At 44.1% G+C, this 139,371-nt stretch overlaps 13 protein-coding genes across 17 annotated transcripts; 9 read left to right on the top strand and 4 right to left on the bottom strand.

Moving 5' to 3' along the window:
- The first annotated feature begins 5,482 nt into the window (after positions 1–5,482).
- On the top strand, positions 5,483–11,240 carry LOC148096536 (uncharacterized). Its single transcript, XM_087835453.1, has 7 exons — positions 5,483–5,543; positions 7,581–7,859; positions 9,081–9,407; positions 9,936–10,112; positions 10,332–10,427; positions 10,677–10,755; positions 11,189–11,240. Exons 1-6 carry the CDS (start codon positions 5,483–5,485, stop codon positions 10,727–10,729), a joined length of 993 nt encoding a protein of 330 aa, XP_087691579.1. The 3' UTR covers positions 10,730–10,755; positions 11,189–11,240.
- A 7,641-nt stretch (positions 11,241–18,881) lies between these two features.
- LOC118453530 (uncharacterized) lies at positions 18,882–31,762 on the top strand. The gene is made up of 10 exons (XM_087835273.1): positions 18,882–19,016; positions 19,587–19,860; positions 22,102–22,340; positions 25,462–25,800; positions 25,934–26,032; positions 29,224–29,265; positions 29,682–29,753; positions 29,840–29,890; positions 30,064–30,255; positions 31,519–31,762. Exons 1-10 carry the CDS (start codon positions 18,956–18,958, stop codon positions 31,584–31,586), a joined length of 1,437 nt encoding a protein of 478 aa, XP_087691399.1. The 5' UTR covers positions 18,882–18,955; the 3' UTR covers positions 31,587–31,762.
- A 17,635-nt stretch (positions 31,763–49,397) lies between these two features.
- LOC148096535 (uncharacterized) lies at positions 49,398–50,592 on the top strand. Its single transcript, XM_087835279.1, has 2 exons — positions 49,398–49,463; positions 50,068–50,592. The coding sequence occupies exons 1-2, from the start codon at positions 49,409–49,411 to the stop codon at positions 50,385–50,387; spliced, it is 375 nt and encodes a 124-aa protein (XP_087691405.1). The 5' UTR covers positions 49,398–49,408; the 3' UTR covers positions 50,388–50,592.
- Positions 50,593–55,048: 4,456 nt separating this feature from the next.
- LOC148096534 (uncharacterized) lies at positions 55,049–60,827 on the top strand. The gene is made up of 8 exons (XM_087835280.1): positions 55,049–55,106; positions 55,316–55,591; positions 57,100–57,336; positions 57,935–58,015; positions 58,201–58,305; positions 59,531–59,590; positions 60,043–60,111; positions 60,210–60,827. Exons 1-8 carry the CDS (start codon positions 55,049–55,051, stop codon positions 60,281–60,283), a joined length of 960 nt encoding a protein of 319 aa, XP_087691406.1. The 3' UTR covers positions 60,284–60,827.
- Positions 60,828–62,155: 1,328 nt separating this feature from the next.
- On the top strand, positions 62,156–68,165 carry LOC118455926 (uncharacterized). The gene is made up of 8 exons (XM_087835452.1): positions 62,156–62,219; positions 62,994–63,239; positions 65,678–65,947; positions 66,054–66,122; positions 66,478–66,519; positions 66,603–66,719; positions 67,219–67,335; positions 67,406–68,165. The coding sequence occupies exons 1-8, from the start codon at positions 62,156–62,158 to the stop codon at positions 67,579–67,581; spliced, it is 1,101 nt and encodes a 366-aa protein (XP_087691578.1). The 3' UTR covers positions 67,582–68,165.
- LOC148096531 (uncharacterized) lies at positions 67,970–83,220 on the bottom strand. The gene is made up of 5 exons (XM_087835281.1): positions 83,112–83,220; positions 81,716–82,078; positions 79,947–80,069; positions 68,728–68,792; positions 67,970–68,374 (listed from the first exon to the last, which is right to left on the bottom strand). The coding sequence occupies exons 1-5, from the start codon at positions 83,146–83,148 to the stop codon at positions 68,234–68,236; spliced, it is 729 nt and encodes a 242-aa protein (XP_087691407.1). The 5' UTR covers positions 83,149–83,220; the 3' UTR covers positions 67,970–68,233.
- On the top strand, positions 69,323–71,652 carry LOC102776565 (uncharacterized). Its single transcript, XM_035916139.2, has 2 exons — positions 69,323–69,822; positions 70,200–71,652. Exons 1-2 carry the CDS (start codon positions 69,502–69,504, stop codon positions 70,701–70,703), a joined length of 825 nt encoding a protein of 274 aa, XP_035772032.2. The 5' UTR covers positions 69,323–69,501; the 3' UTR covers positions 70,704–71,652.
- Positions 75,111–76,838, bottom strand: LOC148096533 (uncharacterized). The gene is made up of 4 exons (XM_087835277.1): positions 76,715–76,838; positions 76,325–76,576; positions 75,659–75,748; positions 75,111–75,484 (listed from the first exon to the last, which is right to left on the bottom strand). Exons 1-4 carry the CDS (start codon positions 76,836–76,838, stop codon positions 75,225–75,227), a joined length of 726 nt encoding a protein of 241 aa, XP_087691403.1. The 3' UTR covers positions 75,111–75,224.
- Positions 76,851–79,202, top strand: LOC148096532 (uncharacterized). The gene is made up of 3 exons (XM_087835440.1): positions 76,851–76,863; positions 77,221–77,348; positions 77,746–79,202. Exons 1-3 carry the CDS (start codon positions 76,851–76,853, stop codon positions 78,247–78,249), a joined length of 645 nt encoding a protein of 214 aa, XP_087691566.1. The 3' UTR covers positions 78,250–79,202.
- Positions 83,221–83,223: 3 nt separating the features above from the next.
- On the top strand, positions 83,224–86,840 carry igldcp (Ig-like domain-containing protein). 3 transcript variants are annotated; one of them, XM_087835274.1, is made up of 8 exons: positions 83,224–83,407; positions 83,622–83,795; positions 84,358–84,401; positions 84,489–84,848; positions 84,927–85,017; positions 85,463–85,641; positions 85,885–85,938; positions 86,050–86,840. In XM_087835274.1, exons 2-8 carry the CDS (start codon positions 83,749–83,751, stop codon positions 86,130–86,132), a joined length of 858 nt encoding a protein of 285 aa, XP_087691400.1. In that variant the 5' UTR covers positions 83,224–83,407; positions 83,622–83,748; the 3' UTR covers positions 86,133–86,840. The 3 variants fall into 3 exon arrangements, with proteins under 3 accessions (XP_087691400.1, XP_006809295.2, XP_087691401.1); XM_006809232.3 differs by having other exon boundaries at positions 83,225–83,407; positions 83,622–83,774; XM_087835275.1 differs by lacking the exon at positions 83,224–83,407 and having other exon boundaries at positions 83,607–83,795.
- Positions 86,841–88,482: 1,642 nt separating this feature from the next.
- Positions 88,483–99,973, bottom strand: vps52 (VPS52 subunit of GARP complex). Of its 2 annotated transcripts, none has more exons than XM_087835271.1 (20): positions 99,659–99,973; positions 98,014–98,092; positions 97,844–97,896; positions 97,407–97,482; positions 97,237–97,304; positions 96,577–96,752; positions 96,278–96,428; positions 95,969–96,069; positions 94,299–94,431; positions 94,145–94,200; positions 93,892–94,027; positions 93,192–93,347; positions 92,379–92,497; positions 91,991–92,114; positions 91,793–91,888; positions 91,612–91,719; positions 91,416–91,481; positions 90,389–90,500; positions 89,714–89,832; positions 88,483–88,985 (listed from the first exon to the last, which is right to left on the bottom strand). In XM_087835271.1, the coding sequence occupies exons 1-20, from the start codon at positions 99,752–99,754 to the stop codon at positions 88,839–88,841; spliced, it is 2,172 nt and encodes a 723-aa protein (XP_087691397.1). In that variant the 5' UTR covers positions 99,755–99,973; the 3' UTR covers positions 88,483–88,838. The 2 variants fall into 2 exon arrangements, with proteins under 2 accessions (XP_087691397.1, XP_087691396.1); XM_087835270.1 differs by having other exon boundaries at positions 98,014–98,095; positions 99,659–99,972.
- A 5-nt stretch (positions 99,974–99,978) lies between these two features.
- rps18 (ribosomal protein S18) lies at positions 99,979–103,816 on the top strand. The gene is made up of 6 exons (XM_087835278.1): positions 99,979–100,083; positions 100,806–100,904; positions 101,007–101,093; positions 102,714–102,815; positions 102,972–103,063; positions 103,694–103,816. The coding sequence occupies exons 1-6, from the start codon at positions 100,081–100,083 to the stop codon at positions 103,767–103,769; spliced, it is 459 nt and encodes a 152-aa protein (XP_087691404.1). The 5' UTR covers positions 99,979–100,080; the 3' UTR covers positions 103,770–103,816.
- Positions 103,817–104,781: 965 nt separating this feature from the next.
- Positions 104,782–110,383, bottom strand: LOC102799299 (E3 ubiquitin-protein ligase RING2-A-like). Of its 2 annotated transcripts, none has more exons than XM_006809228.3 (7): positions 110,131–110,383; positions 108,963–109,068; positions 108,585–108,745; positions 108,116–108,340; positions 107,513–107,833; positions 107,035–107,293; positions 104,782–105,802 (listed from the first exon to the last, which is right to left on the bottom strand). In XM_006809228.3, exons 2-7 carry the CDS (start codon positions 109,038–109,040, stop codon positions 105,647–105,649), a joined length of 1,200 nt encoding a protein of 399 aa, XP_006809291.2. In that variant the 5' UTR covers positions 109,041–109,068; positions 110,131–110,383; the 3' UTR covers positions 104,782–105,646. The 2 variants fall into 2 exon arrangements, with proteins under 2 accessions (XP_006809291.2, XP_006809292.2); XM_006809229.3 differs by having other exon boundaries at positions 108,125–108,340.
- Between the last annotated feature and the right edge of the window lie 28,988 nt (positions 110,384–139,371).

Genomic DNA, 139,371 nt, shown 5'->3' with positions numbered 1-139,371 from the left:
GGTTCAAGTTGCTGTTCTTTATATTATCACCTTAACTTTTCATGCAAAGACAAGTATCTGTTACAGTGTATATGCAGATGTGTTATATGTGTTACGAACTTGCATTTCATGTTTGTTTTGTGCAAACACATGAAATATACAGCCCCGACGTGACTGGTTCAAGCTGGAGGACCCGCCCATTAAAGGGAGGCTGGAGTGGCGTGGCAGGAGACGTTCTCGCGTCTCTCCTCACGACCCAGCAGTGTGGCAGCCGCGGCTGCAGTGCTGTTTGACAGCTGTGGAGTGGAGTGGGTAGGGGTGAGCTGACGTTTCTTTTTTTCTGTTTTCTCCTGTTTTGAATGAGTTAAATTCCTTTATTGGGTGAGAAAATCAGACCATGTGATGGTCCTGGTGGTGATGGGCAGATGAAGCTTTCTGAAGCTTGTGTTGAAAAACGGTTCATTACTCGAAGCTTTTCAACACAGTCCTCTCTGGTGACACCTGGTGGCCAAAAATATGAAGAGCAGCTTGAATCCACAAAATAAAACCAACCGCTTCATTATGATTGCCCACAGAGCGGTGTCCTGACTGATATTGGGCCGCCGCTGTGTTGCTTTGAACGTGTATTTTTGGGGTTAAAAAATGTTGTTTATTTGTTTAATAAATAATTTTGACCAGTAAACTCTCCTTGTTCAAACATGCACCATGGTGTGGTCTTTCTTTGTGACTTCTTGATGTTGGTATATACAATAATTAAAAAATACCACATTACATATAATAATGTACAACACATTATGGAGCATGCTTCTGCTGTGAGGTCCTGTCTCCATGTACTTATGCAATTAATCCCCGGACGGGTGTATTTATAAATAATATTGTATTAGGGACATTTTTCCTATACATATTTGTGACCTGGGGGTAGAATTGATTGTGAACTGGAAAATGCTTATGAACTTGCAAATTAAAAACATGATGCATTTGAGATAATTTCTCCTGCATTAAGGAAAATCCCTTCACATGGCACAGCTAAAGAGAATAAATACATTAAATTGCTGCAGATTTGGCAGACTAACAGTTTAACATTGATTAAAAATTTAATATAGGTTTTTATAACATTAAATGTAAAGAGTCAAGTGGAAGTTTTTCTAAAGTTATTTAATGATATTTATATTAATAAAATCAGATTTTTGACATTTTAAGTTTTTCCCGTTGTCAGATAAAATAAACGCACAAAACAAAAGCAAACAACAAGAACACAAAGCTGGAAAACCCTCCCGACTGACCAAAATCTACTCAAAATACTCCCACACAACAGAGCCTCCTCTCTTCCTCGCTGGCTCCAAATCTCTCAGTAGAAATATCAGTGGTTCGCTGTCTGTCACCATAAACACTCCACAAATCCCGTGAATGATTCGCTTCCTTATAAACCATTGACTCAGACACCGGAGCAGTTAGGCTCTAAACGAAGCTTCGGACGTCACTGATCACGTGACTCTGGCCAAACGAATCAAGCGTCGACACAGCGCTTCTGAAGCAGTGTGTTCATTTTTGTGACACACGCACCGGAGCGTCAGCTTCAAGCGAGCCATCACTAGGTTCTGGGTCATTGTTGGGTCGTGTTCTTCTTGTGTTTTTGTATTTGTCTCATGGTTGTTCAGTGTAGTTCATTAGATTTCCCCCTGTGTGTATCTGTGAGTTACCATGCCTCGTTTCTCTTCCTGTCTTTTATTCTGTATTTTCCCAGCCTGTTATGTCTGTGCTCTTCCTCTCTGGTCTGCGTCTGTGCTTCCTGTTTTATTTTGATAGTCACTTGTCAGTGTGCGTCACGTTGTGTTTCCTCCTGCCCTGTCTCGTTGAGATTATCAGTATCAGCTGTGTTCCCTGTGTGCTCCAACGTCCCTCGTTATCCTTCGGTGTATTTAGTTCTGTGTCTCCTCGTAAGTCAGCTTTAGTATTTCCCAGTTTAGTTTTGTATCGCCCTTTTTGACATTCTGTAAATAAAGTTGTATTTCCAATTCCTGCCTGCACACAGCTAGTTCAAGACATACCATGGCTGTGTCCCAATTCAGGGTCTGCACGCTTGAAGTACGCGTACTACGTACGGTGCGTACTATAAGTACCAGAAGTGCGGAAGTGAGAGGCTTGTGAAATGGGACGGTCTAGCCTTCGTCGCGCTGTTCAGGTTGCCTAGCAACCATGATACTAACCGCGAGAAACGTTTCATACAGCTTTGTTTGACAGAAATGAAGGAGAAAAATGTTTTGTTGGTCATTCATTTTTCTCATGACATCACTTTGATTAGTTGAGTATCTGAGGCTGAGACCACAGGACTGTAAAACATGATTGTTGGGCTTCAAGAGTAGTTAGTAAATAACAATTAGCTGATGTTGTTCATGAGACTAAAATCATCTCACTGTGTAATGTAAATATAATATGGCCAATATTATAGTTATTGTCAGATTATATATATATATATATATATATATATATATATATATATATATATATATATATATATGCATTTTTTTTGTAGTTTATTGCACTTTTTTGCAATTTATGTAATTGCTATGCACTTAATGCAAACATATTATTAAAATCTGGGTTATAATGGTTGTATTGATGTATAGCAACTTGAAATGCTCCCAAAAATGGCTCCACAGCATGTAAACATATAATATAAGCTCTGGCAGACTTGGTTCTATGGTAGGGTCTTAAAGGGTTAACCTCACTCACGCCTCAAGTGTCTGTGTTTAGCTCCCCCTCCTCTCTCGTGACAATGTCTGTAATGCTTCTGTGAAAAAAAAAAATTCCTAAGTTTATTTTCTCTGTATAACATTTGTACAAATGACCTTAAAGAATCTCTACATGTCGATATGTTGCCAGTACAAACAACGCTGAAAGAAGCTGCAGTTCCTCCAGTTTCCACCGGAGGCTCTCTATTACAGTCATTACTGTTACTCAAACATACGTCTGGTTCTGGTTGGTGCACAGAAAGGCCCGGCCTGGTGGTGAGGTCGAACTGAGGACCTTGTTGTTGTGAGGCAACAGCGCTAACAACCAGCCAGATGTTAATGAAAGTGGCTCCTCCTTTCTTTTCTTTCCTCTCACGCTCCAGCCAATCACAGCTGACGGCAGTCCCACCCTGAGCCTGGTTCTGTTGGACGCCTCTTCCTGTTAACAGCTCATTCGTCTTCCACACTGTTTGAATGTTGGGGTTCCTCTGGAATATTGTCGGCTAAAACGAAACCTTTTAACCTGATAATCACTGAGAAACCTGAATTCTGTCATTTTTAAACTGTCTGCAGCTCGTTATACTCCCTCAGTGCTTCTTCACTGGCTTTACCTCCACAAATAAAGGAATCAGTTGCATAACTGCAGCAGTAACTGCATCACAAATCATTTGATGAACAAAAAAAGAATAAGAGTCCAAAACTCTACGTCGGTGCTGCTTTTAGCTGCTGATAGCTGATTGGTAGGAAGTGAGACAGACAGAGGTCAGTTAGAAATCAGCTGTGGAGGAATTATGTGAATTACTTCCTGTCAGCCTCTCAGTTTCCACTGATCATAGATCAGCAGCTGTCAGTGTGTTTGCCGTGGACTCGCTCTCCCACAGAGGGAGGAGCATCGAGGTGGACAGACTGACTCTGATAAACCCCTAACCCTTAGCTACGTGAGATATAGATGCTCATGTATCTGCGACACCTGCAGGTCTCTGTGTTGAGACTAAGATAGACGACGGTGACGCTGCTCTTTTCTCACTTCCTCTGTGCAGCAGCTGCCGTTTGCTTTCAGTTTCAGTTAGAAGTAAACTTTGACCAAAGGGACAAACTGGGAACAACTCCATGGACTGTGTCCTCCATCCTCCACGGCACTAACCAGGCTCTGCAGTGGTGGGCGGGGCCTCGGGGCATCCAGCAGGACCTGTTCTCCACCTGCGATCAGTGCATTAACCCCCTGCTGTAAACGCTTCCACACTGGCTTCACGTTTCCATCTGAATCTTATGTCCATGTTTCATATCCCGTCTGTGTTTCCTGAGCCAGGCTGTGAGGAGTCACTCGAGTTTCTCCTGTGCAGGAAACAGGTGATCAGACGGGCTAACGAGCCGTGTGGTGATGCATGCAGAAGGATAAATTCACTCACTGCAGAGCACCACTAACACGTCACTGTGTGCACTGAGCCAAAAATACAAACACTTACTAATAAAGCTGCACTTACAAAGAACCTCATGTGCTCATTTACAGCCACTTGTTTTCATTCCTGGACTCTTTTAGAACAGCTTTGCATGATTCTCAGCTCAAAATAATCCCCAGTGAAGCCTTTTGTGCCTTCAGATGAGCTGCTGCATGTTTTCATCACTTCAGCTTTCTCACACTGACAAACTCAACTCTGCTGTCATCACATGATTATTTCTGCGACCTTCACTTTAACCTCAGCACAGTTTTTCTGCTCTGCCTTCAGATTCTAACTCGTGCACAGCCTCCATGTTTTTATCCTGGATGTTCAGAAAGTTTCATCTCAGGTTGAAACTTTTTCTTTTCCCAGCTCCTCTTATCAACTTTCCAGGTGCGATCGTGGCTCAAGAGTTGCCGGTTCGAGCCCCGGCTCGGACAGTCTCGGTCATTGTGTCCTTGGGCGAGACACTTCACCCGTTGCCTACTGGTGGTGGTCAGAGGGCCCGGTGGCGCCAGTGTCCGGCAGCCTCGCCTCTGTCAGTGCGCCCCAGGGTGGCTGTGGCTACAATGTAGCTGCCATCACCAGTGTGTGAATGGGTGATATTAAATCCCGATTCTTTTGTCCCCATGATAGAACAGAGAAAACCGACTCTGTGTGTTAAAATATTGATATTTCTTTCATTCAATCATCTTCTGGAAGAGAGAGACCTCTGCACAGCTCAAACGCCAGTTGCAAGAGCTCTCTAACATTAGAATCATAAACTGTGCTTCATATAGGTTTTATTTTGGTACTTTACACATCACACAGTCTCAAACATTGCTTATATGGCAAGTTCCTCATTTCCAAACCAGCTGGGAGACACGTTGTGTCCATCAGGTTCTGGCTCTGGGGTCGGGGCAGGACACACTTGGAGCACCTCAGCATCTATTGGCTCCTTCCAGTGTGTAGTGGAGAGGCTCTCACCTCGAGACCTCTGCGCTGATTCCAGCTTTCATTTTAATCTAAACTGGACACAGCATCACTTCAGTTCATCCACGACCCTCATTTATATTTGTCTTCGTCTGCTGATCCATGAAACATGTTTCTGTCTAATACACGAAGAACGAAAAACACTAAAAAAACTGTGTCTGAGTTCTAACAGCAGTCGGTAAGTTTAGTTACAGTCACTTGTTGAAACAAGTGTAGCAGATTATTATACTATAGCGAGCGTCTGTTCTCTGACCACAGAACCTCAGAAAAAGAAGGCGTGTTCACAGAGACGCTGACTTCCTGTTCTCTGTTCAAACACAAACTGTGGTCACTGTGAGTTCAGACACTCAGCCTGTCAGGATGTGGGTGAACATCTACTGCTGCCTGTTAGCCTGCGCTCTGAGCTGTCCTGTCACAGCAGGTGGGAAACTTTGCATTAATGTCTGATATACTTTGTAGTTCTCACACATGTGCATTTGTGTTGGTGTTTGTAGTTTCAGGGATTTCACAAGACTATAGAAAATGAGCTTAACCCTCCTCTTGTGTTAGCTTTCTGTTATCATCTCTTATGTTAACGGGTCGGTTTTGACCCGTGAATTAAATCAGTTATAAAATACACTAAAAACAATAAGTGATCATCCAATTTGTTTCTCATCTCTTGGTTATCTTGTTAGGCTTCCTTATCCATGAAAATGTTGGTTTTAATACTTTTGGTGTGGGCCTGTGGGTCTTTTTTTGTCACTATACCCCTCGATTTCAATTAAAAAAATTGTAAAATTAACCTCAAGAGAATCATATTAATAAATAAAAGGTTTTTGTGTTACCTGACTATTACTGAGGGGTATAGGACACATCTCTTAAATAAATCTGTTTTATTGATTTTTTTCATTTTAAGATTAATTACTAAAATGACATCTATGGTGTTACGGGTCAATTTCGACCCATAGATATTTACATCAAGAAAAGACAAAAAAGAATTGTTGTTTTTTAGCAGTAGACCTTTAATATAAACTGAAAAAAAGAAAAAGTCCACTCCTCCTTTCTTTTGGTTATAGTCGTGGGTAATTGTGGGCTTTTTATCACTTCCCAATGATACAGCTACATCTTTGTGAAGTTTCCTTTGTGAAGTTCTTGTCCGAGGTCATATCTGGTAAAAAATAAAATATTACAGCTGATATTGTGATCCTGCAGTCCAGTGGTCATATCGAGGACCACACATTTTCATTGTTTCTTCTCAGGGGTGCCACTCACAGCTTTGACTGTGAAAATCTGTACATTCTAGCCATAGTTGGTTTTTGCATCACAGGCTTCCCAGATTTTTCTGCCGTATTTCCCGGCTTACTGGGTATGTATTGCTGGTAGGGGCATTTTCCTCGAAAAGTGGACAAGACGTTCATCCACTGTCACCTCTGGCTGATGAACATCAGGGGAAGAAGCTGCACCCATCTCTCCCAGACATCCCTGATGGGAGCAAGCTTGTCAGACCTCGGTCTGGTCTCAAATCTGAGGACTCCTGAATCAAAATGATATCAAATGTGTGAAGTGACATCGTTGCCCAGAAAATGATCAGATGTGTCTGTGTCTTCTGGATGATAGTCCACATTGTCTTCCTCCTAGAAACTTGCCCATCTGAATCTCTATGCTGCTCTGTGTCCTCTCCTTCATTTTCACCAAAAATATGATGCAGAACTTGGCTCACTGTGAATCTTCTTCTCATTTTTGTATGCTGCAAATTGTAAATGTGCACTCTGGAAGTCAAATGGCCACTCAAATGAGTGAATTCACCTCACATGTCTTGACATGTCCCGTCTTTATTTTGTTTTTGTGCAGGTATACTGCAAAAAACACGCAAAATAAGAATCCCCTAAAGCTCATATGATTAGGAGAGGAGCTTGCTGTCAATGTTTTAGCTGACAGTGCACTTATGATTTCAGTTTTGGCTTTAATTATTGCTTTATACTCATAATATTATACCTGGTTAACAACACAAAGGTCATAATTTCAACTAGGGCATTTTAGAATTTAGTGAAAATATTTTTTTTTGTTTTATTTTGTAGAAATAGAGGTTCCTGACAAAGTCAAAAAGCCTTGAGACAATAAACAAATGTTTGTGATTTGTTTTATGCATTTGAAATTTAAAATGGGTCGGTGCCGACCCTAACACGAGAGGAAGGTTAAAGTGTGAAGCAGACACACGATCACAGGAAGTCGAGTTATGGTGTGAGTGTAGCTCAAACAAACACTTCATGAAGACAAATTTCTATCGTAAATCCTTCATTTGTTTAACAAATTATTTTGACCAAAGAATTTTTATAAACAGTTTTTTAGTTTTTATAATGAAATATCATCATCATATCCTGACTGATTATCTTTCTATCATCCTTTCAGATTTCTGTTTTCTTTGTAACTTTTTCCACACACACATTTTATTTGCTCATTTATTTTATTTGTTTTGCAGGTTTAACCCGTAAAGTAGTTACAGAGGGGGCGGTGCTCGCTGTGCGCTGTCCTCACTCTGTGGAGGGTGGAGTGAGGTGGAGCAGAGAGAGTGGAGGAAGCAGAGCTGACATACTTACAGCTGATGGAGACAGAGACATAAAACACATCAATGATCCACGGAAACGATACAGTTCACACGCTGACGGGACTCTGATCATCAGGAGAGCTGCTCCCTCAGACTCTGGCAGATACTTCTGTAACGATGAGGAAGCTGTGGAGCTGACAGTGATCCCATCAGGTAACATCAGACTTTATCACCTTCCTGTTTAAAATCAAGCATCTCTGCTGAAAATGAGATTTTTAGTCTTAAATGAGACCAGTGTGGTTGTTAGCACTGTGGCTAACCGTGGGGTCAGATCCACGGGCCGTCTGTGACCTTTCAGTGTGGAGTTATCGTGCTCTTCACGTGCTCACATGGTGTTCCTCCCACAGTGCAGAGTCGTGCACAGTTTAGGTTAAGTCCTGACTCATAAATGGTTAACATAAAGTTAACTTTTTAATGTAAAAATAAAAACATCAAATATTAAAGTAACACTGGGACAATAATCATTACAAATAAGGGCCAATCCCAGTAAAACATTCGACATTCCTGTTTTCCATTGTTAGGGATAAGAGAAATATCTTTAATGTGTATCTGCTGATTATATTGTTTTATGTACTTTAATAAAGGCTTGTAGAGCAAGGCCACTTTTAACTCACAAACTAAGTGAAAAACAGGAAGCTTTAGTGCACAGCCATATTAATATTTAAGACACTGAAATGAGGAACTTGCCATATAAGCAATGTTTGAGACTGTGTGATGTGTAAAGTACCAAAATAAAACCTATATGAAGCACAGTTTATGATTCTAATGTTAGAGCTCTTGCAACTGGCGTTTGAGCTGTGCAGAGGTCTCTCTCTTCTGGAAGATGATTGAATAAAAGAAATATCAATATTTTAACACACAGAGTCGGTTTTCTCTGTTCTATCATGGGGACAAAAGAATCGGGGTTTAATACCACGTGGCTGGTGTGTCTTGGTTTGGATGTTGGAGACGCCTCTGTGTAGCATTGACTCCCATAACTCCTGTCTGCGTGTAGCCAAAGAGCTTTCATACAGAAATCCTGCATCAGCCACGAAACACAGACATAAAAATGTTATCATAAAACACATTTCACTGTCCTCTGTAACAGTGAACACAGTTTTCTGATCTGTCTTGTATTACCTGCAATAACAGCTGTGTAACATCATTGTTACACTGTGTGTGATCATTAAGAGCAATAATAAACCTGTAGTAATGCATCCTCTGTGTCACAACTAAACACAGTAACACTAACACAACACTGTGTGCTGTAACTTTACTGCACAGTGTTTCTCTGACAATGAGATTTTAAAAAGAAACTAACAACATGAGAAAATTTGAGTTCGTCCGTTAAACAACATCTTAGTTTTTAGTCACACATTCATTTGTTATTCACAGGAACAACAATAGTGAGTGTTGCAGAGAGGAGCAGCATCACTCTGAACTGTTCTCATGATGTTGGAGGATCAGCTGTTCCCACGTGGAGACGAGACTCTGGAGAAATGAATGAAGGAAGGATTTCTGTTTCCACTGAGGACACAACATTAAGTATAAGTGAAGCTGAGCCTGCTGACTCTGGACTGTACTACTGTGATGGAAAACCAGCTGTTTATCTGACTGTGAGACCTGACAGAGGTGAGACACATGAACCCAATCAGCAGGCTGATTCTGCTCTGACTGTTAGTGTCAGCCTGACTCAGACCATCAGCTTGTGTCTCCACTGTGGTTCAGGAAACATCCACAGCGAGCTCACTGACAGGCTGCTGTTTGACCCGTTTTCTACCTCAGGATTAATGTGAAGCTGTTCTGATGAATAAATGCTGGTCAGATGAGTCGAGTATGTCTGAGATTTTTACTTTTATTAGCTTTAAAATCTGTTTAATGTTCTTTGGATAATATCAAGAAAAGTTCCATGTGTGAAAGCAGCTGATGTTCCATGAACGTCTATGATAAGGTTTCTGTATGTGCTCCATCACCAGCATGTTGTTCATGTATGATTGGACGGTCTATCTCTGTTTGACATTTCAAAGCATTTTAACTCGTCACAAAAACAGGATGTTTTTTTCTTCTGTAGTTCTACAGGATATGATGCATTCAGCTGCTGTAAATTGACAACACTGTTGGTTTTACCTCATTGTGTTGTTGCTGTGGACCACTGTGACCTTCCTCCTGTTGCATTCAGCTTTTGAAGGTTTACACCAAACTGTCGTTTCCTGTCTGGCTTGAATTAAACCTTTCAACTTTTCCACACAGGAAAGAAAACAACGACAACAACAACAAGACCGACAACAACAAGACCAACTACAACGACAGCAACGACAACAAGACCAACAACAACGGCAACAATGACAATGATAACAACAACAAGACCAACAACAATGACAACAACAAGAAGACCAAATACAACAATATCTCCTCAGGAAAACCCCGGTATGAACATCGTAAAGAAACAAAGTCAAACCAAAATAACAGCCTTGTTCACAGTGTTGCCTAGTGTTGTGTGTTGTGTCGTGTGTTGTGTTGTGTGTTGTGTCTTGTTGTGTTGTGTCTTGTTGTGTTGTGTTCCCATACAGCTGAATAACACTCTGATGTCTGACTGTAGCTGGTGGTGGATGATGATCTGATTCCAGATGTTTCTTTGTCTTCCAGCTGCTGATCACCTGAGTCACATGACTGTCCGCACACTGATTGGACTGCTCTGCTTAATCATCATGATCAGCATCACTGCTGTTACCTGGAGGAAAGGTGGACGAGCTCTGTGCTCTCATCATGACTGTTTCAGACTCATTGATGTTTAACATGATTCAGCTTTAGTGCAGATGTTTGTGCAGCTGCACATGTGCAGGTTTATGATGATGGACGTCTCTGTGACTGTCAGGCTTTCCCAGTAAACAGCATGAACAATGAACAGAAACAGATGTTTGCAAATCTGCAGCAGAAATGTTCAAATAAAGAATTAAAGCATCATCCATGTTTACTTTGTGTGTTTTGCAGCTGGACAGATGCAGAAACAGAAGCGAGACGCAGCAGCAGAGTCTGATCTCTGATGCTCCATCACACTGGAACCAGTCAGGTACAGCTGACAGCCTGACCTCATGACCTCACAGCACATCATGAAGCAGTCACGATGTGCTCTGTTTGTCAGTGACCCAGCATTTTGAGGTTATTTTGCTCTGGGACAAATGTTACGTTCCAGTGTTTACTGTCAGTGTGTCTCAGTTAGCGTTCAGTGTTTGCTTGTTTCTGTGTCTTTCCTGTTTCCTGTGTAAGTCTGTCTCGTCTCCCTCGTGTTATCATCCTGTCTCTCCTGTCTGTGTTGGGTTCATGGACATTGTCCCAGCCCGTCATGTGTCTCCTCCCGTTGTCTTCAAAGTCAAACGTGTGATGGTGCATGAATTAGTCTGTGTCTTAGTGTTTCCTGTTTTACTTTGACAGAGTCACATCCTGTGCAGTTTTGCTTCCTCTGTGTCGTCAGCTCAGCTCCTTCTTCTTCTTCTCCTCTGCAGCCTTGGAGGAAGCAGCCTTCTCCGTGGGCCACGTCCTCGAAGACGGGAATTGTGATGCTTGTGAAATTGCCTAGCGACTATGATCTGCTGGAAACGTGTCGTACAGCTTTGTTTGAAGGAGAAAATGTTTTTGTTCATTTGTTTGTTTCTACACGAGCTCTGTGTGATCAGCTGAGTATCTGAGGCTGAGACCACAGGACTGTCAAACATGACTGTTGGGCTTCACTTCTGGACTGAACAGTCATTTAAGATTAGCTAGTAAATAACAATTAGCTAATGTTGTTCATGAGACTACAGTCAGTGTAAATATAATATGGCCAATATTAAAGTTTTATATTAATCATTCTTAGTTATTACAGCAGTGAGTTTGAACTCTGTGTCAAACACTGAGCTTCAGTAAAGGTTCAAGTTGCTGTTCTTTATATTATCACCTTAACTTTTCATGCAAAGACAAGTATCTGTTACAGTGTAAATGTAGATGTGTTATATGTGTTATGAACTTGCATTTCATGTTTGTTTTGTGCAAACACATGAAATGCATCTGTTCACGTTAATTCAGCTGTGCCAGGGCCCTGCTCTGATTGGTGCGTGGATATACAGCCCCGACGTGACTGGTTCAAGCTGGAGGACCCGCCCATTAAAGGGAGGCTGGAGTGGCGTGGCGGGAGACGTTCTCGCGTCTCTCCTCACGACCCAGCAGTGTGGCAGCCGCGGCTGCAGTGCTGTTTGACAGCTGTGGAGTGGAGTGGGTAGGGGTGAGCTGACGTTTCTTTTTTTCTGTTTTCTCCTGTTTTGAATGAGTTAAATTCCTTTATTGGGTGAGAAAATCAGACCATGTGATGGTCCTGGTGGTGATGGGCAGATGAAGCTTTCTGAAGCTTGTGTTGAAAAATAGTTCATTACTCGAAGCTTTTCAACACAGTCCTCTCTGGTGACACCTGGTGGCCAAAAAGATGAAGAGCAGCTTGAATCCACAAAATAAAACCAACCGCTTCATTATGACTGATTCTGTCTGATATTGGGCTGTTGTGTTGCTTTAAACTTGTATTTTTGGGGTTAAAAAATGTTGTTTATTTGTTTAATAAATAATTTTGACCAGTAAACTCTCCTTGTTCAAACATGCACCATGGTGTGGTCTTTCTTTGTGACTTCTTGATGTTGGTATATACAATAATTAAAAAATACCACATTACATATAATAATGTACAACACATTATGGAGCATGCTTCTGCTGTGAGGTCCTGTCTCCATGTACTTATGCAATTAATCCCCGGACGGGTGTATTTATAAATAATATTACATTAGGGAAATTTTTCCTATACATATTTGTGACCTGGGGGTAGAATTGATTGTGAACTGGAAAATGCTTATGAACTTGCAAATTAAAAACATGATGCATTTAAGATAATTTCTCCTGCATTAAGGAAAATCCCTTCACATGGCACAGAGGAGGCTGGAGGGCAGAGAAACTGGTAGAGATGCAGTTATACAGTCTATCTGGGCCCCACAAACTATCAGATAAAGAGAATAAATAAATTAAATTGCTGCACATTTGGCAGACTAACAGTTTAACATTAATTAAAAATTTAATATATGTTTTTATAACATTACATGTAAAGAGTCAAGCGGAAGTTTTTCTAAAGTTATTTAATGATATTTATATTAATAAAAGCAGATTTTTGACATTTTAAGTTTTTCCCGTTGTCAGATAAAATAAACACACAAAACAAAAGCAAACAACCCGACTGACCAAAATCAACTCAAAATCCTCCCACACAACAGAACCTCCTCTCTTCCTCGCTGGCTCCAAGTCTCTCAGTAGAAATATCAGTGGTTCGCTGTCACCATCAAAACTCCACAAATCCCGCGAATGATTCGCTTCCTTATAAACCATTGAATCAGACACCGGAGCAGTCAGGCTCTAAATGAAGCTTCGGACGTCACTGATCACGTGACTCTGGCCAAACGAATCAAGCGTCGACACAGCGCTTCTGAAGCACCGGAGCGTCAGCTTCAAGCGAGCCATCACTAGGTTCTGGGTCATTGTTGGGTCGTGTTCTTAGTTTTCTTGTGTTTTTGTATTTGTCTCATGGTTGTTCAGTGTAGTTCATTAGATTTCCCCTGTGTGTATCTGTGAGTTACCATGCCTCGTTTCTCTTCCTGTCTTTTATTCTGTACTTTCCCAGCCTGTTATGTCTGTGCTCTTCCTCTCTGGTCTGCGTCTCTGTGCTTCCTGTTTTATTTTGATAGTCACTTGTCAGTGTGCGTCACGTTGTGTTTCCTCCTGCCCTGTCTCGTTCAGATTATCAGTATCAGCTGTGTTCCCTGTGTGCTCCAGCGTCCTTCGTTATCCTTCGGTGTATTTATGTCTGCGTCTCCCTCAGTTCTGTGTCTCCTTGTAAGCCAGCTTTAGTATTTCCCAGTTTAGTTTGGCCCTTTTTGACATTCTGTAAATAAAGTTGCATTTCCAATTCCTGCCTGCACACAGCTAGTTCAAGACATACCATGGCTGTGTCCCAATTCAGGGTCTGCACGCTTGAAGTACGCACACTACGCGTACTACGTACGGCGCGTACTATTTGTACGAGAAGTGCGGAAGTGAGAGGTTTGTGAAATGGGACGGTCTAGCCTCCGTCGCGCTGTTCAGGTTGCCTGGCAACCATGATACTAACCGCGAGGAATGTTACATACAGCTTTGTGTGACAGAAATGAAGGAAATGAATGTTTTGTTGGTCATTCATTTTTGTCATGACATCACTGTGATTAGTTGAGTATCTGAGGCTGAGACCACAGGACTGTAAAACATGATTGTTGGGCTTCAAGATTAGTTAGTAAATAACAATTAGCTGATGTTGTTCACGAGACTAAAATCATCTCACTGTGTAATGTAAATATAATATGGCCAATATTATAGTTATTGTCAGATTATTGTGATATATATATATATATATAACAGCAGTGAACTTGAACTCTGGGTCAAAGATTCAAGTTGCAGTTATTTATATTTCCTATCACCTTAAATCTTCCCTTAAAGACACTCAAGTATCTGTGACAGTGTATCTATAGATGTATTATATATAAGAGGCAAATATTGTTCGTTTAATATGTTGGCATTACTAAATTTGGCTCAATGCTTACATATATGTGTAAAAAGCAAATGTACGAGGTGTGATAACTGTGTCTGATAGAATGAAGAGTAGACTGATATATGAAATATTCCTTTATTGGGTGAGAAAATCAGAGCATGTCATAACTGCTTTAAGTCACACAGAATAGATATCAGAGCCTTAAACAGGCTGACTTCTGCTAAATGGGTCAAACTGGGCAGAAAGTCTACAAACACATAACATCCTTATAGAATATGATGTAACACTATAGATCAACTTAGCTCAGAATATATAAAGCATATAAACAATTACACAATATGATGCAACAAACACAGCAGCTACTGATCCAAAATACTCAAAGCTTCATAGAACTGAAACAAACATTTATTTTTAGCTCCATTCTGCTGCTGATACATACTTTAGGTTTCTGAACATTAAACTTGTTGCTGCCTTTCATAGTGTGTAACTTGAAGGCCCTGAGTACTTTCTCCCACACTGACAACACTGGATGATAACATTATTTGAACATTACCTAATAAGACTGATTCAGGACAGACAGTTAGTTATGTTAAACTTTCCTAGCAGTCCTTCACAAACAGGGAACAGTCTGTCTATTCTCTCCATCTGTCAGCTGCTGCTGGCTCTTCCTCCTCCTCTTCCTCACACACTGCTGAGTTTGTCCTGGTGGATCATCAGGGGTGCAAAGCCTCACAGATGATGTGCAGCAGTGGGTCCCTCAGTCTGTCCTCACTCTGGACACTTGCAGTTGTCACACATGGAAATCAAATGTGTGATAAGCTGCAGGATTCAAACACAAGTGTAACTTATAAACACATGTTCATACTTTTATTCCACAATCAGAGAGAAAGAAACAGAGAGAGAGTGCAGGACACACAGGTGACAGTCTCAGGTGTACACACTGCTACAAACAGTCAAAGGAGCTTACAATGAAAAGCGTCTGGACGTCTTTAAGTTACTTGAAGACATTCATCACGTTGCTGTGATGTAATCGGCCTTCAAATTGGGACACAGCCATTGTGTCTGTTTTCCTCTGTCAGGTTGTCTGTTGTGGCTCGTGTGTCTCTCATCATGGTCCAGTCCTCTGGTCCCAGTTTCCCTGTGCTTTTGTTCAGTTTTCCCAGTTTAGCCAGTTAGTCTAGTATCAGTTTCACATTTTTGCCTTTGTCCATGTTCATATTCCAGCCTCAATAAACGGCTCGCTTTCTGTTTAACCTCACTCACGCCTCAAGTGTCTGTGTTTAGCTCCGCCTCCTCTCTCGTGACACTGTCTGTGATGCTTCTGTTTATTTTCTCTGTATAACTTTTGTCCAAATGACCTTAAAGAATCTCTACATGTCGATATGTCGTCAGTACAAACAACGCTGAAAGAAGCAGGTTTAAATGCATCTCATTATAACACTTTGACCTTCAGCTCAATCTACTGACCTTGAAGGAAAGGTCAGAGGTCAAATGTAGTCGTGACTGTAGCCAAGCAACATCAGCTGAAGTAAAAGCTGCAGTTCCTCCAGTTTCCACCGGAGGCTCTCTATTACAGTCATTACTGTTACTCAAACATACGTCTGGTTCTGGTTGGTGCACAGAAAGGCCTGGTGGTGAGGTCGAACTGAGGACCTTGTTGTTGTGAGGCAACAGCGCTAACAACCAGGCAGATGTTAATGAAAGTGGCTCCTCCTTTCTTTTCTTTCCTCTCACGCTCCAGCCAATCACAGCTGACGGCAGTCCCACCCTGAGCCTGGTTCTGTTGGACGCCTCTTCCTGTTAACAGCTCATTCGTCTTCCACACTGTTTGAATGTTGGGGTTCCTCTGGATTATTGTAGGCTAAAATGAAACCTTTTAACCTGATAATCACTGAGAAACCTGAATTCTGACATTTTTAAACTGTCTGCAGCTCGTTATACTCCCTCAGTGCTTCTTCACTGGCTTTACCTCCACAAATAAAAGAAATCAGTTGTATAACTGCAGCAGTAACTGCATCACAAATCATTTGATGAACAAAAAAAGAATAAGAGTCCAAAACTCTACGTCGGTGCTGCTTTTAGCTGCTGATAGCTGATTGGTAGGAAGTGAGACAGACAGAGGTCAGAAATCAGCTGTGGAGGAATTATGTGAATTACTTCCTGTCAGCCTCTCAGTTTCCACTGATCATAGATCAGCAGCTGTCAGTGTGTTTGCCGTGGACTCGCTCTCCCACAGAGGGAGGAGCATCGAGGTCGACAGACTGACACTGATAAACCCCTAACCCTTAGCTACGTGAGATATAGATGCTCATGTATCTGCGACACCTGCAGGTCTCTGTGTTGAGACTAAGATAGGCGACGGTGACGCTGCTATTTTCTCACTTCCTCTGTGCAGCAGCTGCCGTTTGCTTTCAGTTTCAGTTAGAAGTAAACTTTGACCAAAGGGACAAACTGGGAACAACTCCATGGACTGTGTCCTCCATCCTCCACGGCACTAACCAGGCTCTGCAGTGGTGGGCGGGGCCTCGGGGCATCCAGCAGGACCTGTTCTCCACCTGCGATCAGTGCATTAACCCCCTGCTTTAAACGCTTCCACGCTGGCTTCATGTTTCCATCTGAATCTTATGTCCATGTTTCATATCCAGTCTGTGTTTCCTGAGCCAGGCTGTGAGGAGTCACTCGAGTTTCTCCTGTGCAGGAAACAGGTGATCAGACGGGCTAACGAGCCGTGTGGTGATGCATGCAGAAGGATAAATTCACTCACTGCAGAGCACCACTAACACGTCACAGTGTGCACTGAGCCAAAAATACAAACACTTACTAATAAAGCTGCACTTACAAAGAACCTCGTGTACTCATTTACAGCCACTTGTTTTCATTCCTGGACTCTTTTAGAACAGCTTTGCATGATTCTCAGCTCAAAATAATCCCCAGTGAAGCCTTTTGTGCCTTCAGATGTGGGCGACTGAGCTGCTGCATGTTTTCATCACTTCAGCTTTCTCACACTGACAAACTCAACTCTGCTGTCATCACATGATTATTTCTGCAACCTTCACTTTAACCTCAGCACAGTTTTTCTGTTCTGCCTTCAGATTCTAACTCGTGCACAGCCTCCATGTTTTTATCCTGGATGTTCAGAAAGTTTCATCTCAGGTTGAAACTTTTTCTTTTCTCAGCTCCTCTTATTAACTTTCCAGGTGCGATCGTGGCTCAAGAGTTGCCGGTTCGAGCCCCGGCTCGGACAGTCTCAGTCGTTGTGTCCTTGGGCGAGACACTTGGTCAGAGGGCCCGGTGGTGCCAGTGTCCGGCAGCCTCGCCTCTGTCAGTGCGCCCCAGGGTGGCTGTGGCTACAATGTAGCTGCCATCACCAGTGTGTGGATGGGTGATATTAAACCCCGATTCTTTTGTCCCCATGATAGAACAGAGAAAACCGACTCTGTGTGTTAAAATATTGATATTTCTTTTATTCAATCATCTTCTGGAAGAGAGAGACCTCTGCACAGCTCAAACACCAGTTGCAAGAGCTCTAACATTAGAATCATAAACTGTGCTTCATATAGGTTTTATTTTGGTACTTTACACATCACACAGTCTCAAACATTGCTTATATGGCAAGTTCCTCATTTCAGTGTCTTATCTATTAATATGGCTGTGCACTAAAGCTTCCTGTTTGTCACTTAGTTTGTGAGTTAAAAGTGGCCTTGCTCTACAAGCCTTTATTAAAGTACATAAAACAATATAATGAGCAGATACACATTAAAATATTTCTCTTATCCCTAACAGTGTGTAAAGCACTTTGGGGTCCTTGGGGACGAGTAAAGCGCTGTACAAACACAGACCATTTACCATTGCATGACTGTTCTCCACACAGAGATATGAGCTGTGTGACTCTAACATTAATTATGATCTCTGATGACTGTAACCACGTCACTCGGCTGTTTTAAGAGTCTGTCTGTGTGCACGGGAATGATTTTGCTCCTGATAGCTGATAGGAAGTTACACAGAGAGCTCTTCTACAGATCAGAGATCAGTTAGAAATCAGCTGTGGAGGAATTATCTTGCAGAGTGAAGACGACTTCCTGTCAGCCTCTCAGTTTCCACTGATCAAAATCAGCAGCTGTCAGTGTCTTCACCGTGGACTCGCTCCCCTCCTGCAGCTCTCCTGAAGGGGGGCAGTGAAGCATTTCCAAACCGGCTGGGAGACACGATGTGTCCATCAGGTTCTGGCTCTGCCCCGGGGTCGGGGCAGGACACACGTGGAGCACCTCAGCATCTATTGGCTCCTTCCAGTGTGTAGTGGAGAGGCTCTCACCTCGAGACCTCTGCGCTGATTCCAGCTTTCATTTTAATCTAAACTGGACACAGCATCACTTCAGCTCATCCACGACCCTCATTTATATTTGTCTTCGTCTGCTGATCCATGAAACACGTCTCTGTCTAATACACGAAGAACAAAAAACACTAAAAGAACTGTGTCTGAGTTCTAACAGCAGTCGGTAAGTTTAGTTACAGTCACTGGAGTTGAAACAAGTGTAGCAGATTATAATAACGAGAGAAAGCGTCTGTTCTCTGACCACAGAACCTCAGAAATAGAAGGCGTGTTCACAGAGGCGCTGACTTCCTGTTCTCTGTTCAAACACAAACTGTGGTCACTGTGAGTTCAGACACTCAGCCTGTCAGGATGTGGGTGAACATCTACTGCTGCCTGTTAGCCTGCGCTCTGAGCTGTCCTGTCACAGCAGGTGGGAAACTTTGCATTAATGTCTGATATACTTTATAGTTCTCACACATGTGCATTTGTGTTGGTGTTTGTAGTTTCAGGGATTTCACAAGATTATAGAAAATGAGCTCAAAGTGTGAAGCAGACACACGATCACAGGAAGTCGAGTTATGGTGTGAATGTAGCTCAAACGTCACGTTTCATCTTCCGGAAGAAAAGTTTTAAAAATGAAATTCTCTGTTTGTTTTAGACGAACTGTTTTTAAGACAACGTTAATGAAAAACGGTGATTTTTGACCTGAAGTTCAGCTTTTTATTGATTGATTTATAATAAGATGATGAAATAATCATTTTCAGACTAAAGCTTTAAGAATTTACAATCAGGAAACAGCAAATATCCTGCTGTTTCCTAACATCCTGTCAGTTAACTTCTGTCAGGATGATTGTGTGATGCTCAAAGTTGAATTTTATTGAACTTAACCTTGAGGACAGAGCACAGAGTAACACTCAGGTCATGAGACAGAGAGTCATGTGATGTTAACGTGTACTCAGTGAGTCTGAAACATGATTTTAAAAATGTTTTTGTTTTGCAGGTTTAACCCGTAAAGTAGTTACAGAGGGGACGCAGCTCACTGTGCGCTGTCCTTACTATCTACAGGGTGAAGTGAGGTGGAGCAGAGAGAGTGGAGGAAGCAGAGCTGACATACTTACAGCTGATGGAGACAAAACTATAAGACACATCAATGATCCACAGAAACGATACCATTTACAGGCTGACGGGACTCTGATCGTCCTCAGAGCTGCTCCCTCAGACTCTGGCAGATACTTCTGTAATAGTCACCCAGCAGAGGAGCTGACAGTGATCCCATCAGGTAACATCAAACTTTATCAGCGTTAACCTGTTTACTCTCTAAAAATCATTTCTGATTAAAAAAAAAACCCTCAAACATCAGTGTATTAATAAATGCTGCGTTTGCATTTTATATAAAATAATAACTGTAGTGTTCTTCATGTGTAAACCTCACATACTGCAGTAACCAGTGAGCAGTTACATAATAACAAAAGTCTTATCTCTGCTCTCTGTAAACTCAAACCACAGTGTATCTGAACTTCAGCTGATGTGATCACACTGAAGCATTTATGGGTTTTTGTGCAGTGACCGCCGGTAACGTGGTTACCAAGTTTCTCTGTGTGCTGTAACGAGAGAGCAGCAAAACAAATGTGTGGTATAAATGTGGATGTTGTTGCTGTTGTCGGTGCTTTAGTTTTGATTCTACTGGAACGTGATCAGGAGTCGGACGTTGGACGGTTAATGTGGTTTTTCACAGAAAATGGAACAATTATGCAGCCTGGTGTGATTCAGTCAGACACAGGATTAAACCATAAACACTGTAAATATTACAACAACAAATGCCAACAATAGTGCTGCAAACAAGGCAACAGAGGCGTCCATCAATCTGCTTTTCCAGCCATAGAGCTTTATCAGGAAGCTGGAGGTTGTTTAACCTGACCTCTGACTTTCTGCTTCTTAATTCAGATCAAACTGAGGTTATTGTACTCGGCGCTGAAAATCTTAGAAATATGGTATCTAAGCAGATTCTTACTCTGGATGGCATTACCTTGGCCTCCAGTAACACTGTGAGGAACCTTGGAGTCATTTTTGACCAGGATATGTCCTTCAACGCACATATTAAACAAATATGTAAGACTGCGTTCTTCCATTTGCGCAACATCTCTAAAATTAGAAATATCCTGTCTCAGAGTGACGCTGAAAAACTAGTTCATGCATTTATTACTTCCAGGCTGGACGACTGTAATTCATTATTATCAGGATGTCCAAAAAACTCCCTGAAAAGCCTTCAGTTAATCCAAAATGCTGCAGCAAGAGTCCTGACAGGGACTAGAAAGAGAGAGCAGATTTCTCCTGTTTTGGCTTCCTGTTAAATCCAGAATTCAAAATCCTGCTCCTCACATACAAGGTCTTAAATAATCAGGCCCCATCTTATCTTAATGACCTTGTAGTACCATATCACCCTATTAGAGCACTTCGCTCTCGCTCTGCAGGCCTACTTGTTGTTCCTAGAGTATTTAAAAGTAGAATGGGAGGGAGAGCCTTCAGTTTTCAGGCCCCTCTTCTGTGGAACCAGCTTCCAGTTTGGATTCAGGAGACAGACACTATCTCTACTTTTAAGATTAGGCTTCAAACTTTCCTTTTTGCTAAAGCATATAGTTAGGGCTGGACCAGGTGACCCTGAATCCTCCCTTAGTTATGCTGCAATAGACGTAGGCTGCCGGGGGATTCCCATGATGCACTGGGTGTTTCTTCACTCTCTACGTGTTTACTCTCAAATGGTCACAGCAGATGGCCCCGCCCCTCCCTGAGCCCTGTTTCTCCCAGAGGTTTTTTCCTGTTAAAGGGAGTTTTTCCTCCCCACTGTCGCCGTTACTCACATCACAGAGGGTCATTTGATTTTTGGGACGTGATTATTTAAAAAAAAATTTAAAAGCCATTCATTGGCTTTATGTCTGACACGGTATTAAAGCCCAATGAAGAGTACATATAAATGACTAAATAAATTAAATAAATGTTAATATTCTCTATAATTAACAGTGTGCAAACAGGATGATCCAGCTTTGTAACCTTTCTTCTGTTAACTGTAATAGCAGTTGTGTAGTAGAGACCAAAAATAAAACTGTCCATTCTCTGTATCACCAACTAAACTCAAGCACATTGTTGTGTCGATGCATCACAGTTTGCATGTTGGGACGAATTATTTGAAATGATAAATGTGTCACAAATTCCCAGTTTTTCACTGAAACTGTAACAAAACCAGGTTCCATGTTCCAGTTACCATGGTAACTTTGAAAAACCGAGCCTTAGGCTCAACATGCCTTCTAACCCCGTAATCTAGATACATCCCTCCGGTCTCAATAGGTTCATTTATCACATTTCTTTAATTAGCTATTTGCTTTTTTGATATTGTTTGTTTTTATTTGTTTGTTTGTTTGTTTTGGCCCTGATTTCATAATGAACACGAGAAAAGTCAATAATTGTTCATTTTACAAGCTCAGTCGTGGTTTTTAGTCACACATTCATTTGTTATTCACAGGAACAATAATACGCAGCGTTGAAGAGAGAGGCAGCATCTTACTGAAATGTCCTGATGATGTTGGAGGATCAGCTGTTCCAACATGGAGACGAGACTCTGGAGAAATAAATTATAGAAGGAATTATTTTTCCCGTAGAGACAAAACATTAACAATAAATGAAGCTGAGCCTGCTGACTCTGGACTGTACTACTGTGATGGAAAACCAGCTGTTTATCTGACTGTGAGACCTGACAGAGGTGAGACACATGAACACAATCAGCAGGCTGATTCTGCTCTGACTGTTAGTGTCAGCCTGACTCAGACCATCAGCTTGTGTCTCCACTGTGGTTCAGGAAACATCCACAGCGAGCACACTGACAGGCTGGTTTTTAATAAAAACTGACCCAGAAACAGTGCTGCATGAATCTGATTATGTAAAGAAACGATTCAATAGGAGTCAGACTGAAGAAAGAAGTTTGCTTTCAGTCTGTTTCAGTCTCACAGAGTGTTGTACATGTAGACAAAGTTAGGCCAGGTTTAACTCTGAGATATGAAACTACCACACACTCACATGTAAGCTGTTTGAGGTTTTGAGCAAGACGCAAATACACAGCTGAGTGCAGTAGTGACAGTCTGCTGTTCCTGTTCAGCAGCAGCTTTGTGATGCACAGTAAAGATTCCCACAGTACGTCAATCATTTCAAATCTGAATTTGGAACATCACGTTCTGACAAGTAAGAAGAGATCTGTTTGGATAAGTCAGTAAAAAGTCAAATGTAACATTGTTATGGATTAATCCTTTTAAATACATATTCACATAAAACTCCACAATATAAAATAACAACATAAAATCTCAAATGCAGACAGCATCGGTCGATGGTTTAAGTAAAAGCAGATGTAACAGGTGGTCAGTGCAGAGGAAGCATAGACTAACCAGGTTGATGTGAAACTCGTTGCTGTTAGAGAAGCCGAGTGCAGCACGCTCTGCATGCAGGTGGTTTGAGGTTTAAAGAACACAGCTCAGTCCAACAATGACTGTCTGCTGTTCCTGTCCAACAACAGCTTTGTGATGCACAGTAAAGATTCCCACAGTTCACTGGTGACCAATCAAATTTACTTCAAGAGTCAAAGTTATAAATGATGAGAATGGAATTATATTTATTATAGAAAGAAGGGCGCTGTGGGGATAATCCACCATTATTTTCTTTAATAAAGAAAAAAATGTGAAATTGCATCAGAAAATATTTCCATTTGAGTTATTACATCAGATGCAGATTGTCAGGAGCTCCGTGTGTGGAGGAAGAGATGAAGCAAACGCTGGACTTGATTAGTGAAAGATTACCACGGTGTTTATCACAGAGAGTGGATGAACAGAACATGAATGCACATTGATTGACTGGCTAACTGATTTGAGCAGAACACTCGGGATAGGCAACATCTGTGACATGACAAAGGACTGGAGGGAACCGAGGGCTTCAATAGGGCGGCTGTAGCTCAGGAGGAAGAGCAGGTCAGCTGCTGATCGGAAGGTTGGTGGTTCGATCCCTGGCTCACCTAGTTTGCATGCCAAATATCCTTGTGCAAGGTACTAACCCCGACTTGCTCTCCGATGCATCCATCAGAGTATGAATGATAGTTAGAAAGCACTCAACGTATAGATAATAGTGCTTGTGTGAATGGGGTGGGTGCTGTGTGTTGTATAGAGCGCTTTGAGTACTCCAGTACTCCATTTACCATTCACCAGTCCAAATGCATGACTGACTAACGATTGGAGACAGGTGAGTACACGGCTGAACTTAGTCTAACTAATGATGCATGGAATGAACTGGAACACACTCCAAATCAAGACTCGCAGCAGGACTCACTGCCATCTAAAGCAATGAAGTATAAAAGGCAAAAGCAGAGTTTGTACAGTTCTAACGAGCTTGAACGTGAATATGTTTTGTAACTGCCTTCAGTGTTTGTGGTGGGGCGTGGTCTGCGGTGCCGTGTGGACCTGCACAGCATCCGCGATCACGCCCGCCGAGCAAAAACACGGGGACTCAGGGTTGTGTGTGCTGGTGTGATGTATGTGCGGCTGCCAGCAGAGAGCTGCAGCCATGGAATGAATAAAGATGGCTCTCGATAACAACCCGTGGTCCTGCCGAGCCTTATTCACGCCACACTGGTGCTGAAACCCAGGACGCGGCACAGTAGGGAGGAGCTGGCCCAGAGGGTGGCCGAGATGGCGGAGGGAACAGGAAGTAACCTCGAGCAGCCATCTGCAGTGACAGGTTGGATGTGATGGAAGACAGGACAGAGAAAGAGAGGCAGAGATTAATATAACTAATGATTAAATGCAGAGTGATGTATAAACATGTAGGGTAGCCTGTACTAGCAGCCTGTTGTAAAAACAAGAGATTTGTTCTCATTTGTTTAATTGAACCATCTGGAAAGCACCTGATTGGCAACAATGAGGTTTTCCAGCACGACAATGATCCCAAACTCACTGACAGTGCAGTGAAAGCAGAAATGGATAGAAACACACAGGAGAACCAGCAGAGCCGGAGCTCAGCACGACTGAACCATAATGACAGAGAACAACAGGCAGAAACATCCAACGAAGAGCTTTGAATGTCCTTCAGGAAGCCTGGAGAGCTATTGCTGAAGGTCCTCAGAGAAGACACGGAGCTGCTTATTTCTTCCTGTTCCCACTTCCTGTTCACTCTGTCACCAAATGCTTTTTAATAGGAGTCTCTCTCTTTCTCTGTATTATTGTCAGGGTCTATCTTACAATATAAAAGATGCCTTAAGGCAACTGTTGTTGTGATTAGACACTATCTACTAAAAAAAATTGAATTTAAAACTAAATATTAACAAAACACCTAAAGATACAATTTAAAATGGATTTTCTGCTGAATTGCCTGATATGTGTAGACACAACACTGGTTCCTTCCCTGAGTTAGGACACTTGTTTTTATACTTGACTGATTCATAGATGATTCAGTGATAAGTGACTTAACAAAGAGCATTCCTCTGAACGTGGTCAGGTTCAGGGACTGGAAGGAAAATGAGTGACAAAGCAGCCAAAGGACAACAAAAGACTAAAGTCGTTCCTCTAAAAACCCCTGCATGAAAAAGTTTACATCTCAGACTCCTATTGTATTTACAATCATCTGTAGTATAGCAAACTATACTGTTCATACTGTACGGAAATATGCATATATACCCCAACTCACTTTGGAGAAAAAAAGTACCCCACGATGGCAGACAGACATCCAATTATTTGTGTTTTAGATTTTAGTTTCAGAAATTATTTATGTTTTAGATTCTTATATTAAAAGTAAACAGTCAGTTCTGTTAATCAATTCTCATGTAGCTATTTTGTCTGTTACTCAAGGTAAGAAGACAACAACAACAACAACAACAACAACACCGACAACAACACCGACAACAACACCGACAACTACAACAACAACAACAACGACACCAACAACAACAACAACGACACCAACAACACCGACAACAACAACAACAACAACAACAATGACACCAACAACAACAACAACAACAACGACACCAACAACACCGACAACAACAACAACAACACCGACAACAACAACAACAACACTGGCAACAACAACAACACCGACAACAACAACAACAACAACAACAAGAACAACAACAAGGGCTATATTAACTACAACTCATCAATCAACAACAACAGAAATTCCATTAGGTACGATTTAAACAAAGATCTCTGACCTTTAAACAAAGGTCAGAGTGTCGTTGTTGTTTACACAAGCTTACAAACATCTGTCAGTTCTGTTCTGTAGATAAAATGTTTAAATGATATTTATGTTTGTTTCCAGTCGAACAAACTGGTTTCCAGTTAGGAATGGGTGCTCTTCTTCTCTTTATCCTCGTCATCATCATCTATTTTATTTGGAGACGCAGGTTTAAAAGACGAGGTGAGTAAAGCAGAACGTGACCAGAATCTAAACTGTGGTGTCGTGCTTCAGATTCTTTATTCATTCATTCATTGAGACTCTTCTCCTGATAATTCTCACATCTTTGTTTCAGCTTTTGGTCCAGTTCAGTTTCTGGTCTTTAATCTGTTTTCATTTATTCTAAAAAAGAAAGAAAAAGGAAAAGGGAACAACTACCTGGTAACAGTTCACACGTTAGACACCAGACACAAGTTTCCTTTACAAGGTTTCTTACTCTTTCTTTCCTTTTGGTTCACTGCAGATTTAGAAGCAAAAGAAAAAATAAAACTGAAATAAAACATAAAATAAATTGTGACTGTGCATTTAACAACTGAGCTAATGAAAATCCAAAGTCCACGCAGATTATTCATGAATGCAACACATGTTTCTAAATATAATTAATACATTTCATAGTTACACAGTAAGAGTCCAGGGTTTGGACAAACTGCTCGGACTCATCACCTTTTAACGAGCTGTGCTCCTGTGGACTGCTATTAGACTGGACTAGAGAAGCTTTGCATGAGTCACAGTTCAAAATAATCCCTATTATTCTCACACTGGGCCACCTGCAGCCACTCAAATCATCCTCTGTGTGAAACAAGCCATTTGAACTCCTGTGAGTAATTTTAGAATCTGAACTCTGATATTTTGGCTCTCAGTGATTACTTGTATACATCAACCTCATGTTTAATATAAGCCTGTAAACACTGGAACAAGAACTTTATGACCCAAAAAGGAGGAAAAAATAAATTCCACACCTTACTTTCAAAAACACTCACTCCTCGGTCTGAATCTACAGAACTCAGAGAAGAACACACTCCTGAGGACAGTCAGGAAAAATGGGTGAAGAACTTTTCAGACTGGAATCTCGCTGAACCTGAAAACAAAGTATTATCCAAAGGACTCAATTTTGCCATTTCTCCACAACAGTTGCCCATAGTGGACCTCATCACAGCCACAGAAACCGCCATACGGATTAATAAATTATCACAGAAAGAAGCAGAGCAAATCAGGATGAAAGTCTCAGCCACCCTCTCCAGTGCCAAAGTCCCTCCGTCCAACCTCACAATACAGGAAAAGAAGGCCGTCGCTTCCCTGAGCAAAGACCACAACATCACTGTTTTACCAGCGGATAAGGGAAGATGCACCGTGGTCCTAAACACTACAGATTACCACACAAAGATCACTACTCTCTTCAGTGACAACAATACCTACAAAGCCTTAAAGCGAGACCCCACAAACAGCTACAAAAAGAAAGTTATAGCTTGCCTTCAGGACTTTGAAAAGGACAAAATCATTGACCGCCTTACATATCAACGCCTTTACCCAGGGGATGCCATACCCTGCATTTACGGACTTCCTAAGATCCACAAGGAAGCTGTCCCACTCAGACCCATAGTCAGTAGCATAAACACCTTGCTACCATCCTTGCTCCTCTCGTGGGGAACACCCCACACCACATCAAGAACTCCACTGACTTCACCGACAAGGTCCAGAAACTTACCCTGGATCCAGATGAAACCATGGTGTCCTTTGATGTAGTCTCTCTCTTCACGTGCATACCCACCACGGAGGCCGTGGAGACTGTCAGAAAACGACTACAAGAAGACAGCTCCTTGGAGGACAGGACCAACTTCACACCCGATCAGATCTGCACACTGTTAGACCTCTGCCTCACCACTACATATTTCAAATAAAACGAAGGCTTTTACAGACAAAAACATGGCTGTGCCATGGGCTCCCCCGTGTCACCTATTGTAGCCAACCTTTACATGGAGGAAGTGGAAAGGAAGGCTCTTGGCTCTTTCAAAGGAAGAGTACCCAGCCACTGGTACAGATATGTAGACGACACCTGGGTCAAAATCAAGACACAAGAAGTGGAATCCTTCACTGCGCACATCAACGCTGTGGATAAAAACATCAAGTTCACCAGGGAAGACACAAAGGATGACTGTTTGCCTTTCCTGGACTGCGCTGTGCACATTGAAGAGAATGGCAACCTCAACATCGAAGTTTACCGGAAGCCCACACACACGGACCAGTACCTCCTGTTTGACTCCCATCACCCTCTGGAACACAAACCTGGAGTAATCAGGACCCTACACCACCGGGCAGAACATGTTCCCTCTAAGCCTGAAGGAAAGAAGAAGGAACACACACATGTAAAGGAAGCACTCAAAACGTGCGGCTATCCTAATTAGGCGTTCTTAAAGTCAGCAGGAGATCAAAACTCCAGACATCCAGAGGCCCTCAGAACACAAGAGACCAAGGAAGACCAACAGAGGAGCAGCTGCGCCACTATCCCAGAAAGAGCTGAGGAGAGTCCCAGATGAGGGGTCACTCAGCATATTATATTTTCTACGTTCTTTATAGATTTGTAATCAGCAGCTGAAACATTTCATCAACTCACAGCGTTTCTCCTTAGCTCTCTCATTAACAAGCTGGTGTTGGCAGTGTGTGACCAATCTAAAAGAGCCTTTTCACAGGTCATACAACTCTCCATCCACAGAAAATGATCCTTAACTCCAGAGATGTCGCCTACTGCTGATCAGAAATCTGTAAAAGACCAGTGAAGGCAGCATTGTTGCCAACACCTGATCATTAATCGCTGATCTGGTGATTTAGTGCACAGAGTGCACATTTTAATTCCAGTAATTTATTTTAAAAATGCATCTTCAGTGCTGCATTGATTTCTAGGTGACAGCTGCACTTTGGAGCTCTGACACTTTAAACTGAATCCATTCAAATATTAAAAGTTCTGATAAAGGAGAAAAAATCTCTTCAGTTTGTCACAAAGTGAAGTTAATTTGATTCATCAGGTGTTCTTGGTGTGCAGTTGTCCAGGATTCAATTTGATTGGTCTGTAGGTGGTGATGTCATGCCCACTGATCTCTAAACTCCAATCGCTTTCTGATCTCGAATCATGATCCTGAGCACAGCACAAGTTACCATGGTGATTTACCCAGGATATGATTTAGGGAAAATCTGGAATCTGCTCTGTAGTCTTGTCTGATCACCAATGTTAGATACATGAATCCAGATAAAAAGCTACCCTGCGTGTGTTGAACCAGCTTCATGTTCAGGCCTCGGGTGACCAACAGAACCACGTGTGACCAGCTGCTGCAAAACTTCATGTTACAAGAACTGAGAAGTAATTCAGTGTTTTTTCTTAGGAGCTGGACCGCGATCTGCACACTGCATGACAGAGCTGCAAGGTACATCTGCATGGTTGTTTTTTTAATTCTACCTAACATACAAAGAGACACATGTAGAGAATATATTAATATAAATTCATCTCATGAAAAAGCAAAGCAGCAGAAAAAAGCTGCTCCTCACTAGGTTACTCTTCCCCGCAGACACCGTTATGTATGTGTGAGTCTGATGAAGCTAACATGGGAACAGTAAAGAGACTGTTTATTGGGCCATAACGATTACTCATAATGCAATCTGAGCATTAGAAGATGGTTTTAAAATAAAGAGAAACGCAAACAAAAACTAATTTTTGGCAGGTGTGATAAAAGCAGCCGAGCTGCAGGTGTGCCCAAGCTTACGTCTCCAATTTCAAAAGAACCTAACTGTGTTAAAGCAACCTTAAAATCTGATTACAACATCCTGTTGAATGTTTTAACAGACACGTCAAACCAAAATGATGAACCCACATACGCCACCATCCCCGACCTGCCACAGACTGGAACCCTGCCCGGTAACACCTGAGCTGCCGTCGACCTTCACAGCCGTTCTGCTAATACTGCGTCTGCCTTCATTTAATCCAAACATGTCCTCTTACAGACTCGACATATTCCTTGATTGGTTCCACTTTTCACGCTGGCAGTAATAAAGGTATCTATAGTTGCTAGCTCCACATGCACCACCTCATATCACACGTGCATAGTTCTACATACTGTTGCAGTAAAGTTTACAGCTTCCTGTAAAAAGGTACAAATGTTGGTTTGTTGTGTAAAAGCATGAAAGTGAAATGTGGATGTGATGAAGGCTGTTTGCTGTTTTCACAGGTTTATTGAAGCAGAACGACCCCACATACGCCACCATCACCTACCTGCCACACACCAAAGACATGAACGGTAACACCTCTGCTGGCACAAACTCTCAAAGCAATTTACAAACTGTATTCATTCATAACTCTGATCCTGCAGATTCTCCTTATTCTTTGGTCGGTGAGTCTTTCAATGGGGGAAATCAAAAAGGTAATTTAATGTTGAGCTCCTCGAATTCTCCGAACAAACATTTACACTGAAATGCACGCTCATCCACATTCATCCACGCTCATCCACATTCATCCACGCTTATCCATGTTCATCCACGTTCATCCACGTTCATCCACATTCGTCCACGCTCATCCACGTTTATCCACGTTCGTCCACGTCCATCCACGCTCATCCACGTTCATACACGTTCATCCATGTTTATCCACGTTTATCCACGTTTATCCACGTTCATCCATGTTCATCAACGCTCATCCACGTTTATCCGCGTTCATCCGCGTTCATCCGCGTTCATCCGCGTTTATCCGCGTTTATCCACGTTCATCCACGTTCATCCACGTTTATCCACGTTCATCCACGTTCATCCACGTTTATCCACGCTCATCCACGCTCATCCACGTTTATCCACGTTCATCCACGCTCATCCACGTTCATCCACGTTTATCCACGCTCATCCACGCTCATCCACGTTTATCCACGTTCATCCACGCTCATCCACGTTCATCCACGTTCATCCACGCTCATCCACGCTCATCCACGTTCATCCACGCTCATCCACGCTCATCCACGTTTATCCTCGTTCATCCACGCTCATCCACGTTCATCCACGCTCATCCACGCTCATCCACGTTCATCCACGTTTATCCACGTTCATCCACGCTCATCCACGTTCATCCACGTTCATCCACGCTCATCCACGCTCATCCACGTTCATCCACGTTTATCCTCGTTCATCCACGTTCATCCACGCTCATCCACGCTCATCCACGTTCATCCACGCTCATCCACGTTCATCCACGCTCATCCACGTTCATCCACGCTCATCCACGTTTATCCACGTTTATCCACGTTCATCCACGCTCATCCACGTTCATCCACGTTTATCCTCGTTCATCCACGTTCATCCACGCTCATCCACGTTCATCCACGCTCATCCACGTTCATCCACGCTCATCCACGCTCATCCACGCTCATCCACGTTCATCCACGTTCATCCATGTTTATCCACGTTTATCCACGTTTATCCACGCTCATCCACGTTCATCCACGTTCATCCATGTTTATCCACGCTCATCCACGTTCATCCACGTTTATCCACGTTTATCCACGCTCATCCACGTTCATCCACGCTCATCCACGTTCATCCACGTTTATCCACTTTCATCCACATTTATCCCGTCAAACTTGTTATTTTCATTCCCGTCACAAAAATAATCAAAGATTTCTTTATTTTCTGCCCCAAAGGTTCAAAGCAGCTGACTGACAGCACGTACGTCTTACTGCAGAAGCCCAAATCACCAAGACCGGTTTAACTTTATCTGACGGACCAGACGAAAATATTGGTTTGTCTCAATGTTTTCCTGTAAAAGTGTATGTAATTGTATTTTTATATGTATATAATAAGAAGTTCATGTATCCTTCAATTTTGTGCCCCCATATAAAACGAGATTATAAATGAAAGTAAAGACAGACGTTTTTGTTGAATCTGTTGGAGCAAAGATGATTCCATACTTTCAGTTTCCATGTAAAAATCAATAAATCAATAAAATGATGTGGGATCAATATATTTATATATCCCAGTACACTGATGTGTGTGTGGGTCCTTCTACAGTTAATAATAATAATAATAATAATAATAACAACAACAACAACAACAACAACAACAACAACAATAATAATAATAATAATAATAATAATAATAATAACAATAACAATAATAATAATAATAATACATTTTATTTGAGGGCGCTTTTCAGCAACCCAAGGTCACCTTACAAAAAGAACAAAATTAATAAAAGAAACAATAGTCATAAAATACATAAAATAAGTTAAAATTGCAAAACAGAGCTTGAAAACAGACAAAATCAGCATTAAAGTGAAGAAACCAGTTTAAACAGATGTGCTTTGAGCTGTGTCTTAAATACAGAGAGGGAGTCAATATTTCTTAGTGCAGGATGAAGAGAGTTGCAGAGCCGAGGAGCAGAGCGACTGAAAGCTCTGTTCAGTGATGAGGTGTGAGGACTGAACAGCTGATGATCTGAGAGGACGGGAAACAGTGGTGATATGGAGCAGGTCACACAAATATGCAGGAGCAGATTTATGGACACACTTGTATGTAAGAAGTAAGATTTTAAAATTTATTCTGGCTTCTACGAGCAACCAGTGAAGCTGCTGAAGAACTGGGGTGATATGAGCTCTTATCGGGGTGAAGTTATGACCCGAGCTGCAGAGTTGGAGTTTATGAAGGGACCTTTTAGGGAATTGTGTGTTTACTTAGTTTTTGTTTGTTAGATATTTTATTCTTTTTTAAACTTGCTTTTCCACCTGGATTGTTTGACACGTGTGACCACTGTCGGCGTTGGACTCCAGATCAGAATTCAGATTTTGTTTTGCAATTTGGGTTTTCCTAAATGGAAACTAGGAATTATTCCTAATGGTCTATTTCAGGAACCAGTGGCTAAAAAAGGTCAATAAACCATTTGAATCCAGCCTCAGGTGTTCTTAATTAAATCTAACCACGGCCAATATAAACAAAAGGCTGTTATTAAACCAGGACCAGCTCTGGCTGTCCTCCTTCTGTTACTGAACCTGTTGGCCAGTCGCCTTTCACAGCAGACGTGTCATGTGCTGCACGCACTGCTAACTAAAGCAAAGGACCCAAAATTAGTGTTGCGCTGGTGGCTGTGCCCCACTTTGTGCTCGATGTGCCTGCTTCCTGTCATTTAACAGCATGTATCTCTCTGACTGCATGTCCTCTGTTGGGTTTATCTGGGCACAAACTCCCCTGGAACACAAGACCGAACTGCTCGACAAGACAAGGAGTCAGCCCAGGCCTTCACCTGTCCTTAGCCAACTTCAACTCCTTCGCTGCAGCCCTTTTTATTGTCAGCAAGCAATCATTCATGAATATGCAATTACATGTATTCTGTGTGTGTGTGTGTGTGTGTGTGTGTTTCCAGCTATACCATACATAGATATACGACCTTTCAATGAACTTAAACTGTGTGTATGAGGCATGCAGAAAAGCAGAAGTAAGCGTCCCACTAAATGATAAGAACAGGAAGTTGCGATGGTTCATATCTCAGACGAACGTTTAAACATGTGGAGTTTTGCACTTTTAAGAAACAGAACAACACAATCTTTTTCCTGAAGCTATAATGGAAATTATAACGACGAGGCTGCTTCCTCTCATCTCGTGGTACACAAGTGCACACAGAATCTCATCAGACCTAATAAGGCTGTGATTATTATCAGCGTACAAATGATTATATATTTCTAAGCACAAATGACAATATAAAAAATATCAATTCCAACATCTACGAGAGTTTGTGTTGTATTGTGTTCAAATGTTTAGTAAAATCACGTGTGGCTCACTCATAAAGAAGAAAGCCGTGTAGCTATCCTGACGAGTCGTCACCACAACACGTCCCCCAAAACTGTTCACTGAACCTCAGCGTGTGCTTGAACTTAGTGCAGCAGCATGGTTTGTTTCTATTGGTCACACGAAGGTACGTCACAGCACTCAGCGGTCAAAGTTGAAACCAGTTGAACTTTGACCTCAGCATGTGCGAGTGCTCCTTGCTTGTGGTTCAGTCTTAGAGATTGGATGGAGGGGAAGGAGCTCTGAGCAGAGCCAAAGGTCCTCCACATCAAAAGGAGTCAGCTGAAGAATTTGAGGCATCTGGAGAACAACCCTCCTCCACCTGTGCCGTGGAGAGCATGGGACAGGTGGAGGACAGGGGGGTCTGGGACTTCTACACACAGAGGGACGTAGGTATGGATCACATCAATATGACCACATGTGTATTCAAAAATCTGCTGCATGAAGTAAACCTGTCTGATATCCTGGTGAGCTGCACTGTTGTCAAACACCACGTGCTCTGAAACCACAAGCATGGCCTCGTGGTGGTCATGGCAACAACCTGTTTTGTTTTCCAAATATCCGCGCATGAAGTCAGAGTGAAACTGATGTGGTTTTAATGATGTGCTTCAGCTCTCTCTGCTTAGTTTATGTTGGTGTGGTTGATTCGGGGAGACAGCATCCCTGTGGGTGTCAGGCAGGCCCACCACAGAAATCAGCTGCTCGTCTGTTTTGGTTGGCTGAGCTGGATTTACCTGTGGATGGACAGAAGAGCAGAACTAAAATATGACTTGGACGTGGTGATGATATTTCAGCTGTGGTGATGTCATGCTGTACATCAGTGTGGTGAAATGTATTGTGAGCTGGCTGCTGTGTGCTGGAGGAACAGCTGAATACACTCAAGCAGCTTATTTCCTGTTTTGAAAAAGATCAAACCAATGTGTGTTTGCTGATGTCGTCGTTTGCTCTCCAGCATCACTGCAGGTAAGAACTTTTCAATATCTATTAAAATGATCCTCAGCAGCAGCTCTTTGTTTACCAGTTTATTCTTTAGTCTGGTGTCTTAATTTGTCTTTCTTGTATTCTCTTTAGTTCTCTGAGTATTTCGTAGCCGCCCTCTGTGTCTCCCTGTTATTGTTCTCTGTGTTTCTTAGTTGCTCTGTCTGCCCTAGTCAAGTCTGCGTCTATGTTACATTTCCTGTTTTACTTTGAAGGTCTGTGTCCTACGTGAATGTATTGAGTTTCACTTCCCTTGGGTCTCGTTATGTTCAGTTTCTCCCAGCTGTGTCTCATTCCCTCGTTAATTCCCGGTGTCCTGTGTTTCTCTGTGTCAGTGTCGTGATCGCCCTCATGCTGTGTGTGATTCTCCCTGTGGCTCCTGGGGTTCGTTCTTCGTACCTCGCTTACTACATCCAAGGTCAAATCATCGCGCCAACTTTGAGCTCACTATTCCGGTTCTCCGAACACACCTGTTGTTGACGATTAGTACAGCTGGATGAAGTAATGTGAGATCACTGGGTGGCTTAAAAGGGGCTACGCATCGATAGTAGAAACATTGATCGGCAACCCTTTGATTGGTCGGCGAAAATGTCGAAGGAGCGCGCTCAGTATTTTTCGGCAGCAGAGCAAGAACTCTTGATTGAGGGATTTCAGGAGTTTCAGAGTTTAATTAAAACACAAGGGAACACTGCAAAGGCTGCAAAAGCAAGGAGAGAGGGCTGGCAGAAAGTTGCTGACAAATTAAACTCATAATAATTTATTATATTATATTACATTATATCCTCTTTCACATTAGAGCCACAACAGGACCCACTAGAACATGGGAACAAGTAAAAGTGAAATGTAAGAATATTCTACAGAATGGTAATATTTATCACTTATATTGCTTTTAGTCTCTTGAAAAGAGACCCTGAAATAATCTGTTTGTTTATAACAGCAACCAAGAAAAGGGCAGAGCAAAAAAAGACAGGTGGTGGTCCTGCACCCCCTCGTCACACCCCGGCAGAGGAGCTGGCCCTAGGGTTGAATGCCACCAGACCTATTGTTGAGGGCATCCCTGGGGGCAGCTCTTCCTTAGACCAGCAGCCGGGGTGCAGTAGCAGCAGCACCTTCATAACTGGTAAATGAGCTCATAATTCTATTTGTACAATGTAAAATATTTGGTTGTTGCCTTAATTAAAATGCTTTTTGTACTTGTTGTGGGTTTTTTTGTGTGTGTAGTTTTACATAACACTCCATCACTTTTACCTGTTCCCATGTTCTAGTGGGTCCTGTTGTGGCTCTAATGTGAAAGAGGATATAATGTAATATAATGCACAGTAAGTTGGGAGATAGTGTGTGTCAATAGGCTGTACCACATCCCTTTGTAACACCATTTTGTTTCCATTGCACAGGACAGTGAAGCAACCCTGTCAGATGTCTGTGGTTTGGAGGAAGTCCCTGTAAGTGCATCATTTGGCCTGAATTTGTATCTACTTGTGTACTTCTATGTGTTTCTGACTGCAGTATGATTTGCAGGCAAAGAGGCCGGCAGAGAGGCCTGATACAGAGGTGGGCAGTCTTGTAATTAATTTTACTTCCTATATGACATGTATTGACCGTTAAATGTTGTCTCTACAATTGAAACAGGGTGACATTCGTTTGCTCTATAAGAGAAGTCTCCAGCAAAAATGGAGTATACTGAGCTAAAGAAACAAAAGCTTCTAGGTGAAATCGAACTTCAAGCTCTAATGAGGCAAAAAGTTCAACTAGAAATCGAGTTGCTTCAAAAGGAACTTCAGAGTAAGTAAAAATACACTTTCATACAGAGCACTATTGATGACCTTGCGTGATACAGTATATATGATTTTTTTTTTCCTGGCTTTTTTTTGATGAGACAGAAAAAGATGCTCAAATAAATTTCAATGAAAAATATGTTTTGTCATGTTTTTAATATTCGAAATTGTGTTGCACAATTCTGTCCCGTGCAGCTCTGCCACTAGGTTGGTCCAAGTGCACTGGCTGGAGGTCATCATCAGGCTGCACCTCCACCACAGGAGTCCTCTCCTTTCTGATGGTGGCAATGTTGTGCAGTACGGCACATGCAACAATAATGTCACATGCCCTGTCAGGTGCAACCCTCAGACTTTTCAGACACTGAAATCTTCCCTTTATTTGCCCAAAAGTCATTTCAATGCGTGCCCTTGTCCTGGCTAGAGCTGCATTGTAGCGGGTTGGGGTCAGGGAACGGTGTCATGAAGTACTGCCTGCATGCATAACCCCCGTCTCCAAGGAGAATCCCGTCGTAGGCCCCTGTGTAATGGAGAAATGCTGTTATGTTAGGCCTAAAATAAGTATGAAATATCAAAATAAGTCTCTGTGGTGGGGCGTGGTCTGCGGTGGCGTGCAGGGAGGGCGGACGCACCTGCACGGCATCCGCAATCACGCCCGCCAGGTTGAAACACGGGGACTCAGGTGTGTGTGGTGATGTGGTGTGTGTGATGAGAAATCAACAAAATGGCTGAGAACACTGATCGCTGGACCCGCCGTGCCTTGCCACAGTCTCTTTTTCTTACCACGCTCAAATAATGTGCATAACCCTGACTCTCTGAAAATTGTTGAGTCATGCACTGATCCGGGCCATTTAGCTTCCACATTTGTGATATGGCACACAGAGTCACACACCATCTAAGAGATTTCATTATATGTGAACACACTCCTTTTCATTATATATTACCATCTAAAATATTAGTATTACTCACCTGCACATTTATACTGTGAACCCCCTTTCGATTGACAAAATCCCCTTCATTGGGGCCTGGGGGGGCCTTGATCGCAATGTGTGTGCAGTCTATGGTACCAATCACATTAGGGAAGCCTGCGGACAATCGAGCTATAGTTACAGACATAGGTCATGATTGCATCACATTCATTATCAAATTTAATGTACCTGCAATAGAAAAAAAGCCCTGTTTGACAACCTGTGGTCTTAAGTGGCTTGGAAAAACCACAAACACACCCAGGAAATGCTTGAGTGCCAGGTATACTTTGCGAATGGAACGGCAGACAGCACTTTTGCCAATGTTCTCTGCGTCTCCAGCAGCGTACAGAAACGTGCCACTCGCAAAGAAACGCAAGGCAATGCACACAGTTTGTGCAGTTGTTAATGCCCGACTACGGTGAGTGGAACTCTTAACATAGGGATCCAACAAGTTGGTTAAGTAAATAATACCCTCACGGGAAAATCTATCTCTCTATGAGCACACTGTCGCGCTGAGCTAAAGGATCCTGTCTATCCCGCAATATTCGCTGAATTCTGAAAACTCTCCTTATCAATCTTGCACCTTCCGCAATGGGTTGCTCGCGTACAAACGACAGGACATGGCTGCGACAGACTTCCCAAATCCACCTTCGCTTTTATAGCCGTGGTCTCTCATCTTGATTACACGAAGTAATTTACTATCACTACTCTAAAATATGAATTACATCTGAAATAATCAAATACGTGAAATAGAATGATTAATAGTACATTTCCCTTTTTTTAGGAAATGACCTGTATGTATCTGTATGAAATCAATAAAAGAATCAAATACTGCATTATCTTTAGTTACATTGATAATATTTATTTATGGAAAAACAGTGGAAAAATATCGCTGTTGCTTTTGTATAAATGAAGCGGACATACCTGAGTGGCCGCGATCCAATCCTGTTTACATAAAGTAAGCCTGCTCCCAAGCAGGTTTACGCTTACGGATCTGTTGCTATGACAGCAAGTCCCGGATGAGCTTCGGAGAACCGAACGATCCAAGATCACGTGAAATCGTCAACAATCAAATCCAGCTAACTTACTTAGCGAGGTACGAAGAACGGACCCCAGGAGTACATTATAATTAGCTTTTCCCAGTTTAGTTTAGTGTTGTTTGTGATCTGTTTCCAGCAATGAAGCTGCGCTTTTGAGTTCAGGTTCTGTTCCTGTGAGTTTGCGTTTGGGTCCAGTTCCTGCACACGGCCGAAACATGACACAATAAAGACGAATGATCCAGTGCATTAGAGAATAAGACCTGCTCATCAGAAGTGAAGATACTGTGGCTGTGACAATGATCCTATCAGGTGACATCAAACCTTATCAGAGTTCTTCAGTTTTTCTTTGTTTCTCATTTGATATTTGAAATCTTTCCTTTCTAAGCTTTTACTGAGTTACCATCACTTTTACCTGTTCCCATGTTCTAGTGGGTCCTGTTGTGGCTCTAATGTGAAAGAGGATATAATGTAATATAATGCACAGTAAGTTGGGAGATAGTGTGTGTCAATAGGCTGTACCACATCCCTTTGTAACACCATTTTGTTTCCATTGCACAGGACAGTGAAGCAACCCTGTCAGATGTCTGTGGTTTGGAGGAAGTCCCTGTAAGTGCATAATTTGGCCTGAATTTGTATCTACTTGTGTACTTCTATGTGTTTCTGACTGCAGTATGATTTGCAGGCAGAGAGGCCTGATACAGAGGTGGGCAGTCTTGTAATTAATTTTACTTCCTATATGACATGTATTGACCGTTAAATGTTGTCTCTACAATTGAAACAGGGTGACATTCGTTTGCTCTATAAGAGAAGTCTCCAGCAAAAATGGAGTATACTGAGCTAAAGAAACAAAAGCTTCTAGGTGAAATCGAACTTCAAGCTCTAATGAGGCAACAAGTTCAACTAGAAATCGAGTTGCTTCAAAAGGAACTTCAGAGTAAGTAAAAATACACTTTCATACAGAGCACTATTGATGACCTTGCGTGATACAGTATATATGATTCGATGATATGATATGATGAGTCTCTGTGGCCAGCGGTGGACGAGCCACTCCCGCCAGCGCTCCACCTGGAAGAGGTGCAGAAACCGGTAGGGGAGAGGGCGGTCCCCGTGCCAGGGGAGCCTGCGCGACCTGGGCCCGAGGTCGAGGATCGAGCGGCCCCGGAGCATCAGATGCGCCCGGCAGTGAGCCCCTCCCGGGGCCAGCGGGGTCGTGCCGGCTTGCTAGGTAGCCGGCCTCCGGACCAGTTTCGCCGCTGCTGCTGGAGGCGTGGCCGACCCCCGGACAAGCCTCGCCGCCATTTGAGGTGTGGGCGGCCTCCGTGAGGGACTTTGCTCTGTTCCCAGGTTGGGAACCGGTGGGGTGGGGGAGTAGGTTCGGCCAGATGACTCCCCGGCCTCAATCGGGCGATGGGGGTGTGTGGTGGGGTGTGGTCTGCGGTGGCGTGCAGGGAGGGCGGACGCACCTGCACGGCATCAGCAATCTTTCCTTTCTAAGCTTTTACTGAGTTCAGTCAATAATGTTTTTTATCTTATCTTTTGTTTTAATGTTGTCATTGAAAACAATGTAACTTTTTATCCAGATAATGTGTCAGTTTAACTTTGGTTACATACAATGCCAAATCACACAGTTGCCTCAAAGTTTGAGAGAACAGCAATGATACAGAGAAAACCACAACACATACTGAGTGAAAAAGGTGACAGAAGAAGAAACAAAGTCCCCAGCAGCATAGAAATATTGCAGCATTACATTTTGGAGTTTTTAGGACTTCCTGATAATAATGAATTACAGTCGTCCAGCCTGGAAGTAATAAATGCATGAACTAGTTTTTCAGCGTCACTCTGAGACAGGATTGTTGGATTGTCGTTTATGCTACAAATAAACGTGGCATCTGGCGACAAACAACTGTGCGTGTGTGAAGTGCATTTCACACACTTCCTCCTGAGATCAGTGCGGTCTACACGTTTCCTGTTTTGGACACTAATTCACTATTTTAACTTTTCTGAGTCACACTGACTCGGTGTTCATAACCACAGCTGTCTTTCACACACGTGTGTATTTCTGAAATATGTGTTGCATCAACCATGTAATGTTGGACAATAAGTCCTTTATTTGCCATCAAATGATAAATGATGAAGACAACAGGAACCATCGGCCTTCATTAACCACAAAGTGTGAAAATATATCTGGATGAGGTCGCTGTGTGGAGGAGGACCAGCCCCACATGTGTGAGCAGCTCAGATACAAGCTGCAGTTTGTCTGTTCACAGATGTGCGAGTCCGGATCAGGATCAGGTGAATATTAGTGGCTCTAAGTTGTTAGGCTAGCTGCTCTGCAGTGGGAAATATACCTGTTAGCCCCGCCTCCTTATGAGTGTTTATCCAGACTCTCCAGTTGCTGGCCCTCTGTTCCATCCATCCATCTTCATCCGCTTTATCCGGGGCCGGGTCGCGGGGGCAGCAGCCTAAGCAAAGAGGCCCAGACCTCCCTCTCCCCAGCCACCTCCTCCAGCTTATCCGGGGGAACACCAAGGCGTTCCCAGGCCAGCCGAGAGATATAATCTCTCCAGCGTGTCCTGGGTCTGCCCCGGGGCCTCCTCCCGGTGGGACATGCCTGGAACACCTCACCCAGGAGGCGCCCAGGAGGCATCCTTGTCAGATGCCTGAACCACCTCAGCTGGCTCCTTTCGATGTGGAGCAGCATCGGCTCTACTCTGAGCCCCTCCCGGATGGCCGAACTTCTCACCCTATCTCTAAGGGAGAGGCCAGCCACCCTTCGGAGGAAGCTCATTTCCGCCGCTTGTATCCGCAATCTCGTTCTTTCGGTCACTACCCACAGCTCGTGGCCATAGGTGAGGGTAGGGACGTAGATCGACCGGTAAATTGAGAGCTTCGCTTTTACACTCAGCTCTCTCTTCACCACGGCGGCCCTCTGTCCCTGTGGAGTGGAATTTATAATCGTGAGGGATCGAACCCGTAGTTTTTACGTCCCTTAAATCGGGTCAGTTCTGTAAGTGACATGACTTCTACCTCACTGAGCATGGCGCTTCTCAATGCCCGCTCAACAACCAATAAAACGTTCTTGTTGAACGATTTTATTCTTTCCAAAAAATTGGATTTTTTATTTTTAACTGAAACTTGGCAGCGCGATGGTGACTTTTCATCCCTCATCGAACTTTGCTCGGGCGGATACTCCTTCACTAGCCAGCCTTGGACGTCCGGTCGGGGAGGAGGAGGTCTTGCTGTGGTGGATCGAAGTCGGATCCATTGTTGCCCATTTATGGTAAAAAAATGTTTGAACTACAGCCAGTTAAAATCATGTTACTGTGCTGTAGTGTCGTCCACCTGACCCAAATGGTCAGCTCTTAAAGGAGTTCAGTGACTTTTTATTTCCACCCTGAAGCTGTCTGACTGGTTATAACATACACATTGATGATGACTCCGACCTCTTTGCCAGAGGTTTTCTTAGCGTCATGGACTCTTTTCATTTTCCACAGCATGTGTTTGGCCCCACACATACCAAAGGACAGACACTGGACCTTGTTTTTTCTTTAGGCTTAACCACTGACTTCATTAGTTCTGAGGACATTTTTATTTCGAACCATCATTCTGTTATTTTTAAACCGTCTTTCCATCCGTCTCCAGTTCGACATCTACTTAATTCTCGCATTTTAAATTCCTCTACAGCTGCTAAATTTTCTAATGTTTTACATTTGGTGTTGCCTGTCTCTGATGAGGTTGATTCATTAACAGATCTTTTAAATAATCATTGTCTTTCTATTTTAGATAGCATTTGTCCTTTTAAATCCAGATCAGCTCCTGTCTTAAAACCATCCCCCTGCATGGATGTCGTAAAGTGGAGCGTTTGTGGAGAAACTCAGTTACAGGTTCATCTTCTTCATCTAAAAGAGCTTTTAGCTTCTTTTAATGCTTCAATTTGAAATGCAAGGGCTGCCTGTTTCTCTGACCTAGTCTCCAAAAGGAGAGGTAACCCGAAGGTCCTTTTTGATAGCATTAGTGATGTTGTTGCTCCGGCTACTGTCCCAATTTCATCGAATGATGACTGTGAAAATGTTCTTTCTTTCTTTGTTGGAAAAGTTAGCAAGGTGAGGAAAAGTATCTCTCCTTCTGTTTACCTCTTGTCTGCTCCAAATTCCAAGTTTTTACCAGTGTCACTAATGATCTGGTCAAATTAGTTGACTCGACAAAATCGCCCTCCTGCCCTCTTCATGTTTTATCTGGACCTTTGTTTAAAAAGGTCTTTCAGTCCATTCGTCCGGCCCTGCTTACAATTATCAATGCCTCTCTGCTTTCTGGTGCTGTTGTTCACCCACTGTTAAAAACCCCAAACTTGATGCTTCTCTCCTTATCAACTATAGACCTCAAAATGACCATTTATCACCAAGATTTTAGAGTTTAGGTTGGTCAAGCAACTCACAGCGGTTCTTGATGAACATAACGTTCTGGATCATTTCCAATCTGGTTTTCGTGGAGCTCATTCCACCAAAACTGCACTTCTTAGAGTGTCCAGTGATATATTGATGACTTATGATGCTGGTGAGTGCACTGCTTTAATGTTGTTGGACCTGACCTCTGCCTTCGATACTGTCGACCATCATCTTCTGTTAGATAGACTGAAACACTGGGTGGGTATATCGGGAACTGTGGTTTAAATCCATCTCTGTGGCTTCCTCCAAGCTCAGGTCCTCTCTCGCCTCTCATGGTGTGCCACAGGTTCTGTCCTGGGACCTGTACTGTTTTTGTTATGTTTACTCCCTCGTCAGGAGCTTCTCAGCACTTTTAAGGACATTTCCTATCACTGCTATGCAGATGATTTTCAGCTGGATATCTCCTTTAAGCCACATGATGCTTCTAAACTTCTCATCTTTGGATGGCTGATAATTATCTTCAACCTAATGCTGAGAAAACTGAACTTATCTTTGCTCCTGATAAAATTGTACCTTTGGTAGTAAAGAATCTAGGCCCCCTCGCTTCTTTTGTTAGATCTTCTATTAGAGGTCTTGGTGTTGCGTTTGACTCAGCTCTGTCCTTGGATATTCATGTTAAATCTCTGGTCCACTCTTGTTTCTACCACTTAAGAACTATTGCTAAGCTGAGTCCTATTGCATCACGTTCCAAACTTGAAATGATTAAACATGCTTTTGTTTCCTCTCGTTTAGACTATTGTAACTCGTTGTTGACCGGTCTAAGTAATGCCTCCTTGGAACGTCTGCAGGGTGTTCAAAAAGCTGCTGCAAAGCTTCTAACGAAGGCTTCTGGGTTCTCCCAGGTCACTCCCCTGCTGATCCAGCTGCACTGGCTCCCCATTAAATTCAGGATTTTAATATTGTAATTCTGACCTTCAGGGCTCTGCACGGTCTATTCAATTCAATTCAATTCAATTTATTTATATAGCGCCAAATCACAACAAATGTCGCCTCAAGGCGCTTCATAGATACAGAGAAAAGCCCAACAATCATATGACCCCCTATGAGCAAGCACTTTGGCGACAGTGGGAAGGAAAAACTCCCTTTTAACAGGAAGAAACCTCCGGCAGAACCAGGCTCAGGGAGGGGCGGCCATCTGCTGCGACCGGTTGGGGTGAGAGAAGGAAGACAGGATAAAGACATGCTGTGGAAGAGAGACAGAGATTAATAACAGATACGATTCAATACAGAGAGGTCTGTTAATACATAGTGAGTGAGAAAGGTGACTGGAAAGGAAAAACTCAATGCATCATGGGAATCCCCCGGCAGCCTACATCTATTGCAGCATAACTAAGGGAGGATTCAGGGTCACCTGGTCCAGCCCTAACTATATGCTTTAGCAAAAAGGAAAGTTTTAAGCCTAATCTTAAAAGTAGAGATAGTGTCTGTCTCCCGAATCCAAACTGGAAGCTGGTTCCACAGAAGAGGGGCCTGAAAACTGAAGGCTCTCCCTCCCATTCTACTTTTAAATACTCTAGGAACAACAAGTAGGCCTGCAGAGCGAGAGCGAAGTGCTCTAATAGGGTGATATGGTACTACAAGGTCATTAAGATAAGATGGGGCCTGATTATTTAAGACCTTGTATGTGAGGAGCAGGATTTTGAATTCAATTCTGGATTTAACAGGAAGCCAATGAAGGGAAGCCAAAACAGGAGAAATATGCTCTCTCTTTCTAGTCCCTGTCAGTACTCTTGCTGCAGCATTTTGGATTAACTGAAGGCTTTTCAGTGAGTTTTTTGGACATCCTGATAATAATGAATTGCAGTAGTCCAGCCTGGAAGTAATAAATGCATGAACTAGTTTTTCAGCGTCACTCTGAGACAGGATATTTCTAATTTTAGAGATGTTGCGCAAATGGAAGAACGCAGTCTTACATATTTGTTTAATATGTGCGTTGAAGGACATATCCTGGTCAAAAATGACTCCAAGGTTCCTCACAGTGTTACTGGAGGCCAAGGTAATGCCATCCAGAGTAAGAATCTGGTTAGATACCAAATTTCTAAGCTTTTCAGCGCCGAGTACAATGACCTCAGTTTTATCTGAGTTGAGAAGCAGAAAGTTAGTGGCCATCCAAGTCTTTATGTCTTTAAGACATTCCTGCAGTTTAACTAATTGGTGTGTGTTATCTGGCTTCATGGACAGATAGAGCTGGGTGTCATCTGCATAGCAGTGAAAATGTATGCTATGTCTTCTAATGATGCTGCCTAGGGGAAGCATGTATAATGTAAACAGAATTGGTCCTAGCACTGAACCCTGTGGAACTCCATAATTAACCTCAGTGTGTGAAGAGGACTCTCCATTTACATGCACAAATTGGAGTCTATTAGATAGATATGATACAAACCACTGCAGTGCAATACCTGTAATACCTACAGCATGTTCTAATCGCTCTAATAGAATATTATGGTCAACAGTATCGAATGCTGCACTAAGGTCAAGAAGGACAAGCACAGAGATGAGTCCACTGTCAGAGGCCATAAGAAGATCATTTGTAACCTTCACTAAAGCTGTTTCTGTGCTGTGATGAACTCTGAAACCTGACTGAAACTCTTCAAATAAACCATTCCTCTGCAGATGATCTGTTAGCTGTTTGACAACTACTCTTTCAAGGATTTTTGATATGAAAGGAAGGTTGGAGATTGGCCTATAATTAGCTAAGACTGCTGGGTCTAGAGATGGCTTTTTGAGTAAAGGTTTAACTGCAGCCACCTTGAAGGCCTGTGGTACATAGCCGATTATTAGAGATAGGTTGATCATATATAAGATCGAAGAATTAATCAATGGCAGAACTTCTTTGAGCAGTTTTGTAGGAATGGGGTCTAAAAGACACGTTGATGGTTTGGAGGAAGTAATTATTGACGTTAACTCAGAAAGATCGATTGGAAAAAAAGAGTCTAACTTAACATCAATGGAACTACAAGTAGCTGTAGATAATATTACATCTGTGGGATGATTATTGGTAATTTTTTCTCTAATGATAAAAATTTTATTTGTGAAGAAGTTCATGAAGTCATCACTAGTTAACGTTAAAGGGATGGTTGGCTCAAAAGAGCTCTGGCTTTTTGTCAGCCTGGCTACAGTGCTGAAGAGAAACCTGGGGTTGTTCTTATTTTCTTCAATCAGTGACGAATAGTAAGCTGTTCTGGCTTTGCGGAGGGCTTTCTTATAAAGCAACAAACTATTTCTCCAGGCTAAATGATGATCCTCTAAATTTGTGACACGCCATTTCCTCTCCAGATTACGAGTCGTCTGCTTGAGGGTACGTGTTTGAGAATTATACCACGGGGTCATGTACTTCTGATTAGAGACCTTAGTTTTCACTGGAGCTACAGTATCCAGAGTCGTACGTAGTGAGGAGGTGAAATTATTAACAAGATAATCGACCTCTGTTGGGGTAGCGTTCAGATAGCTGCTCTGCTCTGTGTTGGTACAGGGCATTGACGATGATAACAGTGGCTGGATTATATTCTTAAACTTAGTTACAGCGCTTTCAGAAAGACATCTACTTTGATAAAGTCCACTCTCCACTGCTGCGTAATCAATTATTGTAAATGTAAATTTTATCAAGAAATGATCAGACAGGAGAGGGTTTTCAGGAAACACTGTTAAATGTTCAGTTTCTATGCCATATGTTAAAACCAGATCTAGAGTGTGATTAAAGTGGTGGGTGGGTTCTTTTACATTTTGAGAGAAACCAATTGAGTCTAACAACAGATTAAATGCCATGTTGAGGCTGTCATTTTTAGCATCTACATGGATGTTAAAATCACCCACAATAATTATTTTATCTGAGCTCAGAACTAAATCAGATATAAAGTCTGAGAAATCAGACAGAAACTCTGTGTAAGGCCCAGGTGGACGATAGATGATAACAAGTAAGACTGGTTTCTGAGTTTCACAGCTGGGGTGGACAATGTTAAGCATCAGGCTTTCAAATGAATTAAAAGTCTGTCTTGGTCTTTCATTAATTAATAGACTGGTGTGAAAAATTGCTGCCACACCGCCCCCTCGACCTGTGCTTCGAGATTTCTGGTAGTTAGAATGACTCGGGGGTGTTGATTCATTTAAGCTAACATAATCATCCTGCTGCAACCAGGTTTCTGTAAGGCAGAGTAAATCAATTTGTTGATCATTTATTAAGTCATGTACTAACAGAGACTTGGAAGAGAGAGACCTAATATTTAATAATCCACATTTCACTGTTTTACTCTTTGGTTCAGATGTGGATACTGTATTGTTCTTTCTTTGTAAATGTTTAAGTTGTTTGTTGCTGGTTTTTAGTTTGTTTTTTGTCTTTTTGGAAGCAGACACAGTCTCTATGGAGATGGGTTTTTGGGGGGGTAGCAGGAGGAGAGAAGCTGCAGAGAGGCGTGTAAGACTGCAACTCTGCTTCCTGGTCCCAACTCTGGATAGTCATGTTTTGAGGGGTTTAATAAATTTGTCCATATTTCTAGAAATGAGAGCTGCTCCATCCAAAGTGGGATGGATGCCATCTCTCCTAACAAGACCAGGTTTCCTCCAGAAGGTTTGCCAATTATCTATGAAGCCCACATCGTTTCTGGGACACCACTCAGACAGCCAGCAATTTAAGGAGAACATGCGGCTAAACATGTCACTCCTGGTCTGATTGGGGAGGGGACCAGAGAAAACTACAGAGTCCGACATTGTTTTGGCAAAGTTGCACACCAAATGGCTCCAATATACATCAGGGACCTTCTTCAGCCTTATATTCCCAGCAGGTCCCTGAGGTCTTGTGACCAGGGCTTGCTGGTTGTCCAGCGCACTAGATTAAAAACCAAAGGTGACAGAGGTCGTGTCCAAATTCATGGGCTGCATCCTCCTGAGGACCCGGCCTTCGCGGTCTACGTGGGCCGGGTCCTCAGAAGGTCGGGTAGGCCGGAAGTAAACGGCTGGGGAATTGGACGGTCCAGCCTTCTGATCTGCATCATCGCTGTCTCGGTGGAGTTTAATAAACTTGGCCGTCTGCTCCTTGCTATCTAAAATATAACAGGACACTGGAGTAAACTCTCGACCATCTCACACTTCTGTTTAATCAGTTTTCTGTTTGACGTTTATTCAGCTGTGTGAAAACCACCCGAGGGATTAATAAAGTTTTATTTTATCTAATCTAATAACTTTAATCTCAGCCAAACTGATTTACTCACGAACAAACAAAACACTGAAAAAAGCCAAACGATATCAGTTTTAGGTTGTCTAAGTCACTTATATATTACGTTTAACCTGAGCAGTGAAAGTCCGCGGTGATCTGAACATGATGTGCCGGGAGTTGTGCCGTTCTCGGCCGCATCAGTGACCCTCGAGCTCCCGGCGAGCTATCGAGCTGGTGGGTAACAGACGTCTCCCAAAACGTCGAAGCACTTTTGCAAATATGCGATATCTTGATAAACTGAGCAGATATTTGATGTTTACACAGCTACATTCTCGCCTGAAAATATGTTAAAAGTTTATTTTGTGACCCAGAAAGATTAGTATGAGTAATTTAAAAACTTAGTAGCGGCCGCCATTGTTGGAAACTGGAGCTTGGCTGGGCCGCGCTATGAATTCTGGGATATGGTGGGCCACGAAGGACACACCCGACCCATCCTTTAAATTCGAGGAAAAGGAGGACGCATTTGTCGGCTGCATTCGGAGGAGTCTATGAATTTGGACAGCCTTCGGCGCGTCGCTGTGACGTAATCGGTCTACAAATGCGGCCTCAGGAGGAAGCAGCCCATGAATTTGATTTATGAAGCGCCTTGAGGCGACTTTTGTTGTGATTTGGCGCTATATAAATAAAATTGAATTGAATTTGGACACGACAAGAGCTTTGGTTTTTGTGGCTCCAGACTCTGGAACTCTCTTCCACTGAATTTGAGATCTGTAGACTTTGTCAGTTCTGTTAAAAACTGTTAAAAACCATCTTTTTAAACTTGCCTTTGGTTGTTTTATGTTCTAGCTTCTGTGAAGCACTTTGTGATTTTATCTTGAAAGGTGTATATAAATAAAATGTTACTTTATTTTACTTTGCTCCTCCCCTCACCCCAACCAGTCTCAGCAGATGGCCCCGCCCCTCCCTGAGCCTGGTTCTGACGGAGGGTTCTTCCTGTTCAATGGGAGTTTTTCCTTCCCACTTTTCTTCCTTTCAGCGTAGATCATCACAGCTGACTGTTTGGAAGATTTCAACCACAAACATTCTGAGAAGTAAATTTTCAAAATAAATGCACAGTGGAAAATATAAGCACATTATGAAATGTCATATTGTACGTTTGACCACACTGACTCTAAACTATTAACAGCTGATCTAAAGTTGGAAAGCACCTTCCACCTTCCAGCTTAACCTACAGAGTTTACCGGCAGTGACGTAGTGTTCACACAGTGAAGGCAGAGGAGCTGTCATGACCATAAAAAGACATTTAGACTTTGTGGCTTCTTGTGTGAGGACACAGCAGAGTATTTAAAGCTCAGAGATGCAGCGAGCAGTCGTTTCTAGTCTCGGTGCTTCTGTGTCAGGATGAGGGTGAAAATCTTCAGCTGCCTGTTCGTCTTCGTTCTGGGCTGCAGGGCAGGTAAGGAGCTGTTCATACTTTTACAAGCGACACACACACACACACACACACACACACACACACACACACACACACACACACACAGGTAAACGTTGGCAGTTGTCATATAACTTCATTCATAAAGGCTCACCATTTCTCTGACACCTGTATGGTGTAAATTATAATTAAATATTTGAATTTTGGTCCCTTGGAGCTTCACAAACGTCCTCGTGGATGAAGCCTGAAAGCGTATCTATCCTTTGTGATGATTATAAATTGGAAAACACAGAATATAGACTGAGGATTTCTGACAGCGCACTAGTGTTTAATGTTGTTCTGTGGTTTCTGCATATTGTCCATCATGTTGTAGATATTGAATGATATGTTGGATTGGTGGGAAAGCTAAAGCAGGTGGCTGGGGAGAGGGAGGCCTGGGCTTCTCTGCTTGGCCCCGGATAAGCATAATCAGGTTGTTTCATAATTTAAGATTTTAAAAAATTCAGTTTTGAGAGCAAAATGAATGCTGTCTTTGCTTAAACATCACCAGGTAAACAGGGCTTTCCTATTGAATTATTGCTACAAATTCCATCTTTAATAATTCACTTCCATGCTGTGTGTCTTACAGGAATAATCCAGAGAGTGATCAAACAGAAGGAGTCCATCGCTCTGCCCTGTCCTGGCTCCGTGGAGGGGAAAGTGACGTGGAGCAGAGAGCGTGAAGGACGCAAAGTTGACCTGCTTGTAGTTGATGGTGACAGAGACATCAAACTCGTTCCTGACCCACACAAACGCTTCAGCTCATTGGCAGATAAATCGCTGTACATTTTCAAGGCCATGCGCTCAGAGACTGGAAAGTACTACTGCAACAATGAGCTGGCTGCAGAGCTGACGGTGACACCATCAGGTGACCAAGTGAGAGGAAGAGCAACGAGTGGACAGAAGTGAAGGAAACTCTCTCCGTCTGTCAGACGTTCAAATATAACTTTATAGCCTCATATCCATATAAGACATTTATGAATGTATATTTGAAAGTATCCTGTGTTTCTTTTCCTTTAATATTATGTGTTGCTGCAGCAAAAACAATATTTAATATTCCCTCTGAGACTGTAAGCAATAGGAACGCTCTGATGGGAACGTTGCTTCACTTTTGTTGGATTTTTGTTCAAAACTGAACAAAACATTTGTTTTTATAGATTTTGAGGATCAGATAAATCCTTTTATTAAACAATAATGTCAGTCTGTGATTAATGTTTCATGTAGCGCTGTGTAGCTCTCACCCTGAGAGTCCGATGCTCAGATAAAGTGAGCTGTATTTGTTTCTTTAGCTTCTTTATTCAGAGATGATAAATGTTTTCAGCTCAGAGTTTGTCTGGAGCTACGAAGCAACAGCAGGTAGAAAACCACCATATATATACTTTGAGCATCACACAGGCCTCCCTATTGGATAATTCCATCCTGCAGTAACCAATCAGCTGCACAACAACGTTTTAATGCCACATGACCGCCAGAGGGCGCCAGAGTAAAACCGTCGTATGGTTAATGTGTCAACAATGTGTCGTCGGTGTGACTCAGCAGTAACTTCCCTCAAAATAACAACAAATGCAGTTTGAATAATTTTATATTTTAACCCTTGTGTGGTGTTCGTATTTTTGTTACTCAGCCAGTGTTCATGGGTCTGTTGGACCTGCCAGAGTTTTGGTTTTCCAATTAACACTATCGAACAATTTTATGTTAAATTACTCAACAGATGTTTACTTCATCACAATTACAGGATTGTTATTATTTTTTCCCTTTGCCTTTATTAGATCGCATTTATGAATTAATGTGCTTCTCTTTTTTTTAAATATATATATATATATATATAATGTTATAAAAAAATAAAATCAGTTATAATCAAGTGGAGTGAGTGGAAAGACACAACACATTTACACATGAATATGTTTCACAACTAAATGACATCAGCTGCTCATCAATGGTGACATTAGGCCCGGGGTTGTAAAACAGGGGGAGGCGGAGCACCGATGATCCCACTCTGTCCTGATGGCAGCTAGCTTGTCTCTGTGCAGTCGAGCTGGTCTGTCGTCTCAGTTAAAAACGGATAATCCTGGAAATTTTGTGGAAGTTTTCCAGAGACATTGATGCATCCCACAGGGATTCTGTGGATTCCCCTTTGGACCTGAAAATTCCAGCAAGGATAAGAACCCCAAAGTAGGCCTGTAGATCAGTTTGGTCCATCTGCTTCCACTTCTCTCCACAAACACACCTTCCTTCTAAATTACTGCAATCCAGATTCCTTTTCTGGATGGAATCTGGGATGAAAAGCTCAAATGAAAACTTGATGTCCTGCACATGACCGTGTTGGCCCTGGTTGCATCCTTACCACGTTTGCAGCTCTGCACGGTGGTTCATTTCTTGGGCAAGGAGACGGTTCAATTTCACCAGTTATTGACATCCATATTTCTTCACTTGCTGTCTGGTGGGCTTGTTCTGGTCCTGGAGCTGGCTGCTGATTGGGTACTCGTCTTTGTTTTGTTACTAAATGGCGCTCAGCCTCATCCTCTTCTTCAAAGTCACCGTCAGACTGAATTTTCAGAAATGTGATCCTCATATTCTGAAACCTCTTCTTCTACAACTTCATCAGAAGCTCCTCTCTCTTCCAAAATCAATTGCACGGCCCTCGCAGAAGATAATCTTTGGCCATCTTGATCAGTTGTGATAAAGAACTGAGCACACTGGCAAAGTCTTATTTATATTATTATGCCCCTAATCTGCAGGTGGGACAGGGTATGAGAAAATAAGATTTGGATCCTCAAAGAAAGAGGGTGAAATGTGCAGGAATGTAAGAGCAGACGTGTTGATAGTTGAATTTTCAATAATGTTGCAACTTGGTGCAGGAGGGAAGAAAACACTATCAGCAGCACCAGAGAGGAGGAAGACAGCGAGCGGGAACACAGGACACCTTTATTAGACCAAACAGCTTGTATGTAATGTAAATGCGTGGGGGGAGGTACAGTATGAGGTCACTGAAAATGTTTTCAGATTCATGTCCCTCACAGAAAATAAGCCAAAGCCGATGAATTTCAGGTTGAAACAATAATAAATTGTAGAAGTTTTCTCCCTACAGGGACAAAAGGCTGCACAGCTGTTGTCACACACTAACTTTACAGTCGCTGAAGAGACAAAAGACTCTTCCCCCACTCTGAGTCTTTTGTGTGTGAATGCTTCCCTCCAACTGACCCTAACCCTTGTGGCACCAAAGCATCATACAGTAAGATAATGTGAATAATACATAAATAGAAGAAATTCTTCTACATGTGAAACACTAATTCACTCTCTTCTTCTAAGATTGTGTCAAACTTTCCTTTCTGGTTGAGCTTGTAGTTGAGGCTGTGATCATGTGACCCTGAACATCATTTAGCCATGCTGCTGTCGGCTCAGGCTGCTGGCAGATACAACTTTCTGTTTTTCTTTGCATCTAAAAAACAACTGAAAGCATCGTAGGCCTTTGTGCCACATGCAAACAATGCTGCTGCAGCAGAATGGCCGTGTTTAAGTGAAGCTATAAGAATTCATGCTTTCTGTGGTTCTGGTGGCAAAATGTTTGTGTTTCACGCTGTAGGTGTTCTCTTAATACACACTGACCTTTAACCAGTGCAAACAAGTATCAGTGTCAGAGGGAATAACACAAAACACACAAAGCAAAAAGCACAAACTAGCTCGTTCTTTTTATAGTTCACACATCAGAGAGAGAAGTTTGTGTGTGAAGTGTGGGTGTGAAACACCACCGTGCACAAACGTCAGGAAACTGTTTCAAGTTTCAACTTCATTGTCCATGACAGAAAACGGTGTAGCAACACGTACCTGTAATCAGTGATGGGAAGGTTAAAATGTATCCCACTACAGATTACAGATTACATGCCCCAAAATGTATTCTGTAACATATTCTGTTACGTTACTCAATGAGAGTAACTATTCTGAACACTTTGGATTACTTAATATATGATCATACTGTTTACAGCTACATGAATGTGATTTATTACTGTTACTGAAGGTTACTCTCCACACCAACACCAGCTACATGTTTAAATCTTAATATAAATGAGTAACAAGTTAAATGGTAACTGTAACAGAATACAGTTACTCATATTTGGTATTTTTTTAGATTATTATTAAGTTCTGTTTTTGCCACTTTATCTTCTGTCATTCATAATAAATCTCCCTGCATCTCTGTAACTGCATCCGAGTCCTTTTTCCCACACACCAGACGACTGCTGCTCCAGCTGACAAACACTGCCCAACAAACAAGGAAATTCTTACACTTGTGTCCCCCAACTTTACATGAACATATAGGAAGTTTACAGGTGTATTAAAGAAAAAATAATAATAATATTAATTAAAATAAAAAACGAAATACAAATCCTGAAAGTATTAAAATATTAATAGTTTAATATTTACAGTTTGTGCAAAAACTGTGCAGTGAGGATTTAAAGTGGCATTGTTTAAAATGACAGTGTGTAAACAGTGACTGGTCTGAGTGTCCTTCAGCCTCTCACAGTTTGATTTCTGACACACACACGGAAGCACACAGCTTTAAAAACACAAACCTGTTTGGTTGTTTTCTTGCTGCAGTCCTGGATAAAACCACAGGGCTGCAGCTGGTAACTCTCTGCCTGTGTGTCATCAGTTTGACTCTGCTAAAGTTCACAGACAGCTGCTGAGAAGTCGTTGTGTTGAACTTCCTCCGGCTCATCACTCTGCTCTCTCACCTTTACACTTTGAGTGAGTTAAACTCTGGGTCAGGCTCAGCTGTCGGGGTCGGACCCGAACGCAGGACGCCAGACATGAAACTCAAAAGCAGCTTCACAGCATAAAATCATTTTCATTGTTGGACTACGAGAGCTTTGATGACTCCGAGTTTACAAAGACGCCACATTAAGCTTCTTGTGTCACTTGGATAAGATCTGTGCTCCCTCATGTTCCTGAGGTTTTTCTTCATCACTTCTGCTTTCCCACACTGTCACACTCTGACATCATCACTCTGACCAAGTCTCTGCTGGTCATCCTCTGACCGTCTTTCAGCCCACACTTCACTCTCTTTCTCCTTTAAGACAACTCTCTTCTTATTGGCTCACAGACAGTCATTCAGTGCATGGGCGGGTCGTATTATTAAGTATGTAAACGCAGCTTAGACACACTGCTGACCTTTGTCTGTACACACAGCCCTGCTTCAGCCATCAGATGATCCCGTGTCAGTGATCCCTGCCTCACTGACTACATGATTTAAAACAATCCAAACTTGTTATTTGATTATTTGCTGCGAAAACTCACTGATGTAACTGATCTGGTTTCTACAGTGAGACACGAGATAAGACGCCCCACCACCACCACCCTGGAACCTTCTAGCTCCGCCTACGACCACATCATCTTATATCTGCATCAGTCAATAACACAAAACTGTCAGCATGTAAATTACATCACATTCCTATAAAAGGAGCATCTGTATTCATCAACCACAAGAAGCGAGCAGCAGGAAGAAGAGCAGGCGTGTTCACAGTTCCTGTTCTCAGATCACACAGGAACTGTTCAGACACTTCAGCTGTGTGAGGATGAAGGTGAACATCTTCTGCCTGTTAGCCTGCACTCTGGCCTCTAATGTCCCTGCAGGTGAGACTCTTTGAGCTTCTTCTGAGATGATTTTGAGCGTCGTTATTCTTCCTGATTTCTATCAAAGTTTAATTTTATGAAACTTGATTTAAAAAATCAAAACATTGAGAAAGTCTCCAGTTATTTACATGAGGATAAACGTGTGATGTTACCGTGTGTCCGCAGCATCTGAAGGTTTATGTGATTCTGAAAACTGTTTGTTTTTGCAGGTTTGACCCGTGAAGTATTTGAGGGGACGCAGCTCACTCTGCCCTGTCCTCACTCTGTGGAGGGTGGAGTGAGGTGGAGCAGAGAGAGTGGAGGAAGCAGAGCTGACATACTCACTGTTGATGGAGACAAAACTATAAAACACATCAAAGATCCACAGAAACCATACAGTTCACTGGCTGACAGGTCTCTGTTCATCCTCAGAGCTGCTCTCTCAGACTCTGGCAGATACTTCTGTAACGATGAGGAAGCTGTGGAGCTGACAGTGATCCCATCAGGTAACATCAAACATTTTAACAGTTGACCTGTTTAAAAATCATGCGTCTTCCATAAAAAAATAATAACTGACTCAAACAAATTCAGTGATAATGAAAAGCTGCATTTCAGACGTGTTTTTAACTTTAGCTGCAGCTTTGTTTTGCTTCCTGTTACTGTCGATGAGTTTCTATATAAAGTAATAACTGTAATGTGTAAACCTCACATACTGCAGTAACCAGTGAGCAGCTGCATAATAATAAAAGTCTTATCTCGGCTCTCTGTAAACTCCAACCACAGTGATCGACTTTATGTTGACGATGTGATTCTGTCTTTGCTTTGACATCAATTCAATTCAATTCAATTTTATTTATATATTCAATTCAACATCAAAAACCTAAAACGCCAGCAGAGATAACCGGTATCATCACCGAGTTATCGAGTCAGAGCGCAGACTTCCTGTTTCAAGTGGCGGCTCGGGCCAGCTTCACACAGCCTGTAGTAGCTGTGTGCTGCCACCAGGGGCAGTGCGCAGATATACTGTGTGGATACTCAGTGGCGGTCCTAGCCTGTTTGGCGCCCTTGGCGAACACTCCCTCTGGCTCCGTAGGGATTAATAAAGTATTCTGATTCTGATTGGTTCAGGATGACCTGCCATCATCCAATCACACGTCTGCTGACCTGCATCTTTGGCTCGTTTCTCCTCCTCTTCTTTTCTCTTTTTTCTAAACTGAGCACCTGATGGCTTTGAACTTTTCTTGTCCATCTTCTGTTGGTTTTAATTTTGCACTCCAGTATGAACACAAATCCCCCAACTCGAGGATCACCACAACATAACCTAACAGACCAACAGCTTAGTTCACAGATTCACTTTGTCTAGTTTATTTCTGAGATTTCACACAACCCAGGATTCAAATCATGAATACATAATGAGCTCGGATTTACATCATTATGAATGAAATCTGCTCTATCTGGAAGCAGCAGGCCCCTCCCCTTTCGACAGCTTGTGTGAGATTTTAAATCATCAAATGTTAAATTGTTATTGATCCTTTACCCCGAGTCCTAAAGTGTATATTTACTTTCTTACTCTTCTTATATATTTATTGTTTGTTTACTTGCACTGCTGTAATTGCAGCCTCGTCGTCTCGTCTCTATAAACTGGACTGTCTGTAGCGGAGATGACAATAAAGTTTACTTTGACTTCAGCAGCGAGCATGCGCACTGAGGGCTCTCGCTCACTTTTCGTGTACAGAATTTCGAAAAAAACATCGGTGCAAATTATAAGTCTGTATCATGATGTCTGGTGTTTTCGTGTTTGTTGCTTTGTTTTTATTTTGTTTTATTTTGCGAGTTGGTTATTAGACGCTGCTCCAGCCGGTCAGTGAAGCCCCCGCTGCCCCGCCCTCTCCTCTCTGCGCTGCAAGCAGCAGGCGCACCTCGCAAACGGAGGCGCCCTTACTCCCAGCAAATGGGCGATAGAAAACCGTTGGAAAGAATCACTTTAATGATAAATGTCATTCATTCTTCACAGGAACAACAATAGTGAGAGTTGCAGAGAGGAGCAGCATCACTCTGAACTGCTCTCATGATGTTGGAGGATCAGCTGTTCCCACGTGGAGACGCGACTCTGGAGAAATAAATGAAGGAAGGATTTCTGTTTCCACGGAGGACACAACATTAAGTATAAGAGAAGCTGAGCCTGCTGACTCTGGACTGTACTACTGTGATGAAAAACCAGCTGTTTATCTGACTGTGAGACCTGACAGAGGTGAGACACATGAACCCAAAATAACAGAAATGTTTTTGTAGAGTTTCCTGTTTTCTGCCGCTCTCCACAACAGTCGCCGACCACCGGCTGTCCCGCCATGTCGCTGCTGCAGTCTCTCATGCTCTACCTCTGGACCCTTCATCTCTTATTGACCTATGGTGGCCAAGGGCGAACCCTGATTGGTCACAGTCTTAACCGGCATGCCTGGAAGTCTTCCGGGAACACGTCAACAATACAATAAAAGCATGCAATGAAACTGTACAAATAAATACAAATAAAACACTGGACATTATTAAAGATTAAAAACGATAAAACACAGCAGCTCGTGCACAAATGCTTAAAAACACAAAGTTAAAACATGTCAACGTCACCCCGTGACATCAGCATCAGTCAGACAGCATCCAGTCATTGTTTACAAATCACAAAATATTATGTGAAATTCTTCAGTTCAGTTTTTTACTTTTAGTTTTAGATTTTGTGTTTTTGTATGTGGAGTTTGTCAGTTTGTTTTTAACCAACTCGTATATTTAAAGTTCAATTATTGATTTTTAAGCTGTTATTTTTTATGTATCTATATTTTCTTTTTTTTGTAATCAAGATAATAAGACAACACCACCAACTACTGTTACAACTCATAAAGCATCAGTAATACCTGCATCGCCCCTCGATGCTCCATCAGGTATGATTGCGTCAAAGAATCTAACGAGTGCAGTTTAACAGATTTAAATGTAAACGTGTTCATCTCTTCTGGCCTGTAGTATAAATGACATTTAGAGTGAGGTCTGATGTGTTTATATATTAAATATTACAGAGTGTCCGTGTATGTGAGGCATGATCCATGTTCATCACTCTGACCTTGTCCAGCTTTTCCAGTGCAGAGTTTCCTGATAGGAACTGGTCTTCTTCTTCTCTCCATCCTCATCCTCATCACTGCCTACTTCACGTGGAGATGCAGGTCCAGCAGACGAGGTGAGTAAAGTGAAACGTGACCAGAATCTGTGGTTTACATGATTTATTCATTGGTTTAGACATGCTAGTCGCATCATTCTCACATATCTGCTGTGGTCCAGTTTAGCTTCCTTCACTCGGTTCTTTTGAAACATCTGTTAGCACGATGGTGGCTGTGAGCTGCTGTCTGTCAGCTCAAATGTCATGCTAACACATCATGCTAACACATCATGCTGACACATCATGCTAACACATCATGATAAGACATCATGCTAACACATCATGCTAACACATCATGATAAGACATCATGCTAACACATCATGATAAGACATCATGCTAACACATCATGCTAACACATCATGCTGACACATCATGCTAACACATCATGATAAGACATCATGCTAACACATCATGCTAACACATCATGCTAACACACCATGCTAACACATCATGATAAGACATCATGCTAACACATCATGCTGACACATCATGCTAACACATCATGCTAACACATCATGATAAGACATCATGCTGACACATCATGCTAACACATCATGCTAAGACATGCTGACACATCATGCTAACACATCATGCTAACATATCACGCTAACACATCATGATAAGACATCATGCTAACATATCATGCTAACACATCATGCTAGCACATTATGCTAACACATCATGCTAACACATCATGCTAACACATTAGCCACCTGAGCTAATGCATTTCAGTTAGCTGTGTTTTACTACTGCGTGTTCACCTCTGTGCACAGATTCCATTCGGTGAGTGAAGATGTGAATAAAGTAATAAAATAAAATAATTAGCGTCTGCTGTTAGCAGCTTAGCTAACAATAAAGCTAACACAAGTTCAAAGGTTACAGTTTCTTTTCTACAAATGAATCTTTAATCTTTAATTTTAAATGAGTATACAGCACTTATATAATATTACTGTTAACTCCAAACCTAAAATGATTTATTCTGCCTCACTGTTGATTTTACATCCTGTCGACTTCATTCTGGTGCAAACAGAACAGCCTGTGTTCTGACACCTTCCAGGTGAGAGCAGGTTGGTCACTGTAAGCATGTGAGGTGAAAGGTCAGCGGTCAGTATTTCCTAAACTCAGTTTAACAGTAAAAGCTTCATAAGCAGCCACAGTCCGGTTTAGCTTCACTTTCATTTTCACAGCTTCACAGGCAGCGTGTTTTAAACTTTAAAGGAGGAGCTGACTCTGCTCTGTCTGCAGGGACTGACAAAGAGCTGCACGTCTATGATGAGATACCAGCTGGACTTCATCTGATAAACGGTGAGAGTGAAGCAGCTGTGACTGAGGCTCATCATGTAGTTTGATCGTTTGAATGAATCCAGTGTTTGTTCTCAGGAGCTCGACTACGACCTGCACACTGCCTGATGGAGCAGCCACTCAAATCATTTATTTTTTAGATGTTATATAGATAATATTTTAAACTGAAAACTGCACTGAAATCTTGTAAAGCTGATCGTAGCTGTTTGTTATATTATTATTTTTACTCCATCGTCGTCTTTTGTTCATTCTGTAATTAAGCCGATTGAAGTTGGAAAGTTTGGGTTGGCTGTAGCTCAGCAGGCGGAGCAGGTCCTCTGCTGATTGGGAGGTCGGTGGTTCGATCCTGTGCTGTATAAGAATCCGTCCATTTGGATAACTTTCAAATTCTGAACCTCATCAACAGTGAAACAGGAGAGTGACGTCAAACTCTTACTGAGACTTTTTGTTGACAGGAGGATCAAACCACAGCGATCCCACGTACGACACCATCGCTGAGCTGCCACAGACTGGAAACACGACCGGTAACACCTGAGCTGATACTAAGTTTAATGATCAGCACCTGCACAGGTGTGTTTGTTACACACAACCCACTCAGACTGATGGTTTTTATGATCCACAGGTTCTTCACAGCTCGTCAACAACACGTATGTCTTACTGCAGAAGCCCAAAGCATCAAGAAGCAGGCCGGCGTAGTTTCACCTGAAGGTTCTGCTGTCAGGAGCAACCTGACTCAGCACAGATGTTTATGGGAACAACATGTATATGTATGATTATTCTGAATTATTGTGAAACTGTAGCTGATGAAATCGACCCAGGAGGCTTTTGTTAGTGTGTCTGTCTTTAAACACTGACGCTAAAAAGCTTAAATAAATTCTGACCAATCTGTGCTGAGGTGCAGAGCTCGTGGTCACATCCACCCACTCGTCCAGCTCAGGGTGGCTGCGGTAGGGGGCGGAGCCTGAAATCTGTCCTCCGTCCATCGACGTGTTCGAGGTTCATGCTTCATCGGTGGAAAATTGACAAAAAGCTAAAAACTTTGATTCTTACAGTGTGCTGTAGTGTGTTTGACCTCTGACCTTTCCTCCAAAGTCAGTAGATTGAAGGTGAAAGTGATAAAAATCCTTTTAGACATAATTATAAAGACAAAAGCTTGTAAGATAACAAATGTTGGCCTGAGAAAGTTTCTGAGTGCAGTTGATTCATTTCATGAACACATGAATAAAAGCTTTGATTTAAAGCGTTTCACGTTTATTCTTTAATATCAGGCTCATCAGTAACAAGCTTCACGAGTGGCTGAGGAGAGCTGCTGGTTCTGTGGTGCTTTCAGGTGCGTCACGTTGATCTGAGCTGCGTCACTGTGTCTTCTTCCCGGGCTCATTCTGAGCAGCAGCTGGTTCTGGGTGCTGTCCCCGTCGTCTTCATCACGTGGAGATGTAGAAATAAAAGAAATGAATGAAGGAGATGAATTAGAAAACAGTTGAGTTTGTCACAGAAAGTCTGACCCTGCTGATCCTTCATCACTGATCATTGATCCTGTTGTTTCACAGAACGATGTTGTGATGAGACACTTTAAACTTGTGCTAACGTTAAACTGGAAACCTCAGGAAACCAGTTTAAGATGCTGGGAGCTTTGAGGCAGGTGTCCTCACAGGGACAAGTGACGTCAGTGTCATTCTTACGTTAAAGGAAGGAAATGACCCAGAAAACGTTACAGTGTGAACCTCTGAAGGTATTTATCTCCACGTGTGTCACACAGAGCCTAAAGGTGATCCATCAGGCAGAGTCAATGAAATTCCAGCTTTTCCAGCATTTTTCTCACTTTTCCATGGAAAAAGGAAAAAGACAAAACTGTTGAGTGAACAAAACCTTGTTTTTCCCTAAAGGTGGATCTCATCAGGGTGATGTCACGTACTCATCCATCATCCTCCAGCTCTGGGAAACACACCTCAGAGATGTTTGAGGATATAATGAAATATTCACGCGTGTCCTGCAGCGCCTCGAGCCAACACGTGTTTCCTGCGTGATCGAGCTGCACCGAGAGCCTGAGGGAGATGTTTCCCTGCATTAGTCTTTGATTCCACTCTGCAGGTGACGACGTCACAGAGTCACAGGTGTTTTCTAACCTTCCTCATGTGACTTTTCTCTAATTGCAGGAAATCCTCAGGATCAAACCTCCTCCTGCTGCGAGCTTCTGCGACATGTTTCACGTTCTAAATCATTTTGATTCTTGGAAATCAGTCAAATCAAATTAATATTCGTTGTGCTGGTTAATAAAACAAAGCAATGATGTCATCGTGTTTACCTTTTGTTTGACTTTCACACAAACATTCAGAGGAACAAAGAAATGTCAGATTAAAATCTCAGCGAGTCAAATCTTCTTCATCTGGGAGCTTCCAGCTCCTCATCAGATCCATGTGACACAGCAGACCTGCAGCGGGAGCACGCCTCTTTATTTTCCAGGCCGCTGACGCTCCCTGAGTCACCGAGGACGAGGAAGGAGAGGAAGAGCGGTGCAGGGACAGACGGGCTGGAGGCGCGTCGGCAGCTCCACGTTTGTTCCTGAACATGTTCTCCTGTCACGTCTGGTTCCTGCTCTCAGGTCTGATCGGCTGCACGGAAAACTCCACAGGTACAAAAACCTCCCGTCGTTCTGTCTCGTCACACTTTCAGGGAACGCTGAACAGTCGTTCTTATTTATGAGTCGGGTTAAAGTTCGCCTCAGTTTCCTTTTGCACAGTTGTTGTTTCCATGTTTGCAAACTTGATGTAATCAAACATAAAAACATTTTGATTTACTGTAATGACTCACATGCTGTTATAAAAGTGTTGATGATTATTTCTTTATTGGTGCAAAATAAGTTGAAGATGAAAACGTCATAAATCCACAGTCAGAACTGGATGCGTGTTTAAAGTCAGTGAGTGTAGATTTCCTCTGACAGAGACGACAGCGCTCGCCATCGTGCTCGATGAAACTGTTTGTGTGTTTCCAGCAACGTTGTAAATTTAGACACAGACATGTTTCCATGAGATAAAAGAGGAAGTAAACTGAAGCCGGAGCCTCAGCAGGATGTGAGTGTTCAGCTAAATTTAGAAGACGGATAACTAAACCTGCACAAGACTGTATATAAAAGATGGCCACAGCAACATTTGAACCTTGACCCTGTTTTTACGTGTTGTGGACGTCGTCGTCTTCACGTCTTTCAGGCAGAAGTGAGACCAGCTCCAAGTTACCAATGAGAAAGTGTTTTATTAACCTCACATTAACCATGTTAAGCCTTAATGCAACTTAACCAGGTGAGCTCACCTGTGTCCTGAGTTCAGTCACGTTAGAGGACCTGCAGCTACATTTGTGCTGCTTGAGCTCGACGGTTTCAGATGTGTGACCCTGTCCTCTGCCCCGGCAGCGATCTGGTTTTCGGTCCCTGAGAATCACCACCTCTGTCTGCCGTGCGGCAGCTCAGACGTGATCTGGACTCTGCAGGATCAGGAGGTCCTGGTGACCCGACGGGGCGGCTACGAGACCAACAAGGACCGCCGGCGCTACCTCCTCATGGTTAATGGCGGCCTCTGCGTCCTGCATCTGGAGGAGTCGGATCATGGAAGATACCGCTGTAACCAGCAGCTGGTGGCTGAGCTGCAGGTGCTGACAGGTATGCTGGGGGTGGAGCCACCAGGGAAAGACGAGGAACAGTGAAAAGCTTTACGACAGCCTGGCAGCCCGGACTCTGCCACGCGCTGTTCCGGTTTAAATCAGTTTGATGTTTGAAGCTTCGCAGCGACAAAATAATAAATCACCTCAAAACCGTCCAATCAAAAGTAACGAGCCTGTTTTCAAATGTAAGGAGCAGAAAGTACGGATATTTGTTTAACCCTTTAAAGCCGGTCAGAGCAGCACGCTCCGTTTTGCGTAACTATTTTTAAATCCCTGTAGCTCTGCAACCACGTGAGCTAGCGCAATAATTTGTTTTGCATATGAAACCGGAGGAGTTGTACTTACATCTTATGCCATCAGCTTGTCCTCGGTCACAGTTTCCTTCCACATATAACTTTGCAAAAACTGCATAAAAAGCACTTGCAGCAACAAAAACATAATATTCCAGAAACACGCTTTGCCGATCCGATCAGCTGTTTGTAACACTTCCTACATCCATCAACGTGAACTTTTGCATGTCCGCCATGACCTGCCCGAAACCGGAAGTGACGTCATTTTGCGGAAATGTAGTTTTTTACCATCAGAGCCTCATGAACCTATACTGGTGTTTTTAAAAGTTATGTTTGACTTTCTGACTTTCTGTGTGGTTTCTGGGATGCTTAGGACTCATATTGCACTGCTGGAAATAGTTTATTTTGATGCATATGCTGCTTTTTTGCAAATTTGCATTATAATATTTATTTTTGTTTTTCCTGCAGTGTATAAAAATTGGTGTATTTCAAAAATAAAGCTATGAAGACACTCAAAATAAATTTCCTGTGGTAGGAAACTATTTTGTGCAACTTTTTTGTATTTACAGTTTTGAGGGATAAGCCTCTTAAATTTCTCTAACTAGAAATATATGTTAAAAAAACAAAAACGATTTTAATTTTTTTTGTAGTTTATTGCACTTTTTTGCAATTTATGTAATTACTATGCACTTAATGCAGACATATTATTAAAATTTAGGCTGTAATGGTTGTATTGATGTATAGCAACTTGAAATGCTCCCAAAAATGGCTCCACAGCATGTAAACATATAATATAAGCTCTGGTGGACTTGGTTCTATGGTAGGTCTTAAAGGGTTAAACATGTAGCAAATAAAAGTTAAAAGTATAAAAGGAAAAAACTTCTCAAGTCAAGCACAGGAACCTGAAAACTCTGCTACAGTAACAAAGTATTTGTACTTGGTTGCCGCTGGAGTAGCAGCCGGCTGGGAGCCAATGACCTCTCAGAGACACACAGCAGGCAGACGCATGTGTGCAAACACTCCTGTGAACTGAGCGCTCGCTTCTTCATCAGCTCCGTCACTGCAGAAATGTCTGCTTATCGCTGACGCAGCTTCTCCAAAGTAAAGAACTGAGTATGAAACCTAAAGTCTTACACAGTCACCAACTCTTCAGACTGAAGAGTCGATGGCAGCACAAAGTGCCGTCACACTGATGCAGGCACATGAAAACTACACAGAGGCTCAAAGGAAGCGGTTTAAAGGACGTGTCGAAATGATCAGTTTTCTATGTAAAAGAGAAGTGGATGGCACGCAGGCACCGAGTGGGAGTGATGTGAAGAAAAACATTTCCACTGTTTAAATGTGTCACACACACACCTCCAGAAAGATGACTGGAGATCAAAGTGGAAACGATAAAAACAGGAAATGCGTAAATATGAAACCGAGCGATGCCCTCACAGAACCTGCCGGCTTATCTCTGCACAGCAGCTCGTCACTATCACACCATCTTTAAATAGCTCATCGAGTCTGTTTGCGTGTGATTGCGCGCAATAATCGATGACTGCCCGCGAGCTTGAGCAACTCTGCGGTGAAGCATTCGCACGCCATGGCAGTGTGCGAGAGGCTGTGCTGCTCATCCTCAGGCCTGTGAGCTCAACGCCTCCAGCGTGAACTCAGCTGCAGGGAGACGAGTCCAGTTTAGTTTGCAGAGGCTGTAACCAGCAGACGCCACAGCAGCGTCCTCTCCAACTAAACCTCACACAGACAGCATCACTGCATCTGAAACTCGTCACTGCAGAATAAAGTCGACACAGGAAGCACGGATCCAACAAGAAGCCGTGAACAATATAATCATGGATCGCATTTATATATACAGCGCTTTACAATTCCACTATTCATTCACACACTGGTGGAGGCAGCTACAGTTGTAGCCACAGCTGCCCTGGGGCAGACTGACAGAAGCGAGGCTGCCTTATCGCGCCATCGGCCCCTCTGACCAACACCAGTAGGCGGTAGGTGAAGTGTCTTGCCCAAGGACACAACGACCAGGTTGTGATCCCGGGGATCGAACCGGCGACCTTCCGGTTACAGATGCGTCCCTACGGGCACCTGTCAATATCAGAAGGTCAGCAGTGACAGCACGGATGTCTCTGCGTCTTCTCCTCAGGTCGGGACTACGCGGTGTCCGCGGGCCGGACGCTGCTGCTCGCCTGCAGCGGCTCCTCCAAACCCAAACAGCGGTGGTTCCAGCAGAGGGAGGGCGAGAGGCGGGAGGCCGTCCTCACCAAGTACAGAAACGGTACGGTGAAAGCAGAAAGGGGCGGCGGCCGGCTGAGCTTCACCAACGACGCCCTGCAGATCCAGGACCTGCAGCCAGAGGACGCCGGAGAGTACGTCTGCAACGGGGCGCTGCAGGCCAGAGTCACGGTGCTCACAGGTGGGTCGTCCAGCCGGGGTCACCTGCTGCTTTCATGCTGTCTGTTTACACGTGTTTTGGTTTTTTATGTGAAGTTTTGTATTCGTGTTTGTGTTTGTGTTCCCAGCACACGCAGAGACGAGCAGCCGGCCTCCGCCCACCAGCACACCTCCATCACCTGCAGCCGTGACGGCCGGTAACACCACACACACATCTACACTCAAACACGTAACAGCTGTGAAGCTGCTGTCTGCAATCAGACCTTACATGGATTTAACAAACGCGTCCCAGGTGCTGCTATAAATGGATCGACGTCATACTTAAATCTGTCTGTGCGTGCAAATGTTGTCTTTATTTAGTTGTGTGTGAAATACGATCGACCACAGAGGAAAATCTGAATCCTCAGATTAAGTTTTATTCAGTGTGATTATTTGGGTGCAAACTTTCACACGATCTTTGACATTTAAACGCTGTGAGTGTGTGACCAGTGTGTGTGTGACCAGTGTGTGTGTGACCAGTGTGTGTGTCCGTCCTCTCCTTCTGTTTATTAGAAGTGGGAGAAATAAAGAAGAAGAGCACGAGACCTGAGAACGGTCAGTCCGCTTATAAATCACGTTTGTAGTTTTCTGCCAGATGTGTCACGTGTTCACGGACCAGATGTTGTGTGCGCTCTCAGTTCTGCTGCTGGTTGCTGTGGTCGGTGTGGGGTTGATGATCGTCTTCTTAGCTGCTGTCTGTGTGTTGCTGACCAGCATGAAGTGCAGGAGGAAGAAGCGCAGAGCTGCAGGCGAGCGTTTGTATTTCTCTTCATTTGAACTGAAAACGTTTGGATTGAAGTTCCTGGGTTTAAATAATTGGCCGACACAGGTCAGGTGTGCAGATGGATGCTGGTAGAAGTCATCCTGCCTGAGACTGTGACACGCTGCGCCACCTCCTGGCACAGACTGGGATTACACCGAGTTTGAGTGAATTCAGAGTAAATGATTTTAAATGTTGTGATAAAAACAGAAGAAACTATGATTTGGGGGAAATGAGAAAGTTTTTATCATCAAAGGTTCCATTTATTTATATAGAACATTTGATTAAAAATATTTATATTTAATATCTTCAGATTATTCACAGTTTTTCTTTTTTCATGTATCAGTATTTTAATTATTATTTATGATTCAGTGAAAAGTCGACATGTTTATTATATTTCATGCAGTTTGAAGCGTGTTTTGCAGCTTCAGATAAACAAAACTTTTAAACATGAATCCGCACATGCACAAATATGGATGTTGCTATGGTAACAGAATCCAGTACTGGAGTCGGCGTGTTTTCTGACGATGCTGCACCCTTCATCTCTTCATCATCACCAACACGTGAAGACACAGAGCTGCAGCCGTGGACGACGTCCAGCGCGCCGACAGGTAACCTCACCGGGTGTTCGACGTCCTCACATCAGTCTACGAGGGATTAAAACGGTGTGTCTGTCTGCAGAGGGCGAGGACTTGGAGACCCCGCCCCTCTGTGGGGAGACGATCCACTACGCCTCTCTGGGCCGACAGAACTGGAGAGAGCGACCCAGCAGGAGTCCGCCGGAGCAGAGCCACCACAGCGTCATCTACTCCTCCGTCATCAGCAGACCTGCAGCGAGAGCGGAGCACGGACTCTGAAAGTCTGACTGTACGGCCGTGTGACGCGAAGCTTTGAATCAGCTTAGTTTCACCTGCAACACAAGCTGATAAAATGCTGTCAGTCAGTTTTCATGTTTCACTCTCTGCTTCAGCACAGCTGGGTAACGGAGTCTCTACATGTTACAGCGAGGACTCGTTTACAGGCGTCCACATGTGCAGCGTCACATCTGGACCGGCTGCCGTCTTTGTAAACAGGGTCAGGACAGATGGTGGTGTCAGAATCAGTTTATTAGTAAAAGACAAACAAAGTGTGGAAGCAGCGCAGCAGCAATATTCAGACACGTGTTTAAACACAGCAATAAAACAACTCACAGACGTAAAGATTCAAAACTGACCCGAGGGAGCTATTCACACATATACGGGTAAAAACAGATTTTCTTTAGTAATTCTTTTTTGAAAGTGCGCTGCTGTGGCAGCATTTACATTTATGTTACTTTATTATTAACAGAAATGTTTTACAAACATTTTATTTTCATTGCAACTTTCTGGATATTTAACATTTAAAGGTTCTTAAGTTTTTCTGCTCACTGAAAAATAAATCTTATCTGTTTACACAAAACAAATCTACTCATCACATATTTTCACAGTTTTATTAATTAAAAAAATTCATTTACGCTCATTTAAAGTGCTTCTATCTGTGGTCATGTGATGCGTTCTTGCACATGTTCACTGTTGAGTACAGGACCTTCTCTTCAGCCAATCTGGTTCCTCTCCTGGTGGTGGGGCGGGGCTTGTCTGGATGCTTCAGGCTGGAATAATGCAAAGAGTCTTCCTGCAGAGATACAAAGAGTAAAAAACCTGATCTGCCAAACTAACATCATGCTGCAGGTTCATGTGTGCGGTCTCTACATTTGGCTTCCCTGCACGTCGCTCAGCACAGACCTGTGACTCTGAATCTCAGCGTTCAGCTGTGCTGAAGACAAAAGCTGCCAAATATTTATGTTCATGTTTCAGTGAAACTTCAGATTTTACTGGCAAAACATAAAGAAATGAGGGTTGGTTCAAGACTTTTGCACAGTGCTGCATGTGCAGCTTGTTTTTAGAAGCAGTAATAAAACAGAATGTTTGAAACTCAGACTGATTTTTAAAGATTGTTCCTGTGACTGTTCGTGACCTTCCACTGACCTCTGTGACCCGGTGATCGTCGTCCCGTCTCCGTGGGTTACAGCAGGAGCAGACAGACGGTTTACCTGCAGAGGAAACGAGACATGGGACAGGTGAGGAAGACGAAGCTGACTCAGAGGGAGCGATGCGACCGTGATGTGGCCCTGATGCTCGCCCACATCAGAGCTCAGCACAGACAGCAGCATCACTGACTCATTAAATCAATGAAGCGATTTTATCCTGTTCCACTTGTGTCACACATGACCAGCTCCTGAATTTTGATTGGCTCCAGTTCATCAAATCGAACCATGTGACTCCCTACTGACACCCACAGGTGACCTGCAGAGGTGTCAGAGTTCCATGCGTGACTTCATCCTCCAGCATGACCCCACAGTCAGCTTGTGCCAAAATAAGACTCAACATAAGGGGGCGCTAAAGCTGCCCTCACAGCAAACAATGACTTTGTCATGATAACAGAGACAACTATTTATGACTGTGACAACAACTCGTGATGAAGAGTTTCAGTGCACGCCCTCCATCCAAAAACTAAATAGGTGTGTTTGCTTTCAGTGAAACTGTATGCTAAGCCCCGCCCCCGCCCCGGCCCGCCCCGGGCGGTGTGTAAGTGAAAGCGAAAGTTCGAGCAGCTGTCCGACAGGCTGACGTCGAGCTTCGCTTCAGTCTCTGCTCGTTTTTCAGCTCGGTTCCGACCTCGGGTCCTCAGAGGGGGGCAGATATTTGTCCCGTGAAGCCGGAGGACCCCGCCTGCTGTCCCGCCGTCCTCTCAGCAGCAGCATGCCGGACGTCAGGCTGTGCCTGGAGGCCGTCTCCGCGCTCCTGGGCTGCAGAGCCGAAGCGACCACCGGAAGCTCCCAGTTCACCCCGCAGGACCTGGTCAACGTCGTGGCCCTCAAAGAGTTTTACAAGCAGGAGGGCTTTCAGGAGCTGGAGTACCCGAGCCTGGGGACGCTGTCTCTGCGCGACTTAGACGAAGCCGACATGTACAGCTCCCCCGCGGCCCTGGAGGCGCCGCCCGAGAGCTTCCAGCTCACCGTGGAAATCAACACGGAGAACTTCTTCCATCCTCAGTACGACTACGACTTCACCAACGTAAAGGTGAGCGGCCTCTCGGGCCACGTGACCCAGCGGGTTTCTCACGCAGCTGATTTTACGGTGACGTTTATTCAGCGTGGAAAAACAAACCCATAAAAATAAAATACCTGAGCGTTAAACAAAGGCAGGAAGGTCAAAGGTCGAGTTTAAAGGGCCAGTCATTTCAAACACAGCGCTCAGACACTCTGATGAACTTTATGATCCGGGGTCAATCTTCATGTAAACACATGAAAGCAGCTCAAAGTGAAACTCGGCCCTGATTCCTGAGCAGCTCCAGACTTTCTGGAAACGCTGCTGGGCTGTAACTGAAACTGAAAGTGTGTGTGTGTGTGTGTTTGAGACTCATCTCTTTGACCTTTGACCCCTCTGTTCACTTCCAGGATGGAGATAAGAAGTTCACGCGTGGTAACGAGCAGTACATCCGCCCCTGCGGGTGGAACCGCGTCGCCCTGCGGGTCGTGCAGAAGTACGGCGACGGGGACAAGTGGCTGGGGACGGGGCAGGACGCCTGGCCCGTGTCCTACCAGGGCAAAGGCATGGATGGCTCCCTCATCCTGACCCACGGCGGCAAGCCCGACGACCAGCCGCAGTTTCTGGACGCCGCCGCCGCCTCTTTGTTAACGGAAGAGACGAAGGGCCGAGGGGTGTACTCCACGCCGGACATGGGGATCGCAGAGAAGTACTGCAAGAAGTTCAAGTCCAGAGTGGACGGGAAGACGTACCAGGTGGTCCTCCAGAACCGCATCAACCCGGCAAAAAGGAAGCGGTGCCAGAGGCAAGGCGTCTGGGTGGTGTACATCCCCGAGGACAGCAACGACGTGAGGGTGAGGGCCATCGTGCAGGAGTCCGTCCGCCCGTACGGGCTGCTGCTGAAGCAGGTGTGACGCAGCTGGAACGACCGGCCGTCACTTCAGGGTTTTCACATCGTTAACAAAAAACTGAGAACATGCTTCAAATCCCCAACAGTGGGACTAATAAACGTATCCTATCTTATCTTATGCTTGCTCCGGGCTCCTGAAAGCTCTTTATTGGGAGGGTGTGGGAGTAATAAACCAGTTTATCCTCACAGTTTAGCACAAATACGACTGTCTGATCAAACCTCGCTGCTCCGCGCTGCCTTTCAGTCTCCTCACAGCTCCAATCACATAAATAAGCCTTCATGTCAAACACAGGGGGAAGCGTGCAGCACGGTTAGCGGCGTCCTGCCTCACGCTCGGCGTCAGAGTTGGAGGTCAGACCTCTGAGTCCCAAACTTCTTCACATTCCTAGTTTTTAAGACTCGATAGTGCGGCCGGGTCAGAGGTCAGATACCTGTCAGTCACAGGTGAGCACTTTAAGATTTTACTAATTAAGCTTCATGTTGTTATTTTTAATAAGACTTGAGACCAATGAGCTCAGATAAATTGCTTGCTGCCGTCTAAGACACGATAGATGTTTATTGATCTGTTACCATGAAACACAGACAGCTGCTGCCCCCTGCTGGTCCCAGCAACGACTGCAGCTTTCATTTTTTGGACCTCAGAGCCACCTCAGGTGTTTCCAGTATAGGCTGAGCGTCGTCTGCAGAGACGCTGAAGCTGCTGATAATGATGGCATTAGATGTTTTCCTTCCTGTCTGATCTCTTTTATTTGTGTCAGAGAAGGAGATGATTTTGCTTTAGTGTTGTTCTTATCTGAAAATGTTGCTGTGAGGTGTGACGCCACAGGTCTGATGTTTTTCATGGCATCGTTTCAAATGTAAGAATGATAAAGAATCACTTATGTAGCTTGTTCGAGAACAGATGTTTTCCTTGTACATGTGAATTTGATTTGCTTGAATAGAAATTAAACTGAGAGCACTCGTCTGTGTGTGAAGCCTCTTTTTATGATATTTATAAATCTGAAAACCAGGGGTGTTAAACATAAGGGCCGGGGCCCAGAAGACGCCAGCCCGGCTCCCTGGATGGTCTGGAAACGTGAAAAATGATTAACTGAAGTTTAACAGCTTTTCCTTGAAATAAAGAGAGCCACACTCACGGATCCTTCCAGAACACAAAGGTCCTTCAGCGTTTGTTTGACCGAGCTGGTAAAACCTGTTCACGCAGGACGCCGTCACCACGATCACACACCTGACCTACACAGCTGCCACACATCGTTTCAGTTTTCATTTTTAAGCTTCAGTCGGGTTTCATTTCGCAGGATTTGTTATTAGCTGCATCCTAATCTGACCCACTGTGACGGTGTTAGCGTCATATTTAAAAACATTTGTGTCAAACACCTGTGGAAGCCTCGTGTTCGTCAGCTGACTCCACAGACTCGTGTCCCGACAACAAACAACAAACCTGTAATATTCATATACGCACCTTTGAACATAGACAGGAAGTTAGACTCGTATCACATGATGAATGAAGGCGCTTCATTACCGCACACATGTTTGTTCATTACCTGCAGACTCAGAGTGCTGTAACTCCTGCCCGCCACCAGAGGGCAGCGCAGCTCCAAGTAAAAGTGCAACAATCCCACCTGAACTTTGACCTCAGATAAACTGAGCTTGACAAACGGCTGAGCTGAGGAAGCATTACTGGACACGTGAAACACACCTGACCACAGGTAGCATCCAGCCACGCAGACGAAGCAGAAGGCGAGCAGCGCCGGCAGAAGGCAGAGCCCCAGACTCAAACACGGCGGCCTCGTCCGGTCCGTGGACGACCGCCCGGCGCCTCCTGCAAACACAATCACACACACCATCATTTATTCCCTGATCCTGCTTCTTTTCACGTCGTTGTGCCAGCCGTGTAAACCCAGGTTTATTGAAAGCTTTCACACTGATTACAGGAAACTGGAGGAAAAATGAGCTGCGGCGGTGCCATGGGGGCGGAGACTCGTCTTTACAGGTCAGCGGGAAATCCTAAAGAGGCCTTGGTGGTGTTTCATAGAGACAACATCAAAACTTCTCCTGGTGCTGAGATAAAACAAACCACGAGTGACGGTCGGCTGAGCGCCCGAAAACAATTAAATACATAAAACTATCAGATCAATAGAATAAAAATAGAATATAATATGTACTTTTATTTCACAGTATATCCTGATGTGACATCTCACTGCAGCTTCTTTCACACCTTCGATCCAATGACACAAACTTAAGATATTTATGGAGATATTAAAGGTGTCACGCGCACACGGAAACCTTCATGTGTTCATGTTCAGCTGCTCGGCTGCAGACACGTGGCCTCGTGGTGACAAGATTCAGGGGAGGTGACTCACCCCACTCGTTTTTCCACACGTGTGTGACGTGTAGCATGTTTGTCACAAAATGTCAGTTCATGGAACGCAGAGAGCCCTGACCCCGGCCCCGGGGGCAGCTTGCTGTCCCATCAGCTGATAGACAACACAAAAACCCTAAAACAGAAATCCTCCTGCACCTCTGCATCAAACTTTTCTTCTGATCCACGCGGCAAAAAGCTGCAGTTTGTTGATTTCAAGTGAAATCGGCGCGTTCGTGGAGACAAGTCTGCGTCTTTGAACACGTCCACATTTTGACTTTTACGGTGTGTTCACACCGAACGCGATGGACGCGAACAAAAACGCCCCAAACGCCCCTAATTTGACGCGTGCACATTCGCGTCTCAACGCGTGTCCAAGAAAAATCCATCGCGCTTCAAAATATGATATTTTGACGCGCGTGAACCGGAAATGTGGGAGGGATGTGGGAGGAAATTGTGCCAGACCGGTATCTTTGCAAGATGGCAGCTGTCGAGTTAGCGCTTGAAGAGAGAGTCTCCCTTCTGTATGTACTGTGGAGAGCAGAGCAGCGGCGTACAAGACGTCCTCGCCGTACCTGGGTCCATCAGGTCCTCCAGAGGCGTGAGCAGTTTGGTGAGTTTCACCATTTGCTCCAGGAGCTGCGCCTGGATGACGGCCGATTTCAGCGATATCACCGTCTTTCACTCGGCCAGTTTGAGGACCTGCTTTCCCGCGTCGGTCCCAGAATCGCCCGCCTAGACACCAACTACAGGCGCTCAATCCCACCTGCAGAGCGCCTGTCCATCTGCCTGAGGTTAGTAAAAGTATTTAATATGGTAGTCCTTTATTGATACCTGTGCTAATATATGCTAAACTATCCATTTATACACTGCTAACGTGGATGTGCTATGCTAACAGTGAATGCTCTCGGTTTTTACTGATAGCAAACTGTGGTACGGAGACGACTGTTTATAATATTTCTAGTGATACTCAGAAGGTCTCATCAAGTCCCGATTTAATTCGATTTATGCTGTTATCAGTGTTTGCAATGATAGCATGGCTGTGGTGTCATATCAATGTATGCCTTCGGTGTCCTCTCCTCACAGTGGAGGTTGTATCGGCGCTCCATGGAGCTCCGTCCTGAAATTGCGGAGAAGTGTGTGAAGGCGACGTGTGTTCTCCACAATTTTCTGCGCTGTGTGGACGAGAGAGGGGCACCTGCTGTGAGGGGTGTGGCACCTGCTGTGGTGGAGCCGTTGCAAGGCCTGGGTCGTATGGCAGCAAACAACTCCTCCAGAGAGGCTGTCCTGGTGAGGGAGAAATTCATGGCTCACTTCTCGGCGGAGGGAGCTGTGTCTTGGCAACCAAAGGAGTAGCCTGTTTGAAGTCCGAGTGACTTCCCCACAACGGCTCTTTTAAGAGCCACCCACAAACCTCTAAAGAGTGTTCCTGTCCTTTTAATTTTTTCTTAATAAATGGAGCTCTACTCCAAAATAAACTAACCTCTTTTTACTCTCTTAAGTAACTTGTCTTCACTATGTTCCTATATACAGTGTGGTGCAAAAGTTTGGGCAACCTTATTAATAGTCATTATTTTCCTGTATGAATCGCTGTTACAATGAAAAATGTCAGTTAAATATATCATATAGGAGACACACACATTGATATACAATAAATATTTATTTCATTTCTCTTTTTTTGTGTCGCCAATTTATGCACCTGCTTGATTTAAACAGTTATTGCACACTTTCTGTAAACTGCATTTCACTTCTCAAATATCACTGTGTGTGTCTCCTATATGATATATTTAACTATTTTTATTGTGACAACCAATGATTTGTACAAGAAAATAATTACTTTTCACAATGTTGCCCAAACTTTTGCATCCCACTGTATTAGTATGTTTTGTCATTAGTATAATATGAAATAAATTCTACTTGTGTCAAGTCGGGTGCCAATATTTGCTGTGTAGTAGAACAGAGACATTTTGTCATTATAAATGTTTATTTGAAAAAATATAAATTCATTAACAAAAACATTTGTCATAAATATATGAAATTTAACTATTTACAGAGAGACAGGAATAAAAAGGACCCAGCTTGGAGTGGAAGAGCCTCAGGGAGAAGGAGGAGAAAAATAAGAACATTGTTTCTGCCCTGGAGAGCTGCTGCCTCATCAGAAAACTACTGATCATTAGGGTCCAATGTTTCCAAATTTAACACAGCTGTGCTGTTTTCAAAAGCTAATTTATAAATTTGAAATTTCACGAATTCTCGTGTCTGAGGCGGCATGCTCTCCAGAGCAGGAACAAGGCCGAGGAGGAAATGTTCAGTTGGAGACGGGCGTGGCCTCTTTAGGGACTCCAGGATGGCCAGCTCCACCGCCGATGGACCGTCCTGGGACCCGTCCCTCGCCCGCCTTCGAGCTGTCCTCCTCTGTGGGCCTGTAAAACACAGCACAAAACAACACAAAGTAATGAGAAGGCTGCTACTAGATTTTCATTTTCAAAATTGAAAAAAAAAAACAGGATATAAACAGATTGGTTGTAGATATTTAGTAAAGGTGATCACAAGGGAATTCAAGCAAGTAAAAAGCTGTCAGTGCTTGATGTTCATACCTGTGGGTGCAGCAGCAGGAGCTGAGGGACCAGGGACTGGAGAGCCAGGAGAAGAGACAGGGGAGGACTCTGCTGCATGATTACTTGACTCTATGAAGACAATATTAAATGTTAACAGGTTGAAGACAATAGTCATAGAGAATATTATATTATTATATACTTATATACTTATTATTATATACAGTGGTCTCTCATTTATTGCAGCACATGAACAGTAGTCACAGTTCTCACAAGTTGATTCTCAAAGTGAAAACCTTTGTCGATTTTAAAACGTAAAAGTATTATGCCGCGCTTTTTCTCCGTCTGCGGCGCCACTTTTGTGCGCCTTTTTTGCTCCCGGTGCAGGTGTCTATTTCCGAATGAGGGTCATAGTTATGAGTGTTTTTGTGCTGTTTTTTTCTATTGGACGTGATGGTTATCAAAACCAAACATGATAAGTTTGGCAAGCGCAGGAGACACAACACGGAGGAGATTTGTCATTTGGGCTGCAGAATGCAATGCGCATTGTTGAAAGCTGTACGGTGCAATAAAAAAAATCAGCGAAAAGGCGAGGCGGTCACGGATGAACAGCGGGACTACTGAATACTGTTTATTAATAAACAAAATATGTTCCTGTATGACAACACGCATAAATTAACTGCCTACATTAACTCAATGTAAACATACCTTCTGACTGACACTCCCCTGCTGCCTCTTCGGGCTGTCCCTGGTCCTCGGGGGAGAAGTTCTCCACGGTCCGCACCATATTGCCGCTTGTCTCCCGCGGGGTGAGGAAGGGGTCCAGAAACCCCATGACCGCGAAGAACTTCCATCTTCTCCCCGATCCTGCTGCAGACCCACTCCTCTTCTCCTTCTCTGCCTTCTTCTCCTTATTATATGTGTCCCTGAGGCTCTTCCACTTTCTCCTGCAGATGTCCTCTGAATAAACGCATTATCTTGTTAGCGGAAAGGTATTTGTACATCAGTGGGAAAATAGCGGGACAGTGGGCGGGCTTGCTAGCTTTTGCGCGGGTTCATCGGGTCAGTCTGAAAATTAAAAAGAAGGAATGAACTTACCAGGTTGCCCGATCTCCTCACTTATGTGTCTCCAAGCTAGGTCCTTTTTATTCCTGTCTCGGTAGAAGTAGCAGCTAGCATCATATAGCTCCGGGTGATTAGCACTGATAAGCTTTTCCTCCATACTGAATGAAGAATGAAGGGCTTTGGCTGGACCTGCCCCTTTGACCTAGGTCAGAGCCACGTCACCAGGCTCCTGATTGGTTGTCGCGGCGCGATTTGACGCTGGAGTTCAGATTTTTCCAACTCGAGCGGTAGACGCGAAACGCGCGTATGCACAAAATGCAACACAAAAACTCACGCGCGTGGTTTTATTCGCGAGTCAAACGCGCCAGACGCGCTACACTGACGCGCGTTTCACGCGTTTTGGCGTTTTCGCGACGCAAATCTGCTTCCGAATTTTCGCGGGACCCGCAATCGCGCGTCATCGCGCTTTTCCATTGACTTTACATGTAAACCTGACGCTCTATTCGCGTCCATCGCGTTCGGTGTGAACACACCGTTAGACGAAGCCGACATGTACAGCTCCCCCGCGGCCCTGGAGGCGCCGCCCGAGAGCTTCCAGCTCACCGTGGAAATCAACACGGAGAACTTCTTCCATCCTCAGTACGACTACGACTTCACCAACGTAAAGGTGAGCGGCCTCTCGGGCCACGTGACCCAGCGGGTTTCTCACGCAGCTGATTTTACGGTGACGTTTATTCAGCGTGGAAAAACAAACCCATAAAAATAAAATACCTGCGCGTTAAACAAAGGCAGGAAGGTCAAAGGTCGAGTTTAAAGGGCCAGTCATTTCAAACACAGCGCTCCGACACTGATGAACTTCATGATCGATGGTCAAGCTTCATGTAAACACATGAAAGCAGCTCAAAGTGAAACTCGGCCCTGATTCCTGAGCAGCTCCAGACTTTCTGGAAACGCTGCTGGGCTGTAACTGAAACTGAAAGTGTGTGTGTGTGTCTGTGTGTGTGTGTGTGTGTGTGTGTTTGAGACTCAGCTCTTTGACCTTTGACCCCTCTGTTCACTTCCAGGATGGAGATAAGAAGTTCACGCGTGGTAACGAGCAGTACATCCGCCCCTGCGGGTGGAACCGCGTCGCCCTGCGGGTCGTGCAGAAGTACGGCGATGGGGACAAGTGGCTGGGGACGGGGCAGGACGCCTGGCCCGTGTCCTACCAGGGCAAAGACATGGATGGCTCCCTCATCCTGACCCACGGCGGCAAGCCCGACGACCAGCCGCAGTTTTTGGACGCCGCCGCCGCCTCTTTGTTAACGGAAGAGACGAAGGGCCGAGGGGTGTACTCCACGCCGGACATGGGGATCGCAGAGAAGTACTGCAAGAAGTTCAAGTCCAGAGTGGACGGGAAGACGTACCAGGTGGTCCTCCAGAACCGCATCAACCCGGCAAAAAGGAAGCGGTGCCAGAGGCAAGGCGTCTGGGTGGTGTACATCCCCGAGGACAGCAACGACGTGAGGGTGAGGGCCATCGTGCAGGAGTCCGTCCGCCCGTACGGGCTGCTGCTGAAGCAGGTGTGACGCAGCTGGAACGACCGGCCGTCACTTCAGGGTTTTCACATCGTTAACAAAAAACTGAGAACATGCTTCAAATCCCCAACAGTGGGACTAATAAACGTATCCTATCTTATCTTATGCTTGCTCCGGGCTCCTGAAAGCTCTTTATTGGGAGGGTGTGGGAGTAATAAACCAGTTTATCCTCACAGTTTAGCACAAATACGACTGTCTGATCAAACCTCGCTGCTCCGCGCTGCCTTTCAGTCTCCTCACAGCTCCAATCACATAAATAAGCCTTCATGTCAAACACAGGGGGAAGCGTGCAGCACGGTTAGCGGCGTCCTGCCTCACGCTCGGCGTCAGAGTTGGAGGTCAGACCTCTGAATCCCAAACTTCTTCACATTCCTAGTTTTTAAGACTCGATAGTGCGGCCGGGTCAGAGGTCAGACACCTGTCAGTCACAGGTGAGCACACACCGGCTTTAAGATTTTATTAATTAAGCTTCATGTTGTTATTTTTAATAAGACTTGAGACCAATGAGCTCAGATAAATTGCTTGCTGCCATCTAAGAGACGATAGATGTTTATTGATCTGTTACCATGAAACACAGACAGCTGCTGCCCCCTGCTGGTCCCAGCAACGACTGCAGCTTTAATTTTTTGGACCTCAGAGCTACATCCAGGTGTTTCCAGGCTGAGCGCCGTCTGCAGAGACGCTGAAGCTGCTGATAATGATGGCATTAGATGTTTTCCTTCCTGTCTGATCTCTTTTATTTGTGTTGGAGAAGGAGATGATTTTGCTTTAGTGTTGTTCTTATCTGAAAATGTTGCTGTGAGGTGTGACGCCACAGGTCTGATGTTTTTCATGGCATCGTTTCAAATGTAAGAATGATAAAGAATCACTTATGTAGCTTGTTCGAGAACAGATGTTTTCCTTGTACATGTGAATTTGATTTGCTTGAATAGAAATTAAACTGAGAGCACTCGTCTGTGTGTGAAGCCTCTTTTTATGATATTTATAAATCTGAAAACCAGGGGTGTTAAACATAAGGGCCGGGGCCCAGAAGACGCCAGCCCGGCTCCCTGGATGGTCTGGAAACGTGAAAAATGATTAACTGAAGTTTAACAGCTTTTCCTTGAAATAAAGAGAGCCACACTCACGGATCCTTCCAGAACACAAAGGTCCTTCAGCGTTTGTTTGACCGAGCTGGTAAAACCTGTTCACGCAGGACGCCGTCACCACGATCACACACCTGACCTACACAGCTCCCACACATCGTTTCAGTTTTCATTTTTAAGCTTCAGTCGGGTTTCATTTTGCAGGATTTGTTATTAGCTGCATCCTAACCTGACCCACTGTGACGGTGTTAGCGTCATATTTAAAAACATTTGTGTCAAACACCTGTGGAAGCCTCGTGTTCGTCAGCTGACTCCACAGACTCGTGTCCCGACAACAAACAACAAACCTGTAATATTCATATACGCACCTTTGAACATAGACAGGAAGTTAGACTCGCATCACATGATGAATGAAGGCGCTTCATTACCGCACACGTTTGTTCATTACCTGCAGATTCAGAGTGCTGTAACTCCTGCCCGCCACCAGAGGGCAGCGCAGCTCCAAGTAAAAGTGCAACAATCCCACCTGAACTTTGACCTCAGATAAACTGAGCTTGACAAACGGCTGAGCTGAGGAAGCATTACAGGACACGTGAAACACACCTGACCACAGGTAGCATCCAGCCACGCAGACGAAGCAGAAGGCGAGCAGCGCCGGCAGAAGGCAGAGCCCCAGACTCAAACACGGCGGCCTCGTCCGGTCCGTGGACGACCGCCCGGCGCCTCCTGCAAACACAATCACACACACCATCATTTATTCCCTGATCCTGCTTCTTTTCCCGTCGTTGTGCCAGCCGTGTAAACCCAGGTTTATTGAAAGCTTTCACACTGATCACAGGAAACTCATAACTGGAGGAAAAATGAGCTGCGGCGGTGCCATGGGGGCGGAGACTCGTCTTTACAGGTCAGCGGGAAATCCTAAAGAGGCCTTGGTGGTGTTTCATAGAGAGAACATCAGAGCTTCTCCTGGTGCTGAGATAAAACAAACCACGAGTGACGGTCGGCTGAGCGCCCGAAAACAATTAAATACATAAAACGATCAGATCAATAGAATAAAAATAGAATATAATATGTACTTTTATTTCACAGTATATCCTGATGTGACATCTCACTGCAGCTTCTTTCACACCTTCGATCCAATGACACAAACTTAAGATATTTATGGAGATATTAAAGGTGTCACGCGCACACGGAAACCTTCATGTGTTCATGTTCAGCTGCTCGGCTGCAGACACGTGGCCTCGTGGTGACAAGATTCAGGGGGGAGGTGACTCACCCCACTCGTTTTTCCACACGTGTGTGACGTGTAGCATGTTTGTCACAAAATGTCAGTTCATGGAACGCAGAGAGCCCTGACCCCGGCCCCGGGGGCAGCTTGCTGTCCCATCAGCTGATAGACGACACAAAAACCCTAAAACAGAAATCCTCCTGCACCTCTGCATCAAACTTTTCTTCTGATCCACGCGGCAAAAAGCTGCAGTTTGTTGATTTCAAGTGAAATCGGCGCGTTCGTGGTCAGAGACAAGTCTGCGTCTTTGAACACGTCCACATTTTGACTTTTAGACACAGGAACGGTCCCCGCCTGCTTCAGAAGAACGTTTGTGCTGTTTGTGATGAACGAGCTTATTTATGGAGTTATTGTAAACTTGAGCAGTTTCACGTATTTAGCTGCTCTGAGAGGAAACGTGCCCACATCGATCTGATGGTTTGTTTTCTTCATACTGTAGTTTATTGGAACTATTAAAATATTGTAAGTTAACCCAGTTTGTTACTTGTACAGAGTGATCATGATGAAAACTGTCCAGCACTGGTTTATGTTTCACAACATTTTCACAGTGAAGAAACAGGCTGGGAGACTTTTGTTAATGTCTTTAAAACAAAATCAGCACAAATGTTTTGCACACGTTTCACATCGATTTTGTTTGATCTGAAGAAGGTGGAGGCTGAGAGCAGCACAGATCCACAGACCCGGAGGATCGATGCCAAGAACTGAAGCTCGCTGTAGCCTAACGAGAGACTGAGACACAGAGACGACTGAAGGAAAAACTCAAGAGAAGTTTGTGATCGAATCCGCAGCTGTGAACGCAGCCGGACAGCTGCACACGCTGCAAACAGAAACACGACATCCAGCTGAAGCTCTGTAAGAGATCAGGTCACGTCTCCAGAGCATAACGCTTACTGACTGGCGCCACCTACAGGTCCACGGCCTGACAGCCTGGACCAGCAGAGCAACACGAACGTTTGAAAAAGGAAATCTTAGATCTTCATCGTGTATCATGAAATGTTCCTGCTGCTTAAAAATCTTTACCTTCAACAAAGTTTCTGCTGTCAGCTCAGCTCGAGCTGGCAGCAGAAACATCTGATCGTCTTACCGTCCACAGTCAGCTGAATTCCTCTGTTAACGTGCATCTCATTTGCAAACTTCCCGATGCAGAAGTACAGCCCAGCATCCTCCTCCTGCACCTCCTGGATCTCCAGGCTGACCAGGCCGGTCTGCAGCGTCCCGTCACACTTCATGCCATGGTTGTTTGTGTGATTGTCAGTGGTGCCCGGCCCTTTTAACTTCCCCTCTTTAACAGTTAACAGAGGCTGCAGCTGCTCTGAGCGCAGCAGGTACCAGGTGATCTCATCTCTGTGCGTCATGTTACAGAGTAGAGAGACGTTGTGGCCCAGCGGCACCACCAGGGTGGAGCTGTGAACAGGTGAGGCTGAAGACAGGTGACATCCCGCAGCACCTGAGGAGTGAGCACAGGTTAGGACAGCGTGCACCTGAAGCTCCTTCATATCACAGAAAACACCACAGCAACAGGTGACAGGTGTGCGCTCCACAGCTCGACAGAGCTCACAGTTCCTGCTTCGTGGTTTTTCACAGAGAAATCATTTCCCCATTAATACTGTTAACTTTACTGCACATGCTCACAGTGAGTCAGGCTGAGGGTCGTGATCAACATGGAAACTGCTGCGACTCCCGTGCACACCTGCAGCTTTAGAAATCTTTTTTTTATTACAAAAACACTTTTTGTCAGACTAAAATTGATCTGAAATTATATTATCACACAGAAAATAACTGTCCAAACACTAAAAATGTACCATTACTCCAGATAAACAGGTTTCGTTATAAAATAATAATATGGATAATATAAAATAATAAAAATAAAAAACACAATTTTTCATAATTCAAAAAGTCTCATCAGCAGCTTTAAGCCACAAAAAGATGCTGAGTGATGCTGTTAATGTCCAATAAAACATCAATGACTCTAAATACTAAAATCCATCAAAGTCTGAATGCTGCCCAACAAAAACTAAAGTGGAAATAGAAACAAACACTTATAGAAATAATTTATCACAAAAAATAAAAACAAGAAGACTGTGCAGACACAAGTATTAGTCTTTTTTTAATATTACTATAACAATAATAATTATACATATTTTCAGTACCTTATTATCATTAATATGAGCATACTTTCCTTTAAAGCCTCAAGGATGGCTTTCTGTTTGTTTATCTCTCTCTCTCAGTGTGGGGCGTGTCCCACTTTAACGTAAACACGCGATCGTCATGAGACAAACTAACGAGCAGAAACACAACAAACACCTGCAGGAGACCCGGATCCCTCAGGCCCTGGAAGGTCTGCACTCTGACCTGGAGACTCACGGACACACCCGGGAATTCTATAACGAGCCTGGAATTCTATAACGAGCCTGGAATTTCGCAGCCATTCTGAGAGAGTGAGTCGAAATAAAAACAAACATAAATAAAATAAAACTCACACAGAACGGTCAGCATCCACGTGACACCCGCCATCATTTAAATGCAAATCAGTTTTCTCCAGGTGTGCACGAGCTGTCTGCAGCGCGAGGAGCTGACGCTCACAGACACAGACACACAGACACAGACAGACTGACACAGAGACTGACGGCGGAAAGTGTTTTAATGTGGGACGAGAAGTGAGCGGGACTTGACTGAGCAGCAGAGACCACCAACACTTCTGCTGCAGCGCTAAACGGAAGGCACGCGCTGTTCCCGCGAACTCGCACCGAGGCGTCAGCAGCTTCACGCTGAGCCGGTAAGTTTCGTTTCTGCGGAGCTCCACAGCCGCACGGCTCACGGCTGCTTCAAAATAAAAGCCCAGCGAGAATATCAATCGGATAATCTTCTTTTCTCCGCTTTTTACAACGTTTTTCACAAAATGTGAACTAGCAGCGACAAAGCTATAATAATGATGACGATGAGGAACGGCGCTCGGCACTGAATTTGATTCCGTGCTTTTAATTTGACAGTTTCGCAGGAAATCGAAACGCACGCGCTGGGTTGATAAGCCGTCAGAGGAGCGGAGAGTAAACAGAGTGGAGAAACCGCACGCGGGGAACGGAGAAGACTGAGCAGAGTTTCCACGAAGCGGACATCATGACAACGGTCACCGAGCGGCTCCGGTACGACACACTGCACTTCCGGTCTGAGCAACAGCTGCTGCTGTTTATTTTATTATTTATTTTATTTAATTTTTATTCAGCAGACATGCAGGGTAATATCTAAACATGTTGTTATTCAGATATGAAAGGATGAATTCAGACTGCGTTTATGGGCATTCTGCAGGAGAAATAACCATAAAAATATGATTATTATTATTATTATTATTATTATCATTATTATTAGTATTATTAATGATGATGATGCTGCTGCGGACCTGCAGGGAGATCGCGGCGCATGGCAGTTTCGTTACTGAGGAAACGAGTCCGTGGGTAGAAATGAAACTTTGCCTGGTCACGTGATCCCATCATGTGGAAGTTGAGTTTCGTTTCTGAGCGCCGGTCAGGGTTAAGTTTCAGGTCACTGCAGCTCACACACAGGACATTATAGGCGTTATAAGACAGGAAGTGCATGGCATGTGGACTTCTCTAATGTGTTTCTAATGTGTTTCTAATGTGTTTCTAATGACCATTTAAGGTGAATAAAGAGCTCATGAATAAGCTCGCCGTCTAACCCGTTATGACGTATTTTCTTGTGTTTCTTTAGGTTGTTCATACTCATACAGTGTCTCCACACCGGAGCTTTAGTTGGTGAGTATCAGCGTCACTCTGAGGTCAGAACTGGTCAATCCAACGTCCGTGTTCACGAGGATGTTCTCGCCGTGTTTCTTTCTGCAGACTCCTCTTCTCTTTCCTCCGCCATGCTGTCCATCTCCTACATGGCGGGGGACCAGGCGATCCTTCCCTGCAGCTGGAAGTCCCACCTGGGTGAGGCGGCTCTGCCCGTCTGCCACGTCCAGTGGGTGACCCCGTCCGACACGGTGTTCGAACAGCGCGGGAACGAGAAGTGGCAGGCGCCAGAGTTTGAGGGCCGGGTGAGGGTGCCCGAGGAGAAGCTGGGGTCGGGGAATTGTTCCCTGATCATCAGCGACGTTCAGCTTGGAGACACGGGGCGCTACGACAGCTTCATGGTGTTGGACGGAAAGAGGTCCGCAAGAACTCGGGTCTTCATCCAGGGCGTCAGGCTGCTCGTGAGCGGTTAGTGCTCGACATCGTCTCCTTCTGATGTCGTTCCTGGAGTATTTCATCTGTTTATTGATGGCTCTTTTGTTTCAGATCATAAATCCTCTCAGTCGCATCAGCCGGGCGAGGACATGGTGCTGCAGCTCTACACCCGTCACTCAGTCAGAGTGGTCTTCCAGGCCAGGTGAGCAGCTCACCTGCCCACAGGTGGAGACGCTGGTGGTGGATTTGTTTTGTCTTTTTTATCCTCTCCCACCCTCACGCTTCCTCCCCTCAGCGCTTTATTTCCCCCGCTGACGTAAAAGCTTGCCTACAGCTTATAAAAACGACGTTTTGTCTCGAATCGAAGGCTGCTGGCTGCTCTGACTCATCCTATAATTTGTGCTGACAGAGACAGAACGTGGCGTTTGGGGAAAATGATTTGTGCAGAAACTTTCACAGCAGACAGATTTCATTTTGGGATCAACCCACAGATGTGCTGCTGCACAGAGCACGCACTGCGCCAGGATGCGAGGGGAGGGCGGGGGTGTCAGATTGCTCCGACTCATCTTCTTACAGGGAGGCAGACGTTTGTGAACTCTGAGGACGACGTGGCGTTTTTGTTCTGACAGCATTTGCATTCTTCACAGAAACGACTCGCAGTGGTCGGACCTGTGGATGAGGGGCGATGACAACAGTCAGCGCCTGGAGAAGCACCTGCTGCTCGAGCAGCTGACGGTGAAGAGGTTACAACCATCAGATGATGGAATCTACAAAGTCCTGGACCAACATGGCCTCGCCGTCAGCACCGTGCAGCTCTCTGTGGATGGTGAGCCTATCGATTGATCTTCAGTGGGATTACCTAGATTACTTTAAATGAGTTAGTACTGCAGGTCGTACTCCTGAGAGTCATGAGTGCACGTCGTATGGACAAAAACACTCTGACTTCTTCTGCTGAAGAACCAGAAATAGAGAAAGTTGAGCCCCGAGCGTCCAACAGAGTCAGCTGAAGCAGTTTAACCTTTGCTTTTACTGGAACTGTCATCATCACATGTACCCGTCTGCCCCACAGCACGAGCCCGTCCTGACCGGAGAGTCCAGGAGAAGCTGGAGTACGTTCCCACAGGTGAGGAAAGCAGCTGCATGGTTCCCATGAATCAGGGTCTTCATCTGAAGAGTGATTTTTAAGGACATTAAATAAAAAAACCTCTGTGTTCTCACTTTGATGTCTTTCCAGATGTTGCTGCCAAAAGCAGCTGTTCAGCTCTCCTCACCCTGGCGGTTCTCGTCCTGAGTTTCCAAACTCTTCAGCTTCTCTGAGTTTCCTCTGCACGAGCTGCACGCGCGTGTGTGTGTATGTGTGTGTGTGTTGCCTGGTCTTCAGAATGAGTGTGACAAGAAAAGACGAGTGTGTTCATTTTTTCTTGTGACCCTCAATCATCGGCCGGCTTGTTGGAAACGCAGCCGCGGCTCCGACTGCGACGCAGATCGTGTAGATTGACACTACGATGGATGGAAACCTGCCGCCTGTCTGTTTACCTCTAAATGAGCCGAGCTCCGATCCTGATGAGGCATCGTTTACAAAAGGCACCTTTTAGGTTGCCAGATCTGAGAAAATCCTCCTCCATCATGACTCTCTGCCTTTTTAGCTCTTTATTTCATTATGGAGACCCCTGCAGTGAAGTGATCACCTCTGCTCTAGAGAAGCACCAGACCTCGTCACCACGGAAACCACTGCCGCTCCAGCGGAGACACAGATGCAACGGTTTCAGTCATTTTCTGAGCAAAATGAGTGAAAGATTCAAAACAACATATCAATGAATCAGAGAAACTTTGACCTGTTTCACCAAAACTTCAGCTCAGTGTGAACGTCTGCATCTACAGATCCATTAATAATGACAGCACCGCCACATAGCGGCGTTTGATCCAGACTAAAAGTCCTTGGAGCTCTAAAACACTCAGACGAGCAGACTTCACTGACCGTGGGAAATCAGCACCTTCCTGCCCAGGCGTCAGAGTTTATTGGGGGGGGGGGGGGGGGGGAATCACTGAGATAAAGAGGTAAATGAATGAGGCAAAGTGTGATGACGGAGGGCGGAGCACATCAGCAGCTCATTAACCTTTTGGAAATGGTGCCTTATGAGGTGACTGCTCCGGCCGATTTCAGCTGTTAAGAATGTAAAGATACATATTTGTAACATATACAGTATATTTTGTTAAATGTATAAAAACCACTGTCAGATTCATCGATGTGTGAAGAGTGTCTACGCACAAAGGGCGGAGCCACTGCAGATCAGAGTCATAAATCCAGAGAAGATGAAAAACATTTTCAATGAAAGTATTACGTTTAGAAGAAAACTTGTTACATTTGCAACAAAACTCTTTTTTTTAAATCGCTCGTTGCCCCGCGTCCAACATCACCATGGCAACAAAGACGTCGCCGCTGTGGATCAGCTGGTGTTCCGGGCTCAGAGGCGTCTGTGCTGTGATGAGCTAAGAAACACTTCTAATGATTTTTCATAATTTAAAATTATTTTAATCTTTTGCCTTTTCTCGTCACTTTCAGGACATCTCTGCACTTAGAAGCCTCGGTGAGCTTCACAGGAACCCTTTATCGATGCGGTCGATCAGATTTGTCCTGCTGTAGCTTTAAACATCTTTTCATTCTGTATCAGTCAGACGCAGTTAAATCAAACGACGTCCGAGAGCTTCAGTTATCATTCTAGTCGCACCGCGGTGCGTTCGAGGACGCTGTGATTTCTGTGTTGTGTTTGTGACATTCAGACTGCTTTCCACAGTGAACTATAATCATTTAAATTATTATGATGATCTTTGTGAATAACAACAATAAATAAAGCGCACAGACAGACTGGTGTTGTACTCTCATTGTTAGACTTCACACAGACTCACATCAATAACACGACAGCACCAACACACAGTCTGCAGGAGGATCCTCACCTCTATTAAAACTCTCTCCTGCTCCCACACGGTCAGAGAACCACATGTCGATTCATCCACCACTGAAAATAGTTCCCATAAAATTCCCCAGATCGTACAGCACATATCGAGATCATGTTGGCGTGATGGATCACTTCTATGAAACGCCGTCAGCGCTGATGTTTTCAGACTGTAGATGGATGATGGAGTGGGGTCATGTGACGAAGCTTAAACATGATTATTGGATCAAAGCATGGAGCCACAGCACAAGCAAACACGGTGCAGAGGTCCAGTTAGCAGCTGCCTGTCAGTCAAAGAGGCCACGCCCCTAATCAATTACAGTTTAAACAGGTGAGTTATAAACCTGTAACACGGTGCTCACTGCTGGGAGTCGGCCTCTGGTGGTCGTGGGAGGAACTGCAGCTTTTCACAGCTCCACACTGGCTGGAGGTTGAGACCGAACTAAGCACATCTGCTAATCTAGTTTAAATATAATGAAGCTGGTGGGCGGAGCCTCACAGAGACGGTGGGCGGAGCGAGATGGTTTGAGTCTAAACACTGGACCTGCAGTAACATGTTCCACAGACGTGCTCCCGTCTGATTAGAGCAGCGTTACTAATCAAAGGAACCAATCAAAGCAGCTGATAGATGATTGATCGTCTCACAAACAGCTGACTGAAGCTCAGTTACTCACTGAAAGCTGCACGGCCTTCATCGCTTCTATTGGAGATCATTTCTACTGCATTTAGTCCATTTTTATTGTTCATTCAATGTGATTATTAGACATTCATTTACATTAGGTTGGATTAGCATTTAATTGGAAGTTTGCCTGTAACAGAAGCCAAAGAACCCTGCACCCCCACAGTCACTGTAGAGCCAGGAGGGCCGAGCGTGTCCCTGACAGGGGCAAAGTGGCCGAGTGTCCGTGGTTCACTGGTTTCTTCACAGTTTTTAAAGTCATGGAATTAAAATTCACTCTCCTCCTCTGACCTGATCGGCTCCTTCATCTGGAGACAAAAGTCTTTCTTAACACTCTGCAGAGAACTGTCACCTCCACTGCGTTCGCCGGCTCTCTGACCCCCGACCCCGTTAGAAGTTGGGTTTGTGCTTCTTGACCTCCACCATGAGGTGGTGGAGGTTGATGAGCTCGGAGCGGACGGCCAGGCTGCGGAACGTGGGCTGGTTCAGGACTTTGTGGAAGCCGTGGTAGTACTGGATGAGCTGCGTCAGGGCGCCCTGCGGGGGGAGGATGTGACCACGTTAGTAAAACTAAACACATGAAGTTCAAACCCGTTCTTTACAGCGTGTTTCTTCTCTGCTGGAAGAAGAAAGCTCGTGAAGCTGAACCTCAGGTTTGTGTGCCCACTGTGTCTGAAGCGTGTGGGGACGTGAAACACGCCTTATTAGTGTGAGCGCGCTCAGAGCCTGAAGCAGAGAGCCGGCGAATTAGAACGCGGCTGTGTTGGTCGTGCATCCTGCTGGTGATCAAGGAGAACGAGACAGAAATCTGAAGATTAACTGTAAACGTATGACAGCGTGTCACAGCTGTGTGATCGCTGCCTCAGCGTGTCCCTCAGGCTGACCTGTGACTGTGCAGTCAGACATGTTTACAAACATCGCGCTCATTGCTAGTTTTTTTATTGTCTGATTTCTGCTTCTCAAATATGAACATGTGCCTGTTTTGTTCTCAGTTTCATTTTCTTTAACATAGTTTAGTGTCTCGTTTCACTCTCACGCCTCTGCAGGTTATTTTAGACTTTAGTGACCGTTTATTTTTCTTCACTGTCTCACTGTTTTGCATCCGTTTGGAGACATTTTCTCACTTTTTGGACCTTTTGTGTCGTTTTAAATCTTTGTTTTAAGTTTTGTGTCACTTTGTAGCCAGTTTGTATGTTTCTGTCCCCTTGGAAACCTGGTGTCACAGCACAGTCAGCCCACAGAGGCTCACCTGCCGCCCGGCTCACCTGGATGATGCTGGTTCCATTTTTGAAGTTGGTGAAGGACCTCATGACGTCCTGACTCATCGCCTCCACCGACTGTTTCCATGTGCTGGAAAACCCCCGAACCAGCTGCGTGATTCGAGCTGCACACACACACACACACACACACACACACACACACACACAAACACACACACACACACACACACACACGTTAAGTTTCAGTTTCAGTGTGCATGCTGACTCTCGGTTTCCTCGCCATTGTGTTGCTGGGGTCAGCTTCCTGTCAAACATGCTGGTCAAACAAAACGAAGAACCACAGCGAGCACACACATGTGGTGAACAGGAAGTGGGAACCTGACTCTGACTGACATGAAAGCACAAAGACTGAACGAGAAATAAAGGTGCTGTTACTCTGGAAAACAAAACCAAAGGCTGAGGCGAGAGAAGCACGCCGCGCTGTCGCTCTGACACAACGAACTGAGCGACTGACAGCCGCAGACGTAGGAGACGACGCGGAAACCAAAACGAATAATCGATTTAATCCTGAATCTAATCCGGCCACGTCAGCATTATGGATGATGCTAACTGCCCACATTGGTAGAAATAACAGACAGAAAGGAATCGGCCAATCAGACAACAGCTTTACTCACATCCCATGTAACACCTGAGCCTTCACAGGTAAAGAGATTTTCTCACCTTCGTCGTTCTTCAGCCGGTCCAGCTGCCCTTTCTCCATCAGCGCCTCGGCCTCCTTCACAAAGGCGATCATCCCTCCGAAGGGCGGAGACAGAATCTCCTCGATGAACTCCTGCAGAGGACGAGAGGAGGAAGACGACAGGATCACGAACTGAAGTGTTCAAAGTTACTTAGAAATCTAGTAAAAGTACTTTTTAAGCTTAAAACAGCCGTTCACGTGCGCGCTGACCAAAGCTGTTACACGTTTATAAAGTGTCAAAGTAGTCGTTTCACCACAGCAGCTGCCTCCAACCCTCTGCACGTCCTCCTTCACTACATCCTCTGAGGTCCTCCTCGTCTCCTCTTGCCTGGCAGCTCCATCATAACCACCCTCCCTCCTCTGCACATGCTCAGACCACCTCTCTGACTCGCAGCTGTCCCTCTCATGGACTCGTCTCCATCCTTCTCACGCTCAGTGAACATCTGAACATCTCCTGCTCGGCCTCCACTGTCTCCAAATCACCACACAGGTCTCACTACCATCTTTAAACAGTCTCTCAGCCTTCTCTCACTCGTCTCCACCCGCTCCACCCGCTCCACCCTACCTGCACTCTGTTCTTCGTCTCTCTGTGGAAAGTTGACCCCAGGTACTTAAACTCATCCACCTTCTCTACCTGCATGCTCATCTCTCCACTCTGGCTACACATCACAGTGTCGTCTGCTCCACCCTCACAGACTCCTCCCCCACTGTCACATGCAATATATCTGCATCCAGCAGATGTCGCTATTGGGTGACAGGCTGTGCAGTAATGAGAACGCGCTTCGTACTTCCTGTCAGCAGCCAGAGTGAATTATTATTCAGTAATGCCAGTGTTCACAAGAGGCCTCCAAAGGAAACACACACACACACACACACACAGACACACACACACACACACACACACACACAATTTAAACAGAAGGGATATGAAAACCTTCTGAAATGAGCGTGACATCAGAGTGAAACAGCTGAGTGATCCACGGTGATGATGATGATGATGATATTTACCTGGGTTCTGGCCAGCAGCAGCTGCTGGAAGCCTTCCACCTCTTTGCTGTCGTCTGCTGCCCTCTCCTGGACACAGCAGAGAAACACCAGCAGCCACACAGAAGTCAAACTTTTCTTTTCCACAAACAGAATATTTCCCCACATCAGATCCTGAGGGGAGTGTCGTGTTGTCGACGGTGCTGGTTGTGGGTCTCACCATGAGGACGCTGAGCATCATGTCGTAGTTGTTGATGAGGAAGATGAGCTGATCTCTCCTCGACGGGAACTCTGCCGCCATCTTCAGAACAAAGTTTTCAACCTCGATCTGGAAACACAACAAATCACTGAACACGAATTCAGTCTGTGTGTGTGTGTGTCTGTGTGTGTCTGTGTGTTACCTGCAGCTGTCCCAGCAGAGTGTTGGTCCTCTCGTTGGGGAACGTCTGGTTGATGCTGACGATGGCTGAGGAGAACTCAGCGTAACGGCGAGTGATCTGAAACCACAAACACACACACACACACACACACAGACACACAGCTGTGTGAGTGGAGTGTGCAGCAAACACAGTGCTGTGCGATGTGCAGTGTGTACGTACGTAGTGTGGTCTGGTGTCCAGTACTCCCAGTTTCTGAGGGTCTGTGTTCCTGATGCTGCTGATGTTCATCTCCAGGATGAGCTCAAACCTCGGCCACAGCAGCTCCAGCACCGCCTCCCAGTACCTGACAGACAGCACCAACACCATCAGCCTCCATCAATCTGAACACCGCCCTCTCTGCAGAGGAAGCGTCTGCACGCCGCCCAGCAGCGAACAGCTGTGTGACACCAGCTGATGTAACCACGAGCACTTATCAGCTAAACAGGAGATGGTGGGGTCAGGAGGAGGTGGAGACACTGAGAGAGTCAGAGTACAGCAACACTACAGCAACACTACAGCAACACTACAGCAACACTACAGCAACACTACAGCAACAGAGGAGACTGACTTGTCGAGAGCTGGGATGTTCCTCTTGGCCGTGATGGCTCTGAACCGGAGGATGACGTGGATGCAGAGGAAGACGGCGATGCTGTCGTAGCAGTCGGACACGTAGGTGGACATGCTCTTCTGCAGGAGGAGACAGAGAGCGGGCTGACACACGCTGCAACCGCGCGCTGCAACCACACACTGCAACCACACGCTGCAACCACGCGCTGCAACCGCACGCTGCAACCGCGCGCTGCAACCACACACTGCAACCACGCGCTGCAACCGCACGCTGCAACCGCGCGCTGCAACCACACACTGCAACCACACGCTGCAACCACACGCTGCAACCACGCGCTGCAACCGCACGCTGCAACCGCGCGCTGCAACCACACGCTGCAAGACTGTCGCTCAGGAGCTTTTTTGGTTTTTATGACTTTAAGTTTGGTTTCATGTAACCTGAACTCTGACCCCCAGTGTTACCTACAGGAACACCGTGGCTCCACTTAAAAACATCGCTGTATGCACTTCCCTGTTACCTGAATTTCTTCAGCATTTCCAGGACTGAGGTGTTTGCAGAGTAAAACTCAACATTTTCCTCTCTGCTGAACATGTGTTTATTTTATCACCCGAGGATTCTGCTTAGTGACAAACTCACAGCTGTTTATACCAGCGTGTCCTGTTACATCAGTGATAGAAAAACATAACACGCTGCTCATGATCCAAAGTCTGATATCTGTTTGTGACAAAGTCGGATAATAAATGTGGTTTGAATTGACCAAACAAACGTTTCTGCTGGAGAGGAAAGCCTGCCGCTCTGACAGGAGGTTCTCACCAGGAACATGCTGAGAGTCTTTCCCATGATGCTGTTGAAGAGGTCGAGGGCGGAGTTTCCGGCCACCATGAAGAAGTCAGACAGGAAGAGGTATTCTCTGCAGCCGTTGTCGAGCAGAGCGTAGTGCTGGCTGCGAAACAGCGTCTCATAGGGATACTGTGGAGAGAGAGAGAGGGCGAGTTAGACCTCAGACGACCTCTGTGGCTGCACAGACTGTAGATAAACGATGGACGCGCTGTGATGTCACTCATTAGTCTTGTGTTCAGCGCTGTGACTGTCGCCATCTTGGAGTCTGAAACACAATTTGCTGAAGGCAACAACAAAAACTGCACGTTTCTACGGCAACAGCTTGTCAATCACAGAGTGGACACGCCCTTAAAGGGCACCCCCTTCAGCTGACTACAGAGACTGCAGACCTCTGCAGCTGTTTCCATCTTTGTCTATGACGAGGTCACGGCTCCCAAACTGCAGGGAAAATGACAAATCTCATAATCTGCCACAAGATGTCAGCGCTGAGCAGCAGAGCTCAGATCAGCTGTTCATTAAAAGTGAGGACGTGCTTCCTGTTTGTCCTAAAGGGGGCGTGTCTCGTGTTACAGACGCTGGTTTGTTCACTAAGAATTAGATTTTCTTGTAAATGGCAGATCTGCAGGACGCGTTTGGGTTGAGCAGCTGGATCGGCGACAGCGCCGCCTCTCACCCTGCTGTCTCCTCTCTGAGCCGTGTGCGGGACCAGGATGGGCCCCTCCAGCTCGGCCGGGCTCAGGATGGCGCCCCTCTGGCCCAGAGTGAAGATGGTGTTCCTGCTCTTCAGAGACGGTTTGGAGAAGAAACCTGCAGCGGCGAGTCAAGGAGCCTCAAACAGTCTGAAAATGTGAAGCAGGCGTCAGCTGGAGCGCCCGAGCGCACACGGCGAGCGGGCGTGACACAAACAACAGACATGAAGGATATCTTTCTTGGCTGTGTCCTCGACTCCCATCAGGTCGTCTTTGTCTGCCACCTCCTCGTACTGCGGGACACACAAACATCAGCCGTTATCCACACGAAGATGGCGTGCAGCCACGTCGACACAAACGCAGCGAGGGCGCGACCCCGCTGCTCGCCCACCTGCACTTTGAGCAGCCTGCCGCTGTACGACTTGAAGTAACTGTAGTAAATCTTGCTCATGGTGTCCACATACTCGTCTCTGATCTCCTTGGCGACCGTTCTCTCATTGGCCAGAAGGAACTGGTAGAAGAACCTGCAGTGAAAACAACAACAGCATCGATCAGCATCTTCACTTTGTGTCGAGTCGTTTCTAACGCACAATCAACCCTTTAAGACCGACCATAGAACCAAGTCTGCCAGAGCTTATATTATATGTTTACATGCTGTGGAGCCATTTTTGGGAGCATTTCAAGTTGCTATACATCAATACAACCATTACAGCCTAGATTTTAATAATATGTCTGCATTAAGTGCATAGTAATTACATAAATTGCAAAAAAGTGCAATAAACTACAAAAAAATTGAAAATCGTTTTTGTTTTTTTAACATATATTTCTAGTTAGAGAAATTTAAGAGGCTTATCCCTCAAAACTGTAAATACAAAAAAGTTGCACAAAATAGTTTCCCACCACAGGAAATTTATTTTGAGTGTCTTCATAGTTTTATTTTTGAAATACACCAATTTTTATACACTGCAGGAAAAACGAAAATAAATATTATAATGCAAATTTGCAGAAAAAGCAGCATATGCATCAAAATAAACTATTTCCAGCAGTGCAATATGAGTCCTAAGCATCCCAGAAACCACACAGAAAGTCATAAAGTCAAACATAACTTTTAAAAACACCAGTATAGGCTCATAAGGTCTTGATGGTAAAAAACTACATTTCCACAAAATGACGTCACTTCCGGTTTCGGGCAGGTCATGGTGGACATGCGAAAGTTCGCGCTGATGTCTATTCCAACATAGGAAGTGTTACGAACAGCTGATCGGATCAGCAAAGCGTGTTTCTGGAATATTATGTTTTTGTTGCTGCAAGTGCTTTTTATGCAGTTTTTGCAAAGCTATATGTGGAAGGAAACTGTGACCGAGGACAAGCTGATGGCATAAGATGTAAGTACAACTCCTCCGGTTTCATATGCAAAAAAATTATTGCGCTAGCTCACGTGGTTGCAGAGCTACTGGGATTTTAAAATAGTTACGCAAAACAGAGCGTGCCGCTCTGACCGGCTTTAAAGGGTTAAAAACAAGTTCAACACAACAAAAAAATAACAAACAGAGGGTATAAAGATGGGTGGAGCTTCCAGGTCAGGAAACAGAAGGTGGAAACGTGATGTCAGCGAGTGACGTCGCCATGACTACGTCCACCTTTAAGTTTAAAAACTCACCTCAAATAAAAAACGAACGCAGACGTATTAACAGTCGAACATATCGAATAATTAAAATCAATAAAAACTAAGTGCAGTGTTGGTGAAGCAGCAGGTCAGAGCGCTGCAGCAGGTAAATACACCTGAGGACACAGATTCTCTGCACAGACTCCACCTGGATCCACCCGTGAACGATGCTCAGGATTCTCCGTCATGTGACCAACGAGCAGCGTAACAGAAACGAGTGTTTTTAAAGATGTTTCAGTTCCTCGAGTGTAAAAATGGACGTCTTCTCTTTAAATGGACAAAAGCAACAAAGAAAAGACGTCTGAGGGTTCAGTGTGATGCAGACTCGCGTCTTCACCTGTGAGTGGACCCAGACGCTCATAAATATGTCAGCAATGAAGCTCAGCGGTGCTCACCGGTACTTCAGCAGAGTGTTCTGTGGGATCTGGTAGTTGGTCATCGGTTTCCTGAAGGAGTAAATCTTCTGAAGAATGAACTCTCTGATCTTTGACACGGCCTGAGAACAAAGTGTGTGGATACAATCACAAAGATATAAAACCTGAGGAATGAGTTAAACGCCTTCGTGTGGCGCGGGACCTCAGGAGAGCAGCTCAGCAGCTTTCTGACTTATTAATGAGGATTTCCTCTCAGTTCCTGTTTGTTATGGACTTTAATGTAAACGTGATTCCAAAGAGTCGGGAACTTTCCTCCCGCCCGTCTCTCACCTTCAGTTTGAGGCGGTCCACGATGTCCTGGATGTCGGAGCACGCCAGCGTCTCTCTGAAGCTCAGCTCTTTGGCAAAGTTGATCTTAGTGTTGAGCTCGTGGAGCTGCTCCAGAAACTCCTGCTCCGTCACAGGACTGTCCAGGATGGTGCTGCCAGCACACCACCAGCAGATTAAGTCAATCACCACAAACCACTGACGGTTAATCCATCAGGAACAATTCTGAGGTCTCTGCAAACTGATCCAACAAATCACTCGTTACAATACAGACACTTTTTCTTTGCGGCTGTCAAACCTACGAGATCATGGCCCCAGGCACCACCAGCTCATCCACCAGCTGGCTGAGGTGGCTGCGCACGGCCTGCCGGTTCTTCAGCCGCACGTTCATGCTGACCGACTGCTGCTGCAGCGTCTGGATCTCACTGCTGATGGAGGACAGGTCGCTCTGGAAGCCGCTCAGCATGCCCTCCATACGCTGAGAGACACACAGCCGTGAGGTTAGACTGAATCTGCTTTAACACCAGGAGGACAGTTTGAAAAGTGCCCGCCTCTCATTTCCCCACCTGAACTGGACCTAAAAACGTAACCGAGCACCGAGGACAGAAAAGAATCCGCTCTGATGCAGAGACGAGTAACCACGGCAGCCGTGCTGCTTTTAGTGAGCACACTGTGACGTGAAGCGCCTTTATTACTTTAAGCTTGTGTGCAGAAAACTGACGTAAGGGTGCAAAATGACAACAACATCTGTCCCGCCTCTGCACAGCTCCACAGTGAACACGTGTTCTTCTGCTGACGCTTCTGTGAGAACTCAGCTCAGAAGATGTGACAAACCAAACGCGTCTCGACTCATTCACAGAAAACTCGAATCACTCTCAAATATCCACAAGAGTCCATCCCAGCGTGAGTTTTCTGGACTTCATGTCATACACATGATTCTTTTTCTGTCTCAGTCGTCTCACCTCCAGGATGGAGTCGCAGGCAGTGATCTGGTTGTGCAGCAGGGCGATGTTCTGACTCTCTTTGATGTCTGCACGACGAGCGCTCAGGAAAACATCATCAGTGACGGGTGTTAGTGTGCGCTTATACGTTATTAGGTGAAGGGATTCAAACTGGCAGCTGTGAAGGATACAGTCTTTGATGGAGGCTTGTTCAATCCTCTGCAGCTCTGCCTCCACCTGTTTGGAGTACTGACGGAGGTCCACACCCTGAAAATCGATGGGAGGAAACTGAAATGTATTATCTGTGCTTTGAAAGAGGAAGTGTAGAGTAATTATTTTATAGTACCTTTCAAAACAAAAGTAACAAATCCCTTCACATTAAAAGCGTCAGTTTAACTCTTAGGTTAGATTTTCTACCTTTGCTGCTTCCTACGAACACACACACACACACACACACACAAATACACACACACACAAATACACACACACACACACACACAAATACACACACACAGCAAACCAAAACATCACTGCTGCAAAGACAACTGAGGGAGACCGAGAGGAGACAACCCGGCCGTCAGAGCAGAGGACGTGTTATATATTAGACTTCTGTTCTTTCAGTTCTCACTGTTCTGAGCGCTTCCTTCACCAGGTCGTCTTCCAGGTTGGCCTGAATGTGAACTGCAGCAGACAAAAGGGAACGACAGTTAGTGACAAGCGAAACCTTCCAGCGAGGCAGCACCGAGGAAGCTGGAAGTGCCACCTCAGCCGAGCTTTAATACAAAGTCTTTTCCTTACTGTCCACTTCATCCAGGATAAACTCGTCCGTAGTGATGTCCAGCTCTCCCAGGTTCAGGTTAGCGATGTCTGCTTCAGTCTTCTGGGTGAAACACAACCAGAGTGTCTTCAGTGGTGATAATTAACAGGATGAAACTGTCAAACTTACTGACATTAAAGCTTTCTTTGGTTTTCATTCACTCACTTGTTTATTCCAGCCAATGAGAGAACATACACTTACTGGCCACTTTGTTAGGTACACCTGTTTGTCTGTCCTTTAACTCAAATATCGAATCAACCAATTGGCAACAACTCAGTGCATGTAGACCTGTGGACGTGTACAGATGACCTGCTGTAGTTCAAACTAAGCATCAGAATGTGGAGAAAAGGTGATCGAAGTGACTGCGAGGATGGTATGTTGGTCTGAGTGTTTCAGAATCTGCTGATCTGATTGTCCCACATCTGCAGAGTTTACACAGAAGTAGGGCTGTGCGATATGACCAAAATCTCATATAAGACATCTATCGTCCTGATAACGATATAAATCACAAAAATGTAACATTTTCTGTAAAGTCTGTGAATCTCGGGCAGCTCGACTTGCGTGAAGTGTTTCCAGCTGCGCGTCATGTAGCTGGAGTCGAGTGTTTTAACCGATGCATGAAACGATACATTTTTAGACATAAGTTGTAACGGCGCCGTTTTCTTTGTGAGTATTTATTACACGGCGTGCTGCGGGGAAAAGCCTGTTCTAACGTTTGAGTAACACACCCTGTCTCAAAGCTCAGACCATCTTAAACTGGTTTCCTGAATGTGACGATGGGCTCACTGTACTCAGTTGGCCTCAACAGTCAGCAGAGTTGGATTAGTGACCATGTATTAATTTTATTTATTTTGTTCTGTGCTGCTGCTTACAAGGACAATAAAACTCTTCTCTTATGTGATCTCACTCCAAAAGAGCATCTTTGGGATGTGGTGGAATGGGAGATTCTCATCATGGATGCAGCTGACAAGTCTGCAGCAACCGTGTGCTGATGTCATAATGATGTCATGTCAACATGGACCAAAATCTCTGAGGAATGTTATCAACAGCTGAATCTGAAGACTTAAACCGACTGAAGGAAAAATGAAGTCCGGTTACATCAAGGTGTACCTAATAAAGTGTCCGATGTGCGTATTTACACAGAGAGAGGTTGACTGAATAAACATCTGTTTTCTAGCCGTTGCACACACCACCTCCGCTGTGTTTGTATGACAGACTTAAACTAATAACAAACGGATTGATGCAGCAAAACAGTCCAAATCTGATAATCAGAATCAGAATACTTTATTGATCCCTGGGGGAAATTAATTTTTTGTTACAGTGCTCCATTATAAACCAACATTAACAAGACAGACAATACGCTAACTAAGAATAATAATCAATAATCAGCCATAATCAGGATTATTAATGCGGGACCAGAACGACAACTGATAAACCTAAATCGCCTTTCCTCCTCAGAAAAAGGAAGTCAATGCTACCCATTAGCATCCAGCAGCATCAGCGCTCCGTAGAATGATTCCACCTGCTAACAGCTTCTTTGAGCTTCACGCAGCTAAAGCTTGCGCTCACCGGAGATTAGCTCCGTGAAACTGAACGCAGGCGTCACGCAGAAGAAGAACATCTTACCTCGTCCTGTAAATACGCCATGGCGACTTCTGTCGGGTTCCCAGCTGTGTTTACATCGGGCCCAGCTCCAGCAGCGGTCGCGGTTCCCTCCGCCATTGCGGCCAATTTACGCTGACGTCAGAAAAAAATACAAATCTAAAGTTCCACCTCGTAGTTAGCAAAAATATCGTATTATTAACCGAGCGCGGTATTATCACGATCACGTGCCGTGGGTGATAAATCAGTGGGACTCAATAAACATTTATTTCGCGCGAGTTAACGAAACTAACCGCGTTAAGCCACGTATTTGCTTGTTTCTTTTGAACACAGTTTTTTTCCCAGTCGGACGACTCGATAGTGATGGACCAACTTCCGTTCCCCGAAGGGGTCAAACTCTCGCGAGAGGCTTGCGGCTTCCTCTTCGCACGGAACCTGCTTCCAAGATGGTGAGTGTCTTTTCTGTCGGACTGAAATATCTCAGAAATCCGTGATCATCCAACTTTAGTCGCGCTTGTTTGTCACATTTATACATCCGATAAATCCTCCACAGCCTACTTGAGTGGGCTGGTGCGGAATTTTCAGTTTATTGCTGGTAATTTGACGTTTTAGCGCAGTTTGCTGTGGGATGTGAGCGGAGCTGTGTCGACGAGCGCCAACAGTTAACTTCGTTTTTTACTCCCGGTTATAAAGCGTCCACATGCCCGGCGTCTGCTGCTGGCACTCGTAGCTGTGGATTTAGACTCTGTGCTGCTTCAAACTTTAAGAAGCAGTCATAGTTCGAGGCGGTTAGCCCTCAGAGCTAACAGGCTTTAGCCTCGCCAAGCATGTTGGTGGACCCTGGCCGGGAGCTGGAAGTACTCTGATGTAAATACACAGTATTTCAAATAGTCGAAATACTGCTGGGATGTTGTAGTCGTGAGCTCTTTTTTTGAACAAAGCTGAAGCTGTGCAGAGCCGCAGAAGTCGATCTGTTTGGGCTAACGGGGCTGAACTAAGAGAAATCCTCATGATCCTCTAGCACACTGTGCAAATACATAAGTTAACATATAAAGATACGTGTTATATATGCAGCGTGAAGCTTGTAGACATGTATGTGTATTACTGCATGATCTTTGCAGACAATACATGTTGCTGTGTGCGACTCACTTTGTTTCCCTCTGCGTCTCAGTCTCTGGTCATCCCTGAGAAGTTCCAGCACATTCTTCGTGTCCTGAACACGAACATTGATGGCAGGAGGAAGATCGCCTTCGCCATTACTGCCATCAAGGTGAGCTCCTCCCTGAGACTGTGCCGCTTGTTACAACTGGATGTTTTTCATCATCACATCAGTTGCTCTGTTTTCTGTGATTAACACTTTGTCTCTTCTCAGGGTGTTGGCAGACGTTACGCTCATGTTGTCTTGAGGAAAGCCGACATTGACCTGAACAAGAGGGCCGGTGAGCTGACAGAGGAGGAGGTGAGGACTGTTCAGAGCTTTGAATGAAAACGGCGAGTTGTGATGCTTTTGTGTTGTCAGGAGATTTTGTCACTGGAGCTTTAGTGGTGGTTCTGAATCTGCAACAAGTATCACGAGTATTGATTTGTGAAGCGTTTGGAGGGTCGGCCCTCTGCAGGCCGGTCTCGAGCTCACAGAGGATATGGCTATAGAAATATTTTAATCGTCCTCAGAGCAGCGTCTTGTTTTACTGCATGAAGGCAAAGAGACGGCACTTTGTTCTGTGACGAACGGTGCTCACAAGTCGGAGGAGTGAAGTGTGGCTATCAGCAGCAGGTTAACGTTGGCACTAGGGCGATATGACCAAAAATATTTATCACCATATGCATTTGAAAGTTTGCGGTAACGATATAATTGACACGAGACAAAATACTTTACAGCTCCTCAACTTTGTTAGTGCAAAAACAAAAACCATCAATGTATTTTCACTTAAACAAGCAGCTGTTTTATCTGCATTAAAGTTATATAAACATGTAACAGTGCAAATTCCTCACTGACAGCTTAACCAAAAGGCATTTCCAGTGGAAACTGGCCGACGTATCCTCAGCATAACCATGTATAATATCCACAACACTTAAAAAGAGGTTATACACACACAATACGGTAACATTATGTTGAAGCACAGTACGTATCACTCCGCGAGGCTCCGCCTACGATAGCCGTAATGCTCCGACAATCCATCAAGCGGTGCGGCTTCGTAGCTTAGCAAAGTCGCACTGAAACATTTGACAGATTTTCGAGCGCCGTGCACATAAAATCGTTTCGAGGTCAGTAAACACAACCAGAGTTCATACATAAGGCACACGGGATTATAAGGGGCTCTGTCACTTTCAGAAAATCAAAGGATGATTTTAAGTGCGCCGTATTTTCCAAACAACACGGTAATAACGACGGCCCGCTAGCATGCGCTACCAAAAATAGTGCTTTGTTGTGTATCTGACGAAAGCTAAACCAGTTCCACACCAGTGAAGCTGCAGCATTTTTACAAACCAGTTCAGGTTCATCGTTTCATTCAATGATCCACTTTCGCTCTTCTCATTCTGTGTCGCTGCCATGTGCCTATGTAAACAAAGGCACTGCACATGCGCGTTTTACCCATATTCTATCGCTATATTTCATTTTCCTGTCGTTGCCCAACATGACACCGGTGTTACCGTGAACACCCAGCCCCAGTTGGCACACCTGCGCAGAAGGTGGTCACACCGTGCTGTATGAGTGTATCTGCCACTGCAATGCTCCGGTTTTTACACATTTAGACAAACGAGGGGGTAAAGAAGCACCTCCTGTCTCAAAGGGGAGCAGAGTGACGTGATCATCAAAGACATCATTGGTTTAGCTGAGGCGTGATGTTACCTTCAGGTGAGATTGTCTGCTCGATGGACTCTTCTGTCTGCAGAGCATTTTGCTTCACATCAGGATCAAAATACTTTGATTCCTGGATGAAGTTTGTCCTGACTTTGACGTGAAGCAGCAGATGTTTCCTCAGGCAGACGGTGTCAGTCTCCCAGACTTAAAGATCCTATCCTGTCGATCACCATATTCAGTTTCCTTGCGTAGTAACCGGAGCTGTTTGGTTGTCAGGTCGAGCGTGTGGTGACCATCATGCAGAATCCTCGCCAGTACAAAATCCCAGACTGGTTCCTCAACAGGCAGAAGGACGTGAAGGACGGCAAATACAGCCAGGTGGGTGATCGGCAGCTGCTGCTTTGTCTTCCATTCTCCAAGAATCTAAATGATAAAGTCAAGTTTTGGCTCAAACCTGAACGAGGTTCACACCAAAGTATTTGATTGGACGAGCTAGTTCGAGGCACCTGTGACCATCCCTGTGTCTGATTTCAGGTCCTCGCCAACAGCCTGGATAACAAGTTGAGAGAAGATCTGGAGAGGCTGAAGAAGATCAGGGCTCACCGTGGTCTCAGGCACTTCTGGGGGTAAGAGCTCAGTCCTTCATTCACGCTGCTGTGAGATGCTCTGCATCGACGCGTCCTCCGTTTATCCGAGTGCACAGATCTGTGAGCGGACACGTCCTGCAGAGCTCAGACTTCATGAACGTTTGTGTCACACTTGAGTAAACGTCTGCAGAGTGAGCCTGTCCTGAAAAACTTGAACTGTGAGCTCAGAAACGCCGGTGCAGCCTCTGCGTGCGTCCACACTGACATATTTTTTACCCAATTTTTGTTTCTAAAATAATGAGAGCCACATATGAAGACATTTGTTTTTAATTTTGATAAAACAGGCAGTATAATGTCCTCGTAGGGGCCCTTGTGGAGCACAATTTAGTATTTTGGTCTAGACGACCCAAAACGTGACGTCCGCATATGTGGACGCCAGATCCTAGGAGGTTAATAATGGGCTCAAACATTGTGATGCATGTCGTCCTGCTGATTTACAGACCAGTTAAACATCCTGTTGATGTTCCTGAAGCAGATGTTTGAGTTTCTGATGGTGGAGAGCTTATAAGTTTGTCTTTAAACTGAAGCCTTTAAAAACAAATGAAATCCTCAAACATGTTGAGTCCTGTTGTTACAGACGTCCTAACCTGTTTGTCTCTCTCCCTGCAGTCTGCGTGTGCGCGGTCAGCACACCAAGACCACCGGCCGTCGTGGTCGCACCGTCGGCGTGTCCAAGAAGAAGTAAACTGCCCCGCTTCCCTTTGTTTCAATAAAACACCACAGTTCACAAAACGTTCTCGTCCCCTGTGCTGTTTACTTCTCTCACCAACGAGCTGGGAGCTCCGCGGTGATTTATTTTGAAGGGACGTGGCGTCTCGGTGGACCTCAGTGAAGCAGTTTTGATGTTGTATTTAAATGTTGCACAGCTGAACGTGTTCTGTAGGATTTCAAACAAATCTGAGATTTTAGGCTGTTGGTACAGATGGAGCTGCTCAGTAACGATACGAGTGCTCTGAGTACGTCCAAGAGAAGACATCTGCACTTCAGACTAAACTTATTTCCCTGCTTTGCCTCAGAGGCAGGTTGAGAGCAGGATGAAACCAGGATAGAGAAGCTGAGCTTCAGTCGACACCCTGCAGTGATGCAGATGATGCTCCGGTGTGCAGACCTTTGTCTAACATTTCTGAGGGCAGGTTTGTTACACTGAGACACGATTAAGTTGGAGACACAAAAACAGAAGCTGGAGATCGAGTCCAACAGTTTATTGTGCTGCATTGATGACAGGAGGAAAGACAGTATCACACATCAGAAATGAAATATTGCTTCATTCTAATACAGAGACGTCCCACAGAAACAGATGTGGGGAAACGATATGGCTGCAGGAAGTTTAAAGTGCGTAAGAAGTGGAGCGAAGGCTTGAAGCAGCAGGACCCGAGCGGGCTCGTGAAAAACGCTTTTTCATGCCAGTGTTTGAAACGTGTTACTGCACAGCTGCATCTGTAGACGACGGAAACATTCAAGACTAGCAAAATATGAGCTTTTAAACATCTGTGTACAACTTTTTATTAAGGAAGTGTTTCAGAAAACTGCTCCTGCTTCATCTCTGCATCCAAAAGCGCCGCTGCTGACGCCGACGTTTAATTCACCAGTTTGTAAAAAGATGAAAAATTCCACTAAAGCCAAAAAAAGACTGTCGGTCAAATGTTTAATTATCATTTGATTTAATTTGGGAAATCCACCCTCTAGCAGCAGTGTCGAGGGTCAGTGCCGTGAAACGACCTCGTGAAAATAAAGCTATCCAGCCCAGCGACCTTTTTCTGACACGACTACACAGCTCGCCACGACCGGCTTCTACCGACAAATCTGAAAAATAGAATAAATTAAAAAAGCAGCCAGAGGTGCATGAGAAGATGAGCTGTATACTTTCACCTGGTCTCAAAAGCAGAGTGGGAGTGGGCTGGAGGACACTGAGAAAAACACGTTTGATCCCAAAGTTTTTCTTCTATTAAAAAAAGAAGCTTCTGACAGATAAACCCTGAACATTTCCATCTGGAAACACTTTCACAAAATTGACTCCAAAAATATTTAAGACGTATTTTTCCCGCTGAAAATGTGCGTCCATAAAGACCGCGCGCTCTTAAACTAGTTTATCATGTTTCGTACAGTTTCCAAAGTTCTGTTTTGGTCATTTCTGCAAAAAGAAAATAAAATGCATTTTTTTAATAGTCACATTTTGAATTGGTGCTTTTATTTTGGCACCGCATACACGTAGATATGAGGAAGCTGCTGCAGCTGCTCACTGTCGCGTCTGCATGTTAGCGAAGCATGGAGAACATCTGGCTTCGTCCAGCACACACGGCTGACTCGAAAGCATCAAAAACAGCTGGACTCCAGCAGCTGCTGCTTTAGTTTCACTCTGTAGACTCTCATCAGTTTGTCTGCTGAGGAATCAGCTCACATGTTACAGCCAGTTCAGCGAGGAGATGAAGAGATCCCGTTAATAACAGTAAATAAGAAAAACATGACGCAGGTTTTCTGTGAAACTGTGGCAGCTGAGCTAACTTATCATAAAAAACAAGAGAAATCAAAGAGCCACGCTGGAGAGGAAAGCAGTCCACCCCCTCAGGCCTCCCTCTGTGGGGTAGGAGGCTGCTGCTGCTGGGGCTGCTGCTGGGGCTGCTGCTGCTCTTTGGTGGGGGCGTAGTACAGCTCCAGAGGCTTCCTGACCTTCCAGTACTTCTCGTTCACCAACTCCAGAGTCAGCGAGCCGTTTAGGGTCTGAGAGAAAGGATGAGCATAAAGGTCAGATCACAAAAAAGCTTCTAATGGAATCGATCAGTCCAGATTTCCTCCATCGTACAACAAAATCACAGCAGGAACCAGCCTGACTGCACTACACAAAGCCCACTTTCTGTCCTGGGTTTTCACAATAAAAGCCCTAGACACACTCACTGTAATACAGTCCCGAACAAATAAAGCTGTAAAACCACCTGTTTCAGTTTAAGTGTTGTTTCTAGGGGTGGGGGAAAAAATGGATACTGTGTAGCATTGTGATACTTTGTTTGCTAATAATGTATGGATACAGGGACAGCAGAAATCGATATTTTGTTACAAAAAGGTTTTTGTGCTCTGACTTCAGAGCATGTTGATCCTTTTTCTGAGCAAGAATCCTGACATTCCTTCACTGTCCAAATGTGTTTAATAAACATGACAGTTTACTTATTTTAATTTAAGACATGTTTTATTTTAATTAAGTTTAAAACTTTTATATTTAAAGAAAATTATATTTTGTTTTAATTTACTTTCAAATTCTTCAGTTGCTGAAGGGGCTGCATAGTTTTCATAAACTGCATAGTTCAGAATAGCTATAATTGTACCAGATGGTTGTTCAGTTAAGTTGGACTAGACTGTAATACAAACCGTTCAGTTTGTCAACAATCAAACTGAAATGAGAGAAAGACTGAGTGTGAGACTTTGATATTAGAGAAAATGAATATTGATAAAGTTTATCTTTATGTACAGAATCTGAATATCGCAAAATATTTTTAAAAATTGCAATAATATCGTATTGTGCGTTAAGTATCGTGATAATATCGTATCGTGGGATGTGTGGTGATTGCCACCTCTAGCTGTTTCCAATAAAAACGGTTTCACTCCCATTTGTTGTTGTTGCATCGTGAAACTCTACTTGGAACCTTGTTAGAATCCAAACATGCAAAATAGGATTTGTTGCCATCTTTGAAGGCTTACCAGAGGTGAGCAACTTAACGCGTTTATTTAGTAACACCGAATGACCGAACCGCAGTTTCTGGGACGCAAATTTAAAATGAGAAGACTTCAAACTTCCCACTGATTTATATGTATTTTTTAAATCTAAGGCATCTTTTCAGGAGCGCACGTGTGCATCAGTCTGTAAAGATAAACTCATCCACAAACACAGAAGGTAAACGCAGCTTGAATAAAACGGGACTCGTTAACCGGCTCTGAAAGCCGCGTTCAGCCTCACTCACAGAGAACTGGCCTCCCCTCGTCATGATGTAGATGGTGTACTGCTTCTCGCTGACGTTGCTCAGACTCGTCCCCTCGCCGCTTCCTGCCATCCCTCCGTTTTCACCTCCCCCCCCCTCGGCTCGCGCCTCTTCTCCTCCTGCCTCCTCTCGCCCTCGGTCCTCGGGTTCGTTCTCGGGCCGTCGGTCCTCCAGAGCGATGCGCAGTGCGAGGTACTTGGACAGATGGTCCACCGTCGCGTTCGCTGTTGTCTTCACATATCTGACAAGGGAAAGGCAGATGATGGCGATGTGCTCTACCTCTGACAAATTAAACGACAGGCTCACCGCGTCACACCACGTTCATGTTCGTATTCACACATTTTTACTGATTTCTCGTCATTTTTTAGCTGTTTTTGGTCTCTGCCAGCCGAGCACCTGACTAAAGGATTCACACTTTCAGTATAAAACGTTTGTTCAGCTACTTCAGAAAAGCTCTGACCTGGTCTGGTTGTAGTCCTGGGCGTGGACCAGCTGTGGGTGTGGTCTGAACACCAGCTCGATCTCAGAGGACAGCCCCTCTTTGTGGCGTCTCAGCGGGGGAGTCGGGCTCCCGCTGTCCACCTCGGGTCCCGAGCCGTCATCGGACGGACGTGGCCGCTTGCGGCTCGGCCCGGCCTCCGGAGGGGTCTGACCACAGGGGTGTGGCGTGTGTGAGGGGGCGGAGTCGTGGGAGAGGTGTGAACGGGAGTCCCCATTGTCCTCCCCGCCACTGTAGGTGGTGTTATCACTCTCCTGAGTGGGCTTCTTCACCCGGTGATTCCTGCAGCGCCAAGGTAAACACATACAACAGTAATTATCATTCAGAGGGGAGGGGCTTAAACTTACAGGGTGTGGTCAGTTGTCATAACAGCAGCGGTGTTATTAAGTCCGGAACAGCAAGAAAAGGAGGAGCTGGGGAGAGGGTGGGTTGCAAAGCGGCATGCAGGCTGAAGCAGCGCAGCATGTGCGGCTCTATCCCGCCTGATGCTACGCTGTACTCAGGAGGACCCGCGGCGCTCTCTCGAGCGTAGAAACGTGAAATCATAGAACTGATCCGTGTCACCTCTCGGACCTGTAGCGGGCCTGCTGCCGGAGCCCCTCCTCGATGCTGGAGCTCAGCGCCTCCTTGTTGTGCAGCCGGTTGAGTCGCTCGAGGACGCGCCGTTGGTGGGCTTCGTACTCGTCGCGACTCGGGTAGATCTTCGAGATCAGCGCGTCGAAGTTTGAGTCTCTGCGCAGCGAACGTCTAGAAACCAGCTTCTTCCTGCAGGTCGGACACTCCTTGTTCCTGCACAGGGAAAAACGGCCCGAAGCTTAGTAATCACTGAATAATCGGCTTAAAATCAGTCAGTGAACACATTCAGCTACACAAACGTCACCGCGACACGTTTGTTCTCGTTGGGGACGGTGGCAGCATGTCGACCGCAGAAAACAACTCATCCACATTTATCTCCAAATTATTTCTGATTGGCCAAAACAAGCTGTGTGAACACGGCGATGGTGAATCAGGTGCAGCGGCAGCTCGTGCTCACCCAGATCGCAGCGCAGTGACGATGCAGTCTGAGCAGAAGCGGTGCAGACACTCTTTGGTGGTCATGGTGTTCTTCAGCATGTCCAGACAGATGGGACACATGAGCTCGCTGTGCAGAGAGCGAGGAGACACGGCTACCTCCGTCCCGTCCACGATGGCCTCCTGAACACACCAAACGTGTGAGAACATTTGCGGTTCTTCATTTCTGCTACATCACAGTTGGTGCTTTCAGCCGAGCTGTTTATTTTCTATATCTCTGCTCTGGGAACAAAGCTTACAAACTCATTTACCCTTCAGCAAACATCACAAGTTATTTCCTCACAGTTTCCTAAGACACTGCCTCTATTTTGCAGTGAGTTCTGGGCACACACAGCTTTACCTGAGGGCTCCTGTGCAGCTCGTACAGACTCAGCTCCCAGGTCTTACTGGGAGCCTGGATGTTTACCGGAGCTGCCATGGCTGCGCTTCCCCCCAATCAATCCTCACTGAGAGACAGGAGAGAAAACAATCAGATGCTCTCGTCATTTTATTACAGACTCAAAATAAACACAAAGAAATCCACATGAAGACATACATTTTTTTTTTTTAAGAGCAACACCTCCACATGCTGGACTGGCAGAATAACTCAATCTGTTTTTGTATGAACTCGTGCAGCAACAAACATTTGAATTCAGTCTCATCAGTCATCAGGAGCATGTCCACATCACATGTGCTGCACAGGCTGAAGCATTCAAATCTACCCACAAACATGCTGAACGATGCAATGCCAGCGATGTGGACTGTCAAGACTAAAACCAGTCACTGAGCAAAGACAAATGTAATATGTGTGTTAAATATTTGCTTGCTGTGAAATAACATAAAAGCAGTGGTGGTTTCTAAAAGTTCAAGTGTATGAGACGCTGAAAATAAATACACAGTTTCATGTAGTTGAATGGTGCATTGGAAAGAAGGAAAAACACTGAAAGTGTATTGTGCATGAAACAAATGCAAACGTGGCGATAGAGCCGCGCAGATGTGTGTCACGAGTTAATCTCGCACACAGAAATGATCCCTGCTAAATCCAGATCCGTTTCCTGTGCAGTTTGCTGGGTCTCTTCACTGCAAAGCTTTTTCCGGGCTAATTTCTGCAGAATGATGTGCAACATTTGACGTGTGAGAAGAAGAACGGATGTGATTCGGTGTGGCAGTGATCGTGCAGTTACACGCTTGCATGTGTAAACATCTCGGCTTTCTTCGCATGTTCGCATCTTTTTGGATTTCTTCCGTTTTTAAATGATTACAAAGGAACCGGATTTATTCTGAAAACAAAACCATGTAACTTCACAGCAGCCCCGCGGTCTCTGCTGATGATCTGTTGGGAACCACAGCTTATTTTTAGTTCCCACAAGAGGAACTCGCCAACAGCGGCCAGCCTTCAAACTTCCTGCAGGGACCGAACACTCCAAAGTTTGCGAACTTTGACGCAGTTTTGCGGATTTAACAGCCAAACGCTTTACATCCGTCGACGCGAACTGAAAAGGACGAAAAAGAGGAAAGAAGAAACTCACCTGACGTTTAAGTGACGGCAGCTGACACCGCTGCAGACACGGAGCCACTAGACCGCTACGAACAGCGCGCAGCGGGGCTCGGCTTCCCGCCACAGCCTTTACGATGTCGGCGGAGGCGTTTTACGTTGTCACGGAGCCTCGGTACAAAACTACAGCGCCCAAAAATATCAGGAACGAAACATTTTTCGACAGTCATAAGCTACCTAACATTAGCCGTGGCCATTTTTCCCTTCTTCTTCTGCGGCTCCCGGTAAAGCTGCGCACCGCTTTGCGGCGGTAGTGCCCCTAACGGCAGGTTTGGGTATTGCAGCGCAGCCCCAATCCCAGACTCGGCAACCACACACGTTTTATGTGTTTTAAAACACAAATAACTTAAACTAAAAATAATAACAAATCAAACATACCATACTGGTGGGATTTTAAGAGAACTTACTTTATTTTAAAGGTGCAGCAATAACTGAAAATGAATCACAAAAGAAGAACACGGGGAAATGATCACCAAAGTGCTAAAAGCGACTTCTTCCACCTTTTACACCTTCAGTGGGTTCAGAAAGCAGCAGGTGACAGGCCTGCAGTGAAATTCAGAAGTCATTTAAACTGATGAATTTTGAATTAATAAATTAAGCCCAGCATGGCCCAGCTTCAATCTCTTGTCCAAACTCGTACTTGTCCCGAACTCGAAAATATTGAGGAGGAAAACAAAATAACACTGGTCCCAAAGAGTCTGGTCAAACAATTTTATTGAACACACGCAGGGAGATGGATACTGCACACAGTCAGCATAGATCTCCACCCAAAAATACACAAGCAATTGCTTTTATAATGTCAGGGTTTGACGCCCCTTCTCGCGTTTTCCAAGAACATTATTTGCATCTTAATAACATTTTTTGCATTTTTTACAGACAATGGTCAATTTTAAGAGATAAATGCAGACACCGAAGTTCCCCTCCCTAGCATCTTCGTCCATATATGGCGATGAATCCACATCTTCTGTCACCTGTTACTAAGCAAACTCAAACTCCACAGGTTGCTGAATAGTTTCAGGCCTGTTTCTAGATTATATGGACTATATGTGTTTTGTAAGCGTGTATGCAGTTTTAACCTTCTATAGCTCCAAGTCACTGACACAATAGATCGCCCGGACATCGCGCCGAACGAGGCTTATGACCTGTCCTTAATTGACTGAGCTTTAACTCTTTAATAAGCACAAAATGCGATGTGTGTACAATTATTATGGCTGCACCTGTAATAAAAGGTTAATGTAAAGCCAGCAGGTTTAATAACCATCTTAATGCAATGTCAATGCTGCAGGATATATTGTAGCTGTAAAATAATTTCTTTAATTCCACATACTGTAAAGCCAGAGGCAACCAAACATTGGAAGTCTGTCTGTTAAAAGTAACAGACCCAAGGATCTGTTACGTTTAAAGGACTAACCTGTAAGAACCATTTAATGTACTTTAATACTCAGATTTTGACCTTTACTGTTTCACAGAGTTAAACAGGAGACACCCACAATTTCGACTTTAACTGCAGTTTAGCCGGAGCAAAGCAAAAGCAGAATCAAATAATAATGAAAACAGAGTCAAATGACCTGAATTATACTCGTCTAATTAACCTACTCAGAGCTAATGCTGACCCTGTTATTCTTCACACAGGAAACCCCATTAATAGGAACATTCAGTCCCATAGCAGTAGACTTGACTTCATGTTAAACCACACATTTAAAGAGTCAGACATTATTTTAGATGAGTGACTCCTTGGTGTCTTTTCACTCACACACTCCTTTATTTCTTCAAACACACACACATTATTCAGCCTTAGTGATTATTATAGATTATATGTTCTTCACCACTCTCAGACTCAGTGCTAAGTTCAAAGATTAATGAGGTCCAGGCACACAAAATTCACACATCAGGACAGACATGTCCAACACTCATTCCTCACATTCATTTCTTCTTCATATGAATCAGACTTATACTTTGATTTATAGCTGTGATTAAAAATAAAGATGCTGTGCACACTCCAAACTCTGCTTCTGCCCTCTGCATCATTTTCTACACATAAAGCTGGATGGACCGTTTAGCTGCTCTCAGATGTGCTGACAGGCAGGCTGAGGGGGCTTCAACCTCCCTCCGTTCCACTTTCTTTGACTCAAAACGAGCTTTTTCATGACGTTGTAATTTAGTTTGTTAGTTTAGTTTCCCTGCAGAAACCCTGCTGTGGTTCACACAACTGGGTTCATGAAAATTATTATTATTATTGTTGTTGCCGTTGTTGTTATTATTATTAGTTATTAATATTATTGTTGTCTTTTTCAGCACTTCATTACTTTGATGTTATTTAAAAAATATGTGAACAAATATGTGATGAGAAAATGAAATAATGATATACCTCATAAAAATCTATCGTATTTCACTGAGCTCCACTGATCAGGTCATAGTGACGAATCTCTTTATACAAGTGCAGCAGCTACGACTGTCACGATGACCAAAGTCAGGCTGATTTCATTTACAACTGCAGCCGCTGTGGCAGCTGTGCTTGTTGTTGGAGCAGCTGTAGTTGTTGTTGCTGCAGTTGCGGTTGTTGTTGCTGCAGTTGCAGTTGTTGTTGGAGCAGCTGTAGTTGTTGTTGCTGCAGTTGCGGTTGTTGTTGCTGCAGTTGCAGTTGTTGTTGGAGCAGCTGTAGTTGTTGTTGCTGCAGTTACAGTTGTTGTTGGAGCAGCTGTGGTTGTTGTTGCTGCAGTTGTTGTTGGAGCAGCTGTGGTTGTTGTTGCTGCAGTTGCGGTTGTTGTTGCTGCAGTTGCGGTTGTTGTTGGAGCAGCTGTGGTTGTTGTTGGAGAAGTTGTTGTTGTTGTTGGAGCAGTTGTGGTTGTTGTTGGAGCAGCTGTAGTTGTTGTTGCTGCAGTTGCGGTTGTTGTTGCTGCAGTTGCAGTTGTTGTTGGAGCAGCTGTAGTTGTTGTTGCTGCAGTTGCGGTTGTTGTTGCTGCAGTTGCAGTTGTTGTTGGAGCAGCTGTGGTTGTTGTTGGAGAAGTTGTTGTTGCTGCAGTTGTTGTTGGAGCAGCTGTGGTTGTTGTTGCTGCAGTTGCAGTTGTTGTTGGAGCAGCTGTGGTTGTTGTTGCTGCAGTTGTGGTTGTTGTTGGAGCAGTTGTTGTTGCTGCAGTTGCGGTTGTTGTTGCTGCAGTTGCAGTTGTTGTTGGAGCAGCTGTAGTTGTTGTTGCTGCAGTTGCGGTTGTTGTTGCTGCAGTTGCAGTTGTTGTTGGAGCAGCTGTAGTTGTTGTTGCTGGAGTTGCGGTTGTTGTTGCTGCAGTTGCAGTTGTTGTTGCTGCAGTTGCAGTTGTTGTTGGAGCAGCTGTAGTTGTTGTTGCTGCAGTTACAGTTGTTGTTGGAGCAGCTGTGGTTGTTGTTGGAGAAGTTGATGTTGCTGCAGTTGTTGTTGGAGCAGCTGTGGTTGTTGTTGCTGCAGTTGCGGTTGTTGTTGCTGCAGTTGCGGTTGTTGTTGGAGCAGCTGTGGTTGTTGTTGGAGAAGTTGTTGTTGTTGTTGGAGCAGTTGTGGTTGTTGTTGGAGCAGCTGTAGTTGTTGTTGCTGCAGTTGCGGTTGTTGTTGCTGCAGTTGCAGTTGTTGTTTGAGCAGCTGTGGTTGTTGTTGGAGAAGTTGTTGTTGCTGCAGTTGTTGTTGGAGCAGCTGTGGTTGTTGTTGCTGCAGTTGCAGTTGTTGTTGGAGCAGCTGTGGTTGTTGTTGCTGCAGTTGTGGTTGTTGTTGGAGCAGTTGTTGTTGCTGCAGTTGCAGTTGTTGTTGGAGCAGCTGTGGTTGTTGTTGGAGAAGTTGTTGTTGCTGCAGTTGTTGTTGGAGCAGCTGTGGTTGTTGTTGCTGCAGTTGCAATTGTTGTTGGAGCAGCTGTGGTTGTTGTTGGAGAAGTTGTTGTTGCTGCAGTTGTTGTTGGAGCAGCTGTGGTTGTTGTTGCTGCAGTTGCAGTTGTTGTTGCTGCAGCTGTGGTTGTTGTTGGAGAAGTTGTTGTTGCTGCAGTTGCAGTTGTTGTTGGAGCAGCTGTGGTTGTTGATGGAGCAGTTGCAGTTGTTGTTGGAGCAGTTGCAGTTGTTGTTGGAGCAGCTGTGGTTGTTGTTGCAGCAGCTGTGGTTGTTGTTGCTGCAGTTGCAGTTGTTGTTGGAGCAGCTGTGGTTGTTGTTGGAGCAGTTGCAGTATTTGTTGGAGCAGCTGTGGTTGTTGTTGGAGCAGCTGTGGTTGCAGTCGAGCTTGAAGTCTGTGTGTTGACTGAGGCTTAGGGTTAATGATGGATACATTTTACATTAACACCAAATATCAAATCCATCTCCTGCACACAGAATGATTTGTGGTTATTTTCTTAAACTTACCCACAAACAGAAGTAGGATGGCACAGATCTTCATCATCATTCTGGAAATGTGTTTGAATGCTTTAAAGATAAAATGACAGAGTTTAGTTTTTAGAGTTCGCACTGTGATACACAAAATTATATCACATAAAATTTAATGGAATTAAGAAAATATCCAACATATTTACTTAACTGAATATTTGGGATAAATAGAATTGAATAAAAATGTTAAAAATAGCCTCGATAAACGAAACAGTTTGAGATTATCTGAATAAAAGAAATATAATGCCATAAAAATCATGTAAAACACAAAACAAATCAGTGAGGTTGGACTTGTACAGCAGAAGCGTACAAGTGTGAACAGACACGAGTGTAAAATGTGGTGAAACATTCAGGATGAAGTGACTTACAGTCTGCCCGGTGCTGAGCTGTCTTCCTCTCAGTGACAGAGGCCGTGCTCTTCACTGATTCCAGCTGTTTGTTTAATCAGTGAGTTCTCCAGGAAAGCCAGCTTTTATACCCACTCAGAAATCTGCAGGACCACAGATAAGATCAGGTGCTGAACAACAAAAACAGAGTCAAACAGGTTAAGCAAAATTTTTTGCATTTAGGGAAATCTGATGTCAGTTATAGCAGCATAGATGTTATAACTAAAACCAGATTTCCCTAAATGCAAAAAAATTTTGCATTTAGGGAAATCTGATTTCAGTTATAGCAGCATAGATGTTATAACTAAAACCAGATTTCCCTAAATGCAAAAAATTTAGCATTTAGCTAACACTCATAATTTAATTCTCTTCAGGTAACAGTTTTATTTTATTTCTTTAATGTGAAAAGAGTGACTACATCTATTTTAAACAAATGTAACTAACATATAATGTAGAGAAAGCGGACACACAAACACAGGTAGGGAGATGTAGAGTCGAAGAGAGGAAACCAACTGACTACTGTGGATGCAGGTGTTAACAGTTCATTTGTATACAGATATGTATCTGTTTCCTGGTTGTGTGTCTGCACGCAGTTGTGAGGAAGAGGGATGCTAAGCAAGTCACAGAAGAAGGTGCTTACCCTCTGTCTTCTCTGCTGCAATGTTAACAATAAGAAAAACAAGTAAAGCACAAGATGGAAAAAAGTATGAGTGCCATGACCGACTGATCTGGAACATGTGATGCGTGAGACTTCAGGCGTGCAGATGTCCATCCCTGTTTGTAGCGTCTGTCTACAAATGTTGTGTTGTGCCGGGGGAATCTGCCGGGCGACATCTTTTCGATGACGGCATCTTAGATGTACTCTGAGCCTTCTTCATCACGAGATCCTGGAAGCACTGATCAATGTGATCTTGGAGAGCTTCTAAACTCTCCCCGTTGTTCTCCAGGGTGTTGGAGATGATTTAGACAAATGTTGTTAGTTATAAGACAACTGATAAGTGCATTTGGTAATACTGAAGCTTAAGGGAATTTGTTCAATTTTCTGTTTTCTGAGTTGTAAAGAAATCAAATACTTAGAAGATATATTAGAAGGAACAGAATTTATTTCATTTGACAGACTAGTTACACAATATGGGATCAACAAGAAAAGATTTTTAGAATATCAACAAATTAAATCCATAGTAAAAAGAAATTCAAACTGGGTCAAGTTGAACTACAAACACCACCAAGTGTGGCTCAATTTCTTACTCTCAAAACCCCAAAATTACTTTCCAAAATATACAGAATGCTTTCTAAAACAGATGAATCAATATCCCTTCCTATTGCAAAATGGGAAGCAGATTTATCAGTTAACTTAGACCAAAACTTCTGGTCTCAGATTTGCTTAAAAACCTTTCATCTAATCAGAAATCCCAGTCTTCAATTAATTCAATACAAAATACTACATAGAGTGCACTATACAGGTCATCGGATGTTCAAGATGGGCTTTGCGTCTACCAACAACTGCTCACACTGTCAAACCAATACACCGGACAATTATATCCATGCTCTTTGGTTCTGTCCACCAGTTCAGAAGTTTTGGCGCGAGATATGTGAAGACTTATCAAAGTGTCTGAAATGTAACATTCCGACTTCCCCTTTAGTGTGTTTGTTGGGCAGTTTAGATAATGTCACTACAGATAAGAATATAGCCCATATGGTTTTCACTGCCCTATGCATAGCCAAGAAAACTTTCCTCATGAACTGGAAAAATAAAAATAATCTTAATTCTAACCAATATAGAAATTATCTATTAGATTACATTAGTCTCGATACAGCCTCTGTCACCACATCAGATCAATCGCTCTGGACTCCTTTGATCAGCTCCATCACCTAGTGGGGGTGGGGGGTCATCGTTTGGTCCCACCTTTGCTGTTGTGATTGGTGTGGGGGTAGGGACAGGCTTAGGGCGTCGGGGGGTTCCCCAGGAGCATCTTCCTTGGGGGGCTCAACCCGGGGTTGCAGTCATGGCCTATTAAGGGCTCTGTTGGCTCTTAGGTGACGGTTTCCTCGTGGCTGTGTGCAGCGGGGCTAGGGGAGGGTCTGTGCTGACGAACGTGGGTTACTGACCTGGTAGCCTGGCTGCCCCTGGGTGGGTCCAGGACGTGCGTGAGGTTCTGGGGGTGCTCTGTCTCCGGGCTGGGGCCCTGGCTGGGCCTCGGGGGCTTGGGTCCTGGTTGGTGTGTCGCCGGGGTTGTGGGCGGGTGGGTGTATGGGGGCTCAGCCCTGGTGCAGGGTGTCGCCAGTGCATCGAGCCACCTGAGGGGCTCTTCAACTGCTGGGGGAGGCTGTTACACCTTGCAGGAGGTCTCCTCTATCCAGGAACTCACTCTGCAGGTGGGGGAGATATAGGGGAGGTGGAGGAAGGAGTCAGCCTGGGCGTCTATTGTCTTGTGTAGTCTGGAAGATGAGTGGATGACGCGGTGGGTGCAGGTCTCTCTGTGGTGGGGCCGAGCGGCGCTGCTGAACTGGGCCCTGGTCTGGATGGGCCTGGCCCCCCTTACCCTGGTGGGTTGCAGAGTATGGAGGTGCCTCCCCCGCTGACCCCAGAGAGGGGCCACTTGCCCCTCCCTTCCTTCCCTCCCCATCTCCAATTCAATTCAATTCAATTCAATTCAATTCAATTCAATTCAATTCAGTTCAATTTTATTTATATAGCGCCAAATCACAACAAAAGTCGCCTCAAGGCGCTTCATAGATACAGAGAAAAACCTCTCCAACTGCCTCTCTCTTCCTGCTCCACCACAATCACCCACACATGCAGGGCCTTGGGGTAAAGATGTGTCACCAGGGTGCAGGGGAGGCATCCCCCCCTCTGTCCCCTTCTGGCTTCTTGTGCCTCAATTTTATCCCACAACTTAGACATTCACATTACTCACACTCTCATAACACATACATATAGGATCTTGGGGGTGGGCACGCTACACGGAATCCAGAAGACCATCAGGGTGTACAACCTCACCCTGGCGTCGTTGCCCACCTCTCAATTTTAAATACACGTAGACATTGAGGGCTATCAGGAGGGGCTATGCGCTCACCTGCTGCTCTCTGGCAGGTAGCGCCATGCCCTGCAGGGTTTTAAATGCACCTTAGAACACACATGCATCAACACTACATATGAGCGGGGGGTCGTTCTCTGCGGCCTGCTGGAGCGGGGGGCCAGGAGGAGGAGTTGGCATCCGATTGGGATCTGGAATGTGGGGCCTCCCTGCTGCTGCGGAGTCGGGGCGGTCTGCTTCTCTCCACCGCAGGGAAAAGGGTAACACCACCTGGGTCTGGCTGCAGTTCCCCCCTCCAGGGGCAAGGGTACCTAGACCCGGTTCTTAGAGTACGCTTGGGGAGTGTGATTGTGTGTACAGTGTCTCTCTATGTCTGTCTCCACGTTGGGTGAGTGTGGAGTAATTGCATATGAGAGCATGAGGGTGGGAATGGATGTTTGTATCTGTGTGTGCCTGTATGTCTGTGTCTATATGTCAGGTTGGGTATCAGACGCCACCTCTCTGGGGACATCTCAGGCCCTCCAAGGTTTGGAGGCCTATCTCCCCCCACCACTTCCCCTCCAAGTGGCAGACGCCCTCAGACATCGGTGTGTTGGTGGTTCTTTGTGTCCGGGGATGGGCATCCAGGTAAACACCGGCTCACTCCTTGGTGGCTGCTTGTCGGGGCCTGGAGCCTGGGGCTCGCTCGGGCCACTTTGGGGGTGGGGTGCCCTCGGCCTCTCGGCCTGGGGCTCGGTCACTCTGGCACAGCTGGCTGCCGGCGGAGCTCACGGGCACGTCACTGCAACCCCCCCTGGCTTCTGCTCCGCGGCTGCTGAGTGACCCCTCATCTGGGACTCTCCTCAGCTCTTTCTGGGACAGTGGCGCAGCTGCCCCTCTGTTGGTCTTCCTTGGTCTCTTGTGTTCTGGGGGCCTCTGGATGTCTGGAGTCTTGATCGCCTCCATACCTGCTTCATGCCCTGGAGGACGGGGCTGTGGCCCCCCCACACCCTCTAGCAGATCATTACATGAAGGAACCTTTTAAAACAAGCGCGTCCATGCTCACAGGTGTACACACGGGTGCTCACACACACAAACTACACCCTTTTTGGCTCCTACCTCAAAGCACACTGTGTGCTGTCGATCTTGCTGCACAATAATGTTTAATATTTAGTATTTACTGTTATATTCACATAGATCATCATGATGTTGTTTATTATGTTGCTATCCTTTTCTTTGCTAGTTTTCTCTTTTTTCTTTCTCAACAGGTGACCCATGTTTTGTCTGTTTGTTTTGTTGGTTTTTGTTTTTGCCCTTCATCACCTTTCTTTCTCCCTTTTCTTTTCCCAACTCTGTCCCGTGTTTAGCAAGTGAAAATAAAATAAAATAAACAATAAAAGCAAAGGTGAATCAAATAGACCAATACGGCAATACGTCTTTCTTTGGCGTTAGACAATAACTCTGAAGGCAAAAGAACCAAACGGGACAGGCAAACAAAAACAACAACAACAAAAAAATATATAAGAGCCCTTTGTTTAGGTGGACCGCTGGACTGCAGGCAGCGGCCTTTTAAGGAGGCATTCACAGGGCCATATCTTGATCCACACATGCGCACACACGCATACCTACACGTACACACAGACGGTACTCTTTGTTCACATATATGCTTGTGTAAGATGTCATATGTTAATGAACCTATGAATATTCATGTCATCACAACAAAGAACAGCGTTACGTTACTCGTGACTGATAGTGTTCAAAGGGCAGGAACAACGCTCGTCTTGGTTATCTCCCTCGTGCATCACACAACAGTTGATCTGCACACGTCTGTTGCTGCGACAGACGTCACACGCTCGCACGTCATTGTCATAAGACACCTTCACAAACAAAATCACGACGGTTTAGGAACGCAGTAACGCAACTTGCTTACGGGAAAGTAACAGTAATGTAATTACTTTTTTGGCAATAGTAATTCCTTAGTTTCCTCGTTACTTGAAAAAAGTAATCGGATACCGCATTACTGCCCATTGCTGTTCAGCATCACTCTGAGACCAACCCTTTCTACTTAAAGGAAGACAGCAACACAGAGATCAGCGACTCCTCAGAAACAACAACTTTCCTGTTCATTCAGTATTTTATTATTACTAATGAGGAAATTTCTGTTCACTTAAACGTTTCTTTGTTTAGCCTCTCCAAAATAAATCTTCTATCAAAGTCTGCTTACTTCCTCTTAAATGGTGTCACATTGGTAAATAAAGCGAGTTGGTGTGTTGAGCAGCAGGGTTCAGTATGTGGACTGCAACCATGAAAAACCTGCCAAAGCTTCTCTGCCAAGCAGCGTATTCTGCTCGTGACTCATGTTTGGTGTCGTTTATTGGCTGACTGAAGTCTGAAGAATGGAAATTGGCTGTGTGCATCATCTGGAGAGCTGTCAGTCACATCTGTGAAACCAGCAGAAGACTGCCTACAGTTCCTAAGTGCTGATTGGGTGTGGAAATGGTCTTCTTGTGGTGTCGTCTTCCTCGCGTCCTGTCTCTAACATCCGTCGTTATACGGGGGTTGAACTTCAATTTGTCCAAATAATGCTGCAACTTGGTTTTGTGGAAAGATCCCTTGAAGTCGTCTATGGCACAGCCCACCTAACCAGATTAGTCAGATGTGGAAGAGTTCGGGTCTTAGGAGATTAAGGTGAAATAAGTTTTATTGTGAAGAAGCATTATTACAACAAAGAATTATCCACTAAATACAAACTTGCTTACTGTTTTGTCCTAAGATTATGGAGAATTATATTGAATAAGTTTTTTATTTTTATACACAATAAATACAGAAAACATAAGAAACGTGGCTTACCATCCCTTCTAATTTATCATTTGAATGTCCAGGAAGTTTCACTGTAGGGTCATGCAATAGAGGAGGTGCTAGTAGAAAGTACAGGGAGCACAGCTGCAGGTAAAACAGTGCAGTGTGTAGATGCAAATGCAAAATGGGTGCATTTCTTGTGTAATTTTGTGCAGACATCAGTCTGTGTGATTATCAACCACACAATCTGCTCATGTCCAAATGATGTCATGTGCAAATGTCAGTGTGCTATTCATGATGAGATGATGAGATAGCCTTTATTTGTCAGTTGCAGGTCACAACCGAGATGACAGACCTTGCCGACCGTACATACAATACACAAACATCACATTGGGGAGACAGGTCAGGCCAGGTAGCGAGGAAAAAAACATCGAAATGTGTAACACAGAAGGATAATACAGGAATACACAGATATCAACACACCACAGCACAATAAACACAGACAGCAACATGGGAAAGAGTTCCAGTGTGTACCTCTGATCTGGGACCGCTGCAATCTTCGACTGCGCCTCCAACTGACCCGATGTCCACATCAGAGGGGAGGTAAGCGTTGGAGGTGGCGTATATGTATGTGTGTGTGTGTCCATAGTTCAGCTGAGACAGTGTCCTTCGCCCTGCCAGGCCAAGTAAACAGTCTTCCAGCCAACCCAGGTGGCCTTGCATGGAATGGGAAGAACAGACTCAACACAGTCGTTATCAGGGAGTGTTGTTCAGCTCCAGCCTTGCAGCTGGCGCCGAGAGGGTATCTGCATAAGTGATGTTATTTTTTACTTTAGTGCGAACAGCTCATATGAATTTCAAAGCAGTTCTACACTGTAAAAGGAAGTCAAAAGAAAAACACAGGTGATCAGGGAAGTGTAATTATTTTTGTTGTGGGGAAATACCAACCCGAGGATAGCTAACGCGCTACGAGCTTTGTAACACTCTAATTATTATCTATTATCGAAATAAGTGTCAATATTAAAACAATAAATGAGAAAATAACCATATAGTTAAAGCACTGAGCAAAAAAAAAATGTCCAGGGAGGTAGCCAATCAGGTCAGCTGTTAGCATTGATTAAGATAAGATCAGCTTTATTAGTCCCACACGGGGGAAATTTTTCATCATGGCAGAAAAAAGTTTAAGAGTAAAATTAAGAAAAACATGACAGAATAGGATAAGATACAATCAAATACCATACTATACAGCAAGAATAAAAGTACTACATACAACAAAATAGAATAAAATGCTCGGTTATAGTAGGAAAAAAAATTGCACATAATATTGTATTTAAGGGAGACTGGGAGAAGGCTATCATGGTGTATTGGATGTGTGTGTCTGCATGTGTGTGGTCATCTGCAGAGACCATGTTGTCTGACAGCAGTGGGGAGGAAAGACCTGGGAAATCTCTCCGTCCCACACCGTGGGTGCAGCAGCCACTGAAGGAGCTGCTCAGTGCTGTCAGAGTCTCCTGCATGGGGTGGGAGATGTTGTCCAACAGGGATGACAGCTTAGCCACCATTCTCCTGTCACTCACCACCTCCACTGGGTCCAGAGGGCAGAACAGAGCTGGCCCTCTGGGTTAGGGCTACTGCCCTGTTGTTAAAGCTGTCCTTGAGTCTGTTTGTCCGGACCTCAGCAGCCTGAATCTCAGCAGCTTAAACACCTGGTGTCCTGGGTGTGTGCAGTCCCATAGGATGCTGCGTGCCCTCTTGAGACAGCAGTACAGTCCTACCCAAGAACAGGGAAAGACAGAAAGACAAGTAGTGATCAGTAAAATCACCTTTAGCTGGATTTAGCTTAGTATACGATAAAACCACTAGACGTTTATTTAAGGGAGCGAGGAGGTACAGTTATGGCGATTGTGGCTCAAGTTGGGAGTTCGTCTTGTAATCGGAAAGTTGCCAGTTCGAGCTCCGACAGTCTCGGTCGTTGTGTCCTTGGGCAAGACACTTCACCCGTTGCCTACTGGTGGTGGTCAGAGGGCCCGGTGGCGCCAGTGTCCGGCAGCCTCGCCTCTGTCAGTGCGCCCCAGGGTGGCTGTGGCTACAATGTAGCTGCCATCACCAGTGTGTGAATGTGTGGATGACTGGATGCGCTTTGGGGTCCTCAGGGACTAGTAAAGCCCTATACAAATACAGGTCATTTACCATGAATGTCCTGTTTATTAATAGTTAATAACAATGTCTTTAAGCTGTTAAAAACAAGCATTTGGTGCACAAATATTGCTGCTTATTGCTATTGTTTTAAATCCACACAGGGTCAAAATTTAGACACACAGACTAATTTCCATCTGTAGCCCTCTGCAGATTGATGATTAAATATATCAACAGAACCAAACATTCAAGTGAACGTAATAAAAATATAGATAATTTATAGATAATTTAACAATGATGATATGAATTTTGGCTTAGAGAGTGACTTAAGAGTGACTTAAAGAGTCTTTTTATTAGTTGCATTGTGGTTCGCTCAGTAAGACAGTATCACTCATAGGTTCACCCAACAAATTCACCCCATCTCAAACCGTGCAATGAAAGAGAGACTGGAAAAAACTCCACGTCACACTCTACAGGCCTCAGTTAGCAGGTTAAAGGTCATGATAGCATTTTGCAGAATCACTGTGGGGTCTTTACCTTAAAGTATAAAGTTCGTCGTTGTGATTTGGCACTTTATAAAAACAGTTTTAAATGGCCTGGTTCTCATATAGCCCTTCTCTAACTGAGCACTCAAATACAACTTGCCTCATTCACCAAAGCACTTTCCCCTGTGTCGGTGCTTTCTATCCAATATTCCCACACAATCAGCGATTCGAGGGTTCGTATCTGGCCCAACGATGTTTGGCATACACACTGGAATCAAACCACTAACAGTCTGATTAGTAGTTGACCTGCTCTGCCACACTGGAGCACTCGCTAACAGTGAATGCAGCAGTGTGGGAGACGTGTGCGCTCTATTGTCAGTCCCTGTTTGCACTCTTGCTGCAGGACTTTCTTTTGGATTTTGTCGGGTCTTGACTAATGCACTAACTAGCAGTGTTGGTCAAGTTACTTGAAAAAAGTAAAGTAACTAATTACTGATTACTTCCCCCAAAAAGTAATCCCGTAACTTTACTGATTACTTATTTTCAACAGTAATTAATTACTTAGTTACTTAGTTACTTTTTAAAAACACGATTTACAACCTGAATAGGTGATAAAGTGATAGATCTTTCAGCCATTTCTACTTTTTCTGCATAATCATCATACAAAATGTGATCAAATGGAAAAGTCTCTTTTTCCTTACTCGTTTGACCAGGAGTTTTGACCTGTGACCCGGTATTTTATTATCTTTGCCCACATGATTGGAGCAGAACCGGCTGAAATCTTTGGCTTCTAGTTGTAAAATCTTATGGATTTTGAGATATTGTGATAGTGTGTGATGTTGTCAAATTTCATGGTGTCGTGTGACGTTGTAGCAAATCGTATTAAAAGAAAGGCTCTTGTACTCTCTCCATTTCCTTTCATAGAGTTGTATATGTTGTGAAGTTGATAGACGATACATATAAAACTGTGAGTAATATTAAATTGATTTTCACATCTGATGTAACCTTGACTAAATTTTCACAAAAATTAAATCAGCTGGATTAGTTATTGGCAAACAATGACATAATGACACAATCTTGAAAACTGTGGATGATCTATCGCTAACAAACTGTTTTACAATTACTGTTTCAAGATGCTGCCTTCAGATGCAAATGGATGTGATGGATTTAGCTTGCTAAATGAACAAAAAAAGAAAACCAAAAGCCAAAAGCAACGAGGAATCACCGGGAAACACGAGAGAGAGGACGCGACAAAGGACAACGAGAGCTTGAGATGATTTACACAAAAGGTAATGAGGGAAGTGGCAACAGGTGAGAAACAGCTAAATGAAACCACACCCCTGTGAGATTACAGTCACAGGAAGAAAGACTGGACACTGTAAGAACTTTATCGGCAGAGGACCTTATAATCCATCATCTCACAGCATCTTTGTATAGTTTCGCTTGGAACAGGTGAAAAAATGTGTGTGTGTAAAAACAGATGAAAATATGTGGTGGACGTTTTATTCTGCATTTTATTTTGTTTCACCGCAAAGTTCTTATTCAAATTCTAACATAGCTTCTGTGCTGTCTGCTGCCATTAATGGAAATATAAACAGGTAGGCATTTATGTCCGAGGGATTTGTTGATCGGTGTCCAGGTCCTCCAAGCGTGAAAGGAAAAGGAAGACTGGTTACACAGAAAGCTTTCATTGTCCATTTCCCGAGAAATCAGCATATCATTTGCACCTTCTCCGTGTGAAAGCTGATAATGAGACTATTCGTGACATGCTGTTTTTATACTGTGGACTCTAAAGCACGATACAGGCAAAGAATTCACCGTGTCTATTATAAGCGGTCCAAGACAATTCAAGCAATAATGTACTGGGAGTCAAAGCAACACTAAATGACCCGTTTCTAAACCAATCTTTACCAAACTAAGTAATGCAATGATCTGGCAGGTGGTTTCAGGTAAGTGGCAATTAAGCATGAGACACAGTATAGAGTGCTTTCTACAACAAGCCATGTATACTTTACTCTCAATAAAAGGTTAGTGTTAGTTTACTCTGCTTCTGAGAGTCTCAGTTCTGGTCCTGACGCCACAGTTCACTTGCTTCCTTTGCAGCTATTCAGTTTTATTTACACAGCGCCAAATCACAACAACAGTCGCCTTTTATATTGTAAAGTAGACCCCACCGTAACACAAACAGAGAAGAACCCAACAATCATATGACGTGAACATGTTTCTGAACTGAACTTATGGAGTTGGCAGAACAGAGACAGATTTCTGCCTGTTTCTGTGTCAGCAGCTGTTTATGCAGAAATTTAATTTTACCACTTTGATTTTGTTTCTTTTTGCTCTCTCGCACTATACTACTATTACTACTTCTATAGTTCTTATTAGGGATGCTGTGATGAAACTCATCTTTGTAGTGAAGGCAGATGTGTTTTTGTGGACTTATGTTGTGCATCTATTCTCAGCACACGGCTCTTCTGATTTAATTCAAGGCAAAAACATCAGGAACAAAAGGTCGGAGATATTTTTGAGCCTACCTGTAACCTGTTCAACAGAAGCAGTGCAATAAATATTTTTTGTGGTCTTGTTAAAAATTCACACAAATTACATTTAATATAGAATAATACAGAAACAGCCTGTTTTTAAGTCAGTCGACTGAATTAGAAACAATGAAAATACAAAAGTTGTTTATGTCATTTATTGATTAATTCTACAATATAGTGTTAAATGCAGCTGTTTTCACAGTATACAACAGACAGAAGGTAGAATAAATGATCAGATAAATAATATTTACACAACTGAACATCTTTCTTTCGTAGTTAAATATTTCATCTAAATGCTGACCCTCTGCTCTGATGGGACGAATGCAATTAACTCATGTGAAAATAATCTGGGATCCTTTTGAACATGCACACTATACAGTGCAAGTACACATATTTACCGGCTACTAGAATCAAAGATACATTTCCCACACTTTTATTTGCAATCCCCTCCTTTTTGACACTTTCATATGAAATGAAAAATATACATAAAACACGATTAGATTGGAAATGAAAAGATGAGCTAGAACTGTAAATACGTCTGCTGTTCATTGCAGATTAATTACAGTCACATGTTGCTCTTTATAGAAGTGCAGCAGCGATGATGGCCACTGTGACAGAAACCAGGCTGACTTCATTAACCACTGCCCCCGCTACTGCCGTGGGTGCAGCTTTGGTTGTGGTTGGAGCAGCTGTAGTTGTGTTTGGAGCAGCTTTGGTTGTGGTTGGAGCAGTTGTAGTTGTGGTTAGCGCAGCTGTGGTTGGAGCAGCTTTGGTTGTAGTTGGAGCAGCTGTGGTTGTGCTTAGCGCAGCTTTGGTTGTGGTTAGCGCAGCTGTGGTTGTGGTTGGAGCAGCTTTGGTTGTGGTTAGCGCAGCTGTGGTTGTGGTTGGAGCAGCTTTGGTTGTGGTTAGCGCAGCTGTGGTTGTGGTTAGCGCAGCTTTGGTTGTGGTTAGCGCAGCTTTGGTGGTGTTTGGAGCAGCTGTGGTTGTGTTTGGAGCAGCTGTGGTTGTGTTTGGAGCAGCTGTGGTTGTGTTTGGAGCAGCTGTGGTTGTGTTTGGAGCAGTTGTAGTTGTGTTTAGAGCAGTTGTGGTCGTGTTTAGAGCAGTTGTAGTTGTGTTTAGAGCAGTTGTGGTTGTGGTTGGAGCAGCTGTGGTCGTGGCTGGAGCAGCTGTACTAGTGGCTGCATCCGTGGTTGTGGTTTGTGTGTCGGCTAAAGCTGTTCAAGAGTAACATTGATGAAATTATTTCACATTTCAGGCCTGTCTCCTGTACAAAGTAGAATTTGTGATATTTTGCATAAACTTACCAACAAACAGAAGCAGGATGGCAAAGGTCTTGGTCGTCATTGTGGAAAGATCCTGTAATGTTTTAAAGATAAAATGATTGGTCATAGTATGATGTAACATTCAGAAGTGTTCAATGTGCCCTCACATTTGTCATTATTCCTACTCATACGTCATATTATCATTATTATTATTATTATTATTATTATTATTATTATTGAAAAAAAAAAATAAAACATGAGAGAGAGGATATGCATTTATCCTAACTTTGGAAATTCCCACGTTAAAATAACCAAAACATTAAACACAACCTATAACAACATAGCTTAACTAAGTTGGAATGACTGAAAAACAGAAAACATAATTATATAGATACAAGGGAAGTAAAATAAAATAAATGTGTTGACCAGCTTAATAAGTAATAAGTGATTTTTATGACAAATCTTTGTTTAAAAGGACAAAAATAACTCTAGACTTTATTTTTTAAGGAGTAAAACTATAAAAACTTTTTCTCCCAGAAACAAAAGCACGCAAAGTACTGTCATAATAACTAAAGTGTTATTTCTTTCTTTATTTTTCTATTATTTTCTATTAAATAATATAATGAAACAAAGACAGATCCAGCAGTTTTCACTGAGGTTAAATTTGGTAAAATATTCAGGATGAATGAACTTACAGGTTTCGTTGGCTTCCCTCCTGAGATAGAAAATGTGATGCTCACAGAGTCCAACTGTTTAATTGTCGATGTTCTTCAGTCGTTTTATACCCACAGAAGGCTGACCGTGACATCAGGTGCTGAACAAAGACACAGGAGGAAAACTGGTTGGGTGACTTCTCGTGTTAATGTGATATTAGATTTACTTTTACTTTTTTTTACTGATGGCTGTGAACAGAGTGAGCGAGTCTCCAGCCATCACACGGCAGAGGTTCTTTCAGGCTTGGTGCTGGGTTTCAGCCAATGGGGTTAGAGATCTTGTCAAATCCTTACAGAACTGTAAACGCAGAAAAGTACCATCATGTAAAACCATCTGGAAATAGTTTGATTAGCAATGGCTTCAACTGACAATACTGTCTTAATCGCCTGAGCCAAGGTGTGAAACTGGGTGTGGGTCCCAATTGACTACGATGACCTGGATGACCGAGAACCTTCACAGACATTTTGGATACATTCTTTTTTCATAGTAAAATCTTCACGTGCTTCCTCCAAAGCACACTTTCTGTGTACTCACTACCTAATTTCACTCACTGTGTCTGTACTTTTTTTTTCCCTCCGCATGTCCCGTTTGGCTCTTTTGCCATCAGAATTATTGTCTAAAGGCGAAGAAAGATGCCCAACGGATTTACTTTACTAAATGGACCTTCTCAGCCTTGCCGTATTGGTCTATTTGATTCACCTTTTATTGTTTCTTTTATTTTATTTTCACTTGCTAAATACGGGACAGACTTGACTGGGGAAAAGAAAAGGGAGAAAGAAAGAGGGAAAGAAAAACAGCGGTGAAGAGGAACGGTGGTAAAGGGCAAAAAACAAAAACCAACAAAACAGACAGACAAATCATACATCTGTCAATCACCTGGATCACCTGTTGAGAAAGAAAAAAGAGAAAACAAGCAAAAAAAGGATAGCAATATAATAAACAACATCATGATGATCTATGTGAATATAACTGTAAATACTGAATATTAAACATTATTGTGCAGCACGTAAGATCAACAGCGCACAGTGTGCTTTGAGGTAGGAGCCAAAAAGGGTGTAGTTTGTGTGTGATCACCCGTGTGTACACCTGTGAGCATGAACACGCTTGTTTTAAAAGGTTCCTTCATGTAATGATCTGCTAGAGGGTGTGGGGGGGCCACAGCCCCGTCCTCCAGGGCATGAAGCAGGTATGGAGGAGATCAAAACTCCAGACATCCAGAGGTCCCCAGAACACAAGAGACCAAGGAAGACCAACAGAGGGGCAGCTGCACCACTATCCCAGAAAGAGCTTAGCTTAGCTCGTAGCCGACTCGTTAGCACCATGGCCTCTTCACCTGTCCCTCCTGCACTTTCCTGCTCATTGTGTCAGATGTTTAGTTACTCCTCGGCCTCCTTTAGCAGTAATGATATCTGTAACAAATGTAGCATATTTGCAGCTCTGGAGGCCAGGATTACTGAATTGGAGACTCGGCTTCGCACCCTTCATTCACCTGTAGCTAGCCAGGCCCCTGTAGCTGGTGCAGCCGAAGATAGCATAGGCCCCACTAGCTGTTCCCCGGCAGACCCCAAGCAGCTGGGGAAAGAGGGCAGCTGGGTGACGGTGAGGAGGAAGCATAGTCTTAAACAGAAGCCCCAGGTACACCACCAACCCGTTCATGTGTCTAACTGTTTTTCCCCACTCGGCGACACACCCGTCGAGGGTCAAACTCTTGTAATTAGTGATTCTGTTCCCCGACATGTGAAGCTAGAGACACCGGCAACCATAGTCAATTGTCTTCGAGGGGCCAGAGCAGGCGACATTGAAGGAAATTTAAAACTGCTGGCTAAGGGTAAACAGTAAAATCATAATTCACGTCGGCAGTAATGACACCCGGTTATGCCAATCGGAGGTCGCTAAAATCAATATTGAATCGGTGTGCAACTTTGCCAAAACAATGTGGGACTCTGTAGTTTTCTCTGGTCCCCTCCCCAATCAGACCAGGAGTGACATGTTTAGCCGCATGTTCTCCTTAAATTGCTGGCTGTCTGAGTGGTGTCCAAAAAACAATGTGGGCTTCATAAAAAATTGGCAAACCTTCTGGAGGAAACCTGGTCTTGTTAGGAGAGACGGCATCCATCCCACTTTGGATGGAGCAGCTCTCATTTCTAGAAATATGGACAAATTTATTAAACCCCCCAAAATATGACTATCCAGAGTTGGGACCAGGAAGCAGAGTTGCAGTCTTACACACCTCTCTGTAGCTTCTCTCCTCCTGCTACCCCCCAAAAACCCATCTCCATAGAGACTGTGTCAGCTCCGAAACAGACAAAAAACAAACTAAAAACCAGCAACAAACAACTTAAACATAAACAATTACAAAGAAAGAACAATACAGTATCCACATCTGAACCAAAGAGTAAAACAGTGAAATGTGGATTATTAAATATTAGGTCTCTCTCCTCCAAGTCTCTGTTAGTACATGACTTAATAATTGATCAACAAATTGATTTACTCTGCCTTACAGAAACCTGGTTGCAGCAGGATGATTATGTTAGTTTAAATGAATCAACACCCCCGAGTCATTCTAACTACCAGAAACCTTGAAGCACAGGCCGAGGGGGAGGTGTGGCAGCAATTTTTCACACTAGCCTATTAATCAACCAAAGACCCAGACAGACTTTTAATTAATTTGAAAGCCTGATGCTTAGCCTCGTCCACCCCAGCTGTAAAACTCAGAAACCAGTCTTACTTGTTATCATCTATCGTCCACCTGGGCCTTACACACAGTTTCTCTCTGATTTCTCAGACTTTTTATCTGATTTAGTTCTGAGCTCAGATAAAATAATTATTGTGGGTGATTTTAATATTCATGTAGATTCTAAAAATGACAGCCTCAACATGGCATTTCATCTGTTATTAGACTCAATTGGCTTCTCTCAAAATGTAAAAGAACCCACCCACCACTTTAATCACACTCTAGATCTTGTTTTAACATATGGCATAGAAACTGAACATTTAACAGTAGGGATGGGTACCGGTATCTTCTGACATAAACAGTAGTAACCAGACCGAAAAGCAGCACACATTTTGGTGCTTTATTTCGGTGTTTTTTTTTTCCTGAGCTGTGATACACTTTAGATTCTAGCCAATCATTTTACCTTTCCGAGGATAGTAGGCGGGTCCAGGTACGTACGTTCTTTTAGAGCAGAACTACAGATTAAAAATGCCCAAGGCAAAGCGGTCAAAAGTCTGGCTGTACTTCACAGCAAAATATGCAAACTCAGCAGCCTGCAACAAGTGCTTTAAGGTGATACTGTGATACTGTCGAAAGAGGTAACACCTCAAATCCGATGAAACACCTGGCGACACATAGCGTGTTTTGCGCCATATTTGATAGCTTGCTGTGAGACCTCACACCAAGCACATCTACTGCGGGTGTGGTGCCTGTTATCGGACCCGGAGTTAGCAACATCCCCCAAGAACCCGAAGAGGAGAGTCCTGGCCCCTAGCCCTGCCAGTGTAGCAGAAATGATGACGGATGATGGCAGCAGCAGCAGCCGTTCTTCTCTGCGTGAGTAGCTTAATGTTGTTCGTGTGTAATTTACGTTGAGTAGGCTAACCACGTTATTACATTAATGCATGTAAGGTGAACTAGCAAACACCATCATAGCTACATGCGGCTGTCTTCTTGTTTGATGGCAGATACTCCCTTCACCCTGGTTAAAAAGGCTAAAATGACCAAAGAAAAAGTGGAAAACCGTTAAACGTGAGAGGTTTTTGGACAAAGTTTATGTTTTATCCATTGTTTAAGCACTGCTTCCAGCCAAGAGTGATGCCATAAATCCCTTATATCTGCAGAAAAGGCTAACATTGTTATCTTTTTTACAAAAAAACAGCTGAACATGAGAGGTTTTTGGACCAATTTTGTGTTCTCCATTCTTTAAGCACCAGCACCGTTTCAAAAGTACCGGTTTGGCACCGGTATCGGATAAAACCTAAACGATACCCATCCCTATTTAACAGTGTTTCCTGAAAACCCTCTCCTGTATGATCATTTCCTGATAACATTTACAATAATTGATTACACAGCAGTGGAGAGTAGACTTTATCACAGTAGATGTCTTTCTGAAAACGCTGTAACTAAGTTTAAGAATATAATCCACCCACTGTTAACATCGTCAATGCCCTGTACCAACACAGAGCAGAACAGCTATCTGAACGCTACCCCAACAGAGGTCGATTATCGTGTTAATAATTTCACCTCCTCACTACGTACGACTCTGGATACTGTAGCTCCAGTGAAAACTAAGATCTCAAATCAGAAGTACCTGACTCCGTGGTATAATTCTCAAACACGTAGCCTAAAGCAGATGACTCGTAATCTGGAGAGGGAATGGCGTATCACAAATTTAGATGTTCATCAGAGGAACCCAGCAGTCTTAGCTAATTATAGGCCAATCTCCAACCTTCCTTTCATATCAAACATCCTTGAAAGAGTAGTTGTCAAACAGCTAACAGATCATCTGCAGAGGAATGGTTTATTTGAAGAGTTTCAGTCAGGTTTCAGAGCTCATCACAGCACAGAAACAGCTTTAGTGAAGGTTACAAATGATCTTCTTATGGCCTCTGACAGTGGACTCATCTCTGTGCTTGTCCTGCTAGACCTCAGTGCAGCGTTCGATACTGTCGACCATAATATCCTATTAGAGCGATTAGAACATTCTGTAGGTATTACAGGTACTGCACTGCAGTGGTTTGTATCATATCTATCTAATAGACTCCAATTTGTGCATGTAAATGGAGAGTCCTCTTCACACACTGAGGTTAATTATGGAGTTCCACAGGGTTCAGTGCTAGGACCAATTCTGTTTACATTATACATGCTTCCCTTAGGCAGCATCATTAGAAGACATAGCAAACATTTACACTGCTATGCAGATGACACCAGCTCTATCTGTCCATGAAGCCAGATAACACACACCAATGAGTTAAACTGCAGGAATGTCTTAAAGACATAAAGACCTGGATGGCCACTAACTTTCTGCTTCTTAATTCAGATCAAACTGAGGTTATTGTACTCGGCCCTGAAAAGCTTAGAAATATGGTATCTAACCAGATTCTTACTCTGGATGGCATTACCTTGGCCTCCAGTAACACTGTGAGGAACCTTGGAGTCATTTTTGAGCAGGACATGTCCTTCAACACACATATTAAACAAATATGTAAGACTGCGTTCTTCCATTTGCGCAACATCTCTAAAATTAGAAATATCCTGTCTCAGAGTGACGCTGAAAAACTAGTTCATGCATTTATTACTTCCAGGCTGGACTACTGTAATTCATTATTATCAGGAAGTCCAAAAAACTCACTGAAAAGCCTTCAGCTAATCCAAAATGCTGCAGCAAGAGTCCTGACAGGGACTAGAGAGAGAGAGCAGATTTCTCCTGTTTTGGCTTCCTGTTAAATCCAGAATTCAAAATCCTGCTCCTCACATACAAGGTCTTAAATAATCAGGCCCCATCTTATCTTAATGACCTTGTAGTACCATATCACCCTATTAGAGCACTTCGCTCTCGCTCTGCAGGCCTACTTGTTGTTCCTAGAGTATTTAAAAGTAGAATGGGAGGCAGAGCCTTCAGTTTTCAGGCCCCTCTTCTGTGGAACCAGCTTCCAGTTTGGATTCAGGAGACAGACACTATCTCTACTTTCAAGATTAGGCTTCAAACTTTCCTTTTTGCTAAAGCATATAGTTAGGGCTGGACCAGGTGACCCTGAATCCTCCCTTAGTTATGCTGCAATAGACGTAGGCTGCCGGGGGATTCCCATGATGCACTGGGTGTTTCTTCTTCACTCACTATGTGTTAACAGACCTCTCTGCATTGAATCATATCTGTTATTAACCTCTGTCTCTCTTCCACAGCATGTCTTTATCCTGTCTTCCTTCTCTCACCCCAACCAATCACAGCAGATGGCCCCGCCCCTCCCTGAGCCTGGTTCTGCTGGAGGTTTCTTCCTGTTAAAAGGGAGTTTTTCCTTCCCACTGTCGCCAAAGTGCTGCTCATAGGGGGTCATATGATTGTTGGGTTTTCTCTGAATCTATTATTGTAGGATCTACTGTACAATATAAAGCACCTTGAGGCAACTGTTGTTGTGATTTGGCGCTATATAAATAAAATTGAATTGAATTGAATAGATGCTAGTTGACAGACCCAGGACTGTGATGAGTACATGCAGTAAAAACACACAGAGTGGAATGACTGGCATTATTGAAATGGCAACAAAAGGCACACCTAAAGAAGCCTGGAGACATTGTCCTAAAAACTACTTACAGAAATGACAGAAAGCTTTCTCAAAAGATTCGCTATGCTGAAAAATAAAGGTGATCATTCAAAATGTTTATTTCCAAGCTTGTCAGAAACGTACAAACTCTGTTTTTGCCTTTTTATTCTGTATTTCCATGTATGGCTGCACATAATTAAATAAGATGTTGCACTTTGTTCAATTTTCAAGCAAAATATAAACACATGAAGGGTGTCTCATGACCTGTGCTGTGGTTGTTTATAAAAAGGTAATGTATTACTCATTACCTTTCTTAAATGTAATGCAGTTCATTACTTAATTATGCATTGATGAAAGTAATTTGTTCTGCTACTCTTTACCTTACTCTGGTGCTGTTAAAGCTTGCTAGTCTGGTGAAGCTATCATTTTTGGAGCGCCTGGTAACAAGACTGTTTGTCCAGAGCCATTGCCGGGGAGCGCGGTATGATTAAAAAAAATAAAATCATACCACGGAGTTCCTACACAAACACAAAGCAGAGGATGAAGCATCGCCAAATATGCTTCCAAACCAACTTCTTTCCAAGCCATAGACTATAACAGGGGTCGGCAACCTTTCTGATGACGAGTGCCGTCTAACGTTTCCTCAGAAGTCAGTGTGCCATATGATTGCATTAGCAATAAATTTAATAACGCTCTATATTAACAGTTACACACTATATAGAACCACTTTATAGAATTATATTTGTTTGCAGATGTTGGCAGCTATCAGCGGATAGTTATCAGCTATTAGGAAACCAGAAAAAGACTTTTTATCCATAACAGCAAATGAACAGAAAATACAAATGCTATTTATGGTCTCCTCACAACAATGATAAGAAAAATAAACTAACTGTGTGTTTCAGCTCAACACAAAACGCGTAATATTTTCTCTGAATACAGGACGATTACGTCTTTTTACACCCCCGTTCTCTGTACACCATCGGGCAGGGGGCTGAGAGGAGGAGCTGGCAGTCTGGCCGGGGTGGGCCTCCCGGCAGTCTGCTTGTCTCCACACCAGAGAAAAGGGTAACATCTCCTGGATCTGGGGCTTGATTGCCCCCCTGGAAGCGGTCATACCTGGACCTGGGAGTATAGAATATCTTTGGGGAGTGTCAATGGGTGTGTAGTGCTCATTTCTCTTGTTGGACGAGTGCTGAGTATTTGTATTTGTGTTGTGGGGATCAGGGAAATTATTTTACTTATTTATTTATTTATATTTATTTTATATGTCCATGTGCCAGCTTGAGTCTCCACCTCAGCCTCTCTGGGACATCTCAAGCCCCCCTAGGTGTGGAGGCTTGTCTCCACCCACCACACTTGCCCTCAGACGTCGGTGCGTTGGTGGTTCTTGGTGTCCGGGGCTGGGCGCTCAGGTATGTACCTCACTCCCGGCAGCTGCTTGTTGGGGCCTGGAACATGGCCGGGTTCGGGCCCCTTCCAGGGGGGTGGCGTGCCCTCGGGCCTCTGGGACCGGGGCTGGGTCCTTCTGGTGCGACTGGCTGCCTGCAGGCTCGTCACTGCAGTGCCCTGTGGCTTCTGCACCATGGCTGCTGGGTGACCCCATGTCTGGGGCTCTCAGCTCTTTCCAGGAGGGTGGTGCAGTTGCCTCTCAGGTGGTTTTCCTCGGGCTTTTACCCTCTGGTGGGTCTTCTCCATGTCTGCTTCATGCTCTGGGGAGCAGGACTATGGCTCCCCAGCAGATCGTTACATGGAGAAACCTTTTGAACTCAAGCGGGCTCGCACACACAGATGTGCACACAGATGTGCACACAGATGTGCACACAGGTGCTCACAGACTTTCTCAGAGTATATTGTGCGCTGTCGGTCTTGTGTGCTGCTAAATAACATTCAGTATTTAGTATTTAGTGTTACTTACACATGTCTAGGTTGTTGCTTTGATCTTTTGTGTTCTCTTGTTGTTTGTTTTTATTTTTCTTCTTTTATCAGCTGATCCAACAGATTTTCTCAGGGCCTTCTCTTACTCTCCCCCTTTCCCTGTTTCTCTTTCTCCCTTTCTTTCCTTCTTTTTTCTCCTTTCTCTCTAACTGTCTGTCCAATTTGTTATACCTTAAAATAAAATAAATTAATAAACAACAATAATATAGATGGTAAATGGTCTGTATTTGTATAGCGCTTTACTAGTCCCTAAAGACCCCAATGCACTTTACACATCCAGTCATCCACACAATCACACACAGATCAATCAAGTGGACTAATGTGGCATATTGGTCCAAAATAAATATGTTGAGCATCTTTCCTTCAGACAACAATTCTGATCGCTAAAGTACGGACAGTAGGACAGGAAAAAATGACACTGAACATGTGAAACAGTTTATATAAAATCCAAAACCTTTATAACAAACAGTGACAGGCTCATGCAGAAGCAGTACTTATATATCATCTATCTGAATAGAAGAAAAAAAATCATACTCTCACACATAACCCACAGTGGTGTTCATCCAGTACTTTATATTTATCAATAAACAGATCCAATCAATCAATTTTCAGAATATTTCTAAAAAGTCAGCAAAAATAATCCTGCTCTATAGTTATTCATGTAGTGTTACCTTAGCTAATCTCATATAATTAGAAAATACTGATTACATATGGATATAAATCAAAGTTTTTAGAATAAAAATATATTTCACCTCTGTAATATTCTGGATATTCATAATTGAGCTATTTGCACATATATAAGAGCTGTTTCTGATATTTTGTAAACTTGTAACATATTGTATTATTTAATAAGTTCAGTCTGTTACTGCTTTTGTCTTGGAGCAGCTGTAACCCACATAATTTTCTCAGGGATTATGAAAGTATTCTCAATCTGATTACTATAATCTGAGTGATTCCTTCTTTTATTTCATTTATTTATTTACAATTTCAATGACATCAGTTTCATTTATTCCACAAAGAAATCCAGAACTCAAAACACTGATCAAACTTTTTCTTTATTAATTCTGAATGATATTATTTCACTGCCTCTCTGTTGTAAAAACTAATCGTTGTTGTTTATTATAAAACTCTGAGTCTAAATGTAAAAACATGACACTAACAGAAACTAAGCCAGACGTTTGTTGTTTCATTTCCATTAGAGCTGCAGTCAAAGGCTGTCTCCCCTCATGCTCCGGTTGATTAACTCCTGACAAGTGGTGAAAGAGGATATGGGATTCATTAGCTCACAAAAATGATTCCTTTGTCATTCGAGCCCATGTTTGAGAGCAATCTGTTGCGCAGGTTCACTTTGTTTGCTTGTCTCCAATGGAGAGTTTCTCATAGACGCTGTGTTTACCCATCCAACCACTCAGTCGCTGTGATGGTTCAGTCAGACATGTCGGGCAGGTTCAGGACTGAATAAAACCAACTGGCTGTCTTATTATCATTTTGTTTGTTTGTTTTTTAATAGACACATCAAACACCCACACATGTTTATTTATTAACCTTTATTTAACCAGGAAAATCCCATTGAGATTAAAAACCTCTTTTTCAAGGGAGACCTGGCCAAGATAGGCAGCAGCAACACACACATGCAACAATAAGTGAAAGAATACAAATAAAATAAAATAAAATTCAAGAAAATTCAAATAAAAATAAATAAATAAATAAAAAAATCAGTTAAAATGACAGCCAATCTAATTGAAACAGTTGCATGTTATGGACTTGGCCTCAAGGATTCTTAGTTTAGATTTAAAAGCACTTAATGAAAATAATTCAGTCATTTTCCTTCTGCAGTTTGTTCCAAGCTGAGGAGGCTAAATGGACAAAAGCTCTTTTACCAAGTTCAGTTCGGGCAAATGGAGCAGAAAGCAACAAGTAACCATGCGGACGAAGAGAACATGTCTGTCTATATGTCCTTTAAAAAAATTTATTTCAAACCATCATTAACTTAACCTCAGCTATAGCCTGTGCCAGCTATCATCGGATGAAAAGTGTGTTTACAAGAAAATCAATAATAATAAAGTGGCTAAATGTGTGTTAAGAGGTGTCACAGTGCAGTTTGAGTGTCTCGTCTACAACGTCATTAAACCTCCTCACGGTCCCGGGTCTGTGGCCCAGTGTTTTGATTTGTTTTTATTTATTTGTGGGGTTATTGCTGTCTGTGTTTTGTATTTCTAGATCTTTGATTTTAGTCCCATTGGTTTTCTCTGTTTTCAGGTCAGTCATGTCCCTGTGTGAAGCCTTGAGTCTGTGTATTTCCTGTTTTACTTTGGTAGTCTTCAGTCTGTGTGCTTCAGGTTGTGTTTTGCATTTTGAGTTTGTGTCCCAGCATGTTGAGTTTGTTATGTCTTGGTTTATCTCTTGAATGATCGTTGTGTTACCTTTGTGATTTGTTGGTTACTATTTGAGTTCCATGTTTCTGTTTACTTGTGGTTTGTGTTCTCATGTTTTGTGTGAGTTTAGTTCTGCGTCCTCGTGTAGTGATCTCTTGTTTCCTGTTTTATTGTGAAGGTCTGCGTCTCATGTGAATGTGTTCAGTTTTACCTCTCATCTCGTTAATTACTCCCAGCTGTGTGTAATCCCCCTGTGTTTCTCTGTGTGTATTTAAGTCGTGTCATTGTAGTTGCTGGTCCGTCTGTGTATCCACCATGTTTCATTCCTGTGTTCCCTGCTGTCATCATCATGTACCATCGTTTTCCTTCCTTTATGTCCATGTCCATGTTCTTGTTCATGCTCAGTAGTTTAGTTGTCCCAGTATAGTTTAGTTCTCCGTTTTGCCGTGTGCCTATCTATATTTCGTGTTCAATAAATCACCTTCACACCTTCACGACTGCCTGTGTTTGGATCCTCCTTTACCTTTTCCACACGGCTCTTCTCACTCGCCGTGACAGTCTCGTCTTTGTAATTAGTGTCTCCCAGGTGTTTGTTCTTTGCCTTGTTCCCCTTCTGTATTTAGTGTCTGCGTCTTCTCCTGCTCGTCGTTGCGTCGCTGGGACGCCATTGCCTCCAAATACGGCATTTGAAGCATCGTTTCCCTGAATTTGGACACAGCCTGCGTCCCTCAACCAGCTGTGTGTTCTGCCTGTCTTCCTGCCTGCATGTTTAGTTTGTATTCCCAGTTTAGTTCCGTTTGTTTACAGCAATAAAGCTGATTTTTCAGTTCACCTTCCGCCTCTGTGATTCTGCATATTGGGTCCCTTTCCTGCCTGCGTGCACACAGCCTTGACAGTTATTTATTCAGGGAATAAACCGTTAAACCGTGGAGTGCATTTATGC

Source organism: Neolamprologus brichardi, chromosome 22, assembly GCF_056152115.1.
Source record: "Neolamprologus brichardi isolate AB-2024 chromosome 22, ASM5615211v1, whole genome shotgun sequence".
Classification (NCBI taxonomy): Eukaryota; Metazoa; Chordata; class Actinopteri; order Cichliformes; family Cichlidae; genus Neolamprologus; species Neolamprologus brichardi.
This window is presented reverse-complemented; position numbering and strand designations above follow the sequence as displayed.

Bases quoted from the DNA above. Each gene is read 5' to 3' on its own strand.
- LOC148096536 (XM_087835453.1), top strand. From the start codon at position 5,483: ATGTGGGTGAACATCTACTGCTGCCTGTTAGCCTGCGCTCTGAGCTGT. The intron at 7,860-9,080 runs GTAACATCAGAC...TGTTATTCACAG, and splicing joins GCTGACAGTGATCCCATCAG to GAACAACAATAGTGAGTGTT. The intron at 10,428-10,676 runs GTGGACGAGCTC...TGTGTTTTGCAG, and splicing joins TGCTGTTACCTGGAGGAAAG to CTGGACAGATGCAGAAACAG.
- LOC118453530 (XM_087835273.1), top strand. From the start codon at position 18,956: ATGTGGGTGAACATCTACTGCTGCCTGTTAGCCTGCGCTCTGAGCTGT. The intron at 22,341-25,461 runs GTGAGACACATG...CTGTTACTCAAG, and splicing joins GACTGTGAGACCTGACAGAG to GTAAGAAGACAACAACAACA. The intron at 30,256-31,518 runs GTAATTTAATGT...TCTGCCCCAAAG, and splicing joins CAATGGGGGAAATCAAAAAG to GTTCAAAGCAGCTGACTGAC.
- LOC148096535 (XM_087835279.1), top strand. From the start codon at position 49,409: ATGAGGGTGAAAATCTTCAGCTGCCTGTTCGTCTTCGTTCTGGGCTGC. The intron at 49,464-50,067 runs GTAAGGAGCTGT...TGTGTCTTACAG, and splicing joins CGTTCTGGGCTGCAGGGCAG to GAATAATCCAGAGAGTGATC.
- LOC148096534 (XM_087835280.1), top strand. From the start codon at position 55,049: ATGAAGGTGAACATCTTCTGCCTGTTAGCCTGCACTCTGGCCTCTAAT. The intron at 55,592-57,099 runs GTAACATCAAAC...CATTCTTCACAG, and splicing joins GCTGACAGTGATCCCATCAG to GAACAACAATAGTGAGAGTT. The intron at 60,112-60,209 runs GTAACACCTGAG...TATGATCCACAG, and splicing joins ACAGACTGGAAACACGACCG to GTTCTTCACAGCTCGTCAAC.
- LOC118455926 (XM_087835452.1), top strand. From the start codon at position 62,156: ATGTTCTCCTGTCACGTCTGGTTCCTGCTCTCAGGTCTGATCGGCTGC. The intron at 66,123-66,477 runs GTAACACCACAC...TCTGTTTATTAG, and splicing joins ACCTGCAGCCGTGACGGCCG to AAGTGGGAGAAATAAAGAAG. The intron at 66,720-67,218 runs GTTTGTATTTCT...CTATGGTAACAG, and splicing joins GCGCAGAGCTGCAGGCGAGC to AATCCAGTACTGGAGTCGGC.
- LOC102776565 (XM_035916139.2), top strand. From the start codon at position 69,502: ATGCCGGACGTCAGGCTGTGCCTGGAGGCCGTCTCCGCGCTCCTGGGC. The intron at 69,823-70,199 runs GTGAGCGGCCTC...GTTCACTTCCAG, and splicing joins ACGACTTCACCAACGTAAAG to GATGGAGATAAGAAGTTCAC.
- LOC148096533 (XM_087835277.1), bottom strand. From the start codon at position 76,838: ATGGAGGAAAAGCTTATCAGTGCTAATCACCCGGAGCTATATGATGCT. The intron at 76,577-76,714 runs GTAAGTTCATTC...GCGTTTATTCAG, and splicing joins TGAGGAGATCGGGCAACCTG to AGGACATCTGCAGGAGAAAG. The intron at 75,749-76,324 runs GTATGTTTACAT...TTGTCTTCATAG, and splicing joins AGGGGAGTGTCAGTCAGAAG to AGTCAAGTAATCATGCAGCA.
- LOC148096532 (XM_087835440.1), top strand. The intron at 77,349-77,745 runs GTGAGCGGCCTC...GTTCACTTCCAG, and splicing joins ACGACTTCACCAACGTAAAG to GATGGAGATAAGAAGTTCAC.
- LOC148096531 (XM_087835281.1), bottom strand. From the start codon at position 83,148: ATGATGGCGGGTGTCACGTGGATGCTGACCGTTCTGT. The intron at 82,079-83,111 runs GTGAGTTTTATT...CTCACTCCTCAG, and splicing joins GTGGATGCTGACCGTTCTGT to GTGCTGCGGGATGTCACCTG. The intron at 68,793-79,946 runs GTGTGTTTCACG...TTTCCTCTGCAG, and splicing joins TGGATGCTACCTGTGGTCAG to GTAAACCGTCTGTCTGCTCC.
- igldcp (XM_087835274.1), top strand. From the start codon at position 83,749: ATGACAACGGTCACCGAGCGGCTCCGGTACGACACACTGCACTTCCG. The intron at 84,849-84,926 runs GTTAGTGCTCGA...CTTTTGTTTCAG, and splicing joins CGTCAGGCTGCTCGTGAGCG to ATCATAAATCCTCTCAGTCG. The intron at 85,018-85,462 runs GTGAGCAGCTCA...CATTCTTCACAG, and splicing joins AGAGTGGTCTTCCAGGCCAG to AAACGACTCGCAGTGGTCGG.
- vps52 (XM_087835270.1), bottom strand. From the start codon at position 99,754: ATGGCGGAGGGAACCGCGACCGCTGCTGGAGCTGGGCCCGATGTAAAC. The intron at 91,889-91,990 runs GTACGTACACAC...TTGTGGTTTCAG, and splicing joins TGGACACCAGACCACACTAC to ATCACTCGCCGTTACGCTGA. The intron at 88,986-89,713 runs GTGAGCCGGGCG...CTCCCCCCGCAG, and splicing joins ATGGAACCAGCATCATCCAG to GGCGCCCTGACGCAGCTCAT.
- rps18 (XM_087835278.1), top strand. The intron at 101,094-102,713 runs GTGAGGACTGTT...TTTGGTTGTCAG, and splicing joins GTGAGCTGACAGAGGAGGAG to GTCGAGCGTGTGGTGACCAT. The intron at 102,816-102,971 runs GTGGGTGATCGG...GTCTGATTTCAG, and splicing joins AGGACGGCAAATACAGCCAG to GTCCTCGCCAACAGCCTGGA.
- LOC102799299 (XM_006809228.3), bottom strand. From the start codon at position 109,040: ATGGCAGCTCCGGTAAACATCCAGGCTCCCAGTAAGACCTGGGAGCTG. The intron at 108,341-108,584 runs GTGAGCACGAGC...TTCCCTGTGCAG, and splicing joins GTCACTGCGCTGCGATCTGG to GAACAAGGAGTGTCCGACCT. The intron at 105,803-107,034 runs GTGAGTGAGGCT...CCTTTCTCTCAG, and splicing joins CGAGGGGAGGCCAGTTCTCT to ACCCTAAACGGCTCGCTGAC.